At 45.1% G+C, this 144,179-nt stretch overlaps 1 protein-coding gene across 1 annotated transcript; it reads left to right on the top strand.

The window, feature by feature from the left end:
- The first annotated feature begins 47,084 nt into the window (after window positions 1-47,084).
- LOC117804082 lies at window positions 47,085-97,618 on the top strand. The gene is made up of 3 exons (XM_034669574.1): window positions 47,085-47,216; window positions 91,296-91,617; window positions 97,128-97,618. The coding sequence occupies exons 1-3, from the start codon at window positions 47,085-47,087 to the stop codon at window positions 97,616-97,618; spliced, it is 945 nt and encodes a 314-aa protein (XP_034525465.1).
- The last annotated feature ends 46,561 nt before the right edge of the window (window positions 97,619-144,179 follow it).

The following is a 144,179-nucleotide window of genomic DNA, read 5'->3' as shown; positions in this document are numbered from 1 at the left end:
GGACCAGAAATGCCCTCCACTCTAGATTCCTCCTTTAAGATTGAGCTTAGATGTGTCCTCCCTGGGAAAGCATTCCCTGACCCCTCCCCACCACCCCACACCAAGGGCCACTCCTCTCTGCACCCACAGTCCCAGTTAAACCCCCCTCCATTTATTGGGGGTTGGAAATAATTGCTCTAAGCTTCCCTTCAACTCAAGGTTGGGAATATGATGGTGTGGTTTGGCTCAGGTTGGGTATCCCAAGATGAAGAGGGTCCTCAGTGACTTGGAGAGATTGACAGCCACTCTTAGCTATCTGCTTCATATCTTTCTCCCTTTGTTACTGAATAGCAAAAAGTGATTTTATTCAGAGTATTGTTCTGTCAAGTTCGAACACTACATTTTTCAGCCTCATTTGTAGTTCTAGTCAATGAGATATAAGTGGAAGTGTTGTTTGTAATTTTGAAAAGGCTACTACTAAGGACTGCCTTGTCTTGCAGTTAATTCCTTTTTTTTTTTTTTTTTTTTTTTTTGGTTATCTCCACCCATCCTCCTTTTGGCTTCTTATAATAGGGATGCAATGGCTGGAACCCCAGCATCCATCTTAGACTATGAGGAGAATTTGTGGCTGAAAATCAGTGTAAGGGTTAATAAAAGAGAAACATAAAAAGTACTCCATGTCCCAGCTGACCCTGTGGAGCCACTGAGTCCCTGAACTATCTATCTTCAGACCACTCATGTTAATGAATAAATCTTTGTGTTTGATTCCAGCCACTGTATATCAATCTCTACTCCTAGTAGCCCAGTGCAACTCCTAAGTGGTACAGGGACAAAATTCTTAGATTATGTAATCGAATAAGGAGGGATGAGGAGAACTACTTTGGAACTATTGAACACAAAGACCATTAGAATTTTGTCATATGGTTTTGCAAATTAATGATAACTGACACTGTAATCAGAAGCCAAACAAATGATGCTATGAGAGAGGTTATCTTAGGGTGTGTTTTCATCAAGATAATGTTGGCTGGTAACAACTGAGAAATCTAACCTCTGTGTATTTAAGTAAAGAAAGAGGATTTATTGATTCCTATAACTGAGAAGAATGGAAATGGATCCAAGGCATCAGATGATTCATTACCTTTAAGTGTCTCACTCCCTGTTCCAATGGCTTTTTCCTGTGACTGGGAAGCAGAGAAGCATAGCCAAAAGCAGCTACGGCTTACAATACTCTCATTGAGAGCCTAGAGGAAAGATTACTTTTCTCTTCTAGAATCCATGGAGAAAAACTTCAGGGAAGATCTCTGATTGGCCAGTGAAAATCACATGCCCACTTCTTATGCTAATTAGAGAGGAGGATGGGCCCTTGGCCAGTGTGGGTCACGTGCCAGCCCATGAGGTCAGGGAACAGAATACCATGATTGGAAGCCCCTCAGGAATCATATAGGAGACACAAAGATGTGGGACTAGACAAAACTACAGTACTCCCCAGACGGTGTCTGTCTTCTCCAGCCAACTGTTAACTCTTTGAGAACAGAGGCCAAAACTCTTTTATGTACGATGTCTCTGGCACATGGAAGACATCCTGTAAATGAATGCTTCATGAATGGGGTGATTCCATTTCCACCAATAAACACCTAGTTTTGGTATTTTTCAATAATAGAAATAATAGCCATTTGTGGACTGCTTCCTATGCCAGGATTTTTTTTTTTTTCATTTCATCCTTAAAACAATTTCAGTTGCTAGTGAGGAAAGTAGGGTGTAGAGTCATCTGGTCCTACCTGCATGCCCTGCAACACTGAAATCAAAGTCCATTCTCATCAGAATACAAAATCCATGCTTTTTCGTAGTAGCCAACTACCTCTGAAAGGGTTTCGGGTAGTACACCCTATCATACATCCATGACTGTTTTTGTTTGTTCTTCTCAAATCATCCTGGTGATCATCTACACCAGGGAATCTCAAATCTGGTTACTCGTAAGAATCACCTTGTGTGCTTATGCTGATTCCTGGGCCTTGTTCTTGGGGATCTCAGTGGGATAATTGTGGAGTAGGACCCAGTAATTTGGATTCTAGTTATTACTGTGAAATATTGCAACCAGGCAAAACTCACAGAAAACAAAACAAGCATTCATGCATTTACCACCAAGTTAAAAATAAGCTTGTCATGGGACACCTGGGTGGCTCAATTGATTAAGCATCTACCTTAGGCTCAGGTCATGATCTCAGGGTCTTGGGATCAAGCCCTGCATTGGGCATCCCGCTCAGCAGGGAGTCTGCCTCTGCCCCACCCCTGGCTTATGCTCGCTCACTCTCTCTCTCTCTCTCTCTCTCAAATAAATAAATAAAATCTTTTTTTAAAAAATAGTCACATCATGGACATGTATAAAGTCCCTGCCATACCCATCTCTGCTAGCACTGAACTTTACTCTCTCCGGAGGCAAGTAACCTTTATCCTAAATTTTATGTTTACTTTTCCCATCTATGTTTGCACACTGTTACTAGCCACAGGCATGTCCACAGGTAATGTATAGTATCATTTTGCATATGTACCGTATACATTATTTAACTCTACATTCTCTTCTGCAATATTCTTTGCACTCTCAGTTGATACTTTGGATTGTAACCGTATTGATGAATGGAACACCAGTCCCTTTGTTTTCCCCACTGTGTGATATTCCAGTGTTTGAATTTACCACAACTTACTTGACCACTCTGTCATTGATGGACATTAAGATGCTGACAAATTCTCACCTTTCCAGTGTTGCAGTGAACATTTTTGAATGTACACCCTTGCTTGCGTGCTTGATAGTGTCTCTAGGTTCCATTCCTGGTCATAAGGAAGTGAATCTGTATTTTTTTTCAAAACTGCTCCGTTGATTCTGCTGGGCAGGAATGACAGAATTACTGTGAGTCCCTGCCAACCACAAAATGCCAAACCTTGGTTCTTCTCAATTCTAATATGCAAAATAATTTCCTGGGTGTCTTGTTAAAATTCAGATTCCGATTCAGTCAATCTGGGTTGGGGTGTGAGATTCTGAATTTCTAACAAGCTCCCAGGTGTTGCCAATGTTCCATGGACCATTCTTTGACTATAAAGTTCTAGCAGAATAAAAATTAAAGCTCATTCTTTCAGCAAAGTTGATTAGGTGCTGGCTATGGGTTAAGGGCAGAATATGTGGGGAGTACTAGGAACAGTAAACACATACCTCTTTTTGTCTGAGATAGTCCCAGGTTTTTTTTTTTAAAGACTTTATTTATTTAAGAGAGAGAGAGAGCATGTGAGCAGGGGGAGGAGAAGAGGAACAGAGAGAGAGAATCTCAAGCAGACTCCACGCTGAATGAAGAGCCTGATGTGGGGCTCGATCTCATGACTCCGAGATAGATCATGACCTGAGCTGAAATCAAGAGTCACACGCTCAACCGACTTAGCCGCCCTGGGGGCCACAAGATAGTCCCAGTTCTTTCCTAGTACTTTATGTCTCCATTTGGTGACAAATGTCATAGTTGTCCCTAAACAAGGCAGTTTCTGTATCTTAAGCTCTAAGGAGAGAAGCTTAAGGAACTAGTAGCTTTCTGAAAGGGAAACTCTCTAGCCCATGAAAAAAGTTTGGACATCAGAACTAGATTCACCTTCAGCATCTTTTTCAGGACAAAATGAGAAGTCCCAGATTTTATTCACCAAGGTACATCTGTGAGCTCCAAATAGTCAGTGAGCAAGAAGGCAATCTGGAACACTTAGCTGTTTCACAAAATTTTCTCCTTCAGAATTCTAAGATGTTACTGAATTGATTTTATACTGAATGATACCCTCATGTAGGGATACAAACACTAAGCCCAAATAGAGACAATGACTATAGGGCCATGAATGTCACTGAAGATATAGTGGTTTGGATTTTGATTATAATAACAGTTAAATAGTTTTGAAAACACTACAGAAGCTGGGGATCTATGTTCTCACTCTTGCAAGAGGACGATCGTTGTCTTGCAGAGTTGGAGTAAGCCCTTGGCTTGGAGTCCAATATTGGGCTTGGCTTCCATTAGCAATATGGCTTTGGGAAAGCCAGTGGCTTTATTGCATGCTTGATTCAGTGCTACCTAGAATAGGAAACCATTTTTTTCTAAAAAAGGCCTCAGAAAAACCATGTTACAGATGAAGCTCTGTACAGCTGGAAACACACATGAATTTCTCAATGTCATACAGCCAGTGTGGGTTCATAGAGCTTTGCCCAAAAGGAAGAGTGCGCGTATTCTGCCAAAAACACCGAGTCATAAAAATTGAACTTGTCATAAATGCATTTTATGTTTTACAGTTCCATTTGACCTTTATTAACTTAGAAAAATGCAGAACATTATAATTAGATAGTTTAGGATTATCCATATGATAAGAACTAATCATTCTATTTTTTCAGGTGGGCTAGATACAAATGCCAAATTTCTATAAAAGTGCCATAGCTTTCAAGCCTCTTTATGAAATAATTATTGACTTCTTGTTTATAAGCAGGCCTGAAAGTAATGCCTCTTTTTAATTAGTTTCCTGATGACTTTCTTTTTCTTTTTTAATTAAACAATGCCACAGACAAACTTTTGAAACTAAAGACACTTTAATGGATATGATCTGTCTGCCTTTCTTTTTCTGACTGTATTCATTATAGGCAAATCAATGAAAATTGATAAACTCGTGATGGAAAAAAGGAATGTATTTGTATTCATTACAGGGGATTGGAGATAATAATAAAATGGAATGTTGTTATAGTGAGATATAAACCCAGCCTACGGAATTGTTCAATATGAGAATAGCTAGATACATTTCATTACCATGATAGGGAGACGCTCAGAAGCGGAAGCCAATAATTTTAAAAGTCTTGAGCACAGGGTTATGCTGACTATACAGTTCAATACGTTAATTGACAATAAATCCTGCTTGCCTCTAAAAGGCACTTGACTAGTCATTTTCAAGATGGTCATGATTTTTTATGATGCGGAACTTTTAATTTACAGGGATGATAAAAATAGATTTACTTTCACCCACTTGTATTTGATTTAATTACCTAATCAACTATAAATCAACTACTAGTGAAAAAGTAATTTAACATAGATGATATTTGGCTGTCATAGTTTTGGGTACTGCTAGGAGAGTTTGGTGAGTGGTGAGGAAAGAGACTTGGCAGGTGAATCTTCTATACTTCTCTCTGAAGCCCAAAGGAAGTATGCAGAGTTGAAATTAGATGGGTTGGGTCCACCTTCAAAAACACTCTGTTGACATTTTACCTTCTTGGTTCTTAACCAGATATACCTTGGAGGGGTATGATGGTGTCTTATAGAAAATCTGCTAGAACGTCTCTCTTCAGGCTTGGTCAGACAACTCGGACACTCCCCTTTTCTACTTGCCTTTCCAGGAAATCAAAGTCTCTAGTCCTTTTGTGACCATATGCCTATTACTACCTACATGCTCCTAAAGGGAAATCTCTTCTTGTCACTTGGCTGCTCATAATTCTTCAGTGGTTTCCCATCATGCTGAGGATAAAGTGTAAATTTTCTAACTCTTTGTCAATATTCCTTCAGTCTGTATGTTTCAAAAATTCTGAAGGTCTTTCAATTCCTGCAAAATTATGATTTATTGGCTTTCTGGCTCGCTGGCTGGCTGGCTCACTGACTGGCTGAATAGGTGAGTGTATAGGTAGATGGCTGGATAGATGGATGGGTGGATGGATGGATGGATGAATAGATGAATTAATAAATAATAGATCATATAATTAATATATAATAGATATAGATAGATGATAATATATAGATATAGAAAGATAATAATATACTAGATAATAATATAATAATAGATCGATTTATTAATAAGCTTTCCTTGCTATTCCTAGGAGTATTTAACCCTAGTCCCTGAAATACCTTCTGTTGTTCTAACTCATTCTTCTTTCTACGTCTCAGAAATGTCAGTGTGACTGAATCACATTTATTTGCCAGGTTCTGGGATGGCTATGCCTTTTGGTGAAATTTAATCTTACTCGTGGTTCTAACCTGTCACGTTGGTTCAGCCTCTGGTGGTGCCGTGCAGTCGTGGTGGTGGACAGCATTTTCCCTGGTTCATGTTGCACTTAATTATCCGGTCTGATAATGAGACACAGGATTCTTAGCATTTTTCTATTTCCACATTTCCATTTTCTTCGGAGTCAACCCTTAACACCTATCTCTTAAATAGAGATGGGCGCAGTGCTTGGCTCATATATAAGACCAAGATGAGTGACAGGTTTTAAAATGAGTCAATCAACAGATTTTCAACTTGTAACGTGAGACTTCGCCCCAGGTTTGGTGATGATCTCTAGCGTTAGTTTCTCCCAAACCTCATATTGGTTTTGTAGTAATACAAATGGTTTGTACAAAAAAAGTTAATAATTTTTGAAGCTATATAGTGGATACAATGGGTTCATTGTTCTATTACATTTGCATGGATGCATGGAATTTATTCTTTTATCTGGTTGAGCTCTCTATATTAAAATGAGCAAAGATGTGAAGCACATGATGCCTAAAATATATGTGTGTGTTTATATCTATTATCGAAAGGAAGATATAATAGACCAATTATATTTCAATACAGAAATATTATCCACAATGCAATTATTTTCATTTCTATATGCCCTAACCTAGTCCAAGAACATAGACCCAGAGTTTTACAGAATGGCATTAGTATTGCCCAGGTCATTTTGTGTTCTGCTTTGTTCATTTCATAGTTGATCAAAAACATTTTACATATTTCCACCCAGTTTTCATAATGATAATTTTTAATATCTGCAAAATATCCTATCACTTTCACAGTTTCCATACCTCTTGGTTGCCTCTCTTCATATTTTGTAGTCTTCCTTTCTCCAACTTTCTCTAAGGAGACACAAATGTGGTCTGCACAATAACATAGACTTGGCATCAAACCAGCCTAAATCCATATGCTCCATCCACCACTCGGTAGCTGTCAGAGCTTAGAAAGGTGATCAAGTATTCCCAGCCTTCCGTGTTCTCATCCACAGAACAAGAACGGTACCGATATTACAGGTTTATTATAGAGCAAACTTTAAGGTAACTTTTACTGTTACTCTTAATATTTTTGTTATCATTTTGTTCAGACAGCTTCAAAGGTTGAACTCAGAGAAAGTAGGATTAGGTCCAGAAATCGTCATGGAGAATATTTGTTGGTTTGGTTTATTTGTCCACTTGTTTTCTTTCTACTTTCGGTTTAAGTAACCATGGAGAGCCCTGAGCTGGCAAGAGACCAGTCCTAGGGTCTGTGCCTAACTAGCCTAATCATCTTTCTTGCCATGCTTTTGCATAATATTTACCAAAAAAAATCAAGTTTAAAATAAATGGCAGTAGTTTGCCCCCAGTGAATTGGTATTCCACATTTTTCATGACCTTGGCGATCCATTGAGAGGGTGTTGAAATTTTTACTATGGTAAATAGCATTGTGGTCAATAACATTGAGTATGAAACAGTTTCTTAAAATCAGGGTTATTTCCTTAGGAGGAATTCCTGCATTTGGACTATGCCAGACCATAGAAACATTTTAAATGTGATTCATTTTGGAAGTATTTTGTTTTTCTAAAGTATTGTACTAATTCCTTATATCTGCTAGCCCCTCTTAAGTTCAGTAATATGATTCTACAGGGAAAAAAAAAGACTAGGAAGCATCAAAGAAATGAACTCAGTTCAATAACACAAGGTTCTTGTTCTGGGAAATGTCATAAATGTTTCCCCGTATGCTTTGTTGTAGCAGACTGTGTTGGTATATGAAATAACCAAATAAATATTATTTTCATAGTAAAAAAAAAAAAAAACCCTGTAGCTTCTACTTAGCATACAAGACTTGTAAATTAACCTACTGAGTGATATTATGACGGGTGAGAAACAGAAAGGACATTTACTTTAGTAAAAATTCCGTGCACCGGACTAAAACGCAATAAATCTTGACCGCGTTCAGTATCATTTTGTCTGGCTCTGTGTGTCTCACAAATGCCAGCCAAGGAGTTGATGGTTTCAAATGCTATTTTGCATTTAAACTTTTTGGTTCCTGGAAACAGTGGTTGTGGTAATTGTCATTAAGAAACAGTGGTTTCCCTTCACTTTCAGTGGTAAAATTTTTTTAGACTAGCATGTCAAAGTGTGGGACTGCCTAAGCCTAGTGCTCCCCCCGTTTCTCTCTGTCTGTCTCGGTCTCTCTCTCCCCACTACCCAGGCAGCATATCACTCCCTTTTCCGTCAACTGTTCACCTTTGCTAATGGGCATCTAATGGGTTTTGGCATCACCAGAGGCACAAGCACAAACAGGGCTGTTGGATCACAGGCTGGCCTGGTGTACTGTAATCACGCATATGGGATCCTCAAATCCAGCCCCTGAGCCATGTCCTCATTTCCCCAATTCTTTCCTGGAGCATAGAATGTTTAGAAATACGGCTCTATTTTAAACCCGGCGATTCACCACTTTATCTGGCTACCTCGTCTCCTCTTGGAATTGATAACATGTTGACTCTGAGTCATAATGGTAACTTCCTCATGAACATCTGATGTTGTGAAATTAACAAAGACGAGAACTCCCCAACAGTTGAAGCCAAGAAATGAATTATAAAAATGTACTTCAGTCACAATACCAGAGAGAATCCTGTTATGAATTAGTAACAGATGGGAAAATACTATTCACTTCCAGTTTTACATAAATGTCTATAATGCTTGTTCTGATCATAAGTTTTTATTTCTTTCAGAGCTTCGTTATGGTTCTAGCAAGATTCACCATTAGAAAATAATAATAGTAAAAAGAGTGGGTTGGGTAGATACTATTTTTCTTGTTCTTCCTTCTCTCCTTCTTATGTAAAAAAAATAATAATAATTCAGGTGAAAGAAAGACATATCGTTCCATTGCTTACTTTTTGTTTTGTAAAACAAATTATTATACATTCCCCTAAACCACTTAGTCAAGGGTAGTTTTGTTTTGTTTTGTTTAGATTACCCTCTATGACATGAAAGGGAAGTGTTCGTTAATGGAGTCTCTATCCCCCTTCCTTTTCCACACTGCTACTGTTCTCGGACAACCTTAGAAAGTAAAAATCTGTTGGGTTTGCAGCAAACTTTTGATGTAAAAACCATCTCCATCAATACTGTGCCTTAATACTGGTATCAGATCCCTTTTCAGACCTGTATTTTTCTCATAAGCAACATTGGTAAATTCACACATCAAGAGAGAAGTTAAAGACCCTTTGGTCTGCAATTTGATAAATGCCTGGTCTTTGGTCCAACCGCATTCACTCTCCTGTAAAACCCACTCTCCTAAAAACCCACCTCACTGAGACTTTCTGGCGGTCCTCTACAGTGCGGCAGACCTGCACTTTCCAAGCAGAAGGCATTAACCAAGGTGGTGAGCTCCTATTGATTCTTCAAGAATGAGCTCAAATGTCACCTCCTCTGTGATGTCCTCATTTTCCCAACCACTGAGCATCCCCTCCTCTGTGCTCTTAAAATACCAAATGTTTTCTTTTTTAGAGCATCGTTCACCCTTGACTGAAATTGGCAATTTGATTTCCCACCTCTTCCCCTAAACCAAGGGTGCATTTTTTGTGTTCAGGGTGAGTGCATGTGATCAAAGCCCGTGCACCCCTATACAAAATAAATGGTAGATCTTCTTTGCAAGGCAGGATTCTTGAAACAGTGTCTAAGAGTAATTCCAAGTTCAGAAATGATGTTCCTCTCCTATCTTTTTCCTTCAAACTAAGCTGCTTACTCCCCATAGCCAATCTTCCTTCCTAAAGGCAACACTTTATTTGTGAAAATGATTTTAAAAAAAATGGGAATATTGGCATTATTTTAGAGAGACTTTCTAAAGAACCATAACAAGTCTATTTGAATCTTTTATTTGGTATTAACTAGATATTTTATCATAAGTGAGCAGGGAGTTTCTGGTTCACTAGTCTTTATTGCTTTCTTGAATGCATTTCAACTTTTCCATATAATCCTCAATCCTTTTTCACTTCAAATGTTAACTCCTTCGCCATGTGCCTTGTCACTTCTCCTGTTAATGTCCCTGAACATTCACTGTCGGATTGTCATCTTGAATATGGGTATGCTTTGAACTCATGGTGAATTTTCCCTTTCAAATAGAACTGTAAGAACTTGAGTATTTCATCCTCTTAGCCCAAAATACTTGTTCCAAGATATCTTTCTGGTTGACTCTGAGTGACTGAGGGAGCCCTGTTCTGCAGCAATGGGATCTGTTCTAGGTGTCTGTTTGGAGGACTTTTCATCTCTGATCACGTCATAATTAATTAAATGTTCTCGATGTCCCTTTTGAACTCATACAGAAGGACACAGGAAACGTTCACCACAATTTCCTGACTGGTGTTCTTGCATTTTTTTTTTTTTGAGAGAGAGTGAAAGAGAATATTGAGGGACGGGGAGAGAGAGAATCCCAAGCATGCTCCACGCTCAACACAGAGCCTGATGCGGGGCTCGATCCCACGACCCTGAGATCATGACCTGAGCTGAAATCAAAAGTTGGACACTTAACTAACTGAGCTACCCAGGCACCCCAAGGTCCTCTTACCTCTTTCTTGGCTCACTTTCTTCAACGTATTCACACTTCTTCCCCAGTCTCCTCTTCTGCTTCAACCACAAAGAACTTTTTTGAACCTGTCTCTGTATGTTCACGTATCCTGTCTGTTCTGAAGGGAATGACCTTTCTCCTCTCACTGCACCACAAAGCCTGACTGCTCATAGCACTTTTTTCCTGCCCTGAGAAAATCCATTGAGATATGAGTCTGTTCTTTGTTCTCTTTGCTCTAGAAAGTGCCAGTAAATGAGGTACACTTTTTCTTCTCCATCACAAGATGGCAGCTGAGACTTTCTATTCTGAATTTTGGCTCCTAGCCTGCATGGATTTAGGATCAAGGAGGACAGACATCCCTGACATTCGCCCAGATGTACTTTTGAGAAAATACTGGCTTAAATCTCTTTGAGCAGAGCAACCTCTTGTAGAGGTTTGCCAAGGAGACTTCATGCAAAGGACTACAGAGGTGGAAAGGATGGTCCTAATCACAGAAATATCTGGGTGGGGTTGTGGTAAAGTAAAGCCTGGTTTGGGAATGTCAGAGTGGAAAGGAAACAGTTTCAGAAGATGGGCCAACTTTATGTTGGAATACAGGCAGAGGGAAGGCAGGTGGGAAGACAGAAAACAGAATTAAAGATGGAAGAAATGGACACGCCCAGATCCATTTGTAGAGTCTCTAAAGTCCGAGTCAAAATAAATATATGTTCAGTGATATGGTTTCTCTGGATCTGAAAAGTGATACAGTTTTTCTAAATCTGTTCAGTGATGGAGTTTCTCTAGATCCGAAAAGCAGAGCGTCAGAAATTTTCCATTTTCTGGACATTTCAGCTGTGCCCAGTACAGTGTTAAGTTTTTTCGCCACATTATTTCATTGAATCACCAAGTGACATTGTAAAGGATGTATCATTGCCCACATTTCCAGAATGGGCCGCCAAGACCCAGATATGGCATTAAAGAATTGATATCGGAGTTCGCTATCAGTGTGTCTGACTATGATGACATTCTTTCTAGTCTACTAAGTGACCTCTTCTTTTGAAACCAGGGCTCTGGGCCTTTCATTTGGCCATACATGGACACTGCCCTAATGGGACCATGCTCTGCCTCACTCTGGGAGAAAGAGCCCAGAGAAAATGAAGCCCATCTCATTTTGGTGCCTCCAAATGGAGTTCTCCAAGCCTACTCCAGTCTCAACCTCTAACAAGACTCCCTCATTATCAAGGAAGGCAGTGGAGGACTTAGAAAGGGAACTGTCACCCTGGGAGTTTTCGGAGCCCTTCTGCCTCTCTCAGCCATTTGCTTCTCCCTGCAATGGGCAGTGAAGCACATCGGCACTCATCAGCAGAAGACTTCCACCTCCCTTGCGAGGCTCAGTCTTTGACTAACCTTGTTGAGCCTCTTATGTCATCATTATTGCTTTCTTTTATAGCCCCCGCTGGAACTTAAGACTCATTGTCAAAATCAGTCCAGTCAGAGGGTTCCAGAGGGGACCATTGGAGTTTTATGGAGACTTTCCCATCTGCTAAATAACCTTGAGAAGGGATTTTAGTTATTGACTTCCTGACTCATTGCTCCACCTCCCTGGCCACCTAGTTGAGAGTTCATGTTCTCTGACATCAACTACCTCCGGAGGATCTAGCTCCATTGTTGACATGAAGCCTTCATTTAATGATGAAATGAATTGACTTGGAGTTTCTGATCGGCTATTACTTTGTCACATCCATATATAAGTTGGGAGTGTGTGCCCCCAACTCCACCTACAATGCGCCTGCCCCTTTTTTCCCTTAAATGCACGCATGCAGATGACATCCACATTGCCTTCTTTTAAATGTTTGAGAAACAGACACGTGGCTCCAAGGTCTAGCTCTTAAGACCCTCATTATCCAGTAAGCTCCTCTTGATTGCTCTGTGAATCGCTATGGTTTAAAGACACCATACCTTAAAAAAATAAATTGATCAAAATGTAGATTTAAGACTTTTCCAGGGTTTGTGTCATTTTAGGTGATACTAGAGGGAAAATCATAAGTGTAAATCTTCACCCTCCCAGGGATCACTCTGGAACATGTGAGCATAAGAACACCTGGCCATCAACCCACCATTTCCAACCAGAAGTGTCAGAGTTTAAAGAAATCTGGGTTTATGAAGAGCGGTTGCAAGAAACTAAGGTTATCACTAATTTTAGCAAGACAGGGCACACATGACCTTCCACAAGACTGTGTTGGCATAGAATGGCAATGTGAACAGAAGGAAATATCGAAAATGTTGCAAATTTTCTGTCATAGCAGACACCATGGTGATGCTTTCCATAGATTAGACCATTTATTTCTCACAACATCTCCACAAATGGGTATCTAATACCCATTTTACAGATCCCAAGACCGACTCTCATACAGTTTTATATGCCTTTGATTTTTTTAGATCCAGAATGTGAAGTTTAACTTCTTACTTTCTAGATGCCAGGAGGGTAGCTTAAGTTCAACCCTTAGTTGACTAGGATTCAAGCCTGTTGAGACTATTTTGAGTGCTGATTCTACTCTTCAGGCTGCCTGATGATCTTGATATTAACCCAGGGAGCATCAAGAGGCCAAAGAATATGGGTCTGAGAACCGACAGGTCTGGATTTGAATCCTGGCTCTTCCTTTTTCAGTGTGACTCCCTTAGTCTAGAGAATGAGAAGTATAGTGTTTAGTTTCTGAAGTTTCATGGGGAATTAAAATGCTAATATTATAGACACTCAGTGTATGTTGGACTCCCTTTCTCACAGCTTAGTATCGAATGTCCATTGCCTCCTATATAGCAATTTGTCTCACCCATCACCCTCTGAACTTCCACATTTATCCATCCTGTGTATAAAACCTGGCATTTTCTCCCTCACATAATGCATAGAAGTGGGCTTAGTGCCGTGCACATAGTAGGAACTCATCACTGAATGTGTTAGTCAGAGTTCTCTAGGGAAACAGAACCAATAGGAGATATATACACAGAGTGAGAAACAGACACAGAGAGAAAGATGAATCATAAGGATTTGGCTCACATGGTGATGGAGACTGTCAAGTCTGGAGATCTGCAGGGTGAGTCAGCAAGCTGGAGACCCAAGAGAGCCAATGTGTTTTCTAGTCCAAGCAATAGAAGGTTTCAGACCCAGGAAGAGCTGATGTTCCAGGCTGAGTCTGAAAGCTGGACAGACCATTGTCCCAGCTTAGACAGGCAGCAGGAGTTCCCCCTTATTCTCAGGAGGGTCTGCCTGTTTGGTCTATTCAGATCTTCAACTGGTTAGATGAGGCCCACCCACACTAGGGAGAACAGTCTGCTTTACTCGGTCTCTTGATTTAAATGTTAGTCTCATCCGGAACTCTTTCATAGGAACACTCAGAATAATCTTTGGCCAAATACCTGGGCATCCCTGGGCCCAAGTCAACATAAACTTGACCATCACACTGAATAAGTGAACTTCTGCAAACTGGACCACATTGACCCCTTCTCTAAAAGCAGGCTTCAGGTGCCTGAGTAGCTCAGTTGATTGAGTGTCAGACTCCTGATTTTGGCTCAGGTCGTGATCTCAGTGTCCTGAGATGGAGCCCCACATCAGGCTCTGCACTCAGCATGCAATCTACTTCTCCCTCTCCCTCTGCTCCTTCTGCTCATGCTCTCTGTCTTGGATGGATGGATGGATGGATGGATGGATGGATGGATGGATAGAATCTTTAAAAGCAGGCCTATCTTCCTCCTCCTTGTGTGTTTCTCAGGCCTTATCGATAGCTCCTAGCTGCCTCCAGCACACTTTCTTCAGCTGGTACTTAGCACCCTGGTGTTAGAGATCTTAGCACCATTGGGTTACTCCCGCAGAATGTCAGGAGCCGTTGGTTCCCTTTGGGTCCCAGCCAGCCCCGCTTCACCTGCTGCATGTTCCTCCTCCACCTTTTCTCCTCTGGTTCTAAGCCTGGGCATGCAACCCATGCTCCTTTTCTTCCCCTCTTTTCTAGGGAGCCTCCAGACCCCATACATTTGCTACTTAATATTTTCCTCAAAGCGAATCAAGATGTTCGAGTTGCAGCTCAGTATTAATACAGGCGGATTTTCAAGTTTCCACAACCTAAGGACCCCATCTCCCTCCATTCCCCCCTCCCGCCTCATGTGATTCCATAGCATTCTGTACACTATGCTTTTCTGTAAGGGTTTAGTAAGATGCACTAGCCGATCACCTCCCCAGTGAAATAGCTTCAGAGGCGTTCCTGATGTTTATAAAGCTGAAAGGCAAAGTAAATACGGTAACAGAAAAAATACACAAACTGCATGTTGTAAGTCAGGGTTTCTCAGCCTTGGCATGACTGACCTGGGGAAGTGGATCGTTCTCTGTCCCGGGGGCTGCCATCCCGTGCACCTAGGAGTTTGGTGGCATCCCTCTTCTCTACCCGCTGCATGCCAATAGCACCCACCTCCCCCGCTGTGATGATCGAAGACGCCCTCGGACACCACCAGATGTCCCTGGAAGACAGAGCTGCCCCAGGCGAAGAGCCTGTGGTTTAGGATGGAGGTCAATAGCAGAATCCATATTTGAGCTCCCGTATTTCATTCTAGATCCAAAATTGTGTATCACCGCAGCACTGATTACTGATCCTGGATCCTTACATATCCAAATTCCTCTCCCTTTCACTTGCAACCCACAAATAGCATGGACCCCTCCCACCCCATTCAGACAACCAAAACTGTCTCCAGACATTGCCGGCTGTTCCCTGGGGTAGAGGTGGGGAAGCAGCATTGCCCTTCGTTGCAACCACTGCTGTAAAGAATACGAAAAGCCCCGCTTCTAATCTTGGGGTCACTGTGCGAGTGAACATCATGCAGGCCACCAGATCACCTGATCTGGAGAAGGCACATGGTATTACCTGGTATGTGAGACCCCGTTCACCCTCACAAGCATCAGAGAGATATTTGAGATGCGGGCACAGTCACCACGGCCCCTGGGTCACCCGGCTCAGAAACAGTGGGGCCGAGACAGGCAGTGCACTCTGCTGGGACTCCTCATCTGGATCCTGGAGAAGCCAGAATTAGAAGGCAAAGTGAGGCACCGAAGAAAGAAAGGAAGAGAGTGAATGCAGGGGCGGGAATGGAGCAAGGGCTTCTCATCCCATCGCACTGTCTCTGGGCAAGGGAGGGAAGAGGCTCACCCGTCTGGTGGTGCTGGGTAGTGGTCGTCGTAAATAGTTGTATGTTTTTAAGGCGATCACCAGGTCACTGGGTGTGGCTGTTAAATCAAGACCAACAATTTCACGTGGATCCTGAGTCCATCCAATATCAGCACAGTCTCAGTGCCCCCTGAGCCAGGTGTGTGCTGTGTTGTCCCGGTACTGCCAAGCCGCAGAAAGCTGAGGCTGCATTCCCCGTCTGCCTCCTCACCACCAATTTTATGGAATCAACCACAGTGACGAATGGCCCTGCATTTGGATGGCTGTCCCAGCTCTGGTCACAGCTGAAACTCCCTGCCGCTGTTGACATATGTGCCCTCTGAGAGCTCTAGTGCGATCAGCCATCTGTCCAGGAGGCCGGAGCTGTTCTCAGCCCTGAAATTAGTAGTTGCAGGAGCCAGCTCCTCTCCACCAGGCACCTGGAGCCACAGGCTCACAGACGTGGCCTCACCAGCCACCAAATGGCTCTGAGAAGGCCCCCAGTTTAATAGCAGAGAGAGGGAGGGGTGGTAGCAAATGGATGGGAACTCACAGCCATCACCTCGTCGGGAACCCGGGAGCAGTGTGAGCCTTGTAGAGGGGCAGGGGGATGTGTGATGGATTTGGTCCGATTTGGATTTGAGTCTCGCTCTGCCCGCTCCAGGATGCACGATTTTGAACACGTTCTTTTTCCCTAGAGAACAAGTTGCTTTTCCTGGAGACTCAGTTTCTGCAACAGGAAAATGATCCCAGCCACTTTCCTTCTTCCTTCTCGCGCCACTGTGGGAATAATTGGCATGAAAATTGGCTTGGCCAATTAGGGAGTGATCTGTGGGGTGAGGACCGTTCCCTCAGTGCGGTCGGCCACAGCCCCTGCACAAAGTGGATTTTAGTATTTATGGAGAAAAATGAGTGGGGAGAACCAGATGTTTCGGCTCAAGCTCATTTTAGGGGAGAAGCCAAAAAAAAGCATTAATTGCCAGCCTCAGAAATATTCAGAGAAGCAAACGTGAGAGAGAGTCCCATGAAGAGCCTTTACTTTTAATTGAAAATGTAACATGTTATCAAGGAAAATGTAAATGGGATGAAGGAATATGTGATAATAAATCTGTCCCCCTCCCCCTCCTCAGATTACCATGTGTTCCTCTCACAGGACATCAGTGTGGCTACTGCCTTGTGTGTCCTTCAGGCCACAGACACTGTAGAGACAAGGGGAGCATTTTACGAAAAGGAATCTTCACTCTGCTTTTGATCTCTGAGTGTGTCTTGTCCCATAGCTGTACTGTCTCCTCCTTTGCCTGGCTGTGTGATATTCTACCGAGCGGATATCCCTTCACTGAACCAGTTTCATCTTCTGGGACAACAAACATTTTGCCAGGATAAACAACGCTGTGAAACAAACACATTGTAAAAATCATTCTTTGTGCACGTGGAGGTCAGTCATTAGAGTCAGGTTTGTGAGTTGTGGGATGTGTCCGTTTACTTTGATTCACCGAACCAATCAGCCCTTCCCCTGGCAATGCGTATGTGCACCTGTTTGCATCCCCTGGCAGCCAGACGATGCTCCCACAGACTCATTTTTCCCTTTGAATGCTTGTGTGTGCTTTTCTTTATTTTATGTACCTTTTGGGGTGGATGATGTTGGGAGAGATGAACCATGAAACCCAGTTTATGAAAGAGTAACTCTGAGTGCCAGCAAAGCAGGGGTGCAGAGATCCGGCTCCTGTCTCGGGTATACCCCAGCAGCCACGTCCACCAGAAACTTCTGCGGGCAGTAGCCTCGCACGGAGGCCTCCTGCGTTTTCATTTTTGTGAATAATCCACAGGGAGGGACGGAGTTAGCTCGGCTCCCATCCCGGAGAGAGGAAGACAGAAGAGGCAGCAGACGATGGGGCCGCTTTGGCTCTCGCACCTGAGGCGTCTGTGCCCCGATATTGCCACAGAAATAATCCGCAGGTCGGTCACCAACTGCAGAAGCAGGCCTCCCAGAAAGCCTGCTCAAGCCGAGAGGTGAGGCTGTTCACTGCAGGTGCTCGAATGAAAATGAGATAAATAGTGAACTCTTGGAAGGTGATTTATCTGCCCCTCGCTGCCTGCCTCTCCAGTACACAGGCAATCCTGTGTTTGCCACAAGCAGAGAAGAAAGGGGAGAGCGGTAGCAATCCCTTCGAGGCTGCCCCAGGTCAACTGTATCAAAATGATAAAATGTTTTGGGTCCCGGCAGCCCCCTGGGCCGGCTCCGGGTTGGGCTTCCGGAGGCATTAAGGGGTGAAGGAGGTGAGCACACCGCTCTTCCTGCTGCACCCCAGTGGTGTTGCCTGTGTCGCTGCTGATAGCAGTTTTATCAAGATAAATCTAGTGCTGCTCGGGAAGGATATTAATAAATTATCTAGTAATGAAAAATGTGAGAGGAACCATACTCTTACATCAGGCTTGTGATGATTACTTTGATAGATGCACTGGCAAGATTTCCTCGACAAGGCATAAATGAGAAACATGACACATGGACCTTTAAGGGTGACCTCAGAGGAAAACAGAAGTTGCTGAATGATACAGAAGCAGGATAGGGAAAGCCAGAGCTCCGAGGCGCTGCCTGTCAACCGCCAGATGGATGGGCTCCGCTGATGGTCTGATCATTGAGTTTAGTGTCAGATGCAGAAAGGGGAGGATGAACAAGGGAAGAGAGGGGAGCAGACACAAAGGCTTGAGTGTCGTCTCAAAAACGCGGGGGTCTAGATTGCCATCGATGGGGGCTGGGGTCTTAGCTCTTTCTGGCAAATCACGGAACCCTCCGGAGCCTCGGCCTCTCTATCTGTAAACGAAGAGGATAAACACTAGCACTAAAATTGTAGGTTGTGGGGGATTGCATCCAGTCACATCTGGAAAGTTCTTGGAACCAGTAAGTACTCACTAAATGGCCGTCTACTCCCTGAGAGAAGTAGGGTCCTCTGCATGAGATGATGCCTGTGGCTGTGATCACCGTGGTGGCAGCAGGACCCAGGAGGAGGGTGTTAAAGAATGTTTTGTTGATGTGTCTGGACACGAGGTAGTGAGTTCCTGGTGCTCTGTTAGATTCTGGGGGTGCTAGCTGAAATCAGGCTGGCTTTACCCCAAATGGATCAGAGTCTAGCGTGGGAGACAAGTTTGTACACAAGGAATCAAAACAAAGTATACTCCGCGCTAAGAGAAGGGTGAGCATGTGGGAACTTACAGGGTGCTCTCTTAAACCAGACTTCAGGAGAGGAACGTGAAATGGAATTTTGCAGGATAAGGAGCAATCAGTGCAGTGATGAAGGGAGATGTTGAGGGGGTTGCTTTTGGAGTGAGTCAAAAAGTCCTGGGACTTGCCTGTGATTTGCCGCAACTGTGGGATAGAAAAGGAAGAGTAGGGAAAGTAGCTGGAGAGGTAAGCTTGGGGTGGAGTCTTCGGAGTTCCTTTGTTAACCTGTGTGGAGTACTGTGATAAGGTCCTGAGGAAGCCCTGTCTTGTTAGCCCCTGTTTCTCCCCTCTTTCAGCAACTGTTTCCTGATTCACTTTTGGAGACGTGCCTGTGCGGCATTCCGGCTTATCTGTGAGCTGCAGAGCCACACAGTGGAGGCTGGGGGCAGGGCCGGGGGGCGGGGCACAGCCGCTCCCTGAAGGCAAGGGGGTGCAAGGACTGACATTCATCTTCAAAAATTTGAAAGCTGCTCTGTCAGTGTTGGAGTCGATGATGGAGTAGATAGAATAACATGTGGGAGGAACTGGAGGGTGCCCTACCTTCCCTGCCCACGCTGGTCCCACCTCCCATCTCACTCCTCCCTCCCTCCATTCCCTGTCCCTGTCCACTACCTCTCCCCTGCCTCCTCTGCCCTTCCTGCTCCTCCCCGTCCCCTTGCTGCCTCGGGTACCCATGTTTTGTGATACACCTGCTACCGCCATGTCCACTGAGGTCAGAGTTTGGTGACGCCAGTGGGCGGGGGAGGAATACATGGAAACTCTACTCCCAGTCTCTGCCAGGTCCAGCCTTTCCACACTGCCTCCATAGAAGCACAATACCAAACCTCTTGGACAATTAGAGACCAGCTAGTTTAGGGCTCCTCGGTGGAAGTCAAAGTGCTGGGCTCCAAGGGACAGATACAGGATGCATCCTCACACAGACTCTGTTATAAACAGTGAGAGAACCCCCAGCATGGTCACCTCAGAGCCCTTCCTACCCCTGGTGCCTACATACATTGTCCTTCTCAGTCTGATCATTGACCATGTCTCATGGAGTCAAGAAATACTGGGATCTGTATTGGTTTCCCAGAGAGACAGAGCCAATAGAGATGTGGAGAGAGAGGGAGATTGAGAGAGAGAAGGAAGCAGGGGGAATGAGTAGAGATTTGCTTTTAAAAATTGGCTCTCGCAGTTGTAGGCCGGCAAGTCCAGAATCCTCAGGGCAAGCTGGCAGGTTGGAGACTGAGGTTAAAGTGGATGTCGCAGCCTTGAATCTGAAAGCTGGAAGCACAGCATTTCTCTTTTGCAGTCTGGAACCAGAATTCCTTCTTCTTCAGGAAGCCTGAGTCTTTGCTCTCAAGGCTTTCAACTGATTCAATACTCATATGCATCTCCTTAAACCACATAACCTCCAAATAAAGACACTAACAGAGCTTTATTTCTCCCTAACACAGAACAACAATCCTGCCCATAACTGGAAGAGCACTACCTCTTTCTCCAGAAGAGAAGGCAAAGTCCTTAGATGGTGTTCACTCTCCTCCTTGATGAGCTGTAACTTTAGAGCCCTAATAAAAAGTTAACAATACTCAAATGCCATGATATAAAATTAAGATGTCTTATTACATGATAAGGGAATCAGAGGGGGCAGGGAAGAAAACAAAGATATTTGCTTAAAAATAGAGAGACATGCATACATATATACAAATACACATAAAAATATATGTATAAGAAAATACGGAATACAGACTCAAAACAATTCTAGTCTTTACCTCTTTTTGTTTTACAGGTTAGGACATCAGCTCAGATAATAACTTGTAGAGCTGAGATTTGATTTCGAATCTTTCTGACCCCAGAACCCTTTCCATCATAAGGAAGAGGAAAGAGAGGAAGGTGGGATGTACATAAGTCTCTCTCCAGTATTTTAAAAGCAATGACGTGGAAGGTAGCTTGTACCACTCACGAGAGCTTCCTACTGTATTCAGCGATATTCTGCCAGTAGCTTGCAGTCAACCATAATGGCGGCATTGACTCTATAGAAATTCACAAATATTGCCAATAAGGCCTTTGTGTGTGTGTCACCCATTTCTGGAACATGATCTGCACATCAGTGATATTGTTTCTGGGTTTTTTGTTGGTGGTTTTTTTTTTAATAATAATTTTTTTTATTATATTATGTTAGTCACCATACAGTACATCCCTAGTTTTTGATGTAAAGTTCCATGATTCATTACTTGCATGTAACACCCAGTGCCCATGCAATACGTGCCCTCCTTAATACCCATCACCAGCCTATCCCATTCCCCCACCCCCCTCCCTCTGTGGTGGGTTTTTTTTTTTTTCATCCCCAGCACTTAGAATGGTGCCTTGTACAGAGCAAGTGTTTACCAAATGTGGACTTACTTAGTTTGGCTAGGCTTAATATCCCCACTGTACAGCTGGGAGAGCTGAAGCTCAGAGAGGTGGTCAGGTGCTTACGGTTGCCCAGCTCATAACCTACAGAGCCAAGATGTAAATCCTGTCCACTGCAACTTCAGCCCTAAGCTCTATACTGCCACAGAGAGAAGGGGGACCCAGCCATAGAGATTCACTCAAACACTTTGGCCATCCATCCAAAAGGACTCCAGCAGGGTATCACTACAAGGAAATCAGGGTGGCCTGAGAGCCACAGGTCCCAAAGAGGCCACCTTGCTCCATAACCATCACTGACACATTTCCCTCCACACTGTGTGTTCAACAAAAATAAATTCTCTCTCAGCCCACAACTACCTAATTAGGCTGTAGTCAAATATCTCCAGACTTCAAAAAGACAGCGGAAGCAGATTAAAGCCTTGCGCAGCCAACAAGAAGGGGTAGGGTAGCCGCTGGCAGTATTTCCTCCTTGTTCAGTACCCACGTCTGGCCCTGAATCTCTATTATTCTTCCAGGAGGTCGGTCATGATTAAAGGGTTCCTTCAGCAGCTGGGGCTCAGTGATAAGGGCTTTCTGTTTAGACCCTCCTAAACTACAAAAAGAACATCAATCATAATTTTGCATCAACTTAGTTTCTATATTTTATTTTATTTTTACTGGGTTTTTTGGGGGGCAGGGAAAAAGTAGACTTGGAAAATTGGGTTTGATAAAAGAAGCATGTAAATAATTTGATGGGTGAGTTTTTCATGGCGGGGGGGTTCAATTCTATTGTATTATTAAGGAGTCCTTCTGATTTTTGAGACACCCGACCAACCTGCAGGGAAGGCACCGGGTATTCATTAAGCCCTACTGTGTGCCAGGCATGGTGTAACATGGCCTATCTATTATCTTTTACTCACATAAACAAGCTGTAAAGGTTGATGTTATCAACCCGATTTTGCAGAGAAGCAGCTGAGCACTGGCAGGTGTCAGCACCATGGACAGGTCACATGGCCCCTGAGGGTTGGACCTTGAAAAGCAGGTGTGTTTGGAATCCACATCACACGGGATTTCATTTCATTTCAAGAAAAAGGTCTGCAGCAATTTGGCCTGAGCCAAGGGTTTCCTGAGGCAGAATCTGAAGGGATTTTGCCCCCACTCCCCGCCAGGGGATACTTGGCAATGTCTGGAGACATTTTGGGTTGTCACAGCTGAGAGGGGAGTTGCTGCTGGCATCTATTGGGCAGAGACCGGGAAGGGCAGCCCCCACCAGAAAGAACTACCCAGCCCCAAAAGGTCAACTGTGTCCAGGTTGACAAACCCTGGTCTACAGTGACCGTTTGTTTTTCTCTTCCTGGAAAGAATCTCCCTGGAAAAGTGGGTGCTGAACCAGAGAACCCAGTTGATCCACAATCGTGAAATTTCAGGCACTAACTTGGGAAATAGTTGGGGATCTCAGAATCTTACCCTGGTCCACTGATAAACCTTTACAACTGGTTTCCACATCTGTTTTCTGCATCCACCCACCCACATCTCTTTCCCCAGTTACTAGCTGAAAATTCTTGGGAATGTTAATGTTTCATCAAAACTATTATATAGTGTTTTCTCTCAACACGAACATTGAAAATGCTTTGATTTGGGCTTCTTCCCTTTTGTGAAGAGTTAAAATGAAGCAGTCTTAAAAACCAAAAAGAAAAACAAATCTTTAATGTTCTTATTACCAAAGCGTTAAAATCCAAAGCAAATGGAGACCAGCCTTGAGAATTCCCTGAGCAGACAGAACCAGTGTAGTCATACAAACAAAGCTTAATTTAGCTCATTTTGCAAGGCTAACGTGACCTGGAAATCATAAGCAAAACTTCATCTGTTTCCCAAGGTTGAGATGAGGTAACCATTGACCAATTCCCTGTCATTTAAGAAAAGTCTAATATTATAACCAATCCCTGTGAAGAATAAACAGTCACCGTCTTCTCACCAAAGAGAAGGCTTTGTAACAATGGACCCCTGAGCCTAATTCCACATTTTGGTTTGAGTGCTCCCAGTTGCAAACTGTCTTTTTGGTGTGTGCACAGTAAACTTCCACTGATTTCTACTTCGGTGATTCGCTGGTTTTACTTCTGTTATTTCTGAACGTCTGACAAAAGTCATATGTGTTGGTTGTTGAAAATTTAGAAAAATAGAGGCAAACAGAAACAAAATTCTATGGCGAACCCACCACCCAGAAATAACTATAGTATTTTGGGGGTTGGACTTCTAGTCTTTTATTTTCTGTAAAAATACATACAAATGACGTTGTTTATATAGACCCCTGCAACAATCCAAAAGGCATGTAAATTCTGGCAAAAAAAATCATTGTAACAATGATAAATAACAGTAACAGTAGCAGAAATTGAAGCTAATACTTGAACAGTACAGGTTTTATGCCAGATGCTGTCCCATACCTACATATGTATGAGCTAGTTTAATCCTCTCTGTAACCTCATCAGGTTGGTTGGCACTGTTACTGTTCCCATTTTCAAGGAGCCACACCTGGACAAGACAAACCATCATCCGAAAGGACCAAGTTCAGCTGTAGCTGCACAGGGATGCACCTGACATCTGGAAAATGATGCAGGTACCCCACCACCTTTTTCTCAACTTTCTGCTTCCAGATAACCAAAAGTTGTGCTGATTTCCTGTGGCTGCCATAGCAAAGTCCCACAAACTGGGTGGCTTCAAACACAGGAAATGTCTTCTCTGGAGTTCTGGAAGCCAGAAGTCAAAATCAAGGCATCCAGAGGGCCACACCCTTCCAAAGCTCAAGGGGAGAATCCATCCCTTGCCTCTTCTGGCTTCTGGCAGCTGTCAGCATCCCTTGGCTCCTGACCGCATCTTTCTCTCTGCTACATTTTCATGTTGCTTCTCCTTTTTGGGCTCCTCCAAAACTTCTCTCTACCCATCTCCCTTCTTTCTTACATTTCTCCCTTCAGCTCCTTAGCTTCATTCCCTATCAAGTCCTGGAGCCAGCAAGCCCCACTCCATGTATTCACTCTCCTGCAATCCACATCATTGGCTGTCTCTGGATCTTCACAGTCTTTGAAGGGTGGCTCTTAGATGCAAACTCAGATTTCTCTTGCTAATTGGTTGCTACTCATTACATAACTAAAGGCTCTTTCACTTTCCAGAATGGAGATGAGGTACAGTGAATGGGGACTGCAAAGGGAAGCAGAGAAATCTGGCAAAAAAGGGAAGGAAAAAAAAGAACCTCTTATTCTCTTATTTTCCTACTGATTAACTCAGTTGGCCAAGGGAAAATTCATTAAACCAGCTCAGCACCCCTTGTAGGGATCCTGCTATCCCCAATATTCCCTTTAACACCACCAGAGGGAAAGAAAGAATTCTCAGAGAGAAGAGAAATTACATGTTGACTGGAGATCCTTTTAGAAAAAAAAAAATCTCTACCCTAGGGGTTCCTAATCTCTCTCTCTCTTCAAACCTCAGGGATGACGGACAGACAAGGAATTTCTTGCTTTCTAAAGTCACTGTGATGTGTCCTTTTATTCAGGAAAGCAAAAGCAGGACCATAAACAAGCCTTCCGTGGGGCGACATAGGCAGTCTTGTTTGAGGGGAGGCTGGGGTCTACTCAGGCTCAGTGACCTAGCGGGGCAGGACAGGAAATCATTTAAAAAACAGAAATATTGAGAAAATGGCGAGTCTGGAGCAAATGGAGACATAATTTTGCTCCATGGGACACACACTCTTGAGTTCCACTTTATGGCAAAACAGGCCCCCTGTCTCCAACCTCAACTAGTTTATACGTGCAACATATATCTTTGTGCTTCGAACATGAGAACATATTCCTATTCTTGACTGGTATTAAGTTTACAGTGTTGCAGGTTTCATTTGCATAATAAAATGCTATGCGAGAGGAGATGAGGGTTAATCAAAGGGTTTTATCACTCTTTTTAATTATCTTCATTATGCCGGAGCAAGATGTAAATTTTAATTCTACCTTGTTAGCTAGCAGATTCCACCAAACTTTGGATATCCTAATCATCTGTCATTTTAAATAGGCACAGATGCTAGTGATTTCAGCAAACTGAATGCCCTAAATATTGCCAGCTTTATTAATCTGATTGTCGTGTCATTTCATATAATTTAGCAATTATTAATGTCAAACAGAAGATCGGCGTGCCCACCCCAGATGGAGGCCCTTGTGAACCTCAAGTGTACCTCTCTTGTTTGTCCTCCCCAGTCCTATTCTTCATCAGCTCACACTTAAGAGTTCTTCCCTGCTCACACAGCACTTTTTTTCTCTCTTTCTCCATCAATTCTGTAGCCAGAGCTTGCAATTCATGTAGAGTTATTTTTCAGTGACCCACACACTGCCTAGGTTTTTAAAAGGTTGCAGTAATGTGTTCTTAGTCCTGCAGACACGAGAAAGATCTTTAAAGGATTGGCAGTGGTGGGGGCAGGGTAGGGCCATGTCTATGGAGGTGTTGGGTTTCTCTGCTAAACTCATCGTAGAGAAGCCAAAGGAAGTCTTCATCCCTGAGTGGTCAAAGGCAGAGTCTGCTGATCATATTTCATTGGGTACATTGCTGAGGAGTATCCACCAGAGGCGGCCTTCACTGAGCTCTGGAGATAAGCAGGAGTGGACAAAAGGTGACTGCCCTTGTCCGCTGCTTCTGTGCACTGAGGTGGCAGCAGGTAGGACCTGAAGCCAGAATCAGAGGCTAAATCCCGACGGGCCCGTGGATTATCTGAAATAGATGTTCTTTAAGGGCTTCAGCTGGAGTTTTAGGTGTGAAAGATGGTGTTATGGACTGAATGTTTGTGTGTCCCCCAAATTCAGATTTTGAAGCCCTACCACCCCCGTGTGACAGTATTAGGGTGTCTGGCAGGTAATTAGGATTGGCTGAGGTCATGAGGGCAGAGCCTGCAGGAATGGGATTAGTGCCAGCTTGCTGCTTCCCTCTGCTCTCCACCATGTGAAGATACAGTAAAAAGTCACCCGCGTGTGCAGCCCAGAACCCAACCCTGCTGGCAGCCTCCAGAACTGTGAGAAATAAATTTCTGTTGTTTATAAGCCACTCCGTCTAAGGCATTTTTGTTATAGCAGCCAGATGGTGTGCTGTAAATTAATCATGGGATTTATATCAGAGCCGGAGATTCCCAGCTTTGGTGTCCCACTAGCTGTGCGGTGGCAGACAAGTCACTCAGCTTCCCTGAGCCTCAGTTTCCTCAAATGTAAAAGTACGATGGATGATGATATCCATCGTGAGTTTTAAATGCCATCAGGCATGGATTCTAGCATAGAATAGACACTCAGTTATGGTAGAGTGGTATTATGATTTATAGCAAGAAATAGATATTGAATCTCAGTCCCCATTTCTGGCACAGAGCTCCTAAAACCCTTAGAATTTCCGGTGCTGAGAGATAAGTGTGTCTCTTGTTATGTTAATGAGATGACTTGGACCCACCTAAGGAGGGGGGAGGGGTTTGGGCTGGTTGCCAGGGGAAACCAACCACAGTAGAGCACAACTTGCAGGCCCTTCTCACTGACCTCAGGGAGGTAAGAGGAGCTGACTGTTGCACCCATTGCCAACGGCCAATGATTCAGTCAAACCTGCCTGTGTAACGAAGCCTCCCCCAAAACAGATGAGGTTGTGAGAGCTTCCAGGAGTAATAGGTGCCTATGCACTGGGTCTCTTCTCTTCTCTCTATCTCAGGAACCCTAGGCTTCCCTTTCTGTGTAGAGTAGTTAACCTCAGCACTCACTCCCAGCTTGAAAACAACTGGAGGAGCTATCGTATGACAGGCTGGGTGTAACCAGTGGATAGATACCTTCTCTGCATGCCATTTTGGATGGCAGCTTTCCAGTTGTGCAGAAACCATAAAACTCACCCATTCTAAGAAATTGTCATAGTTGCTGGGATCAGGGAGTCTTGATCCGCCTGTCACCTCACCGCCAGAGAGCACCCATCCCTGAGCCCTTTTTTAGATGATGCATCGAGGAACAGAGGATACATGCTTGGTATTCTGTGGCAATGGCGCAAAAACAACAACCCCATTAAAATTCAGACATTCTCTTGCAGTTACCCAGAAAGGGGACTTTTTTTTATTGCTGTATAAGGAATTCTTCTTGCAATAAGTGTCTTTTTAGTAAAAGTCAATAATGTCCTTTTTATAAAATGAAAGTGATTGATAAATTTTAAAAAAGTGATTGGTGATTTGGATAGTTAATTGCGTGTGTGTGTTATAACTTTATTTGAGTTAAAAGTAAATGTGGGGTGGAGGAATGGACCAGTTGCTAAGACTAGAATGTAATCTCTTTGTAGGGACGCAGGAACCTGATGTCGGCACTGTCTTCCATACCTGTGCTGTCCGGTGTGGTAGCTGCCAGCCACAAGGAGCTATGGAGTACTTGAAATGTGGCCAGTGGAACAGAAGAACTGTATTAGTGATTTTGTTTAATTTGAATTAATACAAATAGAATTTTAAATGGCCACATGTGGCTAGGGTCTACCATATTGGACAGCATCATCCTGTGTTCATCCTAGCCTGTCACTGAGGCCCTCAGCAAGCTCGTGTCCCTTGGACTAGGTTGGCTTTGTCACTCTGTGGCACAGCGATTTGCTGAGCTGTCTCAAAGTCCAGGAAGCTAGAGCGTCTGTCATTGGTTTTCATTATTTCTGTTATTTGGCCATCAATGAGTATCTATTATGCACCTCGCCCTGTGCTAGACACTGAGAAATCTAGTAAATTGTTGGTACCAGAAACTCACAAAACGGTAGGGGTGACAGGCTTAGAAAGGGGCAATTACAATCCAGGAGTTCCATGATAGGGATGGAGAACAAGGTGTAGGGAGAGAAGTGATGAAGGTCCTCAAATCCGATCTAGGAAAAGGGGAGTTGAAGGAGGTTACTGGACAAGGGGATTGTGAATGAATTTGCCCGGTGGGAGGAGGTGATTTTAGGAAGCAGGAGGAACCTATGCAAAGAAAGAGCAAGATGAGAAAATGTTCAGTTGTACAGACTTCACATTTTCAATAACACGTGGTTATATAAGGGGGGAAAAACATTTGTAGGATTTCTTCTAGCTATATTGAGAGATATCTGAATCTAATTCCCTATCCTGCTGGGCTAGCAGGAAGTTTAGTGTCTGTTATTACCATACCCAGGATCACCAAAGTCAGGCAAAGTTCTTGGGTTCTTACAATGTCTGTTCTAGAACCTTGACAAAGTCCCTCCCATTCGTGTGCTACACTGGTTGTCATCAATATGTTTTTTTACCCTGTAGTGTCCCGTGTTCCTCGAGACCCAAAGCCCCATGTCCCAGGGTCTGACGTCCCTTATTGCCTTTTGCAGACAGTGCCCTCTGGAAAGCACCCACGCCTGCTGCTGCAAGAGCAATAAGGCTCTATTTCCTCGCACTTTCTGTACCTACCTAAGTCCCCAACACTCACTGCTCTTAAGGAAGCTTTCTCATGTTCCTCAGATGTCAGTGCTTTTTCCCCCCGTAAGCTTTTGATGAGGGATGTTGCTACACATTACTTCTTTTCAACAGATCCCTAAATAGCCAGAATTGGTCTTAGCAATGAGGGAGGATGAAATGCTCAAACCATTAGATTGTTTTTCTTAGTAATTCATCAGTTCTGTTACAAAATATTCCAGAGATGGATGGGGCACCTGGGTGGCTCCATCAATTAAGCATCCAGCTCTTGATTTTGGCTCAGGTCATGATCTCAGGGTCAGGAGATCAAGCCCTGCATCAGGCCCCACGCTCAGCAGGGAGCCTGCTTAAGCTTCCCTCTCTCTCTCCCTCTGCCCCTCCTACATCCCTCTCTAAATAAAAAGTCTTGGGGAGATGAGTAGGTCCTAGAGGTCTACTGCACAGCATAGTGCCTCTTGTTCCCACCACACTGCAAATGCAAGGGTTTGCTAAGAGGGTAGATGTTATGGTGAGTGTTCTTCTCACAAAGTAATAATGAAAACAATAATAATAAAGAGAGCAGGAGGAAACCTGAAGGTGATGAGTGGGTTTATGGCAAATGTGGTTATGATTTCACAGGTGTATCCTTATCTTTAAACTTCCCTACTTATATACATTATATGCAGCTTTCTGTATGTAAAAAAATTGTTTTTTAATATTCAGGAAATGGTAGGTAGTTCAGGATAACAGGCGAAGCAATATCTTAGGGAGAGGTAGAAAAAAAGGGGAAGAAGGAGGGAACCAGGTCAAGGAGGAGAACTTCAAATGCTATGTTAAGAAGCTTGCAGTACTGGATCCTTAGGGTGATGCTGTAATGGACATTTCCAGACTTCCTTACTGTGTTTGGGCAGCCTGCACCTGACCCCCTTTGTGTGTATAGAAGGTTCACCGACTGTGCACAGTGTACTTTGTAGCCGCTATGGTCTGCCTCCTATCAAATGAACTGAAAGGAGAGTGTTACGGGTTGAATTATGCACCCTCTGCCCCCAGTACTAATGCCCAGTACTTCTGAATGTGGCTTTACTTGGAAATGGGGTCTTTGCAGACATAGCCGAGATGAAGTCATTAGGGTGGTCCCTACCCAAGATGATGGGTGAACTTGTAAGGGGGAAATTTGGACAGAGGCAGACATGAAGACAGGGAAGGCAACATGAAGGGACTCGGGGAAGACAGCCCTCTACTAGCCAAGGAACACCTGAGGCTTCTGGAAGGTAGGAGAAAGACCTGAAGCAGAGCCTTCTCTGGAGCATTCAGAGCAAGTGCGGCCATACAGACACCTTGATATCGGACTTCTAGCCTCCAGAACTCTGAGACAATAAATCACTCTTGTCCTAAGCCACCCAGTTTGTGGTTCTTTGTTACATCGACTACAGGAAATGAATACAGCCGCTACTCACTTTCTCCGCCTCCCTTGCAGCTACCGTAGGAGCCCATAACTGGAATCTAGCTTACCAGGTACATCCACCCAGGATGCAGCTGGGCAAAGGGGCACATGTGACATTGATCTTCAGGTAAGAGCTGTGCCCACCTGAGCACCAGGTGCCCTCACAGGACTGCTGCTGTGGCATACATTTGCTTGTGGTTCCAGCTGTGTTGCCTTCCTTGGCTCCTGCCTGTTCCTTGAGGCTGGCAATTCTGCACGCTGGGAGTCCTCAGCAAATTCCAGTGCTGCTAAAATCAGCATCGAGTAGTTTCTTTTGCTCGTGACTCATAACCTGGATGATAGAGATGAGGAACCCTGAAGCATGTAATCCATCTCTAAAGTGGTAAGTGGTGGACAAGGACAAAGTGGTAAGTGGGGTATCAGGTGGCTCCAGGGAAGAGGGGAGAGAATCAGGCTCCAGATGGGAACGGAGAATATGGTGAGCATAGTGGTACATAGGGTGCATAGCATAAAATGTGTGTATGTGTGTGCATGCACCTGGGTGTGAGGGTAGTGGACGTGCATGCACATTTGCACGTTCTCAGCCGCAGATATTCCAGAAGGAGAGCAGCCAAACGTGCCCGAGGCAGTGAACTTCGGGTGCCTGACGGCACTCACTAAACAGTGCGTTCAGGCTTCACCGGCGCCAAGCAGGGCAAACGACAGTTTCCAAGTTTGAAAAATGAGCTGCTTCACTCGCCTGGTGCTAATGCCTTTTTCGAAGAAACTTACATCTTGGAAATGTCATGACACATTGCAATCACGGAGAACATAGCCACAGTAATTGGGAGTGTTTCTTCTAGAGCAGAGCATGTCGAAGAAGATACATGGCTCGCAGCATAATTTCCCGCAACAGTGGTGGGGTGCGGGGAGTGGGTGTGCAGGAAAGCTGCCTCTGAAATAAATCCTGGCAGGAGCTCCAGCAGCTGGGACTTTTTCTGGGTGATGGAACTGCCTTAGGAGTCAGAAGGACGCAGTGCAGGTACTGGCTGTCTGCAAATCAATGGTGTGACTTTGGCCGTGCCTGTGGATTGCTCTGTGACTCAGTTTCTCCACCTTTCAAATGAGAATAGTATCCCATGTATTCTGATGCTCATGGTTTTGCATCCTTTGCAACCAAATTCCCACGAGCTAAGAATTGCTACAACTTACCAAGCACGGTAAGTTGCCAGGTATATACTAAGAACTATTCATGGATTAGCTGGCTTAAACCATAGAAGCCATTGAGATGAGTACCGTACTTAACAGTACTTGGAGGAGAAAGAATTGAGGCACAGAGAAGATAAAGACTTTTCCCAAGGCCACCAAGCTAGAATGTGGTAATGCGAGGATTCGAACTCAAGACAGTCCAGATCTGCTGTCTGATTTATCACCACTGTGATTCATCTCTCTGGATGGACACCAGAGAGTTGTGAAAAGTATATGGTGCCGGCAAATGTATTGTATCGTGTAGTATCAGCAACGTTGGGACCTCTTGAAAAGAGAAAGGGAAAAAACCAGAGCAGATTTGCTTCTCCTTGTGCCAGTTTAGAATGAACTGTGACCAAAGCAACAGGACTGACAGATAGTTCTACACCACTGAGTACTAGTGGGCACTCAGGAAATGGTGCCCGCATATCCTCCCAGTAACTGAGGGAGTCCGGGGACATGTTTCCCATTTTACAGATGAGAGACTCAAGGCCCGCTGTCCCTAACGTCCTCAAGAGTATCCATCAAAACAAATGGCTTTGATGGGAAATTCAAATGGGTGGATTACAAAGGCTGTGCTCGCTCTTCTCTCAAACGCTGGGAAAGACCAGTTCCCCTCAGAGGAACATGTATTTAAAGTAGTTGGACCTTCGGGTTCCTGTCTCAGAGAAGAAAGCACAAAGATGTTAACAAGATAATGTAAATATTAACATTCACTTTAAGCAGTTAAATTACCTGGAAGCCCTCACTTCTAAAGGCCACCTTCCCTGGTCTGCATTCTCCAAAAGTGCTATAACCTTTTCCACGAGGAAATTATGCAACCGATACTTGCTTTGAAGAGATCTCAGGATTTCTGGGCTGTCATCTGGGCAATGAGGAGAAAGGAGAAAACGGGCTGTTCATCGCCTGCCGGTGGACACCTGGTCCTTTTGGGGCAGACCCTGGGATGCCTGTGGTCCAGGTGTTCTGCGGCTGTGAGCAAGCCACTCATGTGGGACAGAGGTGTTTTGAAAGGATGAGGGCTTAGAATTCCAACCCTTCCATGGAAACACAGATCTATCTATCAAGGAGAGAACACAATGGATGACTGGATCTGAGTCCTCTAGAAGTCCTGCTTTAAATAGTTGCCAAGTCTGATTTGTAATACAATGATCAGTGCCTGTCCAGAAGCATTAAAAATTGCAACCATGCTCAGAAGCACATGGGTTGGTTGAATTCAGTCTATTTCTGTGATGGTGGCGGCATTTCCCTCTCAAAGGCAGAGTGAAGGGTTGACAGAGACAAGATGAAAGACTGATGCATAGTGGCTCTGCAGACAGCTGTCTATGACTATGGTACCCAATTTTGGCATTTGCCAGTTGTATGACAACTGAACAAGTCTCTTCACTTCTCCTAGACCCAGTTACCTCTCCTGTTAAGTGGCAGTAGTCAGTCCTATGCTGAAATCCTAGAAGGCATCATTGATGTCTTCCTTATCTCCAAACACAGTGACTGAACCTAGCAGGTGCTCAATTAACCAGTAGTAAATAATCAGAGTTGTTGTATTACATGAAGTAACTTTTTTGGTAAAAGCCCCCTCTGAATTCCTGGTAAACATTCGGTGCTTAATAAGGAACTGTATTCTCTTGCCCCACCTTCAGCGTCTCATGTGTCTCTTTAAAAGCACCGCCCCAGGCTTTGCCCTTCATACTGTATGAATTCATTGGACACATTTTGGGCAGTTTACTAAATACCGCAAATGCTGTATGCGCCATATTGAACCCCTGGTGGTCCTTCCAAAACTCCCTCTTCCCCCAGCTTCCCCATCCCAAGGGATGGTGCCATCCTTCTATTTGCTAGAAGAAAAAGAAAAGCACAAAACAGAAAGCAAGCAAATTTTAAGATCCTTTGATTATTTTATATATTGAATGATGTCATTTGTTGGAAAGTAATCGTGACCCATAGATTTTTATTGCAAATCGCGTGTTTTATTAATATAAAGTGATCCTTGTTGCGTTTCATAAATTTCGCTTTTGTATCTTACCTTACGTAAAAACAGAATTTTCAACTCTTTCTTTTTGTTAGTTCTTTCTGGGTAAAGCTTTGCTTGTCTTATTGATTTTAACTGTTCCTGTCTTTTTCATTTGCATTTAGTAGGATTTGATTTTTTTAAATCTTTCTCTTTTTTTTCTTAGTATGAGCATCTTTGTGTTCTTTTAATAGGAGAGTTTAGAGGATGAACACTTACTGTCTTACCTGATCTATTTACTCTTACATGTGTCTTCTTGTCTTTTGCTTTCCACCTGCTTTTTCTGTAGTTTTGTTTTTAGTGTTTCCTTAGAATTTCTTTTGTTTTTCTGATCTTTCCCATATGGATTATGTTTGGTTACCATGTGTGCTATTGTGATTTATAATAGGAAATGTGTATTTGGTCTTTTTCCTGTTTCTGGCATGGACCTCCTTAAAAGCCTTGGAATTTCTTAAGAAAGGAGAGTGATAGAGGTGTCTTTTGTTATGTTAATGAAGTGACTTTTAGGCCTCACCGAAGGAGGGGTGGGGGTAATTGCCGGGGAACCAAACACACGCTTAGAACTTAGGAACTTTCAGTCCCCCTCCCACCCCCAGACCTCCAAGAGAACGAAGAGGGGCTGAATGTTGACCTAATCAACAATGGCCAATGATTTGATTAATCATGCTTCTGTCATGAAGTCTCCATTAAAAAAAAAAAACTAAATGAAGGGGTATGGGGTTCAGAGAGCTTCTGGGTTGCTGAGCTCCTGCAGATTTGGGGGGACAGTCTCAGGTGAGAAAGCATGGAAGCTCCTCGTGCTTTCCCCATGCCTCACCTTATATATCTCTTCTGTCCAGCTGTTCCTGACTTACATATAAGCCAATGATCTAATAAGTAAAACGTTTCCATTCGATGCGTGAGCCACTCTAGCAAGTCAGTCAAACCCAAGAAGGGGTCATGAGAACTCCAGTCTTCAACCCCTTGTTCAGAACCACAGCATCTGAATGAAGGAGGACAGTCTTGTCGGACTGACCCCTTAGCCTGCAGGACCTGATCCTATCTCCAGGTGTAGACAGTGTCAGAAGTGAGTTGAATTGTAGAACACCCAGCTGGCTTCTGAGAATTGCTTGGTGTGAGGAAGTTGGGGTGGAATTGGTACCAAAACCCATTTATCATGTAACTTTTTCAATAACTGAACAGCGTACATCTTATTTTTTTACTCTGTTGTTGGCTAATGTTAACTTTCTGAGGAGCATCATTTCAATTATATTCCATGTGACTCATCTCCACAACGGTATATATGTTAGCTTCTCTATGGTCTGTCTTGCCCGAGAGGGTATAACGTATCACTCTCAGGGGTCAGGTACTGGAACTTGTCCCCACTGTGGCACCGGGCCCACGCCAAGCGTATGACACACAACACACTCTTGGTAATGTTCATAAGTAACAGAAGGGATTTCTTCATCAACTCTCCCTTTCTTTTCAGGCTTCGTAAACGTGATCTGAGAGTCAAACCCAGATGGTTGTTATTTGCATAGGATATGGCTTTTCTTTTAAGAATTATTTTTGGCCTCTGTGTACAGTTTTGTGACCATACGTACAGTTATCCTCCTCCCACTTACCAAACGCCACCCAAAATTTGACTCCCCCTAATTCTACGTTTAGACTAGAACAGGTGTTCCCCCCTTTAAAGCCTCGTCTTAGAACACAGCCATCTCAGCCTCCAAAAGATCTATGAGGAAAGAGGTGTGAGGTGAAACGGTATGGAGGTAATTCTGTGCTGAAGGGGGTGATATCCACCTATACCCCAAGTACTTCAACGCAACAGATGGTAATTCTGCACCCATCTGTGCTGGGTTTCATACCAAGAGCAGGTTCAATATAGTTGAATAAAACATTCATTCAACAAATGGATGACTTGGGTCCCTACCATGTGACAGGCACCGTGCTAAGCACTAGGGACATAACCAATTACATAGATGCCCTTCATGACAAGATGCTCAAGGACCCAATGGCACCTCGTATCCAACTGCCACAGAAATTGAAATCATGGTTCTTTCCTTTTTTTTTTTTTTTAAGATTTTATGTATTTATTTGAGAGAACCAGAGAGAGCACAGCAGGGGAAAGGGACAGAGGGAGAAGCAGACTTCCTGGGAGCCTGATGCGGGGCTCGATCCCAGAACCCTGGGATCATGAACTGAGCCAGAGGCAGACACTTAACCGACTGAGCCACCCAGGCACCCCTCCTTTTTTATAAAAAAGCAGATTTGCAGTCAGTGAAACAAAAAAAATCATGGTCAGAAACAAGCTCCAGAAATTCCAGAAAGTTCCAAATGTCTTTCACTAAAAACTGGGAAAAGGATATTCTGAGCCAAGTGCCCAGGTACATCATCTTGAAAGACAAATTACCAGTAATCCAGTTAAATTTTAAACAGCATTATCTAAATGAAAAATATCAAAGTGTGAGATACCCCAGCAAGAATAGCTCCAATTTCCTGCCTGGATGCTAAGTAAGGAATAGACTGTTTAATATCATCTTGATAACATTTTTATAGGTTCATGTTGGCCCATCAGATTGCAATTTGTCACCTGCTATCTAACAATTTTCTAATTCTTCATCATTTTACAGTGTAAAATAATAGGCACAGAATTGCAAGGCTTTTTTTTTTTTAATAATAGAAAGGTAGTGTGAGAGTGAGGGGCTTTATTTCTACCAAATGATGTTTTTTCCTGGTTAGAATAAGAATGGTTGTCAATAATTCAAACACAATATGGTATTGAGCTCATTTCACTTTTTCCACTGAATTAATTTGTGAAAGATAACATAAAATGAATAAGAAAATCCCTAAAGCTCTCTTTCCCTCACCTCCCACCTTACCCAAAAGTTGGGGGAAGGGGAAGTGGGGAGAAGACACATAAATGGATGTGCAGTGCAAGAAGTTTGGGCATCGAAGCTAGTAGTCTTGGCTTTGAATCCAAGCTCAGGCACTTGAAGCAATGTGACCTGGGGCACCTACCCCATCTCGCTGAGCTCTTTATGCATAAAATCAGGGCCACACTTCCTATTCACAAGGTTCTTGGGGTAATTGGGGTTAAGTGAGGGAGTCTCCTGCAGAATGGGAAGCAATGGAGGTACCTACTAAATTATAGACTTGCCTGTTGCCGTGTTTGGCATAGTTCACTCCCTCCTCCTTGACATTCCTCCTGATTTGCCTTCAAGGACATCTTACACCTGTTTCCCTGCCACCTCACTATATGTTCCTGCTCAGTTTCCTCTGCTGCTTTCTCTCTTCTCCCCTCCCTTTCCTCTTACTGTTTGATTGACTCAACACTCAGCCCCTGACCCTCCTCTCTTCTCCATCCACTCTCAGTCTCTTAAAGATCTCATCTGGTCTCATGTAACACCATGTATACACCGATAACTCAAATTTAGATCTCCAGCCTAGACCTCTCTTTCAAATGCCAGACTCACAGATACACCTCCCTTCTCAACAATCTGTCCCTCAAAGTCTAATTGATAGCTCAAACTCAATGTATCCAAAGCTCCAGAGCCTTCCTGCAAATCCTTCTCCATCCACAGCCTTCCACATCTCAGCTGAGGGCAGCCTGGTCCTTTTAACTGCTCAGAACAAAAACCTTAAAGGCAGCCCGAATTGCTCTCTTATTCAAGTACGCCACATCCAGTCTACCAGGAAATCCTGTGGGCTCCGCCATCTTGTCAACTGGAAACTTCACGGATAGGGTCATGTAGCTATATAAAGAAGCAAGGAATTCAAAAGAAACTTTACACAATATATCTGCTTGGTTCACTCTAGTTACTCAATCATATACCTTGTGTCTTGCTAACTGGTTTCAACTGCAATGAACACTGCATTAGCCAGCCTGAGTATTTAACCATCATGTGCCTGTTTTGATGAAGGAAAGGAATGCTCCATCTGTTTCCCTCACAGTCATCAGCCAGTGGAGGAAGAAGTGAGCTACTGGTGGATTGCAGAGATGTTGTAATTGGCTTACTGGCCATTGTGGCCATAGTGGTGTCACCAGTGGATTGGGAACTAGAGAGGTAGCAGCCAAGGCAGCGGGGCCATATCTCTATTCCTTTTCATCTTCTGAAATGTCATCTTCTAATTGCTGCTGGCTAAGAACCAAGGATACTCCCCTGGTAACAGATGATCACTTGCTAGGAGAAAGAGTGGAAGCGTTGTGTCCTTTTATTCCAAGAGCTAAATATTTACACACATGTGCCTCTGTGTGTGTTGTGTGTGTGAGTCTATGCGTGAAGCTTTTGAAAACAACCTTCCAATTATTATATCTACTGACTTTTACAAAATAATTTATGAAACTCTTTCACCTACATGGTTTGATTTGATTCTCAGAGCAGTGTTGAGATAAAGGCAGAGTAGTTATTACTATGTCTGTCTCATGCCTGATTCCCATTACTCTCCTTTGCATTTTCTTCCTTTTCTATAACATATATCACTTCTAACATAATATATAACGTACTTGCTTATTACATGGTTTGCATATTTTCTCTTTTCTGCTAGAATAAGAGTAGAAATCTCTACTTCACACATCAATCTCCAATATCTGCCACAGTCCCTAGCACATAGTAGGTACTCAACAAATATTTGCTGAATGAATGGGTAGGAGTATGTGTGTCCAGGACCCGTCCACATCTATGTCCTTGTCCCCAGCCCAAGACTGTAACTTCCTCTGTATCTCTGTCCTCTCTTCCCTCTGCCTGGCTTTCTTTTCCAGCACATGCCTGCTCCCATCCTAATATTCAGACTTCAGTTAGAAGGTTTGGTGTTCCTGAAGACCTGATAAGTCAGTTGTTAGTCAGACAATGAAAGTTTTTAGTGCATCATTTCTCTGTTTTCTTTTGGCTCTCAGGAAGCTCCGAGCTGAATGTGTTACTCAATCCAATCCCTAGCTTATCCCTCTCGTTTCCCTTTGATTCTGTGTGTTTGTGTGCTTTCATTATAAACTCGTTTCTTTTCTAAAAAAGTAGACATGAATATTAATGAGATAAATTTAGATTAAACACAAACTGAGAGATTTCCAAAGCTGTTCTCCTTATACCAAACTGGGATGTCCAAAACATAATCCTAAAAAACAAAACAAAACAAAAAACTGTAAAAATTTCCAGAATTCATGATATATATCAGACTTTCCATCCCTCTCTCTTCATCATACCCGACCCACTTCTCCAATTTTTGGGACTTCCCTAATTCTTGAAGGTACTGAGGTTTTAAGCTACTGGTCTAGATGTCAGGTAACTTTTGAGACTTGATTATGTGAAAAGAATACATCTTTTTAGCTTTAAAGGGGCATAAGAGGGACAGAAGCTTACACTGGTAAATATAGGAGCCCTCTAAGACCTTAAAAAGCCATCTAATCCACTGTTTTCCCATGCTGCCCCACCCAGACTCACATACGTATACTCACGAAAGGTAAGTATACACCTTATGTGCATCCCCTTATCCTGGGTGCCCAAAGCCAACACTTACCTTCAAATGATGCAACATATTGTACTTCATCCATTCCATCCAACTCAGTGGTTGTTGAAAAGCCAAGATCTGGCAATGCCTACTTTCTCCTAGCCTTTGTTATGTAGATGAGTTTCCATTTTATTTTTGGTGTATCAGTTGAATCCTGAGTATTTTAATAGTTGTGAAGCTTCACTGAACTCAAGAAGAGCTTAAGATCTGAGATGTTAAATCGGCTTGGCAGTAATATCTAGCAGAAAATGAGGACCTCATTCTTAGTTCTTTTCCTCCCTAATAATGAGGAGCTGATTTTTACTATTAATGTAACTCTTACATGAGGAACTCTGCAGTGGTCCAGGGTATTTCGTCCTTAATTAATGTGCCATCTTTTCAACCTGTCCCCATTTAATTATAAGAGCTGGTGAATATTGGACCCAAGGAGTGGCCGGTAGTTGGAATAATAGAAGGAAAATATTAGCTCTTGGCATTTTTCAGGGTGGGAATTTCTTTCTCTTGGAAAATTTTAAGGATGCAAAAAGTTGTTTGCAGGTATTATGAGTCCCATGGGATGCCTTCTACCTACACTCTGCTACTCTGATCACTGGCTTCTGAGAGACTTTTTATCAAGTATCCTCAGGCTTCCTATTTTTGTTTCTTTTTCATGGGACTCTAGGTGTATCACTTTTGAACTTTATATGGTAATCTCTCTCATTTTAAAGGGTTTTTAAAATTGTAGTAAAATGTACAAAACAAAATTTGCCATTTCAGCCATTTCTAAGTGTACGTTTCACAACGTCAAGTCCGATCACATTGTTGGGTCACCATCACCACCACCTACCTCCAGAACGTTTCGTCTTCCCCAGCTGAACCTGTATCTGTTAAACAATAGCTCCCCATTCATCCTTGTCCTTGGTAACCACTATTCGACCTTCTATCTCTATAAATTTGACTATTCTAGGTATCTCATAAAAGCAGAATCACATAATACTTATCCTTTTATGGCTGGGCTATGTCATGTAACACAATATCTTCAAGGTTTATCTATGTTGTAGCATGGGTCAGAATTTCATTCTATTTCCATTGTGCTGTGTGTGTGTGTGTGTGTCCATCACATTTTGCTTATCCATCATATGTCAATACATGGTTGGGTTATTCCCACCTTTTCGTCTATTGTAAATAATGCTGCTATGGACTGGGTGTACAAATGTCTCTTTGAGTCCTTGCTTTCAGTTCTTCTGTGTATATACCTAGAAGTAAAATTGATGGAGCGGATGGTAACTTCACGTTTAATTTTTTTGAGGAGCCGCCATACTGTTTTTCCACAGTGGCTGCACCGTGTCGCATCCCCACCAACAGTGCACCAGCGATTTCTGCACATTCTCAACACTTGTTTTCTGGTTCTTTGCTACCCATTAAACAAAAGGTCCCCATCCCTTCTTGCCCTTGGTAACCACTCTTCGCCCTCCTACCTCTGTAATTTTCTGGTTCTTTGCCATCCCAGTGGGTGTGAAGTGTTATCTCATTGTCTCATTGTGGTTTGGGTTTACATGTATGTAAATGATTGGTGATATTAAACATCTATTCGTGTGTTTATCAGCCAGTTGTATATCTTTTTGGAGACATGTCTAGTCAAGTCCTTGGCCAATTCTTTAATTGGGTTTTGGGGGTTTTTTTTGTTTTTGTTTGTTTTTTTTTTTTTAGTTGTAGGAAGTTGTTTATATTTTCTGAATACGAATACTTGATCAGATAGATGATTTGCAAATATTTCTTCCCATTCCTTGGATTGCCTTTTCACAGTCAAGAGTGCCCTTTGAAGCACAAAGCTTTGTAGTTTTGAAGTACACTTCTTTTGTTGTCTCTGCTTCTAGTGTCACATCTGAGAGATCCTTGCCAAGTCCAGCGTTCTAAAGCTTTTCCTCTATCTTTTCTTCCAGGAGTTTTGTAGTTTTAGCTCTTATATTTATACCTTTAATCCACTTTGAGTTCATTTTTGTCTATGATGTAAGGTCGGGCTCCAACTGCATTCCTTTGCATGGGGGTTTCCAGTTTTCCCAACACCATCTGTTGAAAAAGCTGCCCTTTCACCCCATTGAATGGTCCTGGCAACCTTGTCAGAAATCATTTGACCGTGTATGCAACGGCCATTTTAGAGTTTTAACATACTTGGGGGAGCACATTGCCTTGGAAAGATGCATGGGCTTTGTGTCCAGAGAAACCTGGGTTTATTGCCCTTCTTTGCTCCTTATTTGCTAGGCAAACTTGGGTGAGCGATTCAACCTCCCTGAGATCAATTTTTCTCATCTGTAAAATGGGTATGGTAATGCCTGCCTCTTAGGGTTACTGTAAAGATTATGTGAATTAAAGCATTTGGCACGTGGTAAGCGTTCATTAAGTGATTGCTATATTTAAAGCCTGCCTAAGCTCTTGTTTGCTGTCTGCATAACGAGGAACTTCTCCTCCCTGCCCAGTTGAACCTGTGAAGATTTGGGGACGATTCCGTGCTTCAGTGTTACCATGCACGGAGAATACATAAAAAGTCCACAGTGTTTTCAAGATACCAGGACCTAGTTTTCCAGGAGGCATAGTTTATTAAATAGTTGCCAATCTTTTATGTCTATAAACTGCTAAGTATGACTGGTGACTCCGACAGTTACAATTTGTCAACAACTGTTTCCAGTGTCTTTACTTCATTTTAAGTGTTGCATGTTTCATTATGAATGGCGGGCTAAACATATCTATAACTTTGATAACTCAATTCACTTTGTTAGTAATGGCTTCCCAAGCAGTTATAACATTGCAATAACCGTGCTGAGGATAAATATTTCATAAAGAATCCATTTTTATTTATTTATCATTTATAACATGTGTTCCAAAAGCATTACAGAATATTTATTAAACATTTATAAATAATTTTATGCTACTACTAGCATGTGATATAAATACATTATTAATTCTCTTGAATTGTTGATGGATCGAGCTCAAAATAAAGCTATGCCAACTGGGGTTCTTGCCAAGAGAGTGAAAGAAAAAGGGAGCAGTCTACTGTGTTGAAATTTTCAAAGGCACAGTATTATTCCCTTGGCAGGTTTATTTGTGAATCGTGGTTGTGGGTTCCAGAAATCTCTTAGCCATCCAGAACAAATACATGCTGATGAGAGGTAAATTAAAGGAATCTCAGTTCTTGAGGCAGCCACTTCTGGGTAGCTGCTGCTTTGAAAACTGCCTACAATTGCACATTAAGCCCATCAGCTCAAATTCCCATCAGGTGTCCTAGCCGTTCAGGGAGTGGATATTCTCCAAGCAGGAGTTAGGTATCAGGGCCGTTCTTCCGCATTTCTTCTCTTTGACCTTGATTGTACCTCTGTGGCAGCTTCTGGAAACCCTACCTTGTTTCTTTTTTTGGGCAGAACTCTGAAATGCCAAAGTCAAAGTCTCCTTCCACCGTTTCCCTGAAGTGAGGATGTTCTTCCTTTATTTTTCAAGCCCTATCGAGATTTAACTGACGTGTAACATTGTGTAAGTTTAAGGTGTAGGATGTGATGATTTGATACACATATATATTGCAAAAAGGATCACCACAATAAGGTTCATTAACACACCCATCACTTCACATGGCTGCCATGTGTGTGTGTGTGTGTGTGTGTGTGGTGAGAACTTTTAAGATCTACTCTCTTAGCACGTTTCAAGTATTACAATTCAGTGCTAACTACAGCCACTGTGCTGTCTGTTACATCCCCAGAGTTTATTCATTGGATAACTGGAAGTCTGCACCCATCGACCACCTCTACCCATTCCCCCTCTCCACCTCCCACCCGTGGCAAGCTCTCATCTCTCTGTTTCTGTGACCTCAGTTTTTTTTAGATTCCACATCTAAGTGAGGTCATACAGTCTTTGTCTTGCTCTGACTCGTCTCACTTAGTGTAATGACCTTGAGTTCCATCCATGTGTTGTCACAAATGGCGGGATTTCCGTCTGTTGCATGGCGGAATAACATTCTGTTGTGTACGCATACCACGTTTCTGTTATCTGTTCGTTGGGGGACACTTAGGCTGTTTCTGTCATGGCTACTGTGAGTGACGCCATGCTGAACATGGGGTGCAGATCTCTCTCTAAGGTAGTAGTTTCATCTCCTCCAATTATAGACCCAGGAGTGGGATCGCTGGATCAGATGGCGTCGTTCTATTTTTAATTTTTTGAGGAACCTCCATACTGGTTTTCATAGTGACTGTGCCAATTTCCATTCCCGCCCAGAGTGCTCAAGGGTTCCGTTTTCTCCACATCCTCACCAATACCTATCTCTTGTCTTCTTGATGACAGCCATTCTAACAGGTGTAGGCGATATCTCGTCGTTTGTCAAAACCACATTTCCCTGAGGATGAGTGATACTGAGCACCTTTTTATGTACGCGTTGGCCATTTGTATGTCTTCTTTGATGATGTTTTCTCAAATTGATCCTGCATTTCTGCTGCCTTCCATTGAATTGGAGGGCTTGTGTGTGAGTTTGGTGCTCTATATACCGGAAAGAAAACTACCCTTCATTTTTTTCTGATGCTTCTTTATCTGTCGCTGTGTTGGGAGGGCCTTCCTCCTCCTCCCTCTTTTTCTTTTCCTTCTCCCCTTTCTTGCAACTGTGCTGCCTCTCTTTTTGTTAACTGGGGAGATTTATCTCTATAAAAAAGAGAAATGAGCCTTGGTAAGTTTCCAAGGTCTTAGGCTAGCACAAAGCCACCATGTTTATAACAAACTCAAACGGGCACAGAGAAAAGAAGCATCATTCCTCACTAACTGAATGTGTGACCCGAGCTTCGCCCTGGGACTTGTGAGTGAGCTGCCTAAACCTGTTGTACAGGTTTGTTGAGGTTAATTTCTGACACTGGCTAATACTGACATTAGCTGGCCACTTCTGAAAAATAAAAATCAATATGCCCAGCAAAGGCGTTAACGGACAGACACCCTTTGATAACGTTCACAGTCAAATAGCTGGCAGTGGTCATGTGTGTACCAGATGGGAGCCCTCCTATGGGTGCCCAAGATTACGTTGCCACTTTCAAGACTTTAAATGCTATGGGAGAAGAATAATGTCAGTGTGATTTTTCAGAGCAATGTATGAAGATAAAATCAAATATGGAGAGAGTTTCTAACTACTCACAGAAGAGCCCCACACTGACAGGTCCCCCAACTTTGCATACACCAGTCGGATCGGACACCATATAATAAGGAGACCACTGTCAAGATTCACCAGGTAGTGTGGAACATTGGCGCTAATGTCAAGCTTGCAGGGACTTGATTAGTCGTGTCCAATTTAAGTGGAACGTGGTGAATCCCTACTACGTGCTAGATGTCGAAACCACAAAGACAAATAAGAAAGTCCTTTTCGCCAAGGAATGGGTATCTAATTGATTTCTTTCAGTCTCAGAGACTTGATGGTAGATTCTGGGAACTCGAAACTAAGATTTCAAACTTGAACAGCAAGGTTAGGTGCTGGGCAGCCCAGACAAGGAAGAGAGATTTGTCACTAAGCAGCCATCATTGGTCTCTCCAAAACTAATCCTTGTATTATTGTCCCCTTCATGGCTTAGTGATTTTTTATATGTATTGCTTATATGGCATTTTATTTCAGGGCTTTGGTCACAGAACCTCGAATTAATTAAGATTTGGTCCGAGAGCCACTTAATTGCTTGTACTTAGGATGTGGGAATTCAAGGGAGGGATGGAAATGAGAAGGCAAGTCAGGCATAATACATCCCCCAGACCCCTCGCTGAGTGACCATTATACTGATGGGTGTTATTTAGGTTTTTTTTTTTTTAAATCAGCACATGGTGCCAAGAACCTGGCATTTTCAAATACTCATTAGTGCTATCCTCTGGGGCTTACGATAGCAGTTATTAAGGAATGAAGTCTCAAGAGACGGAGTGGAACCACAGTGCCTAACAATGACAGAAGTTCAGGTATATCAACCCTCATCACTTACGGAGGCATCGCACGGCTAAATTAGCTTTCAAAGTCTTAAACCGAACATGCAAGGCCCACAAATGTCATGTGGTATATTCTCTGGAGGTTAAATTTAGGTTTTCCCCGGCTCCTGCTGCCAATTTGAAAGAAAGGAAAATGTCAGCGGGTGTGGAATTGAAGTCGAGGATAGGAGGCTGCCAACGTGGAGCCCACTGACGCTGACATTAAACTGTCTCTGGGAATGCAAGCCGCCGAGCAGCCTTCAGCTGTCCCCAAACTTCCCCAGATCGCTCGTTAGGTCTCCGGTTTGCTTCAGTGCAACGTCAATTTGCTCCAGTTGACTTGCCTGGCCGGGGGTTCTAGCCACCCATTTGCCCTGATGATAATGGAGTGTGTTTAGATGCAATCCACAGTCCGCTGGGCTGGCATGAAAAGAGCGAGGTAAGAAAGAAATGCCTCTCATCGTCAGACCACAGGCATGGCAGCAGAGGAAATGTGCACAGTGATTCCATGGCCTACAGACATTGGAAGGGAAGACCACAGATCGAGAATATGCTTACCTTCCAACCCTACCATCCCGTGAACTTATATCTAATTCACGCTGACTTCCTGTTGAGATCTGAATTTAAGTGGCAGTGGGAAAGAACCCATCTCCCCCAGATCTAGGAGCTGGGGAGTCTTGGCTGTAAACCCTGCAGAAAGAGATGTTAGGCTATTTTCTTGTATCAGTTACTGGCTGCATTTAACAGAAAAGCCAAGAAGATGGGGACTTAAATGCGGTGGATTTTTTTTTTTCTTTTGGCCTCTTTCATGTTAAGAACAAAGTTTAGCTCATAGAAGCAAAGAGTAGAATGGTGATTACCAGGGACTAGGGGAAGGGGGGAAATGGGGAGATGTTGGTTATTCAATTACACAAGGTTAATAAGTTCTGGAGATCTAATGTACAGCAATATAACTATAGCTAACAATACACTTAAAATTTGCTAAAAAGGTAGATCTTATGTATTCTCATTTTTTAAAAAAAGGAAAAGGGAGGAAGGGAAGGAAGAAAGGAAGGGTAACTGTGCAGTGACAGATATGTTAATTAGCTTGATTGTGGTGATTATTTCACAATGTATGTATATCAAAACATCATGTTATACACCTTAAATATATAAAGTTCATATTTGTCAATAATGCCTCAATAAAACTAAAAACAAAGTATAGAGATAGGCAGTTCAGGCTTATAGGGTGGCTTAGGAATTCAGGGTTTCATCCTCAAGGTCATTTCATGGGTCCAACATGGCTGCAAGGACTCCAGCCATCACATCCCCATTCCAGACGGCAGGAAGAAGAAAAGGCGAAAAGGACCCACTTCCCAATGAACTAAGTTCCTTCTAAAAAAAACTTTCTCATACTATTACTCATTTCCACTTTTATATAATTGAAGAGAACTAGACACATAGACCCACCTTGCCACAAAGAAGGCTGGGATATGTGCCACAGTAGCTGAACACTTTGCCACACCAAATGTAATCAGAACTTTGCTGTTAAGTAACAAGAGGGAAAGGTAGGCATCAGCAGTCTCTGTAATGGCCGTAAATATAGTAACTGTAATCTAGAATCTAGAGACCCAGATCTTTAAGTGATTTTTTTAAGAGAGTATGTAGTATAGAGGAAAGCTTCTTGGACTAGGAGTCAGGCTGCCCCTGATTCTTACTAGCTAGGCGACTCTGGGAAATACATTTAAGTGTTCTACCACTCTATTTCCTCATCTACAAAATGATTATCTCAGACTTGTCTACACGAGGAGGAATCTGCTCAGATAATAAATGTGGAAGCAATGCGTCAAACAGCAAAGTGTCAAATAGATGCCAGGTATTAATTAACATTATTATGATTGATCTAAGCATTTATTGTCTTTAAGAAAGCTGGTTCAGAAGCCCTTCATTTTTCATGGAATTATTATTTATTTTATTATATGTTATAATGATAGCACCTTCTGCATATACAAGACTTCACAACACACACATCACTTCTATGCATGGATTTCATTCCCACAAGCTCCCCCTGTGAGCAACATAGGAAAGGAATCACTGTTTACCCAAATTGACTGGTCACACAGTTCAAGTTCAGAGAACAAAGGGGCATGGCCAGGCTCACACAAAGATGCCTGTGATTGCTAGCAGTTCGAGTATGAGAACTTGAAAACATGAGACACCAGCTCTTAAGAAGTGATGAATGCTGGAATTTAAGGATGGGGCTGCTAACCATGGCCTTGAAGAACTGGCAGCAGCACCTGGAGGCCAACAGACATCTGATTCTTAACCTGCGCATACTGAAAAACATGTTCTTTCCTCCTCTTCCCGTGCTCTTCCTCATGGGCTCTCCCCCTCAGCAGAAGGTACCACCTGTCCCTCTCAGCCAAACCAAGGTTGCAGAAGCCATACTGGACAGCTCACTGCCCTTCACACCCACCCCGCCCACCCAGATTGCTTACCACACTGTTGGTTTCTTTCTACTTGCTGGTTCTGTATCTTCCCAGCCTGGAAAACAGGGTAGTCACCCAGCTGATTTTTCTTTATGGCTTTTTTTTTTTTTTTGCCCATCGCTAAAATATTCTCCACCCCCAAGGCCATCAAGGGCTTTAAAAATTCAAGTCTAATTCTATCATTCCTCACTTAAAACTCCTTGATGGCTCTCTATTACCCCCAAGATAAAGCCCATTTATTAAAAAAAAAAAAAAAACTCTATAAGGCTCTTCATGGATTCACCCCTGCTTGCCAACCCAGCCCCATATTTCACTCCTGTCTCATCTCCCGTTTCCTCTTCCCAGAAGGTGCCATGTTCTTTCTCTCGAGTGGGAGCCTTGGCTGTGCTGCTCTACCTGGAATTACTAAAATCTCCTTTATCTGCTTGACACCTTCTTGTCATTTAAGTTCCTTCCAGGTATCATGTCCTTCAGGAAGACTTCCCTGCTGCCCCAGGCTGGATGAGCTAGGCTATCCAACTGCTCCAAAAATACCTGGTGTTTCTCTCCATTACAGCCCTTGACATGCTGTATTGTCATTTTCTGTTTGTGTGTCAACCATCTGTCTAGATTATAACTCCTCCAGGCCAGGGACAGCAGCTCATTGAGCTCCGAGTGCACACAGGGACTGTCTTAGGCACTTCACATGTATGAACTCCTAGAGTCCATCCAGAAATCCTCATGGCTTAGAGACTCTTTTATCTTTGATACAGATGAGGACACTAATGTACTTAGAAGTTAGGTATCAACGCCTCTCAGCTGGTGTCAGAGCTGAGCTCAGAACATTGAGGCAACTCGCTTTGGAGAAGTGTGGGTCCTCCTACACTGAATTTCCCCCCCCCCTTTTTTTTTGGAGAGATAATTCACCTGCCATAAAATTCACTGTTTTAAAGCACCTAATTCAGTGGTTTTTAGTATAGTCACAGGTCATACAACTATCCCCACTATCTCATTCCAGAACATTTTCAATACCCCAAAAAACTCCTACCAATCAGCAGTCACTTCCCATTCCTCACTACTTACTCCCAACCTTTGGCAAGAATTTATGTACTTTCTGCCTCTGTGGTTGTGCCTTTTCTGAGCATATCAGATGGGATCATGCGACAGGTACTTGTGTGTCTGGTTTCTTTTACTTAGCATGTTGTCAAAGTTCATCCGTGTTGTGGCAAGTATCAATATGCCATTCTGTTCTGTTGCTGAACCACATTCCATTGCGTGGATATGCTGTATTTTATTTATCCACCATCAGTTAATAGGTAATTGGATTGTTTCCAGTAGGAAATGAGAGTCTGCCAACTTTCTCCTTTTCCAAGATGGTTTTGGCTCCTCGGTGTCCCACATTTGCATATTAATTTTAGGATCAGCTTGCCAATTCCTGCAAAAAGAGCACCCGGAATTTTGATAGGAATTACATTAAATATACAGATCGGTTTGGGGGGTCTGCCATCTAAATGGTATTAGGCCTTCCAATTCATGAACACGGGATGTCTTTCCATTTATCTGCCATCTTCAATTTCTTTCAGCAATGATTTGCAGCTTTTGGTGTACAAGTCTTGTACTTCTTTTGTACATTTCTTCCTAAGTATTTTATTCTTTTCAATTGTTTTCATTTAATTTCATTTTCAGATTGTACACTCCTAGTGTATGGAAATATAAGTGATGTATATATAGTGTAGGTATATATGGTGTACATAGTGTATACTGTATATATATATAGTATGTAATGTATAATACATACACTATATATATGATCTATTACACAATATATAAATATCCTGCAAACTTGTGTATATTGTGTGTGTGTGTGTATATATATATAGTGTATATATTGTATATATATCATATACATTGCTTATCATATCCTGCAAACTTGCTGAACTCATTTACTAGCTCTAATAATTTTGGGCGTGTGCGTGTGTATTCTTAGAATTAGAGAAATTCTTTCTCTAGACAAAGTCATGTCATCTGAGAACAGAGATAGTTTTCCATCTTTCTTTTTAATCTCAGTGCCTTTTATTTCTTTTTCTTGACTAATTGCCTACACTATACTTTCATAATAATAATTGCCAGCATTTTTAGTGCTTGCTATGTGCCAGGTATTTTTTTTTTAAATCAATTTATGTCCTTACTGAAAGTCGGCAGCATTTTATGTGTATTAAATATTCACGGAACTTCTAAAAAGATGGGATTGCTTTCACATGAAAAACAGTAAAGGTAAAATATATCAAGAGTAATTCTAGTTGAGGAGGCCCTGTGAAGAGACAGAATGTAATCTTGGCAAAACCAACAGCTTCCACCAATCCCCGGGGCCTATAGAGACGGTTAGGAAATGGACAGAAACTGCTGAAGACCAGTGTTGAAGTGAATCCCCAGTGCAGGTTATTTTTTGTCATTTTCCCTTGTCCTTAAACAGCTATGGCAGAAATTTATGATTTTCCTGACATTATGGCTTAATCTTCATGTGCCTTAGCAAGAGATATTTCAACTCCCTGGGCCTCAGTGTGTGCATCTGTACAATGGGAAGCCTGAGGCTGGCTATGAGCATGGTGCTGGGTGATGCGTGTGAAGTACCTCCCAAGTTTCTAGAACACAAGGTATTCTCAAGAAATGATACTAACACTGATGTGATCTAGCACTTTGTGAGGGATTGCTGATGCCCGGGCATCAGAGAAAATGCTTTACGTGCCTTTTTTTAATCACCTTGCACACCATCCCATGGGATAAGTGCTAAGGATCAGAGTGCAGGGGTAATTTATCCAAGGTCTTATAACCGGCGGGTGCCACTATTGGGACACAGCCTGTGGTCTTGTGACACCAAGACCCATTACTTTAAACATGGTTTACCTTTCTTTCTATTCCTCCTGCCCAGTTCCTCACCCATCTCACCCCAGGTTTGGAAGTACAACAAGTATAATTCACAGAATAAAATACATGGTTTATTTATTCATTCAATCAACCACCAAGGAATAACGAGCTCCTGTTATGTAACAGGCCCTAGCGAAGTCTCTGAGAATAAAGTTATGAAGAAGATGCATTCCCTGCTCTTCATAATCTTAAGATTCATGAAACAGAGAGAAAAGCACAGTGCAAACATAACAACGTGTCTCTCTCCTTGCTAGAATTTATCACCATCACCGTGTGACATGTATCTGGACTCTTGGCTAAGTTTGGTCTCCCCTCTGGACTGTAAATCCCATAAAGGTAGCAAGGTTGCTATTTGGGCCACTACCATGATCCTAAAGTAGACGACAAAGTGCTTTGCACATTGTAGGCTTTTCGTGAATGGGATATTTGAAAGGGGGAAGGAACGAAGGTTTTCATATGAAGGAAGCATGGCTAGATTTGCACTCCGGAAAGGTTATCATTCTGACCAGAGGCAGGGATGACTGTGAGGAGGCTGTTAGGGTGATTAGGGAGATCATGCACCCTTGTCCTGTTCAGCTCAGGCTTGGTCACATGACTTGCTCTGGCCAATTACATGTGGACATACGTCTGTCACTTCCAGGCAGAAGTTCTCATAGCCCCCAAGTGGCTCCCCAGGGAGTCTGTTCCCTCATCCATGATGATGATTAGTGCTGCAGACCGAGCCTGGAGATGTCATGGAGCAGGAGACATTTGGTGCACACCGAGCATGCAGTGTGATTGAGAGAGAAGCGTCTGTTACTGGAAACCACTGGGACTCTGGGGTCGCTTGTTACAGCAGCAACGTTTAGTCTGTCCTGACTGATCAGTGACATTGTGGGTCTGGTATGAGGAGTCAGTAAAATGAAACAGTGTCTATAGAACTATCTAGCACATAGTATGCTTTCAGAAATACTAATTTTCCCCTTGACCCAGTGTTCTGAGTATTTCTGTTATCCTGTGGGGGGGGGAATGATGCATGTTGTCTTCATCCATTTGGGCTGCTATAGAAGTGTATTATAGACTGGGTGGCTTCTGAACAGTGGACATTTATTCTCACGGTTCTGAAGGCTGTGAAGCCCGAGGTAAGGCACCAGTGGATTCGGTGTCTGGTGAGGGCCCACTTCCTGGTTCGGAGACCTCATATGGTGGAAGGGTCATTGAATCTCATTTCTGAAGGCTCCACCCCCCTGATCTAGTCACTTCCCAAAGGCCCACCTCTAACTGCCATCACATTGGAGATTAGCTTTCACACTGTGAATTTGAGGGAGACATGAACATTGGCACACACACACACACGCACACTCACACCTGTATCCTAGCAGAGTCTGGTACACAGTAGGCGCGCATCACGCGTTAGGTGCCTTCTCTCCTGCATCCTCCTGCCTCACCGAACTCTTATCTTATAAAGAACGTCTTCCAAGAAAGTTTATCCATCTCTTTATTCATATGGTTTCCAGTTACTTATTTCTCTTTTTAGCTGTGAATCATAGCATGTTTCAAGGCATGCTTTATCTCTTGTTTCCTGCATAAATAATTGTCCCAGATCCAAGGGGCAATGTGGATGCAGTGGTCCCAGGGCTGGCACAGCACTTAGCTCAGCTCTTAATATGCAGTGTGGTGAAAAGGGGTGTCAGGTCGGGAGAGAAACCTCATCTCACATAGTTCGGGCCACTTACATTCATCTGAGGAGAGAGAAGGGATGCATTTGGACTGCAATTCTGCACCTTATAAATAGACATATATAGCTCTGCATACATTATTAATACGGGCTTTATTGCTAGGTTTATTGAATCCACGATGGTGCTTCTCTCGGGAAGCCATAGAACACAGGGAGATTGCACAGACGCCTGCATTAACCAGGACCACAGTACACCAAGCAAATAAGGCTGTGCAAACAGCAGTATTCATGCTAGCTGCACCCTACAATTCAAATAACATAATAACAAATAATGCGCTCGAGCAAGCCCCAGAGCTGCTATTTGAAGTATTTTTTGCATGTCTTATCTGCTGCTCATGCTAGCGCGAGAGTAGGTAGGGCAAATGTATTTTAAAGAAGTTCCTTAGCGTGACCTACAAAGCCGCTGCCTTCCTCCCTAACTTCACCATGTCCCTGGACTCTCCCCCTCACTCACTCTGATCAGTCACCTTGGACGTGCCAGGAACAGGCAAAACTATTTCCTACCCTCAGCCCCTCATCCTTGCAGGGCCCTCTGCTGAGGGCGCACGCCCACACACCCCTTCATGTAACTGGATCCTCTCTCCATCGCTTACCCTGTTTATTAGCAGCCCTGCTTCCTAGACATCCTTCCCTTTTCTATACCTTTCTGTTCCTATCATCTGTCTCCCCAGCTAGAATATAAACTTCATGGAAGCCGGGACCCTTTCTGTGTTCGTTGCTAGGTCTCCAGCACAGGTAACAGTGGCTGGCATATAGTAGGTTTGCAGTAAATATTTGATGAATGAATGAATGGGCAGAATGTGAACCTCCGTGGCTGGTAATGCCTCATTTTCTCTGTCCACTGTGGATCTCTTTGATGCAAGCTTCAGGAAGGGCTGTCCTCAGTTCCGTTTGCAGCTCTAGTCCCATGCTCTCAAGCTGGGAGTGGCATCTAAGAAGTGGTCAGTAATTCGTTATTGAACTGAAGAGTACTAAAACCTGTTCTAGAAGCATCCGGCTCTCTTGGGGTGGCCTGTGATGGCTGCAGCCGTCTTTCGTTCCATGACCTTCCCTTATACTCTGTCTGGCATGGTGCCAGAGTATGGAGTTTTCAACAGGGTAGCTTTTCTCCCCTCCCTTGACTAGGACATCCCCTTTATGAAAGTGACACAGGGAAGCCCCCAGCTTTGATTGGTGACAATAGTTCTTTGAATATAAATTGCCCACTACGTACAAAATTTGTGGAGTGAATAGCCATTTGGGGTTTATTTGCCAACAAACTACCATCCTTACAAGCCAATCCCAATAGAAAGATTCCCCTTTTTTACGGAGATTGCTTTAGCAGAGGGCATGTAACCTCACTCTGGCCTCTGAAATATATGGAAAAATTAGCTGAAAGGGACTTCTGGGAAATACTCCCCTGTAATGTTAGAACAGGCAGAGCTGTAGAAAGCATTCAGTGGCCCTCTTCACCCCTCTTCCTGTTTGGGAGTAACCATGTGAAGATGTAATGTCCAGAGCTGAGATATCCACCTCATGGCCGAGAAGGGAGTCCTCCCTAATATAGCAGGTGATGGGTAGTAAGGAGGGCACGTATTGCATGGTGCACTGGGTGTTATACGCAACTAATAAATCATCAAACTTTACATCAAAAACCAGGGATGTACTGTATGGTGACTAACATAATATAATAAAAAAAACATTTAAAAAAATATAGCAGGTGGCCTACATCTGAGGGGACATTGCTGAAAGCCCGAACCAACCCCAGGACCCTCTTGTTCTGGATTTCCATTTAAGCAAACATGAGATGCTGGGTCTTAGCCACCTTTGCTTAGTTGTTACTTGCAGTCAAATGCACCCTAAGGGTTACACGCACCCTATGACCAATGGATTGCTAATTTGGGAGAATGGGACATGAATGAATAAGACAATAGCCACCCGCAAAGACTTCCCAGTGTAGTGGGAGCCTTGAGAAGTCAACCCCAGTTGCAAGAAGGTATAATCAACGCCAGAACAGGAGAAGGCACTGAGAGCTCTCAGAGCCTGGAACAGAGATGTACAACCCAGAGAGTCGTAAAGACACGGCCCCCCCACCCCAAAAAAACCCTCCACAAACCCCGCACTAAGCCCTTAAGACTGAGTAGGAGTTAGCCAGTTGGAGAGGCGTGTTTCATTTAAAAAGGGAGCAATATGTAGAAATTCAGGAGACTCAGGGTAGCTGAATGAGATTCCGCATGTCTAGCATGGAGCTGTTAGACTGCAGAATGGGTTTGGAGGTTCATGTAGTGTTTTTCATCCAGGAGCACAGGGACAGCCAAATCCTGCCACTGATCCCTCCTCAGGTCTGAGTTCCCCAGGACAATAAGCCTTACACACACTAGCTGCTGAAATAAACCCGGCCAGGGGCTTAGACAGCAAGCTAAAATCTGCTTTTGCATAGCTCTGGTGAGACAGGAGGTGAAGACATAAGCAAACCCCTCCCCTTCTGAATCTACAATAGTAGGAATGGCAGGGGAGGGGACAACCCGTCTTGACTTAACTCCCCAGAGAAGAAGAGTGGAGAGGGAACAGAAAGTGATGAAGTAATGTGAGTGTTCCTAGCACCTGGGGACAGTGACGGTGAGAGGTCATTCCCACAGGGTTCTCCTCCTTCAAGGTACAGGGACCACACTTGCCAATCCACGTCAGCCTGGGCTCTGACTAATCACATCAGCAAGTCACCCCTTAGGCAAGAGAGTCATATTCAGAGGACGCTCAGACACATGGAAATGTGGCACAGAGGTAAAAATCCCTCCAAAAAAAAAAAAAATGTCAAGCACCGAGGCTAGGGAGATGTGAAGAGATGTGCGCCCCCAATGCCATGTTCAGGAATCTGGACATGACCATGAAGTACTGGGGGTCAGGGAAGGAATTTCGGCAAGTGGGTGGAGTTGGGTAGGAGTGTTCAAAAACTCATGGGAGCAGCAGTGTCAAGGCCAGGCTCTCCATGTAGAGCCTTGCAGGTCCCTCATTTGGAAGCAAAGCAGGTGTGGACCCAGCTCTCCCATCAGGGCCTTTCCTCTGCTGGACCACAGTCTGCCCTCCACTGTGCATTCCGTGAGATTTCAGGGTCAGGCTCCCACAAAGCCAGAACCTCAGCTGTTAAAAGTATGGATTGAGATAAAGAGTGAGAGCTCTACATCAGAGCTAGACAACTTTTCCTGCAAGGGGCCAGGTAGTAAATATTTTATGCCTTCTGGACCCTATAGTCTCCCATGCAACAATTGAACTCTGCCACGATAGCCTGAAAGCAGCCATAGGTAGTAGAGACGAGACTGTGCAGGGCCGTGTTCCAATAAAACTTTATTTACAAAACCTGGCGTTTGGCCAGATTTGGTCCAGGGGTGCAGTTTGTAGACCTCTGCTTTCGAACTACAGTTCAACCCAGCTTCCATCTGGGTGCGCTTGGGAGAATGGCTGACTTCCCTAAGCTTCCGTTTCCTCTTCTGTGAATGGGCTGGAACAGCCACGACGTAACTGTTGTGGACAAGAGTGAGACGGGCTTGGAAGGCGCTCAGGACGCAGAGCTGTGGCTGCGGTTTCGCTGTGGCTGCTGTTGTGTGTGTGTGTGTTGGTTGGTTGGTTCTTGCCGTGCCCGTCAGGCGTCGTGGAAAATGCAGCCCAATCTTAGAGCTAGGAGCGCTGGAGAGAAACAGAAATGTTCGCTGGAGGCGCGGAATCGGGAATGGAGAGGTTCTCTTTCCGGCTCTGCTTGTCTTGAGCTGTGGCTAAGGCTGCCTCTAATTCCTGAAGGACTCGCTTAGGCCATTTAAATGTATTTGATTGGCATTAATTATTACAATCAATTATTTATTAATAAATAAGAACTCTGAGAATGCCTCACACTTGTTCAGTGCTTTATAGTTTTCTTTTATTTTTGCTTTATTCTTTTCAAAGGGCTTTTTAAAACTGGGACACGCCGTGCACCGGGAGGCATAGGAAGATGTGGCGGGGGGAGGGGGGAGACCTCCTCCTAGAGTATCACAGGGACTCAATTTGGGGGGAAACAACGTTATTTTTTATTAATAAAGTAAACTTGAATATATTATGGAGCAGAATATAGAATTGTGTAGGTTTTTTTTTTTTCCTTAAGATAAAGTGTGAGACTTCAAAGATATTTCGAGGTTGAGATCCAGCACTTTGGGCTGTGCCGCAGATGGCTGCCATAGAAGGGGCACATTTGTGTCTCTTCTGCACAGCACCCCCTGCAACGTGTGTAGGGAAGGAATTTTTACAAATTCTGCAGACGGAGAAACTCTGTCTTGCTCAGAACTTGGGTCTACTCAGAACTTGGCCGCAGAATGAGTCCTCGAACCCAGGATTTCTGGCTCCCTCCATGCATGTGCGAACGGCACTCCCTGGTAGGCAGGGACAGGGAGATAGCGTGGTGAAAATACGTGCTGGGTGCTATGCTAGGTGCTGGGGCATGCGGTGGTGAGTAAGACAGGGTCCGGAAAGATATAAAACCCTTCATTTCAGCATCTAGTGAGCCTGAATAAAACACCTGGCATTGAGTTACCTTCATCCCCATGACCTTGGGTCATACCTTTCATTAACACTCCCTTCCCCAATCCCATAACGGTCCGGTCCATTCACCTAAGTTTCTGGCTCAGTTTCCCCACATAGCAACAGAATTGCCCACTAGAGTTGAAGCTCTTTCATTCACTTGCTTTGCTTGGGCATGACTCCTCGCCTAGAAGAATACAGAGAATAGAATAGAAGAATATAGAATAGCCCCCCATCAGGAGGGCTCTGGCTCTTGCTGGAATCCCAGGTTTGCCTTGTCATCCTTTTGGAGGTCATGGCTTTTTTCTTTTTCCTTCACAAGACCCATATTTGCAACCCACTGAAATCTCCCCATTTGCACCTTGTGTCCCCTGAGTCAGCTGCTGTTAAGTACAGGGAGTCCGGAGCCTACGCCCTGTCTTCCGCTTAGCATTTGTGGGAACTTTGGAACATGCCTCAGCCTCTCCACCATATCAGGCGCCACCAGCACCTGTGAAATAGGAACAGGGTCCCTTCTCTCAGTCTCCGTGGGAGGAGGGAGCTAGCTCACATGAACTGCCAAGCACAGGGGGTGGCACTTAATGGTGCCCAGGGTGCCTTGGTTCTCCCACTCCCAGTGAGCTGAGGTCCTGGCCCGGAGATCTTCAGTTAGGACAGACTTGGATGCTGGAAAGAGCTGGCAGTGGGGTGTGGGAGCGGAGGCGGTGGGGCTGGTGGGCTGTGGAGCTCCGGTCCAGCTGTGTGCCTCGGTGGCTCCGCATAGGCTTGTCTTTAACTTCTGCCTCCAGATGAAACGCTGCCATGGGGCCCCTGCCTGCTTTCTGGGGCAGATCCCTTTGTTGCCTGCTCTTAGCAGGGTGCCGGTGCTACTCTGCCCCAGCCTTCAGAACAAAACTATTTCTGGCAACCATCATTAACTCTCCATTGCCAGTTCCCCAGAGCCTCACCTGTTCCCCGCACCTCCCGAAGCTGACTTCAGAGGGTTTTCGGAGAGTTCTTTGTCGTATTAGTTAACATGTACAGGAAAGCCCCAAGGTCATGTTCCACTCTTGGCACCCTTCACTTTAGATTTGAGAAATCCCCTAAAACTCTCATTAGCAGAGGCTGCCTCACACCTATGAAACTTTAAAAATATCTGGCTAATCAGGCACTTTGCACACCTCCACGCGGGCAGGGAGAGAGCCTTTGCCTGCCTCCTCATCCCTTCTCCCGGCATCACATGCATGCAGACAAGAGCTGTCAAAATCTGACTTCCGATGGTATTTAAAATACAATGAAGGGAACTTCTCTGAAACCAGTATTACCACTTAAAGAGAAACTGGGCGCGAGAGGCAGAGAGCATAGCATCGTGGGGAAATGGCATTCTGGAACACACTCCATGTTCTGATTCGTTTTTGGCTAAGAGCAATCGTTGGAATTTAAAGGGATATTAACCACACAACGTGAAAATAAAATCACCGCCTCTCGAGTGCCTCCCACACACTCGGCACCAGGAACACTGGTCAGTTACACTGTCTCTGAGTTCACCAAAAACCCTGAAAAGTAAACCCCAGGAAACTGATGCTAAAATGGGTTAAGTAGCATTCTCCAGCTAACATAGCCAGTATGTGGTTCAGCCATGGTTCTCACCAGTGTGCGTCTGTCTGTCTCTAAAATCCATACCCATCTAGAATGTCGTGCCACCTCCCACATGAAATGTCAATTTCCAAGATGCACCACTGAGACAGAGCTACTCCATTTGAGAAGTTGTGAACCACACAGTGCTGTCGCCAAAATTACCTGGGGGCGTTTAGCCTACATACCTATCCCTGTACCCCACCTGAGATGTACTAAATTTGAACCTCTGAGGAAGACCATGGAAGTCTGGTCTCCCCAAGCATGTCTGAGGGATTTCACGCTGACCCTTGAGAACCACTGTTCTGTGTCTAAGCCCGTTAGCTGTGCTGTGTCTGAACCCTGCACGTTCTCCGCAGGAAACAGGAATTTCCTTGTCCACAGACGCTCCAGAAACAGGCTGCCCTGGGGAGAGGAGAGGAACACTTCCCAGTCAGGGAAATGAGTTAGTCTATTCCAAAAGGTGCCCCATCCCGAATTGGGAAACAGGGATAAATGGCCCAGGACTACGTCAATTTGTGAGACTCACAAGAGGCAATCTCTTGAAGTTAAAATGGCAGCAGGTGTCATAGGCAACGTGGACACTGGAACCGCAGATTCCGAACGGGTGGGAGTGGAGAAGGAGTGGCACTGGGGTTAGGAGAGAGTTCGCCTAGAGCATAGGAAGGGACTGGGGCCTGGAAGTGACCCAGGAGAAAGACTAGTCAACCCAACAGGTAAATAACCAGCAGGAGGCTTGCAAACAGGGAAGGGATATGGCCCAGACAGAGGGCCATGTGGGGAGGGGAGCAGGCATGGCTGACACTGCAGTCAGGACTCAGAAGCCTTCGTCTGTGAATTCCATAGTCACCACAGCGCCACTGCTGTATTGTGCTATAAGGCACAGTCTCTGTCCTGACAGAAGTCCCAGTGTGGTTGAGGGACAGTCTTACAGACAAGCATGACGTGGTATGATCACTGTGCCTATAGATGCAATAGGACCTTGGGAGTACAGAGGAAGGGCATCCAACCCAGAGAAGGGCAGTCAAGAAAGGCTTCCTGGAGAAGGTGATGTCTGAGCTGTTTCTGCTTCAATTGGAGTTGATTGGGAGGGAAAAAAGGAAGGAGAGATCCAAAGCTGGTAGAAAAGGTTGACTTTCATAAATGTCTGGCCTCATCCAAAATTGGCTTGGGTAGGGAGGGAGACTAACACCATTGGGGGAGGGCTTAGGAGAGGAGAGGGAAAGCCTCAGTGGACCATGTGTGAGGAAATTGAGAAAGCTGAGTAATTCACATACGGCAGTTGTGACAATTACCTAATGACATGGGCAGTATGCAGGACTCAGAGGAGATAAATGGCAGGCAAAGCACGTCAGCCAAGGTGCATCAGGCAGAACTCTGGTGAGGGGCGAATTTTTCCATTGGTCAGGTTGCATGCAGAACAGAAGACAGTGTGGTCTGTGAAACGTTGGTCAGTGTATCTGATCCCACTGTCTTGTTGGATGTTGAGCGCCCCTAGGAGTGGTTGACTTAAAGGTCAATTTGTATTATTAGGCACATAAAACCAGCATGTCCAAATAGTCTTTCCTTGAGCAATGATTTCCTACAGGGTCAGGTTTCTTTGAGCACAGAAGACAGTATCGGTTGGCTACCTACAAAGTCCTTGCATTTGATCAAAATAATCTCCCTGCTCCAAGTTAACATTTCCAGTGTATCTGCCCCTTCCATCAGGACCTTTAGAGGAGGCAACCTCCATTCGTAATATTTACTCTAAGTTGCAGAAGTGTGGTTAATGAAATCCAGTCTACTATATTGAGTGTGAATAGAAGATGAGCGTTCAGATGGTTACCATCAATTTTAATAGACTTTCAGTGTGATTTGAACCATGTATAGAAAACGTAGCACAGTTTCTTAATCTGCAGACTTCTAGAAGGTCCATGAGCCCACCAAAAATGTTTACAATACTTTGAGTACGTGTACGTAGATACATTTCCCCTCCCAGGAAATGAATCAGGTGCTGTAAACACATTCTCAAAGGTGTAGTCTTGCACACCAATGCACACACATTCACATACAGACACAGTCGGCTAAAAGCCATGGGCTTAGGGGGATGGGATTAAGGAATGCGTTTCACGTTGGCAGCCTGACAATGCCCGTACTTTGGTTTCTGAGCAAGATAAATTATTTTCTCCAGAATCTTGTTGTGAAGGCATCTCACTTAAAGCAGGGTTATTTGTCCAGTTCCTTTCGGGGAAGCAGGACTTGACGGGTTATGATGAAGGTGAGAAGGTCAGCATTGTGCAACATCCAAGTGTTATGCACACGGAGAAGTTTGATGATTGCCCCATAGCAAGAGCTCCACAGAGACCCCAGTTTGGCAGGGCGACCTAATGGAGCTGCTTCTGGGTAAGAAATAGAACTAAGTAGATAGGAATTGAAATGCAAAATGTTTGATTTGCATTGGATTGAACAGAAAGGGTCCTTTATGTGCATTTGGTACCCATGTACAAGTGGATGTTGATGGCAAACACATTTGGCATTTGCCCACTTGGTGTTTGCAAAAACGGAGACATTCCCATTTTGCAAACAGCCCACAGATACATTAAATAACCCATTTCATGATGGACATCTGGACTCCTCAAACCTGCCAAAAGTGGCCGGGCTCACTGCCGCCTTCCAGCTTTTCGGTGGGGAACAGCTCCCTTCAAACGGGAAAGGCGTCATTCCGCAGCAGTGTGGCGGGATGGGCCTCATCTGTGTGCACACAGCGCACACGTCCGTTTTGGTTTTCGCTGTGTCCGAGCCGCTGGCCGCGTGTGCGATGCCTCACACACCTGGGCAAGAAGACAGCCTTGTTCACTAAAACAGCACGTTGTAAGGCATCCTGACACCTGATTCTTTCTCACTGTGGTCACTTGAGTGGTGGCTAAACTCGTGAGGCGAGATACATGGGTGAGTAGAAAGATCTGGAGGGATTGTTTAATGTAGTATTTTCCAAAAAAAAAAAAAAAGAGAAGGGGAAAACAGGCTTGGCTGAACATACCATATCACACACGGTGGGACGGGAAGCAGAAATAATTTACTGTGGAGTTAGTTCAGGCATCATTTCCAGCCCTCCCCCCCGCCCATGAAGGAAGTGATAAAGTCCCTGGTCAGGTACGCTCAGGATAATTCACTCCAACTTACTCTGCTCTATATGTCACTTCTCGTCCATCATCTTTTGTGTGTGCTAAACTGATCACGCCGGTGTGTTTGAACAGATGTGGACAGTAAAAGCAGAGAGAGCTTGCGTTCGCCACCTAGTGGCCAGTGGCGCGTCAACCCGCCTCCCCTTTTGTTGTCCCAGACCCGGGCTGGAGTGGCAGGCTGCCCCTGCGGCGTTACGGTACCAGAGCTCAGATAGCAAGGTGTGCTTCCCAAGTTTCAGTTCAAACAGAACAGTTTAAAAAGGAAAAAAGAAGATCTAGGATATCTGTAAGCGATGACCACTTGACCTCATCCCATTTTCTGCCCGTTGTACAAATGAAACGGAAAACCCACAGCAGGAAAGGAAAGGTGGGGGTTATTTTTAGAGGCCCACAACACAAAGTTAAGGTTGTGAACATAATATTTTTCATTTTTGTGCGCAAACGGGTGGCCTCCCAAATGGATGCACTGTAATAATCATGAAATTCATGTAAGAAGGGTTGTGTTGCATACCTACTATGTGCTTGGAACTGTCCTAGGTAATTTGCATTGCTCGTTCCTCACAGGACATATCACCCAGGCTGACCACGGACTTCAGTGTCTGTTCAGCCCAATCTGTACCCCCTACAGATTCCTCAATCAGAAAACCCCCTATACTGGTGCTTCTCCAACTCTCTCTGGAGAAAGACTTCCTCTTTATGATTTTTCTGCAATAGAGGGCAGTGGTGAAAACTTCCACCCCATCGGCTTGCTTCTCGGCCACCTAATCTCTGATTCCTCCGGCAGAACAGGGAAGAGCGAGCTGATGGTTCAGGACGCAGATGTTGCTTGGCCAGGTCTACGGTGGACACGGGCATTGTGGAGCTCAGAGGCAAGCATGCAGAAGACCTATCATCTGCTTGGTTCCCCTCATGCTGATAGAACATAAAAGGGTCAGGGGCTGTCTGATTTCACAAGGGCATTCAGAATGGTGCTCTGTTTTCTTCCATAAACTGGAAAGTCACTGCTCTGAGTTCCTGCACCATGTGGATGGCCAGATATGGGAAGATCCATTGATTCATGTTCATGCTTAAAGGAGGAGGTAGAGAAATTGCCTAGGATTCAAGCAGAAGCCAGAAACTCCAAGACAGCTCTCCTACAATCCTTCATGGAGGTTCCTTGGCCTTGACCTCACTAGTGGCAAAATCATGGCAAAATCGGATTTTCACCTGCTCTGCCTCTTGTCTATGACGTTGTACCAATTACACCACATCCTTGTACCTTCATTTCCTCCTCTGGGGGGAAAAAAAAGATGAAGCTAAAAGAACTTACAGGGTGGGTCTGACAATCAATGAGATTGAATAAGACGATACATCCCATGCACTTGGAAATTGTCTGAGCCTTGCGCATAAATGCTTCTGTTGATTTTGATAGTAACGTACTTCTATTGGCTTATAACTTCCGAAGGAACTTTGAGAAGGGAAGGATGAGTGGGAACGATGTGGATAGTCTTGAAAAATTCTCATCGAAATCATGAAATACCATTGCGATGACACGTATACCCCAAAAGTTCAGCGTGTGTTTCAACCAGCGAAAAGTAGAAAGGGAAATTCACCTTTCTGGTTCCGAGGATGACCTTTCTGCTAAGTTAGCCCAAACACACGTTGCTTTACCGTGGCGCTGGCGGCTGCAGCAGTGGCCGATAGTTGCCTGCGTTTATTGTCTTATGAAAACATCCCAGCTTTAATTCATACTGACGTTTCCACCAGCCAAACCGCCCAAGTAGCTTTTGTTTGTTTTTCCTAAGCATATCCTGTCATTCTGCAGTTGGATGCTGTTCTTTGGGGAATTCAGTGTAGAATCTTACACGTATTTCTATTCAGTTTTATCTCCGATTTGGCCCACTGCTTCCAAATGTCTTAATTAGTATTGAATAGCAGGGCTATCTAGTCCAGTTTTACACGCCTTATTTTTTTAGCCACAAAACTCGTTTTTGGCCATAAAACTCATGTGTGAACTCCAAGAAGTTATAGAGATGACAATGGGGCTTTCTGGAAGAAGGGGAGGGGACCAGGGTCTTGCCCATTGGACTTCCCCAATAGCTCCTGGAAGTACTTCACAAATCCCCCACAATCTGAGACAAATTCTAACTGTACTTCTGTAGGCTGACTGTCATTTTACCAATGGAGAAAGTGAGGCCAAGAGAGCATATAAGGGTTGTCCAAACTAATGCAGCTAATTTAGAACATGCCTCCATTTTTTACATCTCTTAGGAAAATGGAAAATGGGATATCACCTTACCTTGGGCCAAACTCTTCAATGTCAGGATCTATCAGCTTTGGAGATTTATCTACGAACATGGGGTCAGAACCAGACTCTGAAAGGTTAAGCCTCTAATCAAACCACGGAGTTGATCCCTTGCAGGTCAAGTGGATTCCTATAAAATGTGCTCACGCATCATTAACCACCCATCCAATTTTGTATATGGGCAACACTGGTCATTGAAATGGGGTTTGGTAACTAAAATACTGCAGAAAGGAGTGGTTTGAGTTGGGACCTCAGTGCAGTGGCAGTGTTTGGCTAGGTATTTATGACTTATTCATAAAGGTCTTCTCACTCCAGAGGCTCTGCTCTTAACCAGTATGTCTGCTGCTTCCCAGCATGCTTGCTGGCTTATAAATACGACAGTTAGCTAAGTGAGCGGGTGAGGAGCTAACAGTTAGCAAAGGCTTAATATATTCCACGTAACTGCCTTAGGAGTTTGATGTTAATCAATGCACACAACCTTTACAACCACCCTTTGAGACGTTGAGACAGGTTGTTGCAGTAGAAACATCTTAACCATCATATATAATAAACATATTTTTATGTAGTAAGTATATTCTTTTCCCCACATTCATTTTCAGAGTCTACAAAAATGTTTCAATTTCTTGGAAAACCAGGAGAAGAAAATGAACTTTTAGGTTAAAGAAAATGTCCTCATATATAATATTAATAGCTTTGTCTTTATACCAACACAGTCACAAAATACCTCATTGAATATTTTCCATGAAGGCCTACAAAAGTCACAAGTGGCCTCGTGTGTACAAACAGGGCTACAAGGTAGAAGTGTGACCATGTTGCAGAACACAAAGCCGGGGTCCAGGAGGCTGAGTTCCCATGTCCCAGTTTTCCCGAACAGCCTGCACTCAGGTGGAGTGCTGCGAGCTGCAAGGTCAATGGCCTTTGTGACCGATGTCTCCCCAGACGTGGCCGGAAGTTTCCCTTTTGGAGGTCCCTTCCAGGAGGCATGAAAAAACATGCCAACCCCAGCTCAAAACCAATGACTTCCACGTGCCACCAGCTCATGAGATTTGGGGACACGGAAACAAGCATCCATGACTACAACTTTGTTCTTCCATCTGGAAAAGCAGAAAGAAAGGAGTGAGCTAGAGGAGGGTGTCCTTAGCAAGGAGCTTGGAGCTGAGCAAGCATTACCCATCTTCAGGGTCTTTGTTTTTCTCAAGGAAAAAAAAAATTCTCTGCCCACACTCCAGCCCAGCTGTCTACAATGATAAATGATGGGCCTTTCTTTAAATTTCCTTTCTGCTCAGCATGAGGACTGGCCAGTGTGGATGTGCACTCGACACGGATAAATGGCTTTGGCAAGCCTACCGGATTGTCCACGTGGCAACAGATGGTCCAGCTCAAAGCTTTTGTTGTGCTAATGTTGGAACTTGCTGCTACCTGAAGCAGTTATCATCTCATAAACAATGATGCTGCCATGGCTCTGGGGATAAATTGTCCTTTATACTTTGCAGGGCCCACCATGGGTGCTGACAGCTTCATGATGGTAGAAGAGAGCCCCTAGTCATTCAGCCTCCATGGCGGGAGCGGAAAACTTAGTGGGATGGAGAAAGTGACCATGGAGACTGGCTTTGGCTTCTAGTCATGGCTCCCTGGGCATCTGAGTGTCCACCCTGAACTGTGGTCAATGAGAAGGAATGAAGTTTCCACTTTGTCTAGGGGTCACAAGTGATCCTGACAGACAAACTGTCCCCTTACCATTTCCTTTTGCATGGATTCGCTTTAGATTCCCTTTTGCAGAAACCGTAATAACGAACAGACAGGGAAGAGATGAAGACTTTTCAAGTACCTACTATGTCCAAAGCCCTATAATATTATTACTACTTAAATATTGTTGGTAGTAGTGGTAGTAAGTAACTTTAATAAGGAGCTTGTTAAACCCCAGGCACAGTGCTGAGCCCGCGATGTGAATTATCTCATAATTGTTCCAAGGAACCCATGAGGGGCTCAGTGGTGGTGTGCTGGTCAACCGGACCTCACATGGGGGCAGTGGAGGGTGGAGGCCTGCTTTGTAGTGTTTGCTGATTTCTGTGATGTCAGTGTTCTCACCCTGGCCAACTTTAAGCTACCAACGATATAGCAACCTGCTCACAAAACTCCTGAGTATGCAACAATCAGCTCTTGTAGCCAGTGGAAGCCAGTTCTAGAGCATGCCTGGAACAGAGTTACGGAACGGTGACTTGCCCAAGATCACCCAGCTATTAAGGGACAGAGCTGAGAGATCTGTCCAAGAACAGGGACTCCCAGCCCTCTCTTATGTATTCCACTCTACGGGCTCACCTTTTTTGATTGCACTTTGCTTTATTAGGCTTTACAGATACTGTGTCTTTTTGCAAATTGAAGGTTTGCGATAACCCTGTGTCAAGTAAGTCTGTTGGTGCTATTTTTCCAACAGCGTTTGCTCACTTTGTGTCTCTGTGTCAGGTTTTGGCAATTCTCTCAATATTTCAAACTTTTCCTTATTGTTAGCGTTTGTTATGTCGATCCATGATCAGTGATCACAGCTTGCTGAAAGCTCAGGTGATGGTTAGAATTTTTTTTAGCAGTAAGGTGTTTTTTAATGCAGGTGTATACAACACATTTAAAAAGCTGGAATGAATAGCTTTTCACATCTTGGTTCATCCTCGGGTGGAAAACATCAGAAACAAAGATGACAAAAATCCTAAAGAAATCCCTATCTATTGGTGGAATTTTAGGCATTGGTCATCATGGGTGATATTTTAGGGGACAGCAACCTCACTGCGTACCTCAAATCATACCACGAATGTCCCTGCAGAAGGATTCCCCCACCCCAGACCATTAGGTTAGAAGTTATTGCATTTTAGGCTGTAAAAAATATTCAGCCTCTGAATATCTCTGTAAAAGATCTCTGCATCTGAGACTGCTTTAAGATGCAGGCAAAGAGTATTCCCAACAGACATTGTCCATAAAATGCTTCATCTTCTCCTTACACAATTCCAGGATTTACCTACAACCCTTGACCTCCCCTGTGACCAAGGAGCAAAACTTGCTAGAAAGAATAGTGAAAATCCATGTAAAACTTGTTCCCAGTGGATATCTGTCTCTCTCATTAAATCACAAGTTCCTGTAGCCTAGTTAACACATGGTAAAGAATGAATGAATGAATGAATGAATGCATGAGTGAATGAATGGAAGCTGAGCATTGTTATTAAGAAGAGTCAAAAAAGCAGATCAGAAATTGAGCCACAATATTTGCTGGTATACAAGAAGCAGAGATATAGAAAAAAAAAAGATCCTAATTTTATAAGGACTTTTTGGGGAGAGAGAAGAAAGGAGGACGGAGTACATTTCGTCTTCCATGGCTTCAGAGTGATTTTCAGTGGAGTTTATAATAAAAGCATTATTTTGCTTATGCTGATGGAACCATTCATAATGAAATGGTACAAATTTCTTTCCACCGCTAAAAACCAAGCGGCTATTTTATACTTGTTTCTCTGTAGCTCATTCATACTGTGGGCACCCTGGACGAGGAGTAATTTCTGGGCACTGGTTTAAACGCGTGGAGAACACCTGCAAATACAGTGCCCCGTCTTTAAGGGATACTCCAGCCCCCAAACTCTCTGATTATTTGAGCCTTTTTCTTTTCCTCAGAGGAGAGTGAACTATTTGTGCAAACGTAAGGCCCATAGCTGCGGTTGGTTTTGTCCACATTGCTTTGTCTCCCCAGCCCAGCCACAGCCTTGAAACCATCCGATCTGCAGCTGAAACACTCAAGCCTCCCCAGGTCCCCACGTGCTGCGCTACTGTTATAGGGAGTGGGCCGCGAAGGAGGCGGGGTCCTTAATGATGAGCCCCCTCCCCCCAGGTCCAGAGGATGGAGGCCGCGTTGTAGGTACCGGCAGCTGGTAGCAGGCTGCGTGGCTGGCTTGTGAGTTATGGCGGTGGTCACCAGATCTCTTTTCTGTAGCATCCTGCATGTGTAGGTGATAAATCTTAGGGACCCGGGGAACACAGCTGGGCTTCTCTCCTCTGGCCCATTATTTTCCTCCTACATCATTTAGGAAAGTGAAGGTCTCTATATTCTGTTTTGTTTTGTTTTGTTTTGTTTTGTTTTGTTTTATTTTATTTTATTTTATTTTTTTATTTTATTTTATTTTATTTTATTTTATTTTATTTTATTTTATTTTATTTTATTTTATTTTATTTTATTTTATTTTATTTTATTTTATTTTTGGTTGTCCGTGGATGTTTTCTTCAGCTTCATGCCACATTTTTCTGCATGTCCAGTTTTTACAACAGAGCGTGTTCTTAGAACCTGACTTACTTAATAGAAGACGAACCAAATACTTGCATTTGTTCTCTCTACAAATGAGAGTGAGGAAGTCGGATCACATGCAGTTCCTGCTTGCAAAGGAAGCAGCAGGGAAAGCAGGCAACGTCTGCTAAGAACCTACCATGAGCCCAAATCTGTGCTTTGTTCTGCAAAGGTTGAAGCATGTCATGCCGATTGAGTGCCTCTGTGCTGCACGTCAGGGGTCTGGGTTCCCATCCCAGCTCCTCCTGCAGCTGGGTGTGTTAGGCCAATGATTTGATTTCTTCAGCTCTCAAATGGGCATAATATTGATCCCTACCTCACAGGATTACTTTTAGTGAGACGAAGTTCACACAACATGCAATTAAACTTAAAAAAAAAAAGTAGCATTGAGTATATTCAGAATGTTGTACAACCATCCGTTCTACTTACCCCCAAAACATTTTCATCACCCTCACGAGGAAAACCCAGACCCATTAGACACTCACTCCCTCTTTCCTCCCGCTCCAGCCTCTGCCGGCCATTAATGAGATTTCTGTTTTGAAAGATGTACGTACTCTGAGCATTTCACATAAATACAATACGTGTCCTTTTGTGTCTAGCTTCTTCCACTTAGCTCTGTAACGTTCAAGGTTTGTGAATGTTGAATGTGTATCAGTACTTTGTTCCTTTTCATGGCCGAGTAATATTTCATTATACGAGCTATCACATTTTGCTCATCTATTCATCGATATCAGAGGTTTTCCATCAGTGTGAACATTTGTGTATAAGTATTTAGATATGTCTTTTCAATTTTGGGGGGTTTATACAATCAATTCTCGTGATGTGCTGTGGTTATGTTCTATAAAGTTGCAGGGGAAATACATAGATACGTATCACACAGATTATAATCTTAAATCCTAAAAACAGTTATCCTGACAGATTCTATTTTCTGTTTTCTTTATTTCACAGAGGAGAAGATGGGGTTCAGACGTGCTAGGCGACTTTCTTGAGGCCACCCTCCTGACCCCAGTGAATTCGCCCCAGAGCTGGACCTTCCTGCTCTCCATGGCCGTGCGCCTCCTGCCTCCCTCCTCTGATCATCTCCGTGGGAGAGCTGAAACAAGAGGACGCAGTGTCACTTCGTTCAACCGCAGCTAGAACGTACCAGGTGAGCACCTTGAATGTTTGCCACTACACGTGTGTCCGCACATTGCCACGAGTGTTGATTTGGGGCTTACAAGTGAATTTTAGTGAATAGGCAAATTTGCCAACACAGAATTTGTACGTAAGAAGAATCAACCATACCCAAGAGCAGAATTACTGGGTCAGATGGCAATTCTATGTGTAGAATTCTTTTCTTCTTTCTGAGGAACCGCCAAACCACTTTCCACTGTGGTTGCACCATTTTATAAACCCATAGGATTTTTAAAAAAATTTTTAGTTAAATTGAATGTAGTTAACATATAGTGTATTATTAGTTTCAAGGGTAGAATTTAGTGATTCATCAGTTGCATTTAATGTTCGGTGCTCATTACATCATGTGTCCTCCTTCATGCCCATCACCCAGTTTCCCCATCCATCCGCCGTCCCTTCTATCAACCCTCAGTTTGTTTCCTAGAGTTAAGAGTCTCTTATGGTTTGCCTCCCTCTCTGTTTTTTGTCTTATTTTATTTTTCCTTCCCTTCCCTTATGCTCATCTGTTTTGTTTCTTAAGTGCCACACAGAAGTGAGATCATATGGTATTTGTCTTTTTCTGTCTAACTTACTTTGCTCAGTGTAATACCTTCTAGTTCCATCCACGTCATTGCAAATGGCCAGATTTCATTCTTTTTGACAGCTGAGTGATATTCCATTGTATATATGTATCACATCTTCTTTATCCATCCATCTGTCGATGGACCTCTGAAGCCCATAGGACTTTTAAGCTCAAATTTCTGTTTATTATAAACAACAGAATTAGGGAAACCTTTTTTGCATAAAGATTTGTGTAAATCCGTGATTATTTCCATAAACTTGATTGAAATGGAATTGCTGAATCAAAGTATTTTTTTTAACACTTTTATGGCAGGTTGACAAGTTTGTAGGGCGCTGAGAACAGGGCCTGGCGAATAGTGTTATTTACTGCAAATTAAATGAATGAAATAAATCGCACCATCAGTTAGCTGCCAAGCTCAATTCTTCCCCACTCCCAGGAGAGAAGCTCCCAGACAGTGCAGGTGAGCTGGGCCCTCAGGGGTCTGATACAAAAGAGAAAATGGTCAGCCTTCTTCCAAAACCGGACTGCATTCAGCCCGGGGGTACCTTTCAGTTGTTTTCACATTTGCATATATGCACCTGGTACCCACCCACTCAGCATTGACTCAGGAATTGAATCTATCATCTGTTTAAATGTAGTCATTTTCTTTATAATGTATGAATACAGGCTCGTTGTGGAAATCTGGGGAGACATAGATAAATGTAGCAAAGGCAATATGACTCACCTGTAATCTCACACCCTTGCCTTCCCTTCCACTTCCTGGCTCTGTTTAATGCAATTAAACTCACGGTATGCGTGCGGCTCTGAATCTGCTCGCTTCTGCTCAGTGTTCTATTAGCATGTAACTCCTGTCACTTCGAGGCTTCAAGATCCTGATTTCTAAGTAAGGCGTGGAGTTTCGTTGTGTGTTTATACCACACCTTAAGTATTCTCCCATTGCTGAATATTATTTCCAAATGTCTGTTACTGTAAACAACACAGTCATGAAACTCTTTGGGCATAGAGACAGATCTAAATCAATGATGATTTCTAAAAACTCGATGGGAGCGGAGTTGTTGAATCAAACGTATATGTTTTGGTCCTTCCATATGATACTGTTAACTCAGAGAATATTTTTCTTTTTCATTTTTCTAAATGCTTTTACTTTACTTTATCTCATCAAGACGGGGCTCTTTCTTATACTCACATTTGATACATGCCTCTTTTTTTTTGAAGATTTTATTTATTTATTTGACACAGAGAGAGAGTACAAGCAGGGGGAGCAGCAGGCAGAGGGAGAGGGAGAAGCAGGCTCCCCACTGAGCAGGGAGCCCGATGCAGGGCTTGACCCCAGGACCCTGAGATCATGACCTGAGCTGCAGGCAGACGCTTAACCAACTGAGCCACCCAGGCGCCCCCTACATGCCTCTTTTTTAAACAACTCCTGTTTTGGTTTGCCAACCTGCAGTCACTAGTGAAATTATTGGGTTAACACCTCTCTCCCCCACTGGCATGTAAACTCCACAAGGGTGAGAACTGGATCCATTCATTCCTACGGATTCCAGCATCCCGTAGAGCGCGGCACGTAGTAAGTGCCCAGGAAATACTAGAATGGATGCATCACCCTTGAGTTTTTATCAATTTTCACGCCTCCCCTCAGTGATGAAAGTACATGTTTACCAATCCCAGCTTCTTCACCGTCATACGGCAGGAGGGATGATTAGAAAAATAATCGTGTTTTAATCACTGCAAATTGAGATGCTATTATTTTTACTTTGCCTTTCTTTGATCACTAAAACATGAGAAATTTTCCGATTCTCGTTTATTATTTACTTCTTCTTTGGTAAACGCTAATTCACATTCCTTAGCCATTTGGTTCCTGGCGCAATAATCTCAACACTAATTCAGTCCACATTTACTGACTGTCTCTGTATTAAGCCCTAGACTCTTCCGATGCTCTTATAAAATCCTTTTACTGGGTTCCCGTGCATAGGATGCAAACCTAATATCTTGTGCTATTAGCATAGGAATCATAGATCAGTCCTCTTTTCGTTTCTCAAATACGCATTGCATGGTGCTGGGACATCTCAAGGAGCACGGTCACCGGGTGTCCTGTCATCCTTGAGTGTCAAATTCTTGGGATGTACGTGGAAAAAGAAAGTTGGAAGAAGCGGGCAACTGACTGCATTCCCTTGTGGAGTCTTGTGACTGGGGCTCAAATCCCAGCTCGCCCAAGGCAAAGTGAAGGCTCTCATAGGTTGTTATGAGATTAAATGAGATAAGATAAGGGAAGGAGGAAGAAAGGAGAGAAAGATGGAAGGAGGCAGGGAGGGAGGGAAGGAAGGAAAGGAAAGGAGGAAGGGAGGGTGGAAAGGAAAGAAAGGAAGGAGGGAAGGAAGGAAGGAAAAAGGGAAAGAGAGCATATCTTCCTTCTAATCAGCGTGGCTCGTGTTTGAACACTTTCCACGTGCTCAGTGAGCGTGTTCCCTCCCTTCCAGCACAGTCTATAATCCATCACTGTTGTTTTCCTTTGGAAGCCGTTATGAGGAGTTTAACAGTCTCCGTTCTCTGTTTGCTGGAAGCTGATGGAAGAACTCTCCTTATCTCCAATATTAGAACTTGTAGAAAATCGATACGAGGGTATAACATCCTTCACCATCATACTTGGTAATAAAGCCTAACTAGAAAATGTGCAGAAACTTCATGCGTCTGGTGCATTTTGCCGGTGTGAAAATCAGCCCGGTGTATCCAGGAGTGATTCCCCTCATTGATTGATCAAAGCATAAAGAGAAGGTGCAGGGCATCAGCCCTCATTATAAATGGAAACCTTGTCTCCAACTTCTAGCTTGAAAAACTGACCATATAAGAGGAGAAAGTAGACGATGTGCCTGAATTTTGTTTTCTTCTTTCCTCTCGCGTCTTTAAGAAACATGCTCTGAAGACAGTCCTCTTAATGCCAACAGAAGGCCTTGCAGTTCTGAGCCTTTTATAAATGACATTTGTCCAATAGTCTGATTTACTAAGCATGATTGAAAACAACAATCAGTCCACAAGTGATACCCAGGAAAACACACGCGCACACACACACATAACAACAAAAGCATTAAGAAACGAGACAGCTTTCCAAGGCTATGAAAACTTATCCAAAAGGAAATATATCACTCAAATATTTACAAAATTGCCGGTGCAATTCAGCCTTCTCAGTAGCAACGATTTTTATGTCCTAAAGAGAGTTTGTATCTAGAGGTAATTGTGTTCTGTAGCAGTTCGTAAGCCTGGGCATTTTCGCTGGCAATTCCAGATTTATAGGAACAGAAAAAATTTCCGTGCATGATATACTGTACAAATTGTATGTAATAACCACAATAAAAAATTTCATTAGGCTTGCTATCACCAACCACCAATTCCCTGGGGAGAATTTATGTGCAAACTTCAGCTCCGTTTACCATCTGGGATATTCTTTGGAAGATGGGTAGCCCCGGGTTCCTCAGAAAAGATAAGGGGGCATATATATCCTCTCCTCCTCTTGCCTTTGGGATAAGCATTTTCGAAAAAGAGGGCCTCTGTGTCTGGGGGAGCCGAAGTCTGCCGATGCCCTGCCACGGGTTTGCCCGCACCCCCCACCTGCCCTGAGATCACTTTAGCAGCTGTCCCTAAATTTCGTGGTTCTCGAATCCGAGCACTAAGTCCTGTTGCATATTTTATGCCGCCCATCACGGAGATGCGGATGCAGATTTCCATAGTTATAGGAGAGGAGGCAGAAATGGGAAAGACAAATTGGGTCATCTTATAGTTTGCAGCTGTGAAATCCATTTCAAAATTGCAGCCTTGCAGACCTGAGAGGCTTCCCTGGACTCGATGGAGACATAATCATGGTGTCGCCAAGGAATAGCATTCAGGCCTGCCAGTGCTTCTGGGCGTGGAGCATATGTCCTCATAAAATGTCCTCTTTATGACCAGAGCTTCTGTGCATATCCTGCAAACAGAGACAACCTGGATCCCGCCTTTGGTGAGGGACTAGGAAAATGAACATCTCACCACCACTTTGCATCTGATCACAAGGGCCGCCTCCCCACCGTGTCTACCCCAACCCCTCTCGGGTTCTGCCTGTGCCCTGCAGAGCGGCACCCGTGGGGGCTGGCATCGCCCTGCCACTGTGTCCGCACGACGGGGCAGGCACGGCTCCGAGTGCATCCGAGGGGTCTCCTTTGGGGCTCCGAGACCGAAGGGGACACAGAAGGGAGGTGGTGAGGACCAGGGCTTTTAGAAAAGCACTTGGGAAATCTTCTCTAATGGGTTCTGTGTGGACGGTCACCTCAAGCCAATTTGTTCCCTGTTACATCCAAGGTGCCCGTCCCCACACTTAGAACTTGGCGCCTGGGACCCCATTTCATCCTGGTGGGAGATAGGATCGCCCCACTTTAAAAATCAGGAACATAAAGTTTGGGGCGGGGGGGCTGCGGACTTGCCTGAAGATAGCAGAGCATCTGCTGAATGCCAGGCACGGCGCTAGGCTGTCAGGGCGTCCGTGCAGGCAAGATGGAGCCTCCGAAGCCTGGCGGTTATGATGCTCTCGGACGGAGGCGTTACTAAAATTGGAAATCTACACATGATTATTTATAGCTTCTATTTGCACAGCGCTCCTTCATGCCAGGTACTCTATTGGGAACATTTTGTCCATTTTCACTCTTAATCCTCACAACCCCACACAATGGGTCTTATCTCGGTTTTGCAAATGACTGAGTCAAGACAGGGATGCCATGGTGGCTTGTCACGGGTCATGAAGCTAGAAAGGGGCAAAGCCATGGTTTGAGGCTCGACCACCCCTAGCACGGGCTTGTCTTCCTGTGCTACATAGCATTGCCCTCATCTCCTGGGAGCAGCAAGTCCCAGCTTCGACTAGGATACATCAAGTTGACTCCAGGAACAGTGTCTCATTTTAGGAAGTGCTAAGATGAGTGACCATTAATCTCTCAATGCTGAATTGGGGAATGCACCAAAAAAAAAAGATAGCAAAGTTGCTGGCATCAAAGGGTCTACGTTCCAGTCTGAGCCATGCTGTGTGACATGATGCAAGTTACTTAACCTCTCTGGATGATATTTCCTGTCTGTATAATGGAGTTAGTGAAAGTATCCATCTAGGACTGCCATGTATGTTACACGTACATTTTTACAAAGCAAAGCATAGAGTAAATTACTTTTTTCTTCAAAAAGTTACTAATGTTAAATAATCAAGGCTTTTAGAAAGGAGACTAGTAGTTAATGATCTAGCCTACACAAAAATTTGGGTTACCACTGGAGACCTAAAATCTGATGTCTGAGGGAATAGAGACAGAGGCAAATGTAGCTTTCTCGAAAGGTCAACCAACTGTGGGGTTGATTTACTTGGGGTCTGAGCATGCTTGGTGTGTAAGAAAAGACTTTTGAAATGCAGGATCTGGTTCAGCCAGGTGACCTAGCACCTACCACTGTGCAAGAATCAGTATTTGGGAGGAAAATAAAAGCGAAAAGAGATACTGTCCCCCTCTGTATTTACCCAAGGTGACATTGAAGGGGGGAGGACAGATTCGGCCCTGAGTCACCAGAGCCCAGGGCGGCATCACCACAGCCATGGGAAAGCCCATGTTATACCTGGAGAATAGCCACAGGTGCAATTCCAGGCGACCCAGGGGACAGAGGCAGGGAAGCAGGGGGAGGGGTGTGACCCACATGTCAAGTTGGAAATACATGTTGGGCCTCAAACCAGAAAGGCACCAAAGGCCATGCTGACAGATTTTAGCTAAGCCTCACTCTGTGGCTAAACACGGTCGAATACTTGAGGTGTGTCATCCAGCACGTTTACGAAAAATATTAGCTAAGATTTTTCTATTGCAAATGACAAGAAACTTAGCAAAAAAAAAATTTTTTTAAGAAAGTTACTGGTAAATATCACCAGAAAGCAAGAATGTTCTGGCTCAGAATGCTTAAATCAGATCATCACAAACTTGTCTCTCTCCATATTGCTTCTCTAGGTAGGTTTTATCCTCAGAGGGGCTTGTCCCAAGTGGCAGGAAAAATGGCCACCGGTACCTCTAGGCTTATGTTCTCCCTGCTTAATTAATCCCCCTGTGTAAAGAGAGAGCTCCTTTCTTAACTGGGGACTGAATCTCGTTTCCCTGGCTTGCATCATTTGCCTGTTTGTGAACCAATCATCGAGGACAGGATGATGGAATGTTTTGTTTGGCTCGGATGGGGTTAAGTAATCAGCTCTGTAGTGGGAAAAGAGGGGGAGTTAGTTCATCCCTGTTCCCCGAACCACATAGAAAGGAAGCAGAGCCGGGCTTGGTTCCACAAAGGGGAATAAATGAAAGGAAGTGTATTGGTCCGATAGGATGGGTTATACCATCGTAACGAGCGGCTCCAGACCTCAGCAGCTGCAAACAACACCTGTTTATTGCTCATCACACGTGTCCATTGTGGTTGGGGGTGAGGGACTCTGCTTGACATCATCCTCACCCAAGCTAAAGGACAGTGTGTCTCCAAAGTTCCAAGATGGCTGAGCTGGCGGAAAAAATGTGTGTGGTGAATTTCACGCTGGTTATTAAAAGCTTCTACTTGGGAGCCACGTGTATGACTCACATTTTTTTTTCCCCCAAAGCAAATTACTTGACCCCACCTAACTTTACGGGGCAGGAATGTGCACTCGACTATGATTCTAGGATGGAGGGATACTGGAAATATTTTGATGAAAGTCCCCAAAGCTAACATAGGCAGATAAAGACAACATAAGTCCATTGCAAGGAGACAACTGGTTACAGTAATGTATCAATGCAAGCATCATACTTCTAGAAAGAATTATGGTGTGTCTGTGTATATGATTGTGTGTGAGAGATAGAGACATAGTGATGAGCCCATATATTCAAGCTCATGCTGATTTGAATCATTCCTCATCGAGCTAATACTGCCTTTGACAGTATGAGTTTATTGACAACATAGAAATCCATCAGGTTATTAGAAATTTTGACAACCACTATTTCAGAGACACGGGGATGTTGTGGCAATGATTCATAATGAAGCAATTAACCAGGAGAAGTTTCTCTCTCTAAAATAACAGTAGTTTGTTTCTCTCTCCTTAAAAATAAAAACAAAGAATCATTAGACATTTTGGCTGTTTCAAAAAATGTCTACTCTCTCCATTCGAAACTATTTCAAGTCAAGGAGTCTCTGCCCTTGCTTATTTAGCCAACCATCATCCAAAGGGGGAGCGGGACGCTCACTTTGAAGATTATGAAATTCAACCACATAACAAATTTTAAGTAAATAAGATGACTTTGCCCTTAATCTGCTTATGACTCACAAGTATATAATATTTAAATATTGGTATTAAATGTGGAAATAATATTCCTCTCTGCTCAGTCCATTGGTAGCACGTAGTTAAGAAATAAGTGTGGAAATGTATCCAAGTGAAGTTTTCCTCCTGTTGGTGCAAGTGTACTGTGAGGGTCCTCACTGGTTCTCTCAGGTCCAGTTTTAGTGGTGGTCGGGACCCTCACTGCTTCATCCCAGGGCCCACCTTGCTGTCCTGCAAGGCAGACGCTGTTTCGTCCAGAATTCCACACCAAGTTCCAGCAGGACCCGTGAGGAAGATTACAAAGTAGCACCCAGCCCTAGTACCCTCTACTGCCATCTCTTGGAAATACTCATGAGTATATAGATTTAGAACAGCCCTGGGGGCAGCAGGACCCTGACGTTGCGCTATTCCCGGTCTGTCCAACCGGAAGCACGTGGTCCTCCTCCTGGTCAGGACAGGGAAGCTGCCACATCAGAAGGAAGCCATAGTCCCCATGACTCCACAGCGCAGCCAGCGTGTGTGCGAACTTCTCGGACACCCGGATCCCTGACATCTCTCTGATTCAACTCCCAGCGCAGGACTGTGACTTCAGACCCTGTGGCCTGTCTCCTGGGAGCCTAGCCCCTTGACACAAAGTCCCTGAGAGGCTTTGCTCTCTGCTTGTCGGTGAATGAATGAATGGAGAGATGACGTGTAGAAACGATGCCGGAGCGAGCAGGTACAAGAGACTGCGCGCTCGTCCCGTGTGAAGGAGGGAGTAGGCGGTGGCCCAGGCACACGGGATTCAAAACCCCACGAGTATTTCTGCTTCGTTTCTCCGTGTTTGCTTCTGCCCTGGTTGTTCCATGTGCCCTGTGATTCCTCAACGAGCTTTCTTAAGGCTCCAGCCTCCTGGCTGGACCTCTGAGCCCTACTAAGGAGTGCCCAGCTCGGCAGCAGCCGGACCCTCCATGCTAATGGCTGTATGCTGCCCCTCTCTGGCACCAGGCGGTACTACAGGCTTTCTCCAAAACGCAGGTCCTGCTTTAACCCTTCAAGTCAGGACATCTCACCCCTGGGGTTAAAAGAGCTCCCGAGTGAGTCTGGCCTTTGTGCCCAATAAATCCAAGATGAGGACTTGAGGAACGGTGGAGGACCAGAGTCGGGGGAATAGGCCAGCATACCGATTTTCCCCCTTTTGTTAGAAACAGGATTAAGCTGTAAAAGTTCTGTTGTTCTAACACAAACTAAAACATTGTATCCTTTCTGGAAAGATAAGCTGCACATTTGCACAGAAAGGAGAAATCATACCAAAAAATAAAGGTACGGGGGAAACCTGTAATTCCTCTGATTAAGGACCTTGTGTTTAGAAATCCTGCTTCCTTCTTTCTTAAGGCTAAGTAATACCCCACTGTATCTATGTTTTACATTTGCTTTATTATCTATTTAACTGGTGATGGACATATGGGTTGTTTCCATCTCTTAGCTACTGTGAGTAATTCTGCAGTGAACTTAGGAGTGCAGGTTGGAGATCCTGATTTCAATTCCTTTGGATAAGTACCCAGAATGGGTTTGCTGGATCTGGAATATGCTAAGTGAAATAAGCCAGGCATGGAAAATATGTATTTTCTCTTTCTTATGATTTTTTTAAAAGATTTTATTTAGGGGCGCCTGGGTGGCACAGCGGTTAAGCGTCTGCCTTCGGCTCAGGGCGTGATCCCGGCGTTATGGGATCGAGCCCCACATCAGGCTCCTCCGCTATGAGCCTGCTTCTTCCTCTCCCACTCCCCCTGCTTGGGTTCCCTCTCTCGCTGGCTGTCTCTATCTCTGTCGCATAAATAAATAAAATCTTTAAAAAAAAAGATTTTATTTATTTATTTGAGAGAGAGAGAGAGAGCATGAATGGGGGGAGGAGCAGAGGGAGAGGGAGAAGCGACTCCACACTGAGCGCAGAGCCCGAGGCGGGCTCGATCCCAAGAGTCAGCAAGAGTCAGATGTTTAACCGACTGAGCCACCCACATGCCCCTTCCTTATGATTGTATTTTCTCTAGCTCACTGTGAGAATGCAGTCTATAATGTAAATAACATACAACATATGTGTTACTGTTCGTGTTGTCAGTAAGGCTTCCGGTCAAAAGTTAGGCTATTAGTAGTTATGTTTTGGGGGAGTCAAAAGTGACACGTGGATTTTCAACTATGGAGGGGTTGGTGCCCCAATCCTTGTGTTATTCAAGGGTCAGCTGTACCTGCCAGAGGTCGCATCTCCAAATATCATCACACCAGGCGCTAGGGCTTGGGCAGATGAATTTTGGAAGGGATGCAGTTCAGTCTGTAACACTCCTCTGTTTCCAGTTCCTCAGGCACACTAGGAAATGCCAGAGCGTCTGCATATACCGGTCCTGGAATGTTTTTCCCCCTCGGCTCCTCATCCTTAGGGTCCCAGCGGCAGTGTCACCTTTGCAGAGAGGACTTCCCTGGCCCCAGTCTAGTGAGACCCCATCTATCACCTACTTTGCTTGTGAAGCAAATCAGAAGATCTCTGAGCTCCCTTGTATCAAACCAGCCCCATTTTTGTCTGTTTTATATACTGACTATCTGCCTTAGATTGTATCTGGGGGGAAAAAAAGGGGGGGTTCCATGGCTGGGTTGAGGGAAAGATGGAGAACATAGGTTTAGATCAATGACTTGGGGGTTATGATCAGAATCACCCAGGGAGCCTTTTAAAAATATGAATGCCCAGGCTGTATCCCAAACCTCTGAACTTAGGATGTCTGGAGCACTGCTCAAGGAACATTTATTTTTTTAAAATCCCTCCTGGTGATACTGATGCCACACGCCCAAGGGCTTGAGTTTGGGAAGTAAGTTATCTCTGAAGTCCCTTCTAAGCCAGAAATTCTAGGATTCAAAACTCCCCAAGATAAAAGAACTTTGGACACTTTGAAGAGAAAGAACCTAACTATTCAAGGCAGACTGCCTCTATTCTACTGGGAAAATGATTTTATCTTGCCAAGTTGGTCTTCTCTTTGGGGCGTCTGTGCTCTTGGGGCTCTTCAATAATGAGGGTGCTCTTAGATGCAAACAGTGGAAACCCAGATGAAACTTGAACGACACAGAAATGTGTTATCTACCATCACGGGAAGTGCAGAGGGAGAACAGTTCGGTGATGTCATCAGATACCCAGGACCTTTGCACATCTCTGCTTCAGCATGTCCGGTGTTTGCTTCAGCACAGGCTGAGCAGGTCCAGGCATCACAAGCTAATAGAACGGCATTCAGAGGAAGTAAGGCATGTTTTCTTCCCATGGTTGTCTCCTAGGAGAGAGGAAGATTTACCCAAAGGACCCCAGCATACTCCCCAGCATCCAGTCAGTTAGACCACCTGGTTTGTCCCTAAGCCAGACATTTGCAAAGGGATGGGGATGGCCTCAGACCACTGGGGTCCATTCAAGACTGACAGTGAGGTCCGCTGACCGAGAGGTGCATGCCACGTGGGGGAAGGGTAGACACCAGAACAAAACTGAGCTTCTGTTGAGCAAGAGGAAGGAGGAATGGTTGCTGTCCGCCACAGGCTCTGACCTGAGAGAGAACGTGCAGTTATAACCATTATTGCAATCATCCGAGGGAAGAAGGGTGTGAGGAGATAGCTATACTTAAAACAAAATAAAAGCTCGCAATAATTCCTTAGGCTCCAGATGCTCTTTATTACATAATGGTGGTCATAAAAGGCCTTAATGGGTACGATTCTCACAGAATTTCCACTCCCTCTCAGGAACAGGGCTGGGGAGGTCCTTGCATGCCAATGAGCAGGTAATTAGAACCACAAAGTGAGAAGATGCTGCAGTGACTTCCTGGCTCAGCTCTTGGAGGAGGGAAAAACCCAAAGAATGCTCTAGAAGTGCCCGGGTGGCTGTGGGCTAGAAGTGTAGGTCTGCATGAAGGAGAAGTCAAGCCTGCTAGGGTTTCAGGCCCCCGTGCCTTATGTCTTTATCTGCATCCATTGCGATCTTCCTATTTATTCCTCAGTCACTAATTCAAATGACCTCCGTGAAGCGCCATTTAGCTAGTGATTGTTCAAGGGGTTGGAACTACCCACATAAATAAGACAGTGTGGATCTCTCTCTCTCTCTCTCTCTCCTTGACCCCCTTTTCACACCAGAAACTGGGGGAAATAATGCTAATCCCAGTGGGTTGCTGGGAGGATTACAGAAGATAATGCAAGCCTGGGAGCCTCTGAGTATTCTCTGGCAAAGAGGAGGAGCTCAATATATGCTCGCTGTTGTTATGATTTTCACTGTTATTCTTAGGACGATTAAGTTGTGTCCCTAGGCCCCTGGGGCTCACAATCTAAGTCTAATGGGGCAAGAACATATCCATGACTAGGCTATTTGAAACTGCAGTCAACAGCACTCTTTTGGGGGGCAGGCTCTCCATTTCCAATTTCAGCAAAAGCTGCCATGTTTTGAGCATCTACTATCTGCCAGTGTCTGCGAAAGGGGCTGTGCAGTAATATTTCATTTACTCCTTATAGCAACTCAGTGGTGGGGGCGGGGCGGGGGGCGTTGGGGGTGTGTCTTCTTATCCTCCTTTTCAGATGAGAAAACCGAGACAACAGGGAGCAAGCAGCTAAGCCACTAGCCTCACCGGCCTGCCCCTCCCTCCAACTTTGCATGGTTTTTATCTTTCAGATTTGAGCCCTAAAGCTATTTCTTCCCTTCCCTTGCAAATATCTCTCTCTGCTATCTAGGGATATGCTCACATGTCTACTTTCTCTATTCTTTTTTTCCTGTGAACCAAAAAATGTGAAAACATCATTCTATTGAATGGTAAATTCTAAAATTTCTTGCTAATTGTATGCTTGCATTGGGAAGATTGAAAGCTGTGAGCATTTCCTCGGAGATACTTCTATCTTTAAAATAATAGCAATCCCTTACCATAAAGTGCAGAGGATTGATATTCCAGAAAATACTTTTAGACTGTTACCATCCGAAGAAGATAAATTGTATCTCTAAGGACTAAACTGTCCAACTTCCTGTTGAAATTATGTTATTGCAAATCTTCAAACCCTATAGGTTCCTGGCTACATTCACTCTAATAGAATATCTACCAAGAGTCAAGTGGATGAACGCAATAGCTCGTCAACACTTCCACCCTTTCCCACGCCTATTGGAGCCTGTAGTGTACATGATATTATATGAGAGGGGCAAGCCCCGCCGTTTCACTCTTCTAAGTGCAATCGAATTTTAACAGCTTAGCCTGGGTTGGAAACAGAGATGGGTCATCTGAGATGACCACTAGAGAATTCAAAATGGGCAGATGTCTCTCTCCCTTTACTCCAAACTCATATAGTCAACTGCTTATTGGCTAATAGCAGCTGGACATTCCACAGATAATACAAATTCAGCAGAGCCAAGTCTGAGCTTCCCACATCCCCATGCATGTCTGTTTGAGCTCCTGTGTTCTCTACCCCGTGAAGTGTCATCCATCACCCACCCTGTCCCCCAAAGCAGAGACGGGAGGGGCATCCTTGTCTCTTCCCCTTTACCCGCCAAAACCCAAGTCTGATCCATTTCATTTCCCTGATTGCTAAAGACCTGGCAGGCACAGGTGAGGGGTCCTGGGGAGGTGGTGGTGGTGTTTTTGCCAGGGGCATGGAAGTTCTAGGGTACAAAATAAAGAGGTGACTAGGAAATGAAGTACCCAGATAGGACGTGAGGCCATAGCCAGAGATTGTTATGTGCTGGCCATTAGTTACTAATGACAGAGATGAACCCTGGTGTTACAAGTTTCACTGGGGGTGGAAGGCAGGGCTCAGGTGAGGTGACAGATGTAGTGACTGTCGCGCTGTCAGCCTCAGCCCTGGGTCCTGACGATGTTGTAGCTTGAGCTAGAGCTCTCTCCCTGTGCTCCCACAACCCCGGGGCTGACCCTGATCTCAGCGGTGAACAGAGAAGATTTTAGGTATCTATTGACTGGCTGGCTGCCGACAAGGTTCTGAGCTCCTTGAAGGCAGGAGCTGTGTCAAATGGCGTGCTGCCTCTAACTTCTGGCAAGGTTTCTAACGCTCACTTAGCAGGTGCATTCGTTTCCTGGGACTGTCTCAAAGAACAACCACATACCGAATGGCTTAGAAACAACAGAAATTTATTCTCTCACAGTTTTGCGGGGGAGGGGTGGCAGTTGTCCAAAATCAAGGCATCAGGAAGGCCATGCCCAAAGGCTCTAGGGAAGAACGCTTCCCTGCCTGTTCTAGATCTGGTGGCTCCAGGCATCCTTGGCTTGTGGTGGCATCACTCTGATCTCTGCTCCGTCTTCGTGTGGCCTCCTCCCTCTTCTCTGTGTCCTCTCCTAAGGACACCAGTCTCTGCAATCATTGCAGTGAGGACCTGCCCTAAGATCAATACAATGTCATCTGAAGATCTTTACATCTGCAAAAACCCGACTCCAGGTGAGGTCACGTGCTGAGGTTCTGGATGGACATGGATCTGAGGGGACCCTGTTCAGCCCACTACTATAGGGGTGCAGTAACGGGTGACTATTATAATTCTTCCATGGTCCCCTTGCCTGCTTAGATTCCTTCACGATCTGCTCTCACGGAACTATGATCTTTTCTCTCAGAGCATTTTCTTCTGTTTGTGACTCACACCGGCACTTTGCTGATACCCGTGTCGCCCAGCCGACTACAAGATTCACGGGAGCAGAGGCAGTGGTTCGTGGTGTTCCTCATTCTACCCCCAGCACTGAGCGCAGTGCCCCTTATGTAGTGGACACTCCATAAATACCTGTTGAACGAACCAATGAACGGACGAACGAACGATGACAAACACGCTGTGTGTAGTCCCTTCCCTGAGCTAGGCGCTCCCTCCCACCCGGGGCCCCGAGGCTCTTGCCGCAGAGCCGGGCTCCGTGCACAGCTCAGCTGGCCGTCTCTGGAACCGGCTGAGTTTGTTTAATCATATTATACAGTGTGCGTGTTTTACATGATCAATATATGTCACCCTAAGTGAACATGTCACCTAGCCTAATGGCTTCTGCAGGAACAGTTTATTGGGGTTGGCATTCTCCTTTTTTGATGCCTGCTCCGGCGAGGGCAGCGACAATGGGCCCAGGACCCTTGGTGCCACTTGCCTCCCTGTGCCATGGTGTGCTAAATGAAATATGACAAGAGAGTGGCTTCCGGTAATTGCCATAATTGACTGTGGAGAGTCCATGATTATGCCATTAGCTCCTCTCTGGGTAACACATCATGAATGTGGCCATATCTCACTGCCTTGGAGACCATCAGAACTGCACGAAGGTTCAAGTGGGATGGCCTGTCCCTACTCCCTGTTCTCCACCACATGCCAAGATTTCTCATCCTCATGTCTGAAAATTAAGGGCTGGAATAAGAAGACCTGAGTACGGGCTTCAGCCTGGCCGTTTGTTACAAGGAGGTCACTGGTAGGACTCTATATCTCAGACATCTCTGGGTCTGTAACTCTCAGGGTCGGGCTGTGGGGGGGATGGAAATAATCCCTTCCCTACTGCGGTGGTTAATTTTGTGTGTCAGCTCCCCTGGACCACAGAGCGTCCAGATTAAACATAATTTCTGGGCGTGCCTGTGAAGGTGCTTCCAGACAAGATTAGCCCTTGAATCCGTGAGCTCCATACGGCAGATGGCCCTCCCGGTGTGGGTGGGCACCAGCCAGTCTGTTGGGGACCTGAATAGAACAAAAGGCAGAGGCAGGAGGAATTCAGTCTTTTTTTCCCTGCCTCACCACCGGAGTTGGGACATCTCATCTCATCTTCTCCCGCCCGCAGACTGGGAGTTACACCATCAGTTCCCCTGGTTCTCAGGCTTTCGGACTCTGAGAGAGTCACACCACTGGCTTTCCTGGGTGTCCAGCTCACAGATGGTAGATTGTGGGACCTCTCGGCTCCCATAACTGTGAGAGCGAGTTGCTCATATAAATACATATATACATATATATATATATATATAGGTTCTATTCCTCGGGAGTGCCCTAACACACCTACCTACCAGGCGTGGCTCTCGTGGTTGAGAAGGTCCAAGGATGTGACTGTGCACATTACTAACTTCACAGCATCTGTATTATTTACCACACTTGCATTCCATCCATTCAGAGAAAGGGGAAAATACGCTAGTATTTCTAATGAGTCTATCCGAGCATTCACCTGCTACTAGTTTCTTGAGCAGCTTTCAGAACCTTGAGATGAGGGAACGAGGTCCGCAGCTGATACACTGGGCTTCTGTATGCCTTTTGTTTTCGAGACAGAGCCTCTGCTAGCAACCTTTCCTCTGCTCCAGTAAATTCCTCGTCCTGAAAATGCAGACAGTCCATGAATGTCAGTGCAGGGAGGATGACAGAAATCAACTACCCAGAAATGGCAAAGAAGCGTTAGTCACTCATTCTTCCACGTCCTCGTCCGGAGTCTTTGCTAGCTACTGCAATAAATGATGGTCCTCTTTCCCACAGAGTTTTGCAATTAGCAGTGCCATGACAAATGCTGAACAACTTGCACTTGGGGCGGAGGTGGGGGAGAGAGAGACCTGGTGCATACTAACACTTGCCTGTATCTGTGGAGTGAGCCCTCCCGTCATGGCTGACTTGAGTACGACATTGCTCGAGGAGGAGTTGGTAAGAGTCACATGCAGCCAGCTCTCCTGAGCCTGTGGGAGCTGGCTCTTGCACACCAGAGAAATATTTCTCAACACAAAGCCCCAGAGATCCATGGCCAACCATTTACAATTGGCAGAGGGAAAAAAAAAATCTTTTTACCATCTCTTTATCCCCTAATTTTACAGATCAATAAAGTCCCTGAGAAGAGAAAACAACATGAACAAAAATGGTGCAGCAAAGTAGAGAGAACACCAGTCTCCAGAATCCTAGCTCTTTCCTCTGCTCAACACCCCTCCAGAGGCTACATGGGCAGGGTTGGATTCCAGATGATTCTGCTGCCACTTGACCAACTGTGGTTTGAAGAAGACAACCAGAACTACTCTCAGGTACTTACCATCTCTTTACTTATTTAATCCTAACAGCGACTGTATGGAGTAAGTACTATTACTGTACTTACGTGACGGATGGGAAAATAGAAGGGGTATAGCTTTCCTGTGGTTGTGGAGCCCGTAAGTGGTGGTGCTGGAAAAACCACACTTGACGGCACAGGCTCTTAACCTCTTGCAGAGGCAGCTCCTGACACGGCCCCAGTGTTCCCACCTCCTGTATTCACAACCTTGCATAATCCCTTGCCTTTGAATGCAGACTGGGTCTAGTGATTGCTTCTACTAAGTAGAATTCAGCAAAGATGATGAGATGTCATTTCCATGATGAGGTTGCAAAAGACTGACTTCCACCTTGCTCGTGCTCTCTCTTCTGCACTCTCTCTTGCTCACTCTGATGAAGCCACCATGTTTTAAGATTCCCTATGCGGTGACCCATGTGGCCAGCAGACCTCTGGCCAACAGCTCTTGAGGAAGTGAGAGTTTAGTCCAGCCTCCTGTAAAGAACTGAATTGCCAATAAGCACATAAGTGAACGTGGAAGTAGGAGCATGAGCTAACACCCAGATTACGGTTTTGAACAGACCCTGGGACAAGGACTCCAGCTCACCCCCTGGATTTGGGATCCAGCAAAACTATGAAATAATTAATGCTGCTGTTCGAAGGTAGTTCGTTAGCGCTGGATAGCTAACACACCACCACTCTCTGCAGCATGAGCCGTTCAAGTAGGATGACCTGGACGACGGCGTTACTTGACTACCCTAAAACCCAATCTTGGGTTAGGGGGAAGGCGGGGGGGCACAGTAGAATCCACAATACGGGGCTGTTGGGAAATAAGGTGAAGTGATACCAAAGAAAGTGCTTAGGGGTGCCAGGGTGGCTCCGTCGGTTAAACAGCTGCCTTTAGCTTGGGTCGTGATCATGGGTGCTGGGACGGAGGCCCATGTTGGGCTCCCTGCTCAGCAGGGAGTCTGCTTCTCCTCCCTCTGCCCCTCCTCCCTGCTCGTGCTCTCTCTCTCGCAATAGACAAAATCCTTTTTTAAAAAGTGCTTAGCAGAGGAAACAAAAGCACCAAAAATATGAGTGGAAACCAATTCTGTCTGGTTCCAAATCCTTGCATTGTCTACTGTGCTGTAGTGTATAAACAGGACGGGGAACAAGAAGTAAGGCAGACATGAGGTGAGAAGAACCAAGAGGGATTTGTTCTTTTTGTGAACAGGACACTGATGAGTGAGCAGTGTTTGGCAGGACTTAAGGCGGGCCAGAGCCAACCCTACATTGTGTGAAGGTTTTGGGAGGGTGGTGAGATACACAATATTTATAAGGCAGTCAAGGACAGATCTGTTCATTCTTCATAAAAATCTCAGCAGGCTGCACACTTTCTCCTTAGAAAAATAAAACTAACTGGTAGATAGATATAATTATACCCGCCACGTAACTTCAGGATATAATTACTGACCACGTTCATCCATGCATCACAGAGGAAATGGAAATGATTTGGCCACACACTGCTCAGCCCACCAAACTTGCAAGTGGACTCAGCGTATCTTTTCTGAAGCCACTGGCTGACGGTTCGACCTGCGTCTGCCCTTGAAGTGTTGAGATCCCTTGGTCAGCATATCTCTGTCAAAATAAAGGGTATGATCACAATTAAAAAAAAAAAAAAAAGAGTACATGGTTTTTCTGGTCAGCTCGGGGGGTGGAACTAAAAACTACTTTTTAGTTCCCAGATTATAATAGTCTGCTGGCTAAAAGTTCAGACTCAAGAGTAGACTCTCTGGGTTTGAAACCCACCAGTTCATTTTACTACTAGCATAACTATGGACAAGCAACTCAACCTATCTCAGCCTCAGTTTCCTTATCTGAAAAATTGCTAATATTTCTTCACTGTGGTTTTGAGGATAAAATGAGTTCAGGTATCCAAAAAAGTGCTTAGTACAGTATTTGACACACAGGTGGGGCTCAGTGAATAATCATTCTGCTTCCTTTTGTTTGTGTTATTTTAAACGTGAGCACAAAATGGAACACATGGGGGAAAAATTTCTCAAGGTCAATATTTCGCGAGTTGTGATTTGCAGGCAATGTTAACTGGCACTGAACAAAATTAGAAAGAAAGGGAAAGAAGCAGGAGGAAGTTTCTTCCTTAGTGAAATAAGATAGGACAATTTAGATGAAATAATGTTAAATGTTTATTCTTTACATGACTTTTCAGTCTTTAATACGCAAATACGCGTGTGACTGTCCGTAAAGTATGTGATGTTTTCGTAATTTATTTCTATCCACACAGAACTCTTTTTTTCCTCCCCAGAATTCTTGTTGATATGTTACAGAAAACTGGTTTTGAGAACATACTTTAGAAAATCGTTGCTATAGGATTATCTCAGCTCAATCAGACACTCTCCACTGGAAATTTCGGGGCATTTGAAGCAATGTTCCACACAACCAAAGCGCCGAGTAGAATCTTTTCTGTGATTTGTTCTGTTCTCTTTCTCTACTTCTGTCAGTTTTCTGGAAGCATCTAAATTCGGGGACCGCCAGATAGTCTGTTTTTCTTTGGTGTTCCCCTGGCTCTGTTACAGAAAGGTGAATTTTCACTTTGACTGAGGGATTCTCTCTATTTGCTCTCTCCCCACGCTAGGACTCTCAGGGCTAAGCGTGCACCTCACTGGTCTCTGTCCCTTTGTCATGCAATAAACCTCAAAAGGGCAGAGTCCCCAGGGCTTGGTTCTTGTTTTTACAAGTCTAGAGTACAGACTCTGGCCAAGCACCTGGCATGGCAAGATCCCACGTCTGTCAAGCTCTGGGTCCTAAAGGGTCGTGACCAGTGCCCCAGCTTGAAATGTGTGTCTGCAGGAGGACAGAAATCACTACCCACCCAGACGTCTCTCCTACAGAGTAAATCTGGAGAGCGCAACAGGTCAGCCAGTTGCCCCAGCAGCAGCTAGCTGCGGGAACCAGAAATTGCCCCCCATGTAGAACGGGGAAATGGCCAAACCCAAGAAATGATCCTGCCCCAGTCTCAGATTCCCCTGTATTCTGACTGACCCTGTGTTGTTTTCCATGTCTTCTCTCAGCTGACTGTCAGCTAATCCCTTAACATAGTACGTTGCTCACTTGAGTGTAAACTGATAAAAAGATGCTCGCTAACCTGACTAAACGCTATCAGGGAATTGTGCATTTTAGGTAGGGTTCTTCAAAAAAGATAAGCCCTGAAACTCCGATAACACCATGATTGTTGTGGGGAAGGAAGAAAGAGTGAAGAGTTGAAATCCCGGTTCTGCCAGTTCATTTGCTCAGGTATCCATTTATTCGCCAGTCGTGTAGGGAGAACGTGCCCTGAACCAGGCGCTGTGTCAAGTGCTTAGAACAGAGTGGAGAATAAAATAGGAGCCACTGGTCCAGTCATCACAGACCTCATTAAGCTCATATATATATATGCATGATTATAAATTGTAAAAGGGCTACCGTGGAAAAAGAACAGGGACGTGTAATAGAGAACATGGAGAAAGACGTGATTCAGACCCAACGGTAAGGTCAGTTCTCTCTAAGGAGGGAAGACTGAAGCTGAGCTCTGCAGGGAGTGAATGCAGGGCTGTGTAGAAGCGGTGAGGGAGGGGAGCATCCCAGGCACAGCCGCGCATTCGCTCAGGGACTGAGGAGGGGGGAGCTCAGCTTGTTCGAGAGACGGAAGGGAAGCCCGCGTGGATGGAGCGCGCTGAGGGACAGAGCATCATGAGATGGGGTTAGCGTGTCAGCCACCATCTTTGGCAAGACGATGCCGCGTAACGATCGGCTGCAGACTTCGGTGGGATGCAACGCATGTCTGTTGCTCGCGTATCAGGGGTCAGGGTCATGTATCAAGACCGGCTCCCCGTGTCTCTCGTTTTCCAGCAGCCCAGACATAGTCTCGCGGCAACGGCAAAGGCGCAAGCATGCATTTTCATGCGTGCAATGCCCTTCGAAGGGGGGGCTCCGCACTGTCTCACCATCGTTTTCGTAGCCAAAGCAAGTCATGTGGCCAAGCTCAGAGCCGGAGCGGGAGGCTACTACGCAAGTATACAGTAAAGGGCCTGAATAGTCCACTGGGATGGAGCACTGGGGGCATTTTTTCAACCTTCCACAATTCGAGGGACAGATGGATAGAAACCAGTTAGTTCCTTGAAGGCCAATGTACATACTTCGTATTTTATTCTAAGTACTATAGGAAGGTACTAAGCTGACCGTTTATTGCTCATGTGACCTCGGGCAAATCATGTGCACTCTTGAATATTTGTTTCCCCGTCTATAAAGTGTGTCTGTAGTGGGCGCAAGGGAAGGATTGCTTCTTGGGTAAGACACTCAAACCGTCTGCGCCTTGTGTATTTGTATATGAAAATGAACTGATGCTACGTCCCTCCTCGGATTATAGGGGAACGAAGCCGGGTAATGAATGCGAAAGTGATTTGTAAGCCGTGAAGTGCTCAGCAGCCGTCATTTCCTGTACTACTGACAGCAATGCCGAAAAGTCGGGGACAGGACTCTCATTTCAGAGGTGAGGAAACTCCCCCCCAGAAATGTTGAATAACTTTCTTGCATTTGTCCCATTGCCGGGAAGGGGAGGAGGAATGAGGAGTTGAAACTCTCATCCGGCTGATTCAAAGCTCCCAGCCTTCAATTAACTATAAATTAAATAAGTTGCTTCCGCTGTATGAGGAACTGGCTGCGGTAAGACCTTCAGTGGAGATTACTGGTGTCCCTGGAGGTGATGGGTGTGATTTAGACCTTTCCGCAGCTACTGCTGAGCCCAGCGCCTGCCCTTATCCCAGACCCGCCAGTGGCCAACAGCTCATTCACCAGGGGCCATCCCAGCTGATTGGTTCATCAATAACCCATTATCTCTGCCATTGTAAATATCTCAGAAGGAATGTGACTTTCCGGGAGGAATACCCAAGCACACCCAGGCTGCTTGCAGCCAGTGCATAGCCTGGGTCTTGGGAAAAGAGAAATAGATACCCACTTCTGGCTTCCCATGACAACGTGTTACAAAATCCCCCTGCCGTCCTTGACAAAGGGGAACCAGCTAGAACTGTCTGAAGATGCGGTCCTTGCATAAGGAGTCTGTCCCATTTGCCACTCACAGAACACTGCTGGGATGAGAACCATAGTGAAGAGAAGAATTACCCAGAGCAGGCCCAGGCTGGCAGGCCCCAGTACCTGAAAGTTGCTAGAAAGAGCTAGAGGTAACCAGAAGCCCCCCTGGGAGCAAGAGATAACCAGCCATTTCTGCTTCTATAAACAGGCTTCCTGCTACAAGCCCCCTGCCCTTCCCTAGCCACTGTTCCCATCTAAAGCAACCCCCCACTCCCACAGTTTAAACCCACCCACCAGAAGTCAGCATAGTCCTTGGAACTTGACCCCCTGCACTCCCCTATAAAAACCCTGTAACCCCCACTACCCGGGGCCCAGAATTTTGAGTGCGAGCTCGTCTGGGTCCACCAGCGTAAAATAAACCCAAGTTCTCCTGCTTCTCCAGGTCTGATTTATTCCACAACATTCCTGGAGGCCCCAGCAAGATTCCAACCGTTCTGGCCCCTTGAGCCACCAACCAGGGGCCGGACTGCACCGAAGCAGGAAGGGACTCCAGTACTGAATGAGGCGGCATGCCCCGCCCCCCCAACGGTTTTCCAGGTCCTCCTTCACCCCAGAGTTCCAACCGTCCGGGCAGTCTTGCCCCAACCAGACTCCAAGGAGAAGTGGACCAACTCGCCTGGCAGCTCGTCCCGACTCGGTAGGCCTCCTGGGAAGACAATCCCTAGTCAGGTCCCACTCCACCGAGCGGAAGGGGAGCTTGATCACCTCCTAGGAATTTCTGAAAGGAATTCCACAGGACTGGGACCTCCTGGAGGGGGAGGAGCCGTAATAACGTGTGTGTGGATGTGTGAATGAATGACCGGCCAGTTTGAGTTTGTGGCTCCACAGTTTTGAGACTATGGAGTCTGAGTGAGCCCCAACCTGTTTCTGTGGTGACCTCACAGAGTCTAAGGCGAGCCCTTCGGGGAGCCAGTTCAGGGCTTATAAGGACTCGCTATGGCTAAGAGGCCCCCACGTCTCCTCCGGGAGAGCGGAGAGGTGGGCATCTGATTGGTCTCTCTTTGGAGGGACACCCTCGTCTGTCTCTGCGCCACTGAGGCAGGGAGGGAACACAGAGGGTGGGCAAGAGACCCTCTGTTCGTCGTGGGCAGAAGCTCTTCAAAGCCTACGGTCCTAGACTGTATGCTCACAGATTTTAAGGAGGGATTCTCGGGAGACTATGGGATCAAAATGTCTCCTGGAAAATTTTGCACATTATGTGAGTTGGAAGGGCCCACCTTTGGGGTCAGCTGGCCCTCTGAGGGTACCCTAGAACTACCCACTATCCAGGCCATTTACAGAGTTGTGGTTGGGACTCCCAGATACCCTGACCAATTCCTATATATTGATTCTTGGCGTCAGATAGCCCAAACTCTGCCCCCGTGGGTCCAATTCTGCACTAATAGGAAGGGCTAGAGTAGGATATCTGTAACCCAAGTAAAAGAGCCCAAGGGCTGTAAGAAAGCAAAGCCTGTTTATCAGGGAGACCCAGAGACTGAGGACAATGTGTTCGTGCCCCCGCCATATGCGCCAAGTGCACCACCACTGGGACAGCTGATGCCCTACCTTCTGGATAGCCCACCACCTTCAGTGAGCCCACCTCAGCCTCCTCAAGCCGGGAGGGAATTTTGAGCCCGTCCCCGTCCTGGAGCCCCAGCCCCACCCCATGAGCCGACGTCCGCGCTCATCTCAGATTCCAGTTCCCCCAGCCGAGGCTCTCCAGATGCCGCTCCATGAGATGCAGGGGCCACAACAGATAAACGATGATAACACCATCCTGCCCGGACCCTCTGTTCTCATCTATCAGCCCTTTAGCACCACTGACCTACTAAATTGGAAAAACCATACACTGCGGTATTCAGAGAAGCCTCAGGCCACGACTGACCTCCTGGAGTCCCTGTTCCAGACCCACCAACCCACCTGGGATGATTGCCGCCAGATTCTCCTAATGTTCTTCAACACGGAAGAATGCCGACGAATCCTCATCGAGACACATCGTTGGCTCCAAGGCCAGCTCCCATCTGGAGCCCTAAACACAGAATCGCGGACAGTGGAGGCAGCACCCGACGCTCGGCCTGGCTGGGATTTCCGTACAGCCGAGGGACTAGCCGCCCTAAGTTGACACCGTACATCTCTTCTACACGGACTCAGAGCCGGGGCAAAGAAGCCAGCCGACATGTCCAAAACTGCAGCAGTCATCCAGAGATCAGAAGAATCACCAACTGACTTCTGTGAGAGGCTATGCGAGGCCTTCTGAATATACGCCCCATTTGATCCAGAGGCCCCAGAAAACCAGCGAAAGGTCAACTCATCATTTGTGACTCAATCATACGCCACTATTTGCTGAAAACTCCAGAAACCTGAAGGCTTCGCTGGCGTGAATGCTACCCAGCTGATAGAAGTGGCGGGTAAGGTCTTTGCAAATCAAGACCATGAGCCAAACGAGAAGCAAAGAATGAAAACAAAGGTATCGTTGCTGGCCGCGGCACTGGGAAAACCAGACCCAACCGGACACTCAGCCCCACTGCAAAAGGGGGGACCCAATAGGAGGGCCCCACTCCAACGAGATCAACATGCCTATTTTAAGGAGACTGGCCCCTGGAAAAATGAATGTCACCACTGCTCCCACCGCAAGGAACCAGCTCAAGGGCCTGACAAAATTATGGCAGCGTGAGCCCGAAGTGCGGACCTTATCAATCTAGCTGGGATTGAGTCAGATTAGGCTCTAAGCTCCCAGGCTTCCTTATATTATGTCCCTGAGAGCCTATGGTTAAAATGAAAGTGGGGGGCCAACCGTTGACTTTCATGGTGAACACAGGCTCTGAGCATTCAGTGGTTACCACATCCGTGGCCCCACTCATGGGCCATAAGGCCAGAATTGTCGGGGTGACTGGTTCCCAAACTGCCCGCCAATTTTGTGGACCCCCAAACATGCCAGCTGGTGGGGGGGATCACAGTGACTCATGAATTCCTATACCTCCCAGAGTGCCCTGTTTCCCTCCTAGGTAGAGACTTACAACAAAGTTTGGGGCCCAGATCACCTTCACCCAAGGGGGGCCTACAAGCCTCACCTTGGGAAGGCCAGATTCCCTCATTATGGCAGTAACTGTTCCCGCAGGAAATGAGTGCCGATTTTACTGCCGAGAAAAAGGAGACCCCACGAAGCCAACCAGTCTGTTGGACGAGCTCCCTGACATCTGGGCTAAAAAAGGACTTCCCGGCCTGGCCCTTAACCATGCACCAATCGTGGTGGGTGTCAAGCCAGGGGCCCGCCCTGTTCGACAGAGACAATATCCAGTGTGCCAGGAGGCATGACTGGGGATTCAGGCCCACTTACAATGACTAAAGGATGCAGGAAAACTGATCGAATCCCAATCGCCATGGAACACCGTACTGTTAACCCCTCAAGAAAACAGAAGGAAGCGACTACCGGCCTGTCCAGGACTTGCAGGCAGTCAACAATGCCGTTGTCACACTACACCCAGTGGTTCCCAACTCCCATACTCTCCTAAGCCTCCTGCCACCACAAGCAAGCTGGTTTACCTGTTTGGACTTAAAGGACACTTTCTTCTGCCTGCACGTGACTCCAGCTAGCCAGTTTGCCTTCGAATGGGAGGACACTGGGAGGAAGACACAGATGACTTGGACCAGACTGCCACAGAGGTTCAAGAACTCAGCCACAATATTTGGAGAAGCCCTGGTGGTGGACCTATCCACCTTCCTGACAGGAAATCCACACCGCACCCTGCTCTGATACGTGGCCGACCTACTCTTGGCAAGCTCCAGCCAAAAGACATGCTGGGAAGGGACGAGGGCATTACTGACCCAACTCTCCGAAACAGGCTACAAAGTTTCCCGGAAGAAAGCTCAAATCTGCCGGCAAGAAGTCTGATACCCCGGTGTGTCATCTCCAAGGGGCGACGTGCCGTAGGCCCAGAGAGAAAGCAGACTATCTGTTCTATCAGCCTAAGACCAAAAAGGAAGTCTGAGAATTCCTGGGAGCAGCAGGGTACCTGGATACCTGGATTCTGGATACCATCTGGATACCTGGATTCTGGATACCATCTGGATACCTGGATTCTCAGCTCTGGCAAAGCCACTGTATGAGGCCATGGCAGGAGCAGGCAAGGACTCTCTAAACCGGGGCAGGACCAAGAAGAGGCCTTCCAGGAAATAAACTGCAGGCCAGCACCCCTGCATTGGGATTGCCAGATGTAACATGGCCATTCAACCTCTTGGTTCATGAAAGGAACCACACAGCCCTGGGAGTCCTCACCCAAACAGTGGGTCCATAGCAGTGACCTGTGGCCTACCTATCAAAATGCCTGGACCCAGTGGCATCGGGGTGGCCACCGTGTCTCCAGGCCCTAGCTGCCACAGTGGCCCTGATTAGGGAGACCAATAGACTCACCTGAGGACAGGATATCAACGTCAAAGTTGCCCCATGCAGTTACCACCCTAATGAATGGACAGGGACACAAATAGCTGACCAGCTCCAGAATGGCCCCTTACCAAGGACTGCTATGTGAGAACCCCCGAGTCAGGCCAGAGACCGTGTGGGCTCTAAACCCTGCCACCTTCCTGCCAACAGAGTAAGGACCTCCCGATCACAACTGTGAAGAAATAATAGGTGAAGTTTACTCCAGGAGACCAGACCTGACGGTGTCCCCCTCTCAGATCCTGGACTTGAGCTCTTCATGGACAGAAGCAGCTTCATTCGAGAAAGACAACGGAGAGCCAGATTCGCGGTAACTACCATCAATAACATTATACAGGCCGGAGCCCTGTATACAGGCCCAAGGATGGTCCACACAGTGAGCCAAACTCTGGGCATTAATCCAGGCACTACGACATGCAAAAGGAAAACAAGTAAACATCTATACTGATTCAAAGTATGCCTTTGCCACCTTACACGTACACGGGGCCGTTTACAAGGAGAGAGGACTGCTGACAGGGGGATAGAAAGAATATAAAGAACAAAGAAGAAATCCTCCAACTTCTGGAAGCAGTCTAGGAACCGTCCCAGGTAGCAGTCATCCACTATAGGGGCCATCAGAGGGGCACAGACTATGTCATCGGGGGAAACCACCTGGCTGACCAGGCAGCAAGGGAGGCGGCAGAAAAACAGGGCTCCCCCAGGGAACTGGGACAGGCTGCTAAACTCTTGATAGCTCCAGAGTTGCCTCCCATCCCAAATTACACCAAGGAAGGAAAATTTGAGGAAAAAATGAGGCAGGAATAAAGGGAGAAGGGGGCTGGTGGAAACTGCCTGACCAAAGGCTTTTCATCCCCAGGGCTGTAGCAACCCCCTAATAAAGCAACATCACAAACTAACTCACTTGGGAAAAACGGCCCTGGAGAAACTGCTGGACAGATACTATTTCATCCCCAAATCCCTGCCCTGTGCACCCAAACAAGCACTAGGTGCAGTATAAGGGGACGAAATAATGCAAATCAGGGCCTAGACCACGCCCCAGGATACACACAATGGGCACCATGCCTTTCGAGGACCTGGAGATAGACTTCACAGAGGTCAAGCCATGCAAGGACACCAATACCTCCTGGTCCTAGTTTGCACTTACTCAGGGTGCATTGAGGCTTACCCGCATGCACAGAGAAGGCACGAGAAGTAATAAAAGCCCTCTTGAGAGAGGTCACCCCAGGTGTGACCTCAACTCAAACAACGGACCAAGTTTCATGCAGAAATCACCAAGGTCATACAGCATACAGACCCCAGAGCTGAGGGCACATAGAGCGCATGAACCGGGCCCTAAAAACAACTTTAGCCACACTCGGCCAGGAAACTCAGGCCCCTGGGTAGAAATGTTACCGCTGGCCCTGCTCTGGGCATGCCATACCCCAAGACCTTCTGGTTACTCACCCTTTGAGATTCTCTATGGAAGACCACCCCCCATAATAAGCAGGCTTGGAGGAGACCTCTAACAGATGGGAGACTTAGAAATGTCCTGATACCTCCAAGCTCTGGGAAAAACTCTATGCCACGTCTCCCGAGAAGTTTTAGAAAGAACCCCTATCCCCATGGGTAACTGGGCCCATCCCCACCAACCGGGGGACATGTGTGGGTAAAAGATTGGAAGAAGGAGCCACTCCAGCCCACTTGGACGGGCCCCCATCTACTAATACCGGCAGCTCCCACTGCTGTTAAAGTTGCAGGTATCACTCCCTGGATCCATCATGCCCGAGGAAAGAAGGCAGCGGCCTCCGCAGATCCAGACGGTTGGCAGACAGCCTGGGACCCGACTGACCCCCTCAAGGTAAAGATCCAGAAGACGACCCAGCAGCCCAGCCACCAGGGGAGCCTCCAGCCCGACTTGACACCCCACAGAAATTCGCATATCCCCCGCTTGAGGAGTTCAGGACCTTGCTCCAGTCGCGAACCTGGAGGCCGACTGGTCAACGCACGGTGGAAGCTCGAGGAACTCAACGGGGAACATTTGGACGCCAAAGTCTTGGTGCCACCCAATACCAGTAATAATAGTGGTACTGGTGACCCTAGTGTTCTCTGTGGGTCTGAGTCAGCCGCAGGCGACTGGAACTGGGACACACAAAATCACTCTAGCCATAGTCTCTATAGGTGTAGTGAGTCTATTTGGTGGAAACTACTGCTTCTTATAAGTGCCCCCCCCACTTTAAAATGACTCCCCTGACACTAGCTCTGCGGCTGTTGATTACAGGGCTAAGCTCGGGCTACCTAGACGACGACATGAGTGAGGACAGTCAATCACACCAGCCGCAGGCTGTAAGGATGCTAGGGGGCACCAACCACCGCCGTGTACATGCCAGCATTACCACCAGCCCCCTTGGTCAAATGTCCTCCATACATGGCTAGAGCCCACCTGACCCTCTGTCAACACAAGGGTCTATTCTACCTGTCCGGTCGCCCGACAGATCAATGCCCCAACTGCTATGCGGCCCTACCCCCCCAGGATCCCCCGCCTCCTTCACGGCCTCTCAGCTCTCCTGTCCAGAAACCCCCTGCCCAGACTTTCACTCTCGCTCTAGCTACGGCCATTCCCACCCCCGGACAGCAACATCAACCCCACAGTCTCTCAGTTCTTCCCCCTCAGTATACCCTACCATGCCGAGACAATGTTACGACCTGAGGGAGGTCACTGTTTGTCACAGTAAAGGAAAGGAGCTCATGACTGGAAGTACTAAGCCTAGGCTATATCGGGGCTATAAGGATCCAAGATGTCCCAAGGTAAAGGGTCCGACCTGCTAGGAACCTGACCTTTATGGCCCCTACTAAGGCTTCCTCCCCATCAGGGACCTCCCACCTTAGACCCTCAAGTAAGTACATGATAGAAGGGGTCCGCCCCTTCCTCAACACAACCAAGCCTCGGTTGGCCGCAGATGGCTGGCCCTGCCTGCAGACCAGGCCCCTTCAGCTTATAGCAAGCCCCCTGAGTTTCCTTACCCTGATCAGGCCCACAGCCGACCCTCCCAAGCCCACAGAGACAGACCCCAAATCGGCCCATGTACTGTTGTCTTACCAGGCCTCCCACTGTGTCCACGAACCTGGGGGAACACTTCAGTAGGAAGTCTATCCGCCACCCAATGTCTCTAAACCCACAACTGCCCTTCACTGATGGGTGCACTTCCCACACCATGGTGCACTCCAGAACCGGGCACCTGTTCCTGTGTGGGAGATAGATTTACCGATGTTTGCCGGCTAACTAGACCGGGACACGTACGTGGGTGCTTCCTACTCCCCAGGTGGATATAGTCCCCAATAATCAATCCCTTCCCATTGCCTGTTAGCACACACGTGGTCCACGAGAGCCATCCAAGTCATCCCACTCCTGTTTGGACTGGGCAACAGCCGTGGGCACAGGGATAGGAGGAATCACCCCATCCTTCTGTTACTACAAGCAGCTGTCAGAAAATCTCGCAGAAGATACAGAGCAGGTGGCTAAGTCTGTAAGGACGATACAAGATCATAGAGACTCCCTAGCAGCTGTGGTTTTACTGGAGGGGCTTAGACCTGCTCACTGCTGAAAAGGGGGGACTGTGCCTCTTCCTAATGAGGAATGCTGTTTCTACGTGAGCCAGTCAGGGTTAGTCAGAGACATGACCCAACAACTACACGATCGGGTTGCACACAGGAGACAAGAATTAGCAAACTCGGGGGGTAACTGGTGTAATGTCTGGGGCTGGGCTGCGTGGCTCCTTCCCTTCACCAGCCCACTCCTCATGATTCTACTGGAGCTCCTGTTCCGTCCATGTATTATTAATCTTATCACCCATTTCATCAGCTCTCAGATGAAATCAACTAAATTGCAACTGCTGGTAACTCAGTACAGACCTCTAGACCAGCAAAAACCCAATGGTAATGTTCGGTGTCCATTCCACGTTAGAAAAAGCATTGAAAGGGAGGGAATGAAAAGGAAAATAATCCAGAGCAGGCCCAGGCCGTCAGGCCCCAGTAGATGAAAGTTGCTAGAAAGAGCTAGAGGTAACCAGAAGCCCCCCTGGGAGCAAGAGCTAACTAGCCATTTCTGCTTCTGTAAACAAGCTTCCTGCTACAAGCCCCCTGCACTGCCCTAACCACTGTTCCAGCCTAAAGCAACCCCCTACTCCCCTAGTTTAAACCCACCTACCAGCAGTCAGCATAGCCCTTGGAACCTGATCCCCTGCACTCCCCTATAAAAACCCTGTAACCCCACTACCTGGAGCCCAGAATTTCAAGTGTGAGCTCATCTGGGTATGCTGGCGTGAAATAAACCCGAGTTCTCCTGCTTCTCCGAGTGTCGCTTGGTTTCTCACGGGTCTGATTATTTTCCGCAACAATAGCATAGGTCAAGTGATGGGCTTCCACACCCTAGGCCACAGAGCGGTAAGTAGAGGGCGGGATGCTTCAGAACCAACCAGGGATCTTCTCCAAACACTTGAGTCTCAGGGCTTGTCCCCTAGAGATTGCAAATGAGGTCTGGAATAAAGCCCAGGGATGCGGGCTTTGGTTTTCCTCCAGCGATTCTCCTGCAGGGCCGGGTTTGAGACCACTGCTCTCGTATCACAATGCAGCTTGAGCGCCTACTGTGCACCAGACCCTTCTGCTGAGTGCTGAAACAGACAGCAATAAAATGCAGCCCCTGACCTCGAGGACCTCACAGATGAGGCACAAGACAGACACACCGACGTATGGCTATGGTGATATGCGAGAAGGGATCAGCTGAGCTTACGCAGCCTTTTACACCAAAAAGACACCCTGGCTTTCCGAAAAGAGCGTCTGGTTCGTGCTCAGCTTCCCCCGTGAACTCCCCAAACCACTCAGCTTCCCTTTTCATTAATTACTGTCCTCTTTACAGCTTTGTCTCACCCCCACACCTGGTTCCATGGTTCTGACCGTGGGCTGTCACCTTCATAGCAATTCGGACATTTCTGCTTTACTCTCTCACTCTGGTTCACCAAGATGGACCCTCTGCCCAGTCAGGATCATACAGAAGGATGTCCTACCAGCCTACTCCCTACTCCCTCTACTACGGGTGGGGAAAGTCCTAGAAACCCCGGTTCCCTTAAACGGGTAGGAATAAATGCTGTGCGAGCACCAAAGAGGAGTTTGTTCATTCTGCTTTACCTGGATGTAGAGAAAGCCACCATCCCTTCTCAACAGAAAGAGAATTATGGATGTGAACAGACCCATTCCCAGGAGGCAGAAAGGGGATGGTGATAATGACACATCTTATTAATTAAAAAGAGATTCTGTTATCTCCAAACTGGTAGAGAATTTGGAAGATGGGGTTGAAAATTCTCCTTGGAAATAAATGGATTTCCATCCTGGGGCAGAGTTCTCTGAAAGCTAGGATCTTGTCAACCTTTTTATCTTGCCCATGCTTAGTTGCCAAGGGGGTGCAAGATGGAAGGGGACAATGCCTGGAGGCCAAACCCCAAACCAAACTGAAGAAGCCACTGCCTCCTCTTGGGTTTCCACCTGATGCAAAGCTTAAGTGCAAGGATGCCTATTACATGAGTTTGTGGTAGTAAAAATTTGGAAGGAAAAAAGCAAATTAAAATATGCCACATATAAAGAGTGAGATAGTACACGGTCATTACAAAAGAATGAGATCTCTAAGATTTCTTAAGTGGAAAAGAGACTCTGAACACTATAGGATATTTCTATTTTTTATATAAGAAGATACACACACACACACACACACACACACACACTCACTCCTGTTGACAGTAATTACTGAGAAGGACTACAGAAAGGGGTTGAAGAGATCCTGTACTTTTTATTCTGAATCTTCCATTTTCATTTCTTACTTTTGTTTAAAAATAATGGTCTTGCACCTTAAGTTGTGGAATTATGGATTTTTGTTTTTAACTTTATAATGATATGTGTGTGTGTTGATGTATATATTAATTAAATGCATTATTACATAAATATAAACAAAAGGGAACTATCTGCCTATTATACTCATACATGATACACCAAACTACGTTCGAATTATCAGCTTATCTTATTAAGGTGACTGGAGTACTTACCACAGTCCTGGGTCTTAGATTACTTAATATAGGACAGTAAATGTCCATTATTACTGAATTGAGGAAACAGAAATCCCACTATTTTTTACAGGGCAACTCTCAATACCATTTTTACCAGGCAAGGTTCTGATTTCTTTATGTGCTTTATCTACCATTTCAAAGAGTCAGGAGCTTTACTCAATGTTTCATTCACCCACCCAACAAACATTTAGCATGCTAGTCAAACACAAAGCGCAAAGATGGACAAAGTCAGGCTCATTAAGCCTATTGCCTTGTCCTACGCTTGGTCTTCTGGGACCTTTTTTGGAGAGAGAGGATTTTGTGGAAGGAGATTTTGCATCATTATAAAAATGACCCAATACCCAGAGAAAACCGCACACTCACCCAAGTCTGCATTGGCAACACTGACCCATGTTTCACATGGGGACATCAAAGGGAGTTCTCTCAAAAGGAACGATACATCCTTAAAAGTTATTTGTGGGGAAATGACCAAATGAGCATACATACCTGTTCTTTCCACTCAAAACCCATGATCAGATGATAGTAAAATATGACATGGTATTAGCCAAAAGGACAGAGAATATAGGATAGAAAACAATAGGGGATGGGAAATAAAACTGGAGGAAGTTACAAGGGAAGTGTTAGGAGAGGGGGAAGGATGATACGTGAGTAGAAGCCCCGAGAGCTCCCACTGGGAGGAATCAGCCAGCTACCCAAGGCGTAAGGCAACTAACTTTACAGAGAATAGTTAGACCCACTGTTTTCCTCCTTAGACCCCCATGGCCACTATAAGAACTTGAAGGTTTATGTTCTGAAGAAATTTTAACAGCCAGCCTACAGACTCAGGACTTCAAGCCAGGTTGAGGGCTAAGGTTCTCTACTCCCAGCATACCAGCAGCCAGGCACTTACCTTCCCAGGAGGAAGAATGAAAGCTTTATTTCTGGAGAACCCCAAGGAAGCAAACTTCAGATCTCCATTACTAACATTTTGGGTCCTTTGATAAAAAGGATGCAACATTAGATGATTTTTTTCGAGTGAAACATACCAGATAACAGCCACGCTCTACCCACTGTGCACAGAGAAATTTTTAGTGTGTTCCTAAGTCTATGAACTGTCCATCAAGGACCACCAGACATTAGAGGGAAGCCTTCAGAATGAAGAATGAGACCCAGAAACTTAAAAAAAATAACAAAATAATCCAGGGAAAAGAAGACAATTACAAGAAAACCTAAAAATATATCATCTCCAAAAAAAATCCCAGAAGACACTGCATTTGTAAAGCAAGAAAAAAGGAGGCATGGGGAGTCAAATAACACAAATAAGCTTTAAAAAAATTAGAATATTATAAATATTAGAGCAAATGTCTTTAAAAATCAAGTTTTTAGAGAATGAAGTAAAATGAATCTCTAGAATGCAAAACAAAAGACAATTTGAGGTCAATATATTTTTGGAAAAATCATATGGAAGTTTAACATCCACACAATAAATGTTCCAGAAATAAAGAACAGAAAATAAAAACAGGAGAGAAGTGTCCAAAAATAATAATAAAGACACTTTCTATAACTGAGGGATATATGACTTCATATCAAGTGTGTCCTTAAGCTAAGGAAGAAAGGAAGAAAAGGAGAGAGGGAGGGAAGAGAGAGAAAGAAAGGAAGAATTCCACACCAAGATGCATCACTGTAGAATTTCAGAACATCTGAGACACAGGATGGTCACTAGAAGATTTTAGGGAAGGGACAGAAGTGGGAAAGAGAACAGCCTATCACATGCAAAGGAATAAGAAACAGAATGACATCGAACATCTCAACAGAAACATCAAATAGCTAGAAGGCTATGGACCCATGTCATCAGAATTTTGAATAAAAATGATTTTAACTTAACTTTCTATACCTAGCCAAACTATCAATCAAGTAGAAAGGTAGAATAACATTTTCAGACATGCAGGCATGAAGAAAAAGTCCAAACCAACCCTATTCATGTGCCCTTATTCAGATGAGATTTAATAAAATGAGAAAGGAGATCAAGAAAGAGAAATATATGGAACCCAGTAAACAAGTTCCTTTTTGGAGGAACTAAAGAGATGGATGATGGTAGCTGTGCCCCAGGCCTAGAGACCAAAAAGAAGGAGAGGGGTGTTGATGGATTTTTGTGTGTGTGTTCGAGCATTTGATAGAATTGTTTATAGTTGACATGCTGGTTGGAAGCATGTATCAGGAATTACGTTAATCACTGAAATTATACCATTATTAAATAACATAAAATTATATTATTAGATAATTATGCTATTATGGAATTTTTATTTATATTATTATTCACTTATTGTTGAATGAAAACAACTGAATGGATTTCCACCAAATTTTAAAGACACCGCATTAAGGAGGGCACTTGATGGAATGAGCACTGGGTGTTATACGCAACCGATGAATCACTAAACTCTACCTCTGAAACTAGTAATACCCTATATGTTAAATAATTGAATTTAAATAAAGTTAAAAATAAATAAAATTTCAAAAATTTAAAATTAAAAAAAATTAAACCAAAAAAATAATAAAGATATTGACTAAAAACACAAGCTATTGGCCAACACAAACGTTTCTGTGAAGGTCAAGGTTCAGGCATCAGACAAAGCTGATGTACAGTGAGAGCTGCGTGTGGCTGTCAGTCCAGAGAAAGGAAAAGGGAGAGGAAACAAACTGGGGCTTCAAATATGTGTCCCAAGTCAAAAGTGCCAGGAGAGATACCCCAGACTATGGGGACTGATTTATGATGGGGACAACTCTAGCTGTCCCTGTGTGAGGACAGCAGGCATTAATGGATGGGTTGAGGGCAACAGTTCACCCCAGCAACACCAGCATTCCCAGTCCTTACGGAGCTTATATGGAGCAGGGGGTGGGTGAGAGGGGGAGCAGACCCATCAACAGAAATATGAGACAAGTACAGGAGAAGCAGCATATCGAATTGTTGTCCAGAACGGAGGCCATTCATTCTCCTGGAACAACCCAAATCTGCCCCCAGAAGGAACCTCATGAGAAAAGGAGAAATTGGCCACATGGAAGAACATGGAATGGCATTTTCAGCAGATGGAAGTACACACTCACCTCCATGTGTTCAGAGGACAACAGAGGCAGGAGACAGACGGTAATCAAGCCCTAGACAGACAGAAGGATCTCGGTTTTCCATGTTTCCTAACAGTAACTGCTAACATTTATCCCAGTCTTGCCATATGTCAGAGACCGTGCTGAACACTCACGTTACTCTAATACTCACCGCTGAGTCGAGCACTAATGGCCAATTTACAGATGGAGAAAATGGAATGCAGAGGCGACAAATACATATTCTATACAGGAGGCAGGAAGCAGAGCAACCCCTGAATGCAGGAGGAGTTATTCTGGAGAGAGGGGACTTGGGAACAGATTTGAGGAAGGCCAATGGCACCCTCAATGCCACTCTCGGAAGCGGAGTCAGGCATGTGGAGTCCTGCGTGGCATTTCACCATCCTGGTGTTTGTTAATTAGCGTGCAGGTTAATGTCATCTTCTCCCCTGACGTCGGGGGAAGTGGACACGGCTGTCATGTTCAGAAACGCAGCTTGGTCTTGAGCTTCCCGACGGATCGTGTGCTGTGAGGAGTGAGGCGGAGAGATTGACTTCCTGAGCTGTTGAAGCTGGCGAAAGTTCAATAAGTCAGCTGTCAGCGTTAGGTCCCTTGCAGGCTCAGGAATTTCAATTTCAAAGTACAAGAGATTGAAGTCTTGAAACACAAGATCACCAAACACTAATGATTCCTGAATTCTGCGAGGGGCGTGGAAGCAGGTCAGAAACAGCGGCTTTCGAAGGGTGCGCACAGGGAGCGCACACCCCTCCTGCTGGATTAATTCTGTAGGCGTTGAGGAGAAGAGGGAGCTTGGCTGTCGAGGGGTGGGCACCTGAGACGAGACGGGAGACATTTTCAAAGGCCTGAGAAGGGCCTCTTGTAGTCAAGGCTTCTCTCATCTTCATTGCTCCCTGGCCAAATGGGCGAATCTCCAAAGAGAAGGCATCATCTCCGAAAAGGCAGGTGACGCAGAGTGGGGAAAAGAGCCTAAGACGCCTATTGAAAGAACAAAGTCTTACTTCACGAAATGGGTTTCCCAGACACTATACCTGGCTGTTTGTTCAGCCGAGACGGTGGAGATTTTCCCATTCGCTGTGCTTCCAGGGTCCATATAGAGGGTCTCCAGTTCCAACCGGACGCCGGCAGCACATTGCCTGATTTCACATTCAGGTTATTGAAAGGATCAGGTGTAAACTACTGTGTATGAAGCCAATTGCTTGACCAAAACCTTGCAGAAAGGCTTTTTAGTTTTCCCCTCAGGGTAAAGCCTCTGGTGACATGACCTGTCCCGTTGCTGTGTCATCTGCATCCTCTTTCCCTAAACGCCAAGAAGAAGCTACGTGAAACCAAGGCCGCCTGAGGCCCGACCTCTGAGCATGGAGCGCTTGTCAGGACCCTGCATTTGGACTGAACGAGTGCCAAATGCCATCTACTGCACATTCACAGGACAAGCTGGCATCTCCCCAGATCAGAGTCAGAGGTCGCTATTGCAATGGGCATAGTAATAGATTTCAGTTTAGGTTGCTTAAGAGTTAAAAAAATAATAATAAAAATAAAAGCCAGCCCTTGCATTTCTAGATGCCCGCCTCTACTGTCTTCCCTGTGCAGAAAGCAGGTAGCGTCCCCCCTGCAGGTTGAAGGAAATCCAGGCATCGGGATGAAGCAAAGCTTCGCCTTGTCAGTAAGAGGAAAGGAGCCTCCGATTTCTCTGCACCTAAGCGGGCACAGGAGGAAGAAGATTGGAGACGTTTCCATTCAAGAAGGAGAGAGAGGAACAGAAGAAAGGCAGGACGGGCAGAGCGATGCTGGCAGCCAAGGAGGAGAGGGGAGAAGGCGGCAGGACCCTTCAAAGAGGCTGAAACGGAGAGAATAGCAGATCCAAGGCAAACTAGGTCTGCCTCCATTTCGGGTCGGAAGTCTGCTAAGTTAGTTAAAGAAAGTCATCCTTAGGCATTGGGAAAATTCAATTTTCATCACAGGTCCTGATGACATTTCCTTTAAACGCCAGATTCAATAGCGAGATACACCTTCAGGGGGAAAATATTCTCTACAGTAAGAAGGTGAGATAAGGAAGCGAGTTAAAAGCTCTTTTTCCTGCTATGCAAATATTCTCCAGTAACACTAACAAGATAAATATATTTCTGAGATGCCTAGTTTCCTCAGTCACGGGTTTATTTCTGCAGGTTTCTCTTCACTCTTTGCCTCTAAATTGAACACTTTGTGGCTGAAATTTTTAAAGCTGTTTTCCTCCCACGGAAAAGCCTATGTTCAATGTTCAAAAACTAAGGGGGGGGGGAGTTGCGGATTGAGGTGGTGATGGAGTCCCCTGTTGGCGGCCACAACTCTGGGTGAACAGGAAATGTCCTGCGGAAGTCCCCCAGGGACTCATGGAGGAGTGAATGTCACTTCACCCACGCCTTCTTTCCAGGTGGGCAAGAAGACTGTGGCCAAGACAAAGAGGGACATTAGAAGGTCACCCAACTGAGGACGATACCTGATTACCCATCCTCCGGTCCCTCAACCTTCTCACCATACCCCGAGTCAACAACAGTGGAGATACCTGGTCATGTCCTGTTGGAAAATGTCCAGCTCTGAGCAAACCACTCGGGACTGAGATTGCCTACTCCCTCCCAGAGTCTCAAAGTTCTCATCCACAAAAGGGAAATAGTTATTCCTTGCTGGCCAGGTACTTGTGAAGGGGAATCAGACGTCACTGGTAGTAAAGTGCCAGGAACACAGCAAGGGATGGTTCCCCATTCCCCGCTGTATTCGTTTCGTATAGCTGCTGGGACGGGCCACCACACATTGTGTAGCTCCAAGCCGCACAGATATAGCATCTGCAAGTTCCAGAGCTCAGAGCTGTGCAATGAGGTTCACTCGGCTGAAGTGAAGTTGTTGGCAGGGCTCCGCATGGGGGGAATGCATGGCTTTGTCTTCTCCAGCTTCCAGAGGCTGCTTGAATTCCTTGGCTCATGGCCCCTTGCATCTTCAACGTCAGTAATGTAATATCTTCAGATCTCTCTCCATCTGTCTCTCCTCTCTTGTTCCATTATACATCTCCTTTCCTCAAACTCTGGCCCTCCTCCCTCCCTCATACACACACCTCTGTGATTAACACTGAGATCCACCCAGATAACCCAGGATGATCTCCCCATCTCGAAATCCTTAACTTAATCTCAATTGCACAGTCCTTTTTGCCATGTAATGGAGCATATCCATGGGTTCCAGACATGAAGATGCAGACATATTTGGGGGGGGGCTCATTATTCAGCCCCCCACAGCGGTTGTTATTAGTATCAGGTTGTTGACTTTATCCAAGCAGTACGACTCAAATCTCAGTTCAATATGCCAGGGTTATTTTTCAGATTTCTATTTTCAAATGTTATCTCTATAACATCTCAATGGTATTATTACTTTTTCAGTCTATTAGTGAGCCATCTAAAACAGACAGCTCTGTTAGTGGTCCGCATGCAACACTTCGAGGGTCTATCCATAGTAACTGTTGCTGTTCACAGGGCAAAGAACCATCCATAGTCCAGAGCCTTGGCCCCCATACTTTTCAAATTAGGAGAAAGAAGTTGGATGATGAAGAAATGGAAACAAGTAGACTGGGGTAGAGAAAGCAGCAGAACCGAGAGAGTTCTTATCAAAAACCAATGACTTGGTCACAAACAATCGGAAGTTCCATGTTGCCCCTCCCCTCCCAATCGCTTAGCTGACCTACAGGAGTTTCTAATAAAGGACTGTAATAATTCGCCACTGATGTCCTCCCACATTGAGCTTGGGGAAGAGAAAATTAGCTCTGCCAGAGAGTTTCCCTGAAATCCTCTCTCCCTGCTCTATCTTCAGCCTTCACGCCGGCTGCCCCTTCCACAGATAATTTCCGAAGAAAAGCCTCAAACCCAAAGAAAGCAAAGGCATGTTGCTGGGGTCCATTTTCCCTTGGAGGGGGAGTTAGCCCACCCACCATACTTCCTGATTTCTGTTCAGAGCCATAACTAAGTGGGCCATCTAACCTATTCCCCCCCAAAAGGAAAATCTATATCATAAACAGAAGAACGAAGCATAAAAGCAACCCTAAGTTTTGGAATCCAGGGAACAAATAGGCTTTGTGTTAACAGTCTCTTCCCTTAAACAAAGATTTGACTCTATTTTTAGAGTCAAAGAGTCAGAGTAATAAGTGTAAAGAGTCAGAGAATAAGTGCTTTCGACTTTGCAGCTCGTGTGGCCTCCCTCACAACCACTCAACGGTGGGGTTGCAGCCCAAAAGCAGTCATAGACAATATGTCAACCACTGGGGTGGCTGTATTCCAATAAAATTTTATTTACAGAAACACACAGCCTATGGATTTCGCCTGCAGGCTATTATCTGCCCATTCCTACTTTAAACTTTCCCAGTACTTGGGGTGAGAAGAGGAGATCCATGCTGAAGAGGAATGAGGACAACCATTGGCCTCCCCAGGAGCCACAAGAAGTGAGTGAAAACCTGGGCAGATTTCATTCTTCTCCTCCTAGCCCAGGGCTGGCCGCAGGCAAAGGTATAAAGCAGGAGCATCTCGCTTCCACCTCCTGTTCCAGCCTTCGAATCACACTGTGCTCCCTGATGCCCGTGGAGTTTTACTCTCAGAAGAGCCTACGAGTTCATGTTACCCCGAAGGAAGAATCCTGTCTATCAGGTGGCCACTTAGCCACAGTGCAGACACCACCAGCCACGGGGTCTCATTGTTCCGGGGGGCGGCTTATTTCAAGCACTCGGAATATGCCCTCAAAGAAAGAGTTGAGACTTTGGAGGAAAAAGAAACCCAAACAGAATCCTGGGTTTGGAACTGCACCCCCTTGTCACTTGATCCAACTGCTTAACCTGGGGACCTCAACCCTTTCACCAGCTTAGGCCTGACAAAATATCTTTTTTTTTAAAGATTTTATTTATTTATTTGTCAGAGAGAGAGAGGTGCACAAGCAGGGGGAGCAGCAGGCAGAGGCAGAGGGAGAAGCACACACTCCGCTGAGCAGGGAGCCCGATGCAGGACTCGATCCCAGGACCCTGGGATCATGACCTGAGCTGAAGGCAGACGCTTAACCGACAGAGCCACCCAGGCGTCCTGGCCTAACGAAATATCTTAACCATAACGACTTACCCCCAAAACAACTACTACTCTCTAGGGCTACTGAAATTTGAATTAAAAAAGAACAACAAAACTATGAGTCGTTCTCAGCATTTGACAAAGTGATTCTAACACTCACATGAAACATTAAGAGATCGGTCATTGCCAGGGCAAGGGGAATAGAAGTTCCATCCTACCAGGTATCAAGAATTGGGATAAACCTTGATTATGTGTACAATTCACTGAATCTGAGATGCCAATGATTGTAAGACACAGACTATTCCACACGTCGTTAAGACAGGGAAAAAATGGTATGACATTGCATGGATAGTAATATGCAGCACGATTTCAGAGGGGGCAAAATATGATGGTAGAAAGCGCATCTTAGAATCAACAACATATAGGTAAAAACGGTGTGGAAGACAAATAAAATTAGATCCCCAATTCCGATCATATAAAATGTTCCATTCTGAATGGATTAAAGGCTGATAGGCAAAAAGAAAATCTTTAAAATGGTCTGTATGACAACAAAATAAAATACCAAAAGAAAAGTTGAAATACAAGCCACAGCTGAGAGAAGAGATCTGCAACACATAAAACCAAGAGTGGATTTCCCCCCAGAATATAAAGAAGTCCTACAGATCAATAAGGAAAGATGAACAGCCCAACACGAGTGGAGGCAATTTACAGAGGAGGAATCCTGAGTGGCCAGTAAATTGGTGGAAAGGAGCTCATCCTGCTACATAAGCAGAAAAATGCAGATGGGAGCAAGATACCCACCCCTCTGAGAGCAAAGTAACAGCAAGGGTCAGCAAGGGTGTGCAGAAATGCGGGCTCGGAGGCTGGTGAGAGTAGAAACTGCATGCTACTTTGCAGACAAATCTAGCAGTGCCTAGAATATTCGAAGATGTTCATTGCTCACATCCCAGCATCTAGTGCTTCTAGAACTAGACTCAAGAGAAGCTCCTGATCGTGCACACGTAGAATCAGGTACAAATATGTTTGGTGTTAGCATTGCCTCCCTGTCTCCACCACGAGGAGAATGAATGCATGGGCTACATTCCAACAATGGCATAGCATACGGCTGTCCAAAGGAATGCATCTAACCTCCCGTGGTGATGGTGGCACAACACAGGGATATAACTTAAAATAGTTACGATGGAAAATTGAAGGTGACGTGTATTTTACCACAATAAAGAAAACCTGGGGGGAGAAAAATGATCCATGGAGAAATGGCCTAGAAGGAACATTAAAGAGGAGCTGGGACATCTTGTACTGCCAGAAGGTAAGGCAGCGCTCCAAAAAAATGCAAGGAGGGGGCAGTGGCAATAGCACAAAGGACTCAACTTCCAAGAGCTCCTGGTGGGCGAAGCTGGAACAATTTGGACCACAAAATAAATCCCGTCGTAGTGGATCGTAACGCGAAGCATAAAAGAAATATGCATGACTCCATACAGACCTAAATAAATGGTTGAATAAATACATAAATGGGAGAGAAGAGAAAAATTTGCCTGGCGGAAGAATTCTATTGAATATCGACCCCCACCTCTCGAGGAGATGGAGTTTAAAACCCTCACCCCTTGAGTGTAGACTGGACCCACTGACTTGCCTCCAAGCAACAGAGCACGGAAAGGGGAAAGTGGTAACTGTACCACAGAGAAACCTGACAGACGCCCCCTGCACCAAGTGAATCAGGTCAACATCACCAGAGAGGTCATGCAGATGTCACAAACGCCCTGACATGAGGGGATGAGAAGGGCACTTCACCTCTGTGGTCTTTCCCAAAGACCATAGCCCCAGTGTAATGAAAACACATCAGACAAACCCAGACTGGGGAACATTCTACAGGACACCTGCATAGTACCCCTCAAGACTGTCAGGGTCATGAATGGGGGTGCCTGGGGGGCTCAGTTAGGCATCTGACTCTTGATTTCAGCTCAGGTCATGATCTCAGGGTCGTGAGATCAGAGCCCTGCATCAATCAGGCTCTGCGTTCAGCAGGGAGTCTGCTTGAGATTCTCTCTCCCTCTCCCTTTGTCCTGCACCCCCCCTTGAGGTTGCATGTGCTCTTTCTCTCTCTCTCTCAAATAAATAAATAAAATCTTAAAAAAAAAAAAAAAGACTGTCAGGGTCATAAAAAGCAAGGAAGGAGAAACTGTCCAAACCAGGAGGACGTTGAGATGTGACAATTGAACGCAATGTGATGTCCTGGATTGGATCCCGGGACAGAAGGAGAACATTGATGGAAAAAACAGGGCTATCCAAATAAAGTCTGGAGTTTAGTTAATCATAATGTGCCAGCGTGATTTCTTTAGTTCTGACCAGGCACCATAGCAATGTAAGATATTAATAATGGGGAAACACGAGTGAGGAGTATATGGGAACTACTCTGTGTCCTATCTTCTCAACTTTTCTGTAGATCTAAAATTAGTTCAAAATAAAAAAAATGTACTAAATTAAGAGAAACAATGTGGATAAGCTGTAAAGCCATGAATACAGTAGGATCCCATTTACATAAATATCTAAAAACTCAAAAATATCATTTAATATTACAGGCTCCATAGTTAAGTCATGACAATATCAAAACAAAAAACGTGAAAGGAGAGAAACAGTTGACAAGTTCAGGATCCTGACTATGACAGAGGACAGAATTGAAAGGAGATGTGTAAAAGCTAACTTTAGAAAAAATACGTGAACAGCTGTCAAAATTTGTATGGCGGGTGTATGCATATGAGTGTTTATTGTTTTATTCTCTGTACCCTTGTGCATACTTAGAATATTCCAGAATTTTAAAAAATATATACGTATTTAAAAAGCCAAAAAAAAAAAAAAAAACCAGTACAAACTCCAGAACCCAGAGATTCCGAGCGTGGGCCTGCTACCTACTCCCTGTGTAACGTTTCCAAGTCAGCTTCATCATCGGTTATGTAAGGAAATAACAGTTGCCGCAGCATGGTGTCACTGTGTGGACTCAGTGAGATGATACACGTAAGGTTCTGAGCAGAGTGACAGGTAATATATACCACGCATATAACATATATACAATTTATACTAGCTAGCATATTTATTTTTGACTCTCTTCAACCTTGAAGTATTTGATTCCTGGAGTGAGATTTTATCTCTTTTCCTCCGAATGCCCTCCCCTCTCTGGCCTCCCCCTGCACATCGGTCTCAATCACAAGTTTTAGAGAACGTGTATTTATGCCTTCATTGAACAAATACACATTGAGCTATGTGCAAAGGCAACATCTGGGTCTGGAGGATACACAGATAACAAAGCAAAGCTACAATTAATATAAACGTGCCTAACACCAAAGAGGTGATATGAAGGTAATGGAACCACAGGGGAAGGGGATTTCGCTCGCTCTTCAGGAAAAAGCCAAGCTTTCCTAGTGCGAGGTGTAGGTGAGCCAGGTTTTGAACGAGTTGAAATTATTTAGGTGAAAACATTTAGACATTTTGTGTGCAAATAAAAGACCAAGAACTTTGTGATTCCACGAGGCTCCTGAGGGAGCAAGACACACAGGGAACAGAGAAGGGGACTCAGTTTTAGCAACATTTCACTAACAGACCCATCGGTGCTCCGATCTTAATGGCGAATGGATCGAAGCATTAGGCATGGCTCCTATGTGCAGGTCCTCAACTTTCCCTGGCCCTTTGAATCCAGGAAGAAGGAAACATAAAAGATGGACAATCCATTCCAAGGGTCCAGACCGTGGCAGGATGCAGCCTGAGCGCGAGGACATTAACGCCATCCCCTGGTGCAAAGAGCCCGTCATCTGTCTTGCACTACAACCAAGCATTCTTCCATTTTAAAAAAATGCTTCGGCGGTAAAGGCAGAGGCAGGCTTGCTGTATGGAGAAGGGCGTCTTTTCCTCCTCCTACGGAACAAAGCCAACTACAAGAGTGTCTGGTTTTTGAAAAGGTTGAGGTTGCTTCTCACAGAAGCCACAGTCTCATCCTGTTAGCCCCTGGCCCCTTCCAGCTTCCTCTAGACCTCTCCCGTGCAATCCCCGGACACCAGGAATGAGAAACATCACAGCTTCCAGGAGCCATGCAAAAAATAATCTTGTTCTTTCATGATCAAAGGGATATGACGCTCCAAACAGAAAGCCCTGGGGTAGGGGAGGAATTTCCAAAGCAAAGATGTCTGCCCCCTCCCTCCCTCCAAGAACCCTCTGTCACTTGCACCAACTAAGCTGTGTTCACCTGCCTTGGGATCCTCACCACCTGCTCTTCCCGCTCATCGGCACTGGGGGCTTTCTGCAAAGCCCATTCCACCTTTGTTTTTATATCTCTTTTTAAAAAACTACTCTTTGATTATGGTTATTTTATCTGGGGTCACTGCTCAGTCAACTGTTAAATAAATTGCAAATTCCACAAAACACAGCCAGCAGAGCTATTTCTAACTGTAATGCCACAACTTCGAGCAAAATTACATCTGGCTACAATAGTATTCATATGCATAAATTATACCGCCTCTGATTATCTTAAAGAAAATTCAGCTATTAAACTTATTTTATAGGCACAGAACCAGGGGGAGTGCCAGAAAGAATCCGTATATCCTAAAAGTCACGGGGAAGGCAAAAAGAAACAAAACATAATTGGCAAACTTTATCCGCCTGCAGTTCTGTCTAATGGGCTCTGTCTCTCCTGATTTTCCATCACCACCCACCACTGACATACACACCACAGCAGGGAAAAGAAGGGGGGACGGGAGGGCGGGGTGGCATCAGGCTGCATGTGGTTAGGACAGATTGAGGATGTTTCCCAGCACCGCACATGCCCCCCAGAGGGGAAAGGCGCTCTGGGTGTCCGTCAACAGGAAACTCAGATTTAGCGCACTCATAAATCCAAACCCTGCCCAGGAGGATGGACAAGATGGCTTCGGAAGCTGGTAAAGCATCTCTGCGCTCAGAGTCTACCGTGTTGTGCTCCAGCTCATTCTACAAAGTTGTCTGTCCCAGATACGATGTTTTCACAGTCACACGAACAGTAACAATTAAGCGATGAAGCGGTTACTCTTGAGTGTTTATTTCGTGCCACCTATAAGCCACTTAACCCCGCTGGGGTAGGAATGGCTACCCTGTGCCTTTTATACATGAGGATGCTGAGGCACAGGGAAATGCACACTCCCAAGGACATGCATTTGGGGAAGGACAGAGCCAGGGCTTGGACCCAGAGAGTCTGAGCCTGGAGCTTGTGGTCTTAAGCACCATGTGGTTCCACGTCCATCAGGATTATTAGAGTGTTAAGGATTCTGAGCCCCCACCAGAGCTCTGAGTATAACATTATCAGTTAACCCTAACCCTCAATCCTCGGTACTTTTGTCTGGGATTTGAGATTAGGTCGGGGTGGACAGCTGATTGCAGCTGAGCCCGTCAGATGATTTCTCCTGGAAATTCGGGATGGGAACCCTGCCCCAGTTGGTTGGCAGCAGGGTGCCATTTTGAGACCATCATGAAGGGTCATTTAATGGCACAGAAAGGGAAACAGCTCATCTTCTAAGAAAGGAGAATAAAGGAGATGAACTAGAATGAAAACAAGAGAGAGGCTCAGCAGAGAGCCTGTTTCTCCCTCTGCCTGCCGCTCCCCCTGCTTGTGCTCGCTCTAACAAATAAATAAAATCTTAGAAAGGGAAGGAGGGAGGGAGGGAGGGAGGGAGGAAGGAAGGACGGACAAGAGACAGAGAGCCCAAGCAAGTGAGCTTTTCATTTCCCAAAGCCAGTAAATCATGGTGACACTTTCTGCCCCTTGACTTCCATCCATGGAAGCGCCCTAATCCTAAGTTTTCTGGCAAGGCTCTCTTGCCTGAAGCTCACTCCATGGGCTTTGTATGACCAAGGCACTCCTGAAATAGCACTAGCCCGTGCTGGGCATTGTGCCCAATGCTGATGGCATTAATTCACACAATTCTCAGCAAACTCTTCAAAGATTTGTCCATCCTGTCATTGTCCCCATTTCCAAGATGAGGACATTCAGAGAGCTGAAGTAACTCACCTACATTCACAGCGTGGCAAAGCCCGAGTTTGAACCCCCACGGTGAGACGGCAAAGCCTGCCCTCCATGACTCCATGTTCCCCTTCTCCTGGTCTCCGCGGAAGGAACGGCAGACCTATTTTACACCTGTCAGTTGTCCTTACCTGCTGCACCCCTTTCTCCCCTGCCATCCACACCTCTCTCTGCCTCTGTCTCTCTCCCACTCTTCAAGAATATTAAAGATGATAAATCTAAGTTGAAAACACGCATTTTTTTTGTGAGACGGTAGACTTTATCCCTTTTTGTAGAGACAGACACGACAATTTATAAACTCTGACACTGCTCTGATGGAATGGAATCAGGCCTTTTCAACCACCTCGTGGTGGACAGCTCATCACCCCTTTCTCTGACCTCTAGTATGCGATTTAGGAGGAAATTGGGTCGGGAGGGGGAACCCTCTAGTGGGTGATTAGAAAACCTCTCTCTCAAATTCTGTAAGCAGTGGACTAGGTTTTATCATCCCTCATCCACTTCCTCCCCATGCTTCACTCCAGGGAGTGCGTCCTGGGTGAGGGAAGGCTAAGACTGTCAATTTGTTAGTTGAAAACAGTTTTAAAATCCATTTCTCCCTGTGAAATGTGTCAGCCACAGAGAAGTTTCTCTCTGCTTTGACGGAGCTGTATGTATGTCGTTTAAGATAACAATGAAAGATGCTCCAGGCAGGGGACTTGGGTGTTCTTCCAGGGGGCCATTGTGAAGTGGGAAGGTCTATTTCTCATTTTTCACTGTGCGAGCGCTCTCCTGCACCCCTGAATCCCCATCCCAACTGTCTGATGGATTTCATTGGCAGAACGCGTGTGTGGCGGTTAACTTAGTGCGTCAGTTTGGGTTAAGGGATGCCCACATGGCTGGTAAAACATTGTTTCTGGAGATGTCTTTGAGGGTGTCTCCCCTCACCAAAATTGGGGTTTGAATCAGTGAGGAAAGAAGACAGCGCTCTCCAATGCAGGTGGGCATTAGCCAATCCACTAAGGACCTGGACAGAAGAAATAGACAGAGGAAGGGCAAATTTGCTCTCTCTGCTTGAGCTGAGACATCAGCTGTCTTCTCCTGCCCTCAGAGGCGCCCCTGGTTTTGGAATACTTGGACTCAGTGAATTATACCACCAGCTTTCATGATTCTCCAGCTCGCAGACAGCAGATTCGGACTTCCTGGCCTCCACGAGCATGTGAACCAATTGGTTTTTTAGATACATCCCATTGGTTCTGTCTCTCTGGAGAACCCTGACTAATACAGTGTATTTTTAGAAATACTGAAGTCATGTTTATCTATTGTCCTACAAACCATCTTAATAGTATTCCCTAAGAAGGGCCTAGGCATCTACAGTTATCCCAGGAGAGAGGGTGTCTGTCCTGGGGGCCCCTTGAAATACTCACTGTAGCGTACGAGTAAGTCTATGTGCTCAGCCACCATCTAAGTTATTTTACGTGCATCGCCCCTGAATTTGCAACTTCTTAAGCAGGATGTGAGTATGGTCTTTCCAGCAAGAAACAGGAAAACCAACAGCCAATCACAAATACGCACGAAACCCAGCGGCTACGTACACCCGGTCTCCACTCGTCTCTTGAAGCTCCTCTGAGTCCCAGAGAATCAGCCTCCAAGGGGCGTCCACTTGCCTCTTTCTCTCCCCCTCTTCTTCTATTATCCCAGTACCACATATCGAAGCCACGGGGGTCTTGGCCCCAGGAGAAGGTCCTTGCTGAGGACAGCAGTCCTTGAGAAGAGGGTGTTCCCGTCTCTCAGATGGTCCACAATGGACATCGTGCCAGCAAACAAAGTTTCCCTTCTTCATAACCGACCACCTCGCCCCGCACGACCTCACGCACTGTGATGCTAAAATAGCCTTCGTCCTCGCCACCCGCCTTGTCAGAAAGCAAGCTGTTCAGCACGTACATATGCACGGGCACCATCCGCACCCCCTTTTTCCAGAGACGAGGCTCAGAGAGGCTCGAGGACTCGTTCCAGGTCCCAGAGCTAAATAGTCACAGTCTTGTGTGAGGCCAGACCGTTGGCCTCCAAACTAGGACACACAGTCGTTTGTTCACCATACAGTAGGTGCCTACTATGTGCTAGCCTTGTGTCGAGAATACAGTGATTCATTTAAAATAAAGGTAGTCCTGCACCACCACCCCACCCAGTGCTTGCAGACTGACAGAGTCAGACGACCGCAGAACAATTGATCTTACGCATCTAGAGAATGAAGAATGAATGAATGAATGAATGAACGAATGAACAAACGTTCCCTGTAACAAGAATGTGTTTAAGAAGCAGTGAGAGCACAGAGGAAGGAACACAGTACTGCCCAAATACCAGGGCTCAGTAAACGCGATTTCATTTTCTCCTGCAGACAGCCGAGGAGGCTTGACTGACTTGCTCAAGGTCACAGGTGCACCGAGTCCTGCCTGCCGCCCCAGGGCTCTTTCCTGTGTGTACCGCTTGGTCTTCTCAGTATGGAAAATGCTTTGGGGGCTTTTGCTTCCAAACTGATAATGAGAAGAGCCAAAGCCAATCCCTGGGAACAATCTCTATTGACAGAAGGTTTGCCTTAGAACTGGAGGGGGTCAAGGAAATAAATTAAAAGGCAAAGACACCACTTAAGGAAATGGTGAGATCAGCCGTGTTGATCGGAGTGGTGGGGAGAGGATGAGCGGCGTCAGCCCACTGCCATGAGGGCAGGAGGGGCTGTGGAATGTGCAGCTAGCAGGCAGGAAGAGGCCTTGTCGGCAGCAGGTGGCCACCAGCCAGAGCCCAGGACCGGAGGTGGGGGTAGCAGGAGGCCTCGGGCCGAGCGGTCCTCCTGCCTCTGCCAGGTGGGTGCTCTCTGCCCCTGCCGCGGGGACGCACAGAGAGACCAGAAACCCAGAGCCTGAGCTCTGCATCCGCCCGCAAATGAGCTCTCTCGGCTCCTCCCCACAGGCCCTTACAATCTTCGAATACAGCACATGAGCTCAAAGGCCCGTTCCATGTCTTCCTTTCGTTCAGTCCCCTTCTCCTTACACCAGCCCTCCTGCCGAAACCCTTCTCCACACAACATCCACAGACCCAAACCGGCCTTCCTGCTTCCACAGGAGAGTTACCTGACTCTAAGGACCCGCTGCCCCCTCTGCCCCACTGGAACGTTCAGCCCCAGGCCCAAATGAACTACATTCCACTCCCTTAACTTTTATTCTGTCTGAACAAACAACCAAACCTTCCGGTTTCTTCCCCACCCCCCAGCTTTGCCCTGCACTTACACATCTCCTCTCCCCACTTGCCTCCAGGCCTCCTAAAGGTGTTGGCAACAAGAGGTCACTTCCTACAAGAAGGCCTCCCTAAATGCCTGTCCATCCCCAAAACTGGATTAATTGCACCTCCTCAGAGCAACCAAAGCACTCTGGGATGACTTCAGTGAAAGGACTCGGCAGAGGGCAGGGTCATTAGCAGGTGACTTCTCTCTGCCAGCTCAAGGGCACCTCAAGGGGCTGGCGAGGTGCAGCCCACTGTCTTCTCCCACCACAATCATTCACAGTCCTTAGCGCTTACTATGTATCAGAAACCGTGCTAAGGACAAGGAGCAGAGGTGAGCAAGGCAGACGACATCTTAGTAGGGCACTCAGGAAATACCTGTTGCATGAATACATCCCACTGAAGTCTTTAGAAAACACCCAATCTTACCTTGTTCAGATGGATAAACAGGACTCAGCCCATAGTTGCTGTGAACTCAGATCCATGTCAGGCGGCTGCCTCCGGAATCCAGGCCCGACTCTGGGACATTTCCATAGCAGCAGGCTCATCCTCAGCCACCTCTAAGGCAGACCGACGTCGTGCTCCCCTCCAAAACCAGGAGGCGGGAGGGGAGGCCTGGCTGACTGCAGTGACCTGGTGTGATTTACTCCGCTGATTGTTCCAGGCGTCTCCAGCTCTGTTTCCACATCAGTGACTAGATGAGTGACCTTGGGCAAAAACCGCTTACTCCTGCTGTGTCCCATTTTTTCATCAACAGGGCAAAGTCTTATGTGAAGATCAAAGGACGTCGTGACAGGAAAAGCTGTTGAAAAGAAAGAAAGGGATTCATATTTTCTGAATCCTGTTTGGGCAACTCCCAATAATTTAAAGCAGGATAATCCAATGGTCAAATTACCGAAGCCCTGAACCCATGATTGACGTCCACTGCCCGCCATCTTGGAACAGAAGGTGTCCTGATAATGGTTAGGAGTTGGGCTTGGAGTCAGGCAACAAAAATTCAAATCCCGACTCTGCTTCTGCCTAGACGTGCTGTTTCCTTGTGCTACCTTACCTCCTATGCCCCCGTTTCTTCATCAGGAAATAGGAATGTAGTAATAGTACCAGGGTATCCAGGTGCTGTGAGGTTACATGTGTAAAGAACCTAGCACAGTGCCTGGTACTAAGAAGGAGGCAATTCATCTCGATTATTCAGTCAATCATTTACTCATCTAATGTTTCCTTCGCACTTATTAGATGTCAGAAACTGTTCTAGGTATGAGGAATATTGAGGTGCACATGAGCAAGACAGACATGTTCTCTGCTCGCCAGCAAATTGCAATCTACCAAAGGGAACAAATACTACGCGGTCAATTCCACAAAGTGACAAAGATGAAAACTGGGATCAGTGCTAAAGGAAAAATACAATGAGCTAGGAGGCTATGGAATTGGAAACAATGCAGACTTTGAGGGATTTACAGGAGAAATAAAGGGCACCTTCCTTAAAATAACGCGGAAATGAACAAATACAAGGGAAGTCAATGTGGGCAGGTTAAAAAAAGCCAAGGAAAATTAATAACTTCACTAATCACCCTCTATATAAAGGCACCAAGCTAGGTACAATGAATAATTATCTTATTTAACACTCAACATCTATTCTACAAGGTGGTATTATCGTCATTTTCTGGACAAGGAAACTGAATCTCACTGAATAGGCAATTTGTCCATGGTCCCGAGGTGATAGAGTCACAGTGAAGACCTAAGTCTGTTGCTTTTTCATACCTGCTATATACCAGAGTCTCTAATCCAGAAATACATAAAGCTTATAGAACTAAGGGATCAGGCTGAATGGAGCAGGCGATACTTGCAGGGAAATAGTAATTGGAGAGAACGAGCTCACAGGACCGTCTGGGAGCCCCACTGGGAGCGTCAGGCTAAGAGCTCTGAGTCTGGCTGACTTGTAACTGGAGCCGCTGAGGACTAGTGCTCACGCGTACCCGCTAGCCCCACTCCTCATCACCGAGCGGGCAGGGCGAGCCCTGCAGCTCAGCGGTGTCTCCAGAGCAAATGTGAAAGCCCATCAGAGCACCTGGCGGATCGTGAGGATTCCACAACACGCATCATTCTTCACCTTAGTGTAAAAGCTGCTCTCAAGTCGCATGTCCCCACATAAGGGACCTCCTACGGATAAGGTTTTCTAGACAAGGGAGACTGAGCCTTGCCCAGAACCTGGAGGTCTGCTGACGAGTCATTGAATTCTGGGCTTTGCAACCTCCCCGGCCAGTAATACTCATCAGTGCGGGAGACACAGAACTTGCCTATGGCTCTCAACGCTGAGGCTCCATGTCAGAAACGCTTTGGCAAGATATGTATGAGCTTTAGTTTTCAAGAGGTAGAATATGTGTATGTGTGCATGTGTTATGTGTTGGGGAAGGATTTACAGTCCAGAATCCCAGGCCGGAAACAGTGTGAATTTCTCTGCGTAAATCTGCTCAGCTGATTCACAGGAACCTTTTCCAGGGGGACTAACAAGTGATTTTTTTTTATGTTTTTGTTCTCTCAAAATCCCTAGTTATCGGCCAGAAGTTAGTACCCAAGAAAGGATGGAGGTGGGGAGGGGAACGTTTGATGAACGTTGAGCATCAGCTGCAGAAAAGGCTCTGTCCTCGGCACTCCACATGCATTCTTCAGTCAAGCAAGTCACTGTAAGATGTGGGTGTCTGTTTACACACAAAGGGTCTTTCTGGGATCCTGGGAGAGAAAGATCAGCTTCTTTGCCTCTGAATATGAACAAGGGCAGGCACCTCAATTGCCGCTGACAGCCATGAACCAGCCTCAGGATGAGCAAACGCTGAACAGACCAGAGAAAAGCACAGAATCCGGGTCCTTGATACCATGGGTCAGCGCCTTCATCATCCAGCCCTGTACCCTGAACTTTGCTCTTGATTTCCAGTTAGGTGAAATGATAAATGGACAAAATGTTTAAGCCAATCTGAGGCTGTTCCCTGTTACTTGCAACTGAAAGGATCCTTCCAACGCAGGAGATAAGGAGCATGAAATTATCAGAGGGTCTAACCTTTATCAAGACCAGAGCCTCTAGGGGCGCCTGGGTGGCACAGTTGTTAAGCGTCTGCCTTCAGCTCAGGGCATGATCCCAGCGTTCTGGGATCGAGCCCCACATCAGGCTCCTCCACTGGGAGCCTGCTTCTTCCTCTCCCACTCGCCCTGCCTGTGTTCCCTCTCTCGCTGGCTGTCTCTCTCTCTGTGTCAAATAAATAAATAAAATCTTTAAAAAAAAAAAAAAAAGACCAGGGCCTCTGAACCTTGGCATTATTGGTATTAAGGACTGGCTACCACTTTGTTGTGGGGGCTGTGATGTGCACTGTAAAACACTGAGTGGCATCCCTGGCCTCTATCCACTAGATGCCAGTAGAATTCCTTCCCCCAGTTGCGACAACCAAATATGTCTCCATATATCGCCAAATATCCCTGGAGGGTAAGACCATCACCCCCATAGAGAACAGCGAAACAGTGATCAAGACCAAACTTTCAGGACATCATTGGTTATATCACTTCAGAGCAATAATATTCTTAATCAATCAGACAATAACGAGTATTTATGGGACACTCGGTCTGTGTTCAGTAAAGGCAAGTTCACAATTATGACTCTGACGCCCAGCGTGATCCTTATAATCATCAAAGACAGACGCAATTATGTCACCAGCGTCTGCTAAAACTCAGTGTGGTTATGGGCTTGGAATCATTTTACAAATTGCAGGGCATTTGGTAAGCTGCAAAGTGCCTTGTAATGGCAACAGGATTTTAGAAAGTGCCAAATACTTTTGAGATGATAAAGTGGCTTATACAAAGGAATGTGTAAACCGTAAATGGCTTTGTAAACTGTAAAGTACCTTGGAAAAGGTGCAGCAACTTATAAACTATAAAGTCTATTGTAAATGATGCTTATAAACTAAAAAGTGCTTTGTGAAATGTGTACTACTCTGTAAACTACAAAAAAGATTTAGGATGGAAACATTTTAAATGGGTGTTACTCAGATGGAAATTGATCGGGGCATGTTAGAAAAACCTTCGGCTTAAAAATAGTGGTGCCTTTTTCTAAGTGCCAAGAGAGACCAAAAAAAAAAAAAATCAAAAACCTTCTTTCTCCAACGCATTTATTTAGTTTGTTCATTTATTTACTTTTGTAGCAGATGAGTCAGAATCCAGCTATTAGAAGATTGAAACGTTATGTTTTTGCATTGTTTCGTTTGGGAAAGAAACTGCTCTAGAACTTACTGGAATATGGGATAGATAAACACTAGTCATTAGCCTTCCACAGGTGTAGCATGCTCCAAATTCTGAAAACAAATATTTGGATAATAATTCTTACTTGGATTTTTTAAACAGCTCCCAGGGTTCTACTGTATATTTTCGTCTCGGCCTAAGGAAGGGGGTGGACTGTACTGCGAGCCACGGCTATTATGTCTTGGAAACCTGGCATTTGTCAGGAAGCTCCCCCCCAAACACACACACATCACCACCATGGAAGGCAAGAACACCCGGCAAAGCTGTCTGAGCCCGTTCAGAGCCTCAGTTAATTGTTCCAGAAGCACATCAACCCCAGAACCATGGCGTAGTCAAACAGGACGAATCCTTAGGAAGTATTTTTACTTAGTGATTTTTCAGAGTGCGTTCCTGGAAGCCCTAGAGCTTAGGGAGTTACTTAGGGGTCCCCAGGAGGTGAGAAAAGGAGGAGCGCTCTCCTCTACCTGGACTTTTATCTGCACAACAAAATGCAATGTTATGTAAAAGTGTGTCTGAAAGTAAGTACTGTGCAAAAATATTCGAGAGGAAAACGTTGCTTGTCCAAAACAGCCATGTCGCAGACGGGGAAAGGAAAGGCCCAGCATTGCCTTTTGCCAAAAGTTTCACAAGCGGTAAAAGAAGAGAAGCTTGGAGTCTGCGTCCCTACCTCAATGGCCAACGTTCTCTCTCCAATGTTGTTATTACCATTTCTCTATTCAGCAAGCCTTTGATGGAGACAACAAAGAATCACGCTGCCAGCCCTTGCCGGACCCCTCATACCTGAGAGATGGGGGGCGTTCCTCTTTCCCTTTATCCCCGTTGTCCTTCTGTGTTGGAAGACAAGTTTGTCTCGGACATGCACAAGAACCCACAGAAATGTGCAGAATCCGGAAAAGACACGTGTCCATATTGGGGGGTCCTTCTCGAAACATAGACGCCAGAGAGGCTAAAAAGTTTGTGCTCCAGGAAGAAAAAGAGAAAAACAGATCTGTGAAGACTCCCGGGGGGGCTGCACCTGCTCCCCCCCCAATTCGCCGGAAGCGTTCATCTTGTCTCCGTGGCACTCTGTCAGCAAGCCAGGAGATGTTTTAAATGGGACTGCTGTCTCCCCACCAATCCAGTGATAGATATGAACGAATAATATAAATTCTCTAGCCATACCTTGGCATTTATTTCAATGTAAGTGTATTTTTTCCCAAGTATAAAGCCCAATAGTAATTTATCAAGAGACAAATCATTTTTTCTTGGCAGTGAAGTCTGCAAAATTCCCATTTTTAAGGCCTTAAATCTCCCTATTTTGACAGAAGTAAGAAAGCATTAGAAGCTTTGATTTAGCTGGATCATACAAAATAGTTTCTCATAATTATCCTTTTGGATGATATATGCGTGTCTTTTCCCCCTTCTTATTAAACCCGAGGTCTCCATTTTTCACCCAGCTGTATTACTAAATTAAATTGCCTTTTGTTGTATTCAAGTTAAACACTTTGCCGAAAGCCTTTCTTGTTCGGGAAAATAACATTTACCCAATATGTGCCCATGTTTTACTGTTTGAATTTACTGTTCACAATTGTTTAGTTTGCCGGGTAATTTGGGGATATTGTTTGTTTTAATAGGAATAATGAATCACTGTAATTTAGTGTAGTATCTTAGAGTACCATACCGAGGAGGTAAGAAAGGGGATACTGAAGACCCATCACATGAAGAAAGTGATTTTTCCCACTGCAAAAGCAGATGGAGAAAGGTTAGAGGAAGTTACTGGAAGCCATAAACAGCTGTGAAGATATTCTGCAGTCTCACCAGCTTTTTCTCAAGTGGAAAACAAGCCTCGAACAGGGTGGGTTGGGCCGAGCTGGCCTCCTCTGCTCCTGATCAAGTTTTCCGAGACGTCCTTAGTGAGACCTCCTCCTTCCTTCTCCTCTCAACCAGCCACGCTCTGTTCGGCAGTCGCAGGCAACGTGGGTTGAGAAGGGGTGCAGGGTCCGAGTCCAGACACTGCTGCCTGCTCAGGACAGGGGCGCGTCATTTCCGGGGCTCCCAGGCTCCCCACTGTGAACTCCAGCAAAAACATCCGCCCTGCCCACGCCACCTGGTTCTTGTGGGAACTGACATAAAACAGCCTATATGTGCCCAAGAGAGTCCATTCGACTTGAAGGCCCACTGATCATCAGCAGCTCCACATGAGGTCTCCCCGGGGCGAAGGAAAGAGGACTTCATCTGAAGCCCCAGTTTCTTTGTGAAAAGCAGCTGCCAAACCAGATGGCTCATTTCACTGTCCTACCCGATCTGCTGCGATCGGACAGATGGCTGTGCGGGTTCCTTTAGGGATCTACTGGAATGATCCACCATCCTTGTCATTTCTCCCATCTCTGTTCGATGCTGACTTTGTGTGGTCAGTGCTTTTAGAAGCGTGGGAGCTAATCCCCACGTCTCAGACACACTACCGGTCTCCTGGTATCCTTCACACGTCGGGTTTTCTTCCTTTCTTCTTTGTGTTGAAGTAAGACGGAACTAGGTTCAAATCCCAGGTCTGCCACATACTAGCTGGTGAAATTGGGTATGTTATTTAAATCCTCCGAGGTCGACTTTGGAGTCAAAAGGGATGTATCTGGATCTCAGCCATGTCATGGGTCTTAGACAAATAAATTAGTATCTCTGTTACTTTCCTGAAACCTAAGAAGTGAAGACAGTATGCCTATCTTGTGGATTTGTAAAGACTAAGGGCAGGAACATGAAGCCAGTGCTTCCAGGGGGGGCCTCTAGAGCCTCTCTGTAACCCCTCCCTGTGCAAGAGGCAGAGCGGGGTCAGGCTGCCAAGCTGGGGCCAGAAGTCCAGACCGGCTCTCACCTGCGGTGGCAGAGAATGAGGCCCTAAGGCACAAATGAGGGTCACACCCTGAGGGAATGTCAGATGAACTTTAGTAGGATTTCCTTCAGCGTGTCAGGAGAAAGCAGAAAAATCAATGATCTATACTTCCACATGAAGAAGCTAGAAAAAGCAGCAGAAATGCAATGCAAAATAACCAAAAGAAATGGGGGGGGGAAGCATTAGACATAATCAATAAACAGAAAACTTTTAAAAATCAACAGAGCCCCAAATTGATCTTTCCAAAAGATTAATAAAAATCGATCAGCCCCTCGCAAGACTGATCAAGAATAAAGAGAGAAAACGCAAGTGATCAATATCGGGAATGAAAGAGAAGACACGATATGAAAAGCAAGATAAGGAAATATTATAAATATCTTTGCGTCCATAAGTTTGACATTTGAGATGATACAATCAATCACATTTCTTGAAAGTTACAAATAACCAAATCTGACTGAAGAAGGAATTTTAAAGCTTGAATGGGACTTTGTCTATTACAGAAGTTGAATTTGTAATTTAAGTAAACTTCCCACAAACAAAAATTTAGGCCCAGACGGCATCACTGGTGAATTATATACTACATTTAAGGAAGAAATAATATCCATGACACAAAAACTCTTTTCAGAATATAGAGGCGGAGAGAACAATTCTCATATGAGGTCAACATAATTTTAATACCAAAATTTCATAAAGATATTATTACCAAAACAGAAAGAAAAAAAAACACCGCACACCAATATTCCTCATGAACGTAAAGGAAATAAAAATTCCTGACTAGATATTAGCAAATTAAATCCAGCAGTTTTTAAGAAGTGTGACAAATCTTGATCAGGTAAGATTTACTCCAGGAATTCAAGGTTAATTAAACATGTGAGAAAACATTAATGCAACTTATCATATTAGCACAATTATGGAAAGAAGTTACATGGACTTACCAACAGATGTAGGAAAGCAGTCAACGGAATTCATCATCCATTTGTGATAACAATTCCCAGCAGATAGAGACTAGAAGGGAATTTTTTCATCTAATAAAAAGCATCTACAAAAACAAACAACAACACCGGCAATCTTTAGCATTAACATCATTCTTACTGATGAAATTCTGAACCTTTTCCTCCCATTTCATTATACAGGATGTCCTAAGTGGCACAATAACTCTATGGAAGAAATCAAAAGCATAAATATTGGAAAGGACAAAATAAAAGTGTTTTTGTATACAGATGACATGATTATTTACAAAGAAATCCTGACGTATCTACCAAAAACAAACAAAAATAACAAGTAAACTCTACAAGCCCATAGATTTCAAAATCAATGTGTAAAAGTTACTATTTCGAGGGGCGCCTGGGTGGCATAGCAGTTGAGCGTCTGCCTTCAGCTCAGGGCATGATCCCGGCGTTGTGGGGTCGAGCCCCGCATCAGGCTCCTCTGCTGTGAGCCTGCTTCGTCCTCTCCTGCTCCCCCTGCTTGTGTTCCCTCTCTCGCTGGCTGTCTCTATCTCTGTCAAATAAATAAATAAAAATCTTAAAAAAAAAAAAGTTACTATTTCGAAGACTGCCAGTAAAAATTTGGAAATACTTTTAGATTCTATTAATAACATCAAAAACAGAAACTCAATTCCTCTCTTACTCTGTACATAAAAAATAAAATCTTCAAAAAAAATTGGAAATGAATCATAAATTCAAACATATAAGGTAAAACTATCAACTTCTAGAAGAAAACAAGAGAGAGTATCTTCAGAACCTAAGTATAGAGAACATGAAAAGCACAAAATCATGAGAGAGAAAATAATCCATTAGGCTTCGTCAAAGTTAAAAACTTCTCATCAAAAGACACTATTAAAAATATAAAGCCACAAGCCAACAACTCAGAAAATATTTGCAACACAAACATCTGAAAAAGGGCTTATATCTATTATATAGAAAGAACCCCTATAACCATACTAAAAAAAACACAATTTTTTTAATGGACAAACACTTGAACAGACACTTCACAAAGCCAGATATATGAAGTATATGAAAAGCTCAACACTTTAATCATCAGGGAAATGCAACTTAATAGAACAACGAGATATTTCATAGCCACTATCATGGAAAATCTGACAATAATAAGTGTTGGAAAGGATGAAGATTCTTCATAGAATTCTTATTCCTCACTGGTTGGACTATATAACATGTAAGCATGTTGTGAAACTGTTTGGCCATTTTTTTTTACAAATTTACACATAAATATTACTCAACAATTATAGTTCTTGGTATTTACCCAAGGAAGATAAAAACATGTTTCAGAAATGACTTGTACTGGAGGTTTTCATAGCAGCCTCATTCATAACAGTCAAAAATTGAAACAACCCAAATGCCCATCAGGCAGTAAGTGGATAAACATAATGTAGGATATATATTTTTGAGATTATGAATATGCATGTATATGTGAATAAGCTATTGATATATATAACACAGATGAATCTCAAAAAATACCACTGACTGAAGGAATACGGAGACTGTATAATTTTATTATATGAATGCCGGAACAGGCACACACAGCCCCAGCATGGTCACGATGAAGCATAGATGTTATTGGGGAATTTCAGCCACCCAAGTCTTGCTAAGTCCCTGCCAAGTTCCCCAGACAGGCTTCCTGGTCTCCACTCCAGAAGATAAGTGGGCTGGGCCTGTGAATCCACCTGTGCAGGACATGGTGAACAGGTGGAATCGTGCCCCAATTTGTCCTGAATGGTGGGTCCAAGAAATGCATGACAAAGCAAACACTATACTAGCAAAGCAACTTTTTTCATTTTACTTTTTTTTCATCATGGCAAGTGTACCCTTTAATCCCATCCCCTATTTCCCCCATACCCCCACCCACATCCCCTCTGGTAACCATTACTTTGTTCTCTATAGTTAAGAGCTTCTTGGTTTGTCTCCTTTTCCCCCCCTTGGTTTATGTCTTAAATTCCACTTTCAAATGAGATCACATGGTATTTGTCCTTCTCTGACGGACTTATTTCGCTCAGCATAACACTCCCCCAGTTCCATCCACATCGTGGCAAATGGCAAGATTTCCTTCCTTTTTGTGGCTGAATAATATTCCATTGTATATCTATACACACCACATCTTCTTTACCCTTTGACCCATTGATGGACACTTGGGCTGCTTCCATAGTTTGGCTTTTGTAAGTGATATTTCTATAAACATAAGGGTGCATATATCCTTCTGAATTTGTGTTTTTGTATTTTGGGAGTAAATACTCAGCAGTGCGATTCCTGGATCATAGGGTAGTTCTATTTTTAATGCAAGGTAATTTTTTTAATGGAATAACTCCCAGAATTCCAGGGGAAGGTCCACCCATCGGCTCCCACCAGCATGAGACCCTGATTAGGCCCTCTAGTCTTCCACGTGTCCCCAGCAGGCTGGGCCACGAGCTAGGGAAGGTGTTTGATCTACACTCTGCATGGTACTCTCCATGAATGCAGCTGTGCACACATGTGTGATTCTGTTCACCATTTATAATAGAGGAATGTGTGTGCGGGACAGGTGTGCATCCATGTGCAACTGTGATGTGTGTGTGCACGCGCGCGCATCGGTGTTCATGGGATGCCTGTGTGTATGTGTGCGTCCACCTGCGTGTGTGTTTGTAATGGGTGCTCAGGGTTCACAGAAGCAGATGCTGGCTTATTCTGGAGTGACACTGAGTGATTCCGCCACTGACAGGAGGAGGCGCCTGCCTCCTCTCCTATCACCATCTTCCAAAGGCCTCTCGGGTGCTGTGGCCCTCCCCTCGCCCTGCTGGTGACCGATAAGCCCCCAAGAGCATCGTTTACAGCCCCCATAAAAGCAGCGGGCACATCTGCCCCAAACGGCAGGTAAAACGGACCACTCTCAACAGGTCTGCAGTTTCCACAAGCTGATAAGCTGACACTCGGGGGGTGTTGACTTAAAAATCAGGAGATTTTTATATTTCACGATGTGTTTGGGTTTTATCAACGTCTCCTCATCCCTCTGTTCTTGATGTTTCATTACGCTTGCGATCAGTTCTGACAGCCTAAACAGAGCTTCACCCGGACAGTTTACTCTGCAAGTGAATGATCCTCACATCTTCTGACATCCCTTTCCATCCTGCCTGAAATGCGCTCTTTAACATCTGGCAGAGCTGGTTGGAGCTGCCAGAACCTTCTTAATTCAATAATCAGAACAGGTGCCAAAGAAGTAAATCCATGACTGCTAATTCTCCAAGTTCTGTTCTCCCCCTCCACCTACCTAAATTGTCTGAAAATGAATGTCAGCTCTCTGCTCGGCCGATTACCGGCTCTGGGCAGCCTGTGTCAGAGACAAGAGATTTCAAAAACGAGAAAATTCACAACTGATCCCCAGAAGGAATGTTTTAAAACCTCTTCCTGAAATGAAGCTTGGTTTCATTTTAGTCTTGGTTTAGAATGAACAGAGGTTGAGGCAGGGCACAGAGCTTATTCTCTAAGATCGCGATTCTCAGAGCACGCCGAAAGATCCCCCTCCATCAGAATCACCGGGAAGTCTTTGAGATTCTATCATGCCAGGCCCCCACACAAACGTTGAGACAGCAAAAATGTGCATAGTTAACCAGACTGACCAGGGTGAGTCTAGGCCTGGGACAATCGGAGATCAATAGATATAAAGATTTTTACCCCTCCCCCCCAAAAAAAGAAACAGCCAAACAAATCAAACCGGGTCACTTATAAAAAAGCAATTCCATTCAGTCACCCCTTGTCCCCCCCTTTAAAGAACATAAAACAGTCAAGTGAGTTGCTTTAAAATTAGAATTGGGGGTCATAAAATTTGTTTAGGAAAAACCATAAATCCTGAAAAATAAGTCCCTATTTTCTGTCCAGTGAGGGGGTGAGTGGGAGAGAATGAAAGGAAGGGAAACATTACAGAAGGGAAGAAAAAGGGGAAAATAAGGAACAGAGAGGAATTTGCTTTTTTGAGTAGTTTCTCTATGACAGTCACTCTTCTAAACATCCCACACAGGCTATTCTGCGTTGCCCGAGGAAGGGAGAGAGGGTGGGGAGAGACAGAGAGGATGTAGCAATCAGATTAGGGTGGCAGGGGCACAGAAGAAGACACAGAGAAACAAAAACACAGACAAAGAGAAAAATGCACAGTGATACCAAGAAATACGGAGAGAAACCAAGAGCCATGGAGATCCAGAGAGGATGACGGTACAGAGAGATATGGTATTAGTCAGCTCCAGCTGCCGTAACAAATACCCCAGACCCAGACCCAGTACCACGGGTTGGAATTTCGGTGTATGCATTTGGCAGGGGGACAAAATTCATCCCTAACAAATACTAAGGGACAGAGGACAGGGTAGAATACACTAAGGGATCCATAAGACCGTCCAAAGAGGGAAAGAAAGGCAGAGCTAAAAGGAATTTTTTTTGTTTTTTTTATTTAAATTCAAATAATTGACATAGAATGCATTATTAGCTTCAGAGGTAGAGTTCAGTGACTCATCAGTTGCACATAACAGTGCTCATTACATCACGAGCCCTCTTTAATGCCCATCACCCAGCCACCCCATCCCTTCACCCTCCTCCCCTCCAGCAAACCTCAGTTTGTTTCCTATGATTAAGAGTCTCTTATGGTTTATCTCCCTCTCTGATTTCATCTTGTTCTATTTTTCCCTCCCTTCCCCTATGCTCCTCTGGGTTTTTTTCTTAAATTCAACATTTGAGTGCAATCATATGATAACTGTCTTTCTCTGATTGACTTATTTTGCTTGGCATAATACCTTCTAGTTCCATCCATTTCACTGCAAATGGCATGATTTCATTTTTTGATGGCTGAGTAATATTCCATATATATTCCAGTAATATATATATGTATACCACATCTTCTTTCTCCATTCATCTGTCGATGGACATCTGGGCTCTTTCTGTAGTTTGGCTACTGTGGACATTGTTGCTATAAACATTGGGGTGTAGGTGCCCCTTCGAATCACTACATTTGAATCTTTGGGTAAATGCCTAACAGTGCAATTGCTGGGTCATGGGGTAGCTCTATTTTTAACTTCTTAAGGAACCTCCATACTGTCTTCCACAGTGGCTGTACCAGCTTGCATTTAAAAGGAAAAAATTTTAAATACATTTTGAAGTCATTTTTCGTTGAGGTCCCACTCTTTTGTCTGCTTAGGCAACAGATTTCAGTCTTATTTAAGACACATAAAATGGTGTTTAGCTGACTAATGATGTGTTGTTCATAGATTTCCAGCAACTCTCATCTTTAGTTCCTTGGCCCCATCAAGCTCCAACCATCTGCAATTCTATTATTCCAATCCATGCTTCACAATTTAACTTATTAAGGGAAAAACTTCGTTTATCTGGCCATCAAATTAAATATAAAGGGGACATCCCTGTCCCTGAGCGGCAACTCGCTTGAATTGGAAGCACAGTATTTTAAGGGAATCATCTGACTGTAAACCCCCAAATTTAATATCCAATTGATTTAGCACTTTTGCTTCAAGCTAGTCCTAAGGAACTCTTCAACGATTTTGAAGTTACCTCCAACTTGTAATATTCTTATGATTTATAAGAGATATCCTAGAGCACCGTATACTGTGACTATTTGGAATATTCTTGGTCACGCTATGTAATGGAGCCATTGATATCATATTATTAATAATCCTCCAGGGTAGAGAAAAAGAAAACCTGTCCTGTGGTTGGAGGAAGATTAACAGTAACTGAAATCCCTAAAGAACTCCGCCAGGTCCCAGATGCATAAGCACTGGGTTGGATTGCTGGATGGAAGGCATCTTAACCGATAAGAAAGTATGGAAGGCGAGGACTCTCAAACACTAGTGTGCAGAAGAATGTCCTGGGGAGTTTCCTAAAAAATGCAGATTCCTGGTAGAGATTCTTAATCAGTAAATACAACATGGGGCGCGATCAGGAGCATTTTTACTGGAAATCCAGGGGATTTGGAGTCAGTGTTTATCGAATCGTTTGTTAAAAAAAACACAGGGATGCTGGGAAGGTTGACAGCCTTGGGCTCAGACAAACCGGGACTCTGACAGTTACATCCTGTGGCTTAATGCCTCGCGATCAGTTGCTGGTCTGCATGGTGGGGTGTGGATACAGCTCAAAGGTTTATTGCAAGGATTATAAAAAAAAAAACTATGTAAAATGAAGTACTGAGCACAGAGACATGCAATGAATACCAGGCACTCCAGAGGTATAATGTATAAATACACCTACTTACCCCAATACCCATTCAAATGAACATTGCATTTATTTAAAGTATATAATAAAATCACATGACCTTCCTGCTCAACAGATACAAAAAACTCAGGGCGGGGGGCGGGGGATGGATTTTCCAAGGCTACAGCCCACTAGGACAATTTTGAAGGGAATGACTCCGAGCCACCGCCTCCCCCCACCCTGTAACCAAACGCCTCCCTATGGTGCTGCCCAGGGGCTCCAACAGACTGGATGCCCTCTCTTGCTCATGTATCACCATCTGTATACTATTTTCTTAGGGTCCTCAGGAAGTCAACAGTCTTTGAGACGCCTTCCTGATCTCCAGGTTGGACTATAAAGTCCTATATTCATTTTGGCTTGAAACTCAGTGCCGGATGACTTTCTTCTCTGAAAGCCGTGCTATGCAAGTGGAATTATATTCAACAGTTCTCCAGATCACGGATTTCAGAATGATGAGTAAGGGCTGTCGGAGAAATCTCAGCCCTTGAGTCCAAGTAGAGGTGTCTGTGAGAAAACGGTCTTTAAAAAAGCTACAGTACAGTGGTAGTGTTTCATTCGAGTCACCAATCGTGGGGAACATTCACCAGAAACACACGGCAACTCCCACCATCCTGAGCAGCTCTTGATGCTGCCAATTTTATTACCACTCCCACGACCGTCCCTACTATTACTCCCGCCACTGTAGCAAAATGATTAATATTAATCATCATCATCACAAAATAATAGCTAACATTAATATGTGCTTCCCATATGTCAGACACTATGTTAATTTCTTTGCCTCTATTCTCCCATTTAATTCCGAAACTAAAACTGGAAACTACTTATCATTATCCCCATTTCACTGATAGAAGATAGAGGTTTAAAGGGGGTGGTGCACACCTGTACCGCAGGCCACGGAGCGCACTCAGAGCAGGGCTGGAGATCCAGCCTGGCTTCGCGTTGCCTCCAGGTGCATTGTTGGGGTTCCCAACTTTAAGCGTGAGGCTCCTCCTTTCACACTAAAAACTGAGCAGACCCTCATGAGGCAGTACCCCCATTCTTAGCGTGTTGAGAAAACACGCAGCGGCGGAAAGCAATGGTGAATTTTGCGAACGTTTCAGTGACTCTGCATTTGCTAATCACGGCAGCATCTGCAAACGAGTGAACATGCGGCATAGTTTGCTGGAGCGAAACCAACATTGACGTGACAATGAGCGCTGGCGGATGAATTCGGGGAAATGTTTCAGCAACTGCCCTCAGTCCAAATTGGGCTAACAGGTCCCATAGCCAGAAACAAGGTTTACAATTCCGCAAATCCAGCTCTCGTGTTGTACTAAAGTTAATGGCAGGTGGTCTCCCAAGGAAGTCTTTGACTTCAATCTCCTCTCCAGGGTATCAGTTTACCAAATTGCTAGCTCATGTCTCAGGGTCTCAACTACCCAGTCTCTTCACTCACATCTGTCCCAGGAAGTTGCTGCGTTGCTTAGAACCAGTGTCAGTGAACCACAGAACCATAGCCAGCAGGCCAACCCCAGCCGACCTCCTGTTTTGTAAATAAAGTTTTATTGGAGCACATCCACGCCCATTTATTTGCAAATTGTCTGTGGCTGCTTTCCGATTACAGCTGCAAATACATCTGATATCTGGCCCTATATGGAACAAGTTTGCTGACCGGTGAAACTAAGGTGCTATGGGAAATTTCCCTTTGCATCATCTGATATCCTAGCGAACACTCTGGAACATTCTGGAGTTTTGTTACTTTAGACACCCGCAACAGTCATCCAGACCTTCCAGAAAAGTTAGGTGGGAAGGGACAGAAAGAAGGATTAAAGTAAACCTTCTGAGAACGGAAAGGGAACTCGGAGCACCTCCGGAAGCCCTCACCCTTCTGGGAGAAAGCTCTTCTCCCACTCTGTGAGTTAACGTAACTGTGCCAGGAAAGAAGCGTTATATGCTCCATCCGTTGTAGGACCTAAGGTGACAACCGTCTGTGACACACAATCCTACCATATCAAGATCTGGCCAGAGATCACAGGGAAATGAGCCCTGGGAGGAGAGCGTATGAAAGGAGCCACTGACTTGGAGTCAGAGGCTTCGGGTAAAATTGCCAGCAGACCCATCACTTAGCTGTGAGACCTTGGGCGAGCCACTCAGCCTCTCTGAGATTTCCCACTCATGTTGTCTCTTGTCTGGAACCACTCGTTGGAACAGCAGCACTGCCTACCCTAGCATGGCCAGCCCCTCTTCCTCTTTCAAATATCATCTCAATGTCACCTCCTCGGAGAGGTCCTCACTGCTTTCCACCTGCCATCACCTTCTCTGCCATCCACACCATCCATTCCACCACCTGCCCAGTTACCTAATTCACTAGCTTGTTCACGTGTTAATCATCTGCCTCCCCGCCTAGATGGCTAACTCTGCAAGGACAAGGACCTTTTCTGTTATGTGCACTCCAATCCCAGGACTTAAAAACGTGCGGGGCATGTAGGAGGCATTCCAAGAGTAATAGTTGAATGAGTAAGTGAATGAACACACACGTTAATGAATGACCTACCGTACTGGGCTGGCAAGAGCACCTTACAAAATAATGCTTTGTGAGGTGTTACATGGATGTAACCGACATCGGGGTTTTCCCAGTGCCCATCTGAGAACTGAATATGCCTGCCCAAGGGAGGGAGTTCTGAACCAAAATGTTCACCAGTTCTCAAATCTGACAATACAAATACGGTTCATCGGCTCGATTTGTTCCCTTCCAACACTGCAGAGAGTTCTGGAAGTCCAAGTCATGAATACGGGTGCACCTCGTTGTACTGTGCTCTGCTTTATTGTGCTTCACACATGTGTTTTTCACACATTCATGGTTTGTGGCAGCCCTTCGCCAAGCACGTCTATCAGCACCATGTTTCCAACAGCGTTTCCTCTCTTCAAGTCTCTGCGTTACATTTTGGTCATTCTCGCGATATTTCAAACTTTTCCATTATGATCATATCTGTTATGGCGATTATGACTCACTGAAAGCTCAGCTGATGGTTCGCATTTTGGGGCAAGAAAGTATTTTTTAATCAAGGCATGCGCATTGTTCTTTTAGACGTAATGCTGTTGCACATGGAATAGACTAGAGTGTAAACATAACTTTCCGGTGCACTGGGAAATGAAAAACATAATTTTGACTCACTCTACTGCCACATTCACGTCATTGCAGTGATCTGTAACCAAACCTGCCGTAACTCCGAGGTATGCCTGTATATATTCATAGACTTGTCATCACACACACACACACACACACACACACACACGTACTCTGACTTTAGCCCACATGATTACACTAAATTAGCTGCCTGTTATCCCTAAGCATGGAGGGACTCACTGGTGGCAGAGGTCCTCCCCCAGCTTGGACACAAATGTATCTGTCTTCACTTATAACCTGATCTGTAGAATGGGATGAGTGTGGGCTGAAGGCAAGGTTTATGTTTCTGTGTTTATGTTCAGAGTTCCTAAAATGGACCGTGTTGTTCCTCCTGCCAGCCCACGGGGCTTTACCGTGTCTCCTCCGCTGGTCCCCCTCTCCCAGCGCTGCCCCATCTCACCCAACTCCTCTTCATCCACTCCATTTCCTCGAAAGGTCCAGTCATCGGAAAGCCTTTGTTTGACCTCGACTCCTAGCCCAGGTCAAAGCCTTCATTATACGTAATTTACCTTCCTACCATGGTTCAAAATAATAACGGACTTAATAATTCATATAACCTGAACGTAGGCTGGAGTTTCCCTGCCCCCTCAGTGACTAGTTTAAATTTGGATGGATCCCCAATACTATGAGATATGATACCCAAATTTCTCCCCTTCAAGTTCTGAGAGTTCCAGAAATCATGCTCCATGCTTCTGTCTGCTTCTCCCACACCCGGTCTTGAAGACCAAGGAGCTGTTCTTGTCTGTGTCCATCCTGCACAAGCAATGGCTCCCCTCTGGTGCACACTACCAGCTTCTCAAGCTGGTTCCTGGTGTGAGTTACAGAGGCCACAGGGGTGCACAAGGATGGCGTGTTACCACTTCTGTTAATGGTGTCAAGCACACCCATCTCATTGTCCCCACCTGCCCTTCTCCCTCCTCCTGTCTTGTTTCGGCACAGAAATCCCCTTACCCAACAGGCAGGTCCTCCTACTCACAAGCCCGTTCTGCCCCAAACCAGAGTCACCTAGGAAATCTTCCGAGTAAACATAGTGCTCATTAATTTTTTTAAGTAAGAAAATAAAAAACAAAAAACTTTCAGAGTTTGCTTTAGCCTAGGATCTTGATGGTGTTGCCAGAAAGTGATGGGCAAGGATGTTCCTGTTTGTGAAAGAGGCAGTTAGCTCAGCAGGGTGACGGCTAAGAGCCGTACAGAACACCCCCTGGCCTTGTCAACAGCTCACATCCCCGTGGGGCAAGTTAACTAACTGCTCTTGGGCTCCAAGATTCTAACTCTGATGCCACCTCTGATCACCAACTGAGACTCTGGGACCAATTACAATGTGTGTCAGGAGATGCCCCCCACGCCTACCGAGCAGTTTGCCAACACCAGCAGGGGGTCCTACAATTCGACTTAATTCTGACACCATCTACCTGGAGGCATGATCGGATCCCACAGGTGAAGGACTCAGAACTGACTGTCCCCCCCACCCTTCCGATGACAGTCACAAATCCAGTGGCCACCTGTGCTTTGGACTGACTCTCTATAGACTGGAGGTTCCAACGATCCCCCTCGTTGGGTTTGATGAATTTGCTAGAGCAACTCAGAGAACCCCAAGAAACTTTTAACTCACTAGATGAGCGGTTTATTACAGAGCCTGTAACTCAGGAATAGCCGGATGGCGAGTTGCATAGGGCAAGGGGTGGAGAAGGGCTCAGAGCTTCCCATGCTTTCTCGGACCAAGCCACGCTCCCCAGTTCCCTATGTGTTCATTGCAGTGGAATGAACACTGAAGCTCTCTGGAAGCTCTCTGAACCCTGTCTTTCTGGCGCTTTAGGGAGGCTTCGTTACATAGGCATGACTGATTAAATCACTGGCTATTAGCGACTGAACTCAACCTCCTGCCCTTCTCCCCTCCCCCGAGGCTGAGGGGTGGCACTGAAAGTTCCAAACCTCTAATGATGTGCTTGTTTCCCTGGCAACCAGCCCCCATCCTAGGTGCATCCCAAAAGTCACCTCATTCATGTAACGAGAGGTACCTTTATCTCTCTCATCACTTGGGGAATTCCAAGGGTTTTAGGAGCTCTGCGCCAGAAAGAGCTGGCATTTGGGATGAAGACCAAATATATATTTCTTCTTATAAATCACAGTACCACAGCCTGTTTCCTCATTTGTCAAACGGGGAGGGGAGCACCAACCTCATGAGGATTACATTCCACTTCCTTTTCCCAGACACCTCATTCTGCTCTTCACAAAAAAGACAGATGCTAAAATCAGGAAGTTAGAAATGATCCCTACGTGCCACGTAAGGTCAGGTGCCACTGTGGGCCTGATTTTTTCTTCTCTTTGCAAATGCTCTGTCTCAGTACAACGGGGTGCACCAAGTCAGAGCCCAGAAAAAGAGGTCATCGCAGATGGCAAAGTGCCTTGCCCCCATTTCCGCCCCCCCACCCAGTTTAATTGGAAAGCCATGCCGGCTGCTGTCTTCTCTATCAGAATCCAGCCAGCCATCGCGGAGCCTGAGAAGGGCATCCTAAACCTTGAGTTCAGGCAACAGATTGGTGCTTCCCCCTTGCTCACAGAACACAACTTCCTTCTGCATTTTCAAAGAATGGATGGGGACCACGCTAACGAGGGTTCTTTCTCCTCTAGCCCAGCTGCAGAGCCAGGAAAGAGCATAAGCTTCCTGCCCCCACCCCAGCCATCTTCCAAACCACCAGCGTCAACGGGATGGGAGTGCTGTTGCCATCCCTCAGGAAACAGTCTTCCAGCCTCAAGCATGATTTATTAATTTCACTGCTTTGGCGCGGTCATTTATCAAAATTCCCTCAACAGTTCAATTAGGAACGGCCTACCTCCCAAATTGGGGTTGGTTTTCTCATCTCCCCTAGCCAGCTTGTGGTCTGCAGAGCTGCCCTGACCACCCCTGGCTTGGGGAGCACCAGAGGCAATAAATCACACCTCCCACTTATTGACTTCACACTTCTTGCTGCACAAAAGCTCCACCAAGGAGATGGGGCAGATAAATATTTCCCCTGTTCTTCAGCACCTAATTGTTGCTCCTATGGAACCGAGGGGTGAGACTTCATCCTCCCATCCACCATCACCCTAATGTCGCCCTGCCCTACTATCTTCAGGGAGCCAGGGATGGAGACAGCTTTCGGCTGGCTCAAGCTCTCATTATCCCTCTGGTTGATTTCTCGTGACTTCGCCTCTCAACTCCGTCTCTCCCTCTCAGACCCTATTTCCATACGGCAGCAAGAGGCATGATTTTAAAATACAAATAGGGTCTCACAGCAATCCTTTCTAAAACCATCAATGGCTCCCCATTGCCCTGATGAAAAAAGCCAAACTCCTCAGTGTGGTGGTCAACCCTTGGAATCCAAACCCATCATATCCCCAGTTCCTAGAGCAGGGCATGGCCCCGAGGACATCTGCAGACAAAGTGAGCCTGGCTGTTGCTCTTCCCAGCCTCACCTCCTCTCTCTTATCCTCAGCAACGCCAACTGTTTATCATCCCTTCCACAAACCACATTGGTTCTCGCCCACTCCCCCTTTACTCAAAAAAGTAACCTCCCTGCCCAAAGCATTCCTACCCCCTCGTAAGCCAGCATCTGCTCAACCCTGCCTTTCCACCCATCACCTCCTTTGGGAAGCTTTCCTTAAACACCCCTCCCCCAGCAGCCACCACCACACTGAGCTAGAGACCGCTCCTTCCACAACATGGTAAGCACAACCCAGTGACAGAGGATCACAACCAAGTGGAGGACAGGAACCGCCCGGTGCCTTCTTCCCTTCGGTTTCCCCAGCACCTGATGTGCAACCTGAGTCCCCACCACTGGCCTCCAAATCCATCCCTGCAGTACTTCTCCATATTCTTAGTTATCATTGCAATGCTCCATTTCTGAAGAAATGGTCAGAGACAAGAATGTGCTCTCAAATTATTTCTATTCCTATTCTCCCCCAAAGGGCAGCCTGGGACCTTCTATATCATAGCTTTCTTTCCCAGAAGAAATGTGAAATGTTTTCCCCCAAAAAAACTAAAACTCTTAAAAATGTCCCCCACCCCTGCCCCTCTGTCGACCACACATTGTATCAAACTTGCTTCACTACCCTGCCTCCGAGTGAATGCCCGTCCGTTCCCTCCTAGCCGTCCCCTGGACTGTGGGGGTCTTTGGTTCTCTTTCTGAGAGTGTTACTAATGAGCCCCCTAGGAAATTTGGGGGTCAGCGCCAAAGTTCCCAGAACCCCTTCGCCTGGAGGTCTAGGAAAGAGTCTTACCTTAACCAGGCCTCTGGGTGATTTATCCCCATTTCCCCACCATCCACTGTGACCCTTGTTAGGATAACTATTAGAATAATAACAATACTGAACACTATCATGGTATTAACTCATGCTTTCAATAACTGCTGAATGTTCCCCAAGCAACACAATGGTCTTGGCAAGGGGAATCCGCAATCCAAACAAACAAACAAATAGGTATGGCTGCTATGAAATAGTTTTGAATCCTTGGTCTGGAAGTAACTCTTAACTAGCCTGACCTTGACCCTGATCCCTTCAATCCGTTGGCCAATTCAGATTCTTGGACCTGATCCTGTGTGACGCTATATAGACAAAGTTCCTGTGTTTAAATGCTAGTTAAACATGCTGGTTAATCCCCCGCCCCATGCCATCCATGCTGGTTAATCCCCCGCCCCATGCCATCTAGACTGGCCCCACCACCCCACTTTACCATTGACCTTGCAAGTACCAGTAAGAAGAAAGCAAATCTCCCAGGAATTGCTACATGAATTCACCGTAATCAAGTGATGAGTTGTGCATTTTAGTTTCACCTCCCTGTGTTCCCTGCTTGAGGACAGAGGCCACCCATGGCTGTCCTATCCCTCATCAGAGCCTAGGACTACACAATTAGGTCCTCAATAAAGATGTATTTGAAGGAATAAATAAAGAAATGCATCCCTAGTTCTGGGGCCCTTAGCCCAAGCTAGACTCCGACACAGCCCTCTCCACTAGTTTATTCCATTTTGACCCTAACAGCAAAGATCCCCAGAACTTTATTCATTGCAGAGCAAGCAAGAGGGCTGGCGCAAGCAGCAACAGCCTGTGTGTTGGCAATGCCGCTGCACGTTGATGGACTTCCATAGTAATTCAACATTATTATGTGTCAAATATAATTTATGGTTTAATACAATGCCAGTTTTATAACTGTATTATTGCTATATATTTACATCTGGAAAAAAATAAATCACAGTGAAATTTTCCACTTTGAAGGACTTCATCTGGGATTAAGTGCTGAGCCAACGAAGGCTGTGTTTTCTCCAGCTAAAAGCGGGGGCAGCTCCAGGCCTCAAAAAGAACCCAAACCAGCTCATTGCTTCCCGATTGTATCCATTTTCTTGCAACCTATTTACCACCCTTTTGTCTTAAATTTCCCAAACGTGTGCTGGACACCAGCCCTTTGCTTTCAGGAATTCAGAAGACTCTGGAAAGCCTGAAACACTACCCAGAGACAGAAATCACCTCTTGCTAGAAAACATTAAAGAAATGCCCCAAACATTGTGTATATGGCCTCATATCATTCATACGCTTCTCTTAGCCAAGGCAGTATTGTTGTTTTGCTTGTTTTTCAGTCAAAAATTTAGCAGAGATCTTTCTATTGCAACCAATATAGATCTACATTATTTTAACATAGGCAATCAATTTATATATACACTGTAATTTTTACAAATCCTTACCCCTTCCTCGCCATTTTAGGTTGCTTCTAAGTTCCCATTATAAACAACACCACAAAGAACATCTTCAGACAACCATTTGCACGCTCGTGCAATATTTATGTCACTGAGGAAAACCCTAAATACATTTCAGGATTACAGCATTACAAAAAACATCAGACAAAAAAATAAAAATGTACCCTCCAGCAGCCCTGATCGACACAAAAACTTCTATCCGCCCTCTGACACCCACTCAGATGTCACCTCTGCTCAATTTCTCCCCTGCTACACCATTGTCAGAATTAATCACTACTGCCACTCATTACCTTATAAATCTTATTTGTACAAGTATTACACCACAGTGTTAATTAGTATAAGTGACTTGACAACATAAATGTAGCTCTCGCAAGGTGCTAGCAGACCCAAGGTCTGGTGAGAACCCACTGCCTGGTCTGCAGATAGCTGTCCTCTGCTGTAAGTTCACATGGTGGGGAGCCAAGAGAGGAAGGAAGCTCTCCTGTCTCTTCTTATCAGGGCAGGAATCCTATTACCTATCCTCATGACCTAACCACCTCCCAGCAGCCCCACCTGTTAACACCATCACATTGATGGCTAGGATTTCAGAGTATAAATTTTGCAGGAACAAAACTTACAGTTCATAACATGCACTTAGCCAAATACATAATAAAAAATCTTCCAGCTTCCCTTTGAAGACCTCAATTAATAAAAAAACACGCCACATCTTTGGGAAGGTGTTCAGTGGCTCATCCTCCCTGAAATAACCCTTAAGCCTTTCTTCCCTATCCCAAATGTCCCATGCTATTATTGAAGCTTGTTTTTTTGGTTTCTTAAGACCATAAATGAGATACAGTTCAAATAGACCACCTTACTTTGGCACATTATACCCAATAATCTTCCACTGGGAGAAACGCAGAATTTTACTGAGAATCCTGGAACTGGGGAGTTAGAAAAGACTTGAGAACCCATCTGAAGCACATCACGCTTTTTCCAATGAGGAATCAGGATCAGAGAGGGAGAAGGGCAGATTTAGGGACACACAGCACAGGCACAACAGAGGCTGTAATCCAAGTCCCCCTCACAGCACAGCACCGAACCTCCTTCTTTGTCTCATGCCTTTGATAGACATATAATTGCCATAACTAATTGGAAAAGGCATCAGTCTCACTTTATGATGACAAAGGATGGAAAGGAAACTCGTTGTCACTGCACAATTTATGAGGTCGCTGTTAGATTCATTACTGGAAGATCACTGGGTGTAATTAGTGGCCCAAATCCAAGTAGATAAAACAGTTTGGCCCTTGTTTAAAATCTTGTCTTAAAATTGAGTAATTTCCCCTACTCTAGACAGAGTGCCTTGAAGGGTCATATTTAATGATCATACATCCCAGTGTGAGGTGACCCCAAGAGAACAAGAGATGACTTTGTAAATTGCACTCTGACTAATTTGCCCATTGGTTGGGATTTCCTCAGCCACCTTCACATTATTTTATGAACCATTAGTATGATTCCTATATTTATTCAATATTTTCCTCCATTGAAAATGGTTTTCGATGTACAACTCATGCCTGGGACACAGCACTCAATCAATAAACGTTTGTTGGAATGATTTGGATGAACCCATTTGAGTAGTATCTCATCCAACCTTAACAGCAACGCTGAGTGGCGGTGAACAGAGCCAATTTTAAATCCCTATTTTGCGTGGAAACATGGATTGAGGACTCCTTGGATTCTTAAACCCTCATTCTCAGATTTTAGTTCTGGCTTCTAGTCTCTTTTTGTTTTCTCCTGAGTAGAGAGATTAAGTTCGGGCTATTAAATTTCAGAAAAAAACAAAACAGAAGCAAAAACATGAAATGGTACTTTCTCCAAAGAAAGAACTTAGAACCCTTGCATCCAATGTCCTTCTGCACCATGGGAAACTTTCCAAAATTATTTTGAGGGTCAAGCCACGTATAAGCAGAGAGCCTGATATGGCCTCTACCCAAAACAATCCAT

This window comes from Ailuropoda melanoleuca, chromosome 10 (assembly GCF_002007445.2).
Source record: "Ailuropoda melanoleuca isolate Jingjing chromosome 10, ASM200744v2, whole genome shotgun sequence".
In the NCBI taxonomy this organism is placed as follows: Eukaryota; Metazoa; Chordata; class Mammalia; order Carnivora; family Ursidae; genus Ailuropoda; species Ailuropoda melanoleuca.
The sequence above is the reverse complement of the archived record's forward strand: the minus strand, read 5'-3'. Positions and strand labels throughout refer to the sequence as shown.

Excerpts from the sequence above, each read along its gene's own strand:
- LOC117804082 (XM_034669574.1), top strand. The coding sequence starts at position 47,085 with ATGGCCTTGAAGAACTGGCAGCAGCACCTGGAGGCCAACAGACATCTG. Across the intron at positions 47,217-91,295 it reads GCTCTCCCCCTCAGCAGAAG|AATTTTGAGTGCGAGCTCGT; the intron begins GTACCACCTGTC and ends CCCGGGGCCCAG. Across the intron at positions 91,618-97,127 it reads TGGCAGCTCGTCCCGACTCG|TTGCAGGTATCACTCCCTGG; the intron begins GTAGGCCTCCTG and ends CTGCTGTTAAAG.